This window comes from Panthera uncia, chromosome B4, assembly GCF_023721935.1.
Source record: "Panthera uncia isolate 11264 chromosome B4, Puncia_PCG_1.0, whole genome shotgun sequence".
NCBI lineage: Eukaryota > Metazoa > Chordata > Mammalia > Carnivora > Felidae > Panthera > Panthera uncia.
The window spans coordinates 69,135,430-69,265,601 of record NC_064809.1 but is presented as its reverse complement, the minus strand read 5'-3'; the positions used below and the strand labels follow the sequence as shown (position 1 = coordinate 69,265,601).

The following is a 130,172-nucleotide window of genomic DNA, read 5'->3' as shown; positions in this document are numbered from 1 at the left end:
ACCACAATTTTAATTGAAAAATATCATATGCTGAGTCCATGACTTTTATTTAGTTTCTCAAACATATTATGTGGGTCCAGTTTGTACAATGGGTCTAATACTGTCAGAATAACATTCTGTTAAATATATTCTGTTAAATAATATTCTGTTAAATAGAATTCTCTGAAGAGAAAAAATATTTTCGAATTTCAACAAATTGGCACTTACTTCAAGCAATATTTAATTCATCTTTTCAGCAAACATTTGCTGTCTACCATAGGAACAGCTAAGAGAACATCATCCCTGCTCATGCTGTGTAGAAAAAGACAGGCAGGTAAACATACCATCATTATGGTATAGAAACTAAAGAAGAAGGTATCCCATGAGAAACAGTATAGAAACTAAGGAAGAAGTAGCCCATGAGAACACAGAAAACTGAACCACTAATTTTGCCTAAAGATATAGAAGGATTCACAAAAGTAACAGGTGATATAACAAGATTACTAGGAAAATAACTTTCACCATCACAAATAGTGTTTGTTTTAATGGCATTTTACTTGTATATTACTTGACATTAATTTGTGTTCTGCTCTATGAATCTTTGTGTATGAATGTCTTGTCCCAAAATAGGTTTACTACCTTTAAGAGAAACACATCCAGAGAAGCTAAAAAGAGTTTCCTTTAATTCCAAAATACCAGGGCACCTGGGTGGCTCAGTCAGTTAAACGTCTGACTTCAGCTCTGGTCATCATCTCGTGGTTTGTGAGTTCAAGCCCTGCATCAGGCTCTGTGCTGACAGCTCAGAGCCTGAAGCCTGCTTCAGATTCTGTCTCCCTCTCTCTCTGCCCCTCCTCTGCTTGCTCTCTCTCTCTCTCTCTCTCTCTCTCTCTCAAAAATAAATAAAACATAAAACAAAATTTAATTCCAAAATATCATTATAGCATAGAATTTTTTCCTAGAATATTTGTAAAACATAATGGAAAAGTTAAAGGGCTTCTTAGACCTTTAAGAATGTCTAGATACTAAGTTATAGACACTCTAAAAATTATTGACATTAATTTTGTCACATAACTGACCTATGTTACAATACATCATTACTGAAAAAGCATTAATCATAAATTTACTTGAATCTGCAAAACCAAAGTATTTATTATTTCCCGAGAGTTTCTCTGCAAGATTTAACAACAAGAAAAGAAAAATCTTGGTACACATGGCTGGCTCAGTCAGAGCATGTAACTCTTGATCTTCCGGTTGTGAATTTGAACCCCACACTGGGTGCAGAGATTACTCAAAACTAAAATCTTTAAAAAAAGAAAAGAAAAGAACAATCTTATTTTGATATGAGTGTGGGTGGTTATCTGGGTTCACACAAGAGCTGTGTTTTCCTAAGACTGATGTTTCATAGACGTCAACCCACATATGTGCCTTTGTAAAACATACACACAAGCACGTGCACTGAATTTTGGGTGCCCATAGAGAAGTCTGAAATCTTGAACATCAGTTTCATACCCACAAACACCTGGATCTCCTGAAGTTCATAAAAAATGCAATTGAGGCCCTTTGGAGAGCCTGGGTGGCTTGGGCTCAGGTTGTGATATCACTACTCGTGAGTTCGAGCCACACGTTGGGCTCTGTGCTGACAGCTCAGAGCTTAGAGCCTACTTCTAACTCTGTGTCTCCCTCTCTCTACCCCTTTCCCACTCACGTTCTGTCTCTTTCTCTCAAAAATAAATAAATGTTAAAAGAAATTTAGAAAAAAATGTATTGAGGCCCATTATCTTTCACTTCTTTATAGTTGTTGCCATGAAAAAGATAATCAAGATCATAGACCCACATCCATATGGCCATACTCACAGCTGGCTCAACCAATGTAGTACCCTATGGCCTCAGAGCCGACACTCTAGAAATGTGCAGAATAAGATAAAGTACCATAAAAATGTAGGTTTCTAGAAGGGGTCCAAATCCCCTCACTTCCCTACTAAAGAAATACAATATTTAATAACTCAGGAGCCTTGAAAATAATATCACTTGAAGTATTAAAAAAAGAATTAAAATGGGAACCAGGAAATGTGGGTTTTAGTCAAGTCTTCCACCACTAAATCTGTTATCTCTTTTGATGAGTTCATTAACCTCTACATCTTCAGGGACCCAATGTGTTTTTGTAAACTTTAGGAGACCCAGGCATTTGCAGGTATAAAATTGATATTCCAAATTTCATGACTTCTCCATGGGCACCTACGTTTCACTGCATGTACTTATGTGTATTTTTACTACAGAACAGAATGTCTTCATGTGAAAAATAACAATATTGGACACACACAAAAATAAGTCTATTTAATCCCTAAAGTTTTATCATGCTAAATAATTTATATCAAGTGGTAATGAATGCAAATTTTATTCATTTTGTGTCTTCATACTTTTTATAGAGAGATAAATGTGGTGAAGATTTAACTCATTTATTTGTTTCTGGGTGTTCAAGACAAATGTGTTTTATATTTTTGAGTAAGCAAAAATTTCCTCCTGCTCTCTTATGATTGTGAAAACAATACAGCGGGCAAGATGTGTGAAATTGCATATCTGCAGAATAAAGAATGCTTGCTGCATATTTTTCTATAGGAATGCATTCATTCCACTTGGAAAATACACCTTTAATTACATGCTGGTAAGAGCTAGAGAGCTAGAACATCTGAAAATTACACAGTAGATAATCATAGGTTTTCTTTTTCTGCTTTTTTTCTTCTTCTAATTTTATTTTACTGTATTTACTCAACAGCCTTTATCTGGGAAATGCAAGCTTAGATCTTTCCCATATAGAAAAAGACCACATGGGGCACCTGGGTGGGTCAGTTGGTTAAGCATCCAACTTCGGCTCAGGTCATGATCTCATGGCTCCTGAGTTTGAGCCCCGTGTTGGGCTCTGTGCTGACAGTTCAGAGCCTGGAGCCTGCTTCAGATTCTGTCTCTTTCTCTCTCGGCCTCTCCGCTGCTCATGCTGTCTCTCTCTCAAAAATAAATAAATACTAAAAAAGAAAGGAAGGAAGGAAGGAAGGAAGGAAGGAAGGAAGGAAGGAAGGAAGAAAAGGACCACGAAATGGTTAGGATGGCATTACAAGTCTTTCTAGAATTCAGCATCAGCCTATGAGTTCCGTGCTATAATGATATATATTTCAATTTAACCACCTAGTCACGATTATGATAATTGACAGAATCAATGCTATTGGGTCAGACACTCCTGAAATGTCATAAGGGGAAATGAAGTACATCTTACAGTGGAGCCTGCCACCAATCAAGCTTTAGAATCAAAAATCAGAAAAACCTGCAATAAATAGACTCAGAAGTAGGCAGAGGCTCCTGGTCTTTTTTTTCCTCTAGCAAAATAAAGGAACAAGAAAGCAAGTAAAAGCTTGGCACAGACTGTGTCTACACCACTCCATAGAAAGTAAATTATTAGGTTAACTATTGAACAACGGGTTCAACAAGCCCTCCTCCCCCCATGTAGTTAGTGACTTAACCAGTACATTGTGACCTCATGTTGCCTCTCCTGTTACAATTCAGTGTCTTTGGCTTCATGTTAACCCTGTGTTCTCAATTTATGCAGCACATCACAGAGAATTATGGAAACCCCATTGGCTTTGCTAAAGTGATATGTTGAGAGTTATTTCCAGTTGAGGGAACAAATAACAAGGAAAAAGAAAGTGATGGAAATAAATAACAGGTGGAGAGGTGTTATGAAGGTATGCAGTTCCTTTAAAATATTATGGACATACATATCTCTCTAATCCCTATTTCTCACCCTATTAAAAAAGATATCAAAATCTGAACTGAGACCATAAAAGCAATATTAAAATGTTAAGATTTAGGGAACAGGTACCTAATTAAAAATAGAAGAAGGCCATGGTGTGTGTGTGTAGTGGGGGAGGGTATAAGTGAAGGTAGCTTGTAAATTAGAAAACAGGCATCTGTTTAAAAGTTTATTTTACTTTCCAGTAAATAAAATGAAAACAATATGTCAGCACTTACTTTTATGTACTTTCTATTCCCGACAGGAAATTTGACTCACTCAAACACTTAGAACCAATTATACATACGTGGATAGAAGTGTGAATCTATTTGGATAGCTTTATCTGCAAGTTTTAAACACTGTGAGGGTGCATGGAAGATCTACAAACAAACTCATCATAGAGATGTCCTTGAAAGGAGAAACCTTTGTCCCTGTATTTTCAGGCCAAATAAGCTCAAGCATATACCTGTTCTCTAAGTACACATTTTCAAGTGAGGTAAATCAAAAGTGGACATAAAGTCTCCTTACAACCCTGTTTTTCAAAATAGCACCATCACTCATGAGATAAACTAAGTGTCTCTAAGTTTACTTCATGAAATTCATCTCTCTAAAGAATAAAGTTCTTGTGCTTGCATTAATACAGCCAATGTAAGTAAGTTTTATGCTAGTGGGGAATAAAGAAATAATTCACAGTCTGAGTCTGAGTTTAGAAAAAAATGTATTTTTATTTATTCTGCATTGACAAGTGGAATCAACCAATGTGAAGAATTGTGTCCCTTCAAAGAAGAGTGTCCCTTCAGAAATACTCTATGAAATTGTGCTCATATGTTAATGTAATTTATAGTCTGAAAAATAAAAGGTGCTTAAAAAAAACTCAAAAGAATGATGTAGTTCCTTGTCAGTCAACTCTAAAATATTTAAATAGTTTTTGGGGTGCCTGGGTGGCTCAGTTGGTTAAGCATACGACTTTAGCTGGGGTCATGATCTCAACGGTTCGTGGTTTCGAGCCCCGTGTCCGGCTCTGTGCTGACAGCTCAGAGCCTGGAGCCTGTTTGGGATTCTGTGTCTCCCTCTCACTCTCTCTGCCCCTCTCCTGTTCATGCTCTCTCTCTCTCTCTCTCTCTCTCTCTCTCAAAAATAAATTAACATTAAAAAAATTAGTTTTCACTGCCTTCAGAAATGGAAGAGTTTCTTAGTTGCTGTCTAAATTTATAAAAATCCTAAGCTCATTCCAGTATTCCAGCCACTTAAAGCCATAAATTCACATTTTTCTTTTGCCAAGTCAGGACACCAAATGGAAATAAACAAATGTACATATTCTTCACAATCATACGAAGGGAGTATCTCCTAACTCATCTCATTCTTCTCCCAAAGGGAATTTTTAACTTTAGTCATTACACTTTTAAAATGTAACTCTTCCTGACGGGAATATATCCCCCTAACCAGCTTGTTATCTTTTCAGGTGAGGTCAATGCCTCTGATGGAGATCCGTGAGTTTACTTTCCCAAGAGTAGACTAAAAGGCACATTTTCCACCCAAATTGTTTTTCCTAACACTTGAGAACCATAAGAATTTTTCTTCTAACCCATCATTTATTCCTGTTAAAAAGGAGCACATTAGAACCGGTGTTTGTATTCATTTAAATGTGGACTTTTGAAAGGCCCTTTATCTACTCAAATGCTACGGAATCCATTGTGCTCCTTAATGGCTGAAAAAGCTCGGGCAGCTAGGATAGTTCTGTGTTCTTTCGTAGCTACTAGTTTCCAAATAACTTCAATTTGTTCTAAACGCTTCACGGACTTCAGGGTATGTGAAATTATAATTATACCATTTTGCATAAAACTAACATATATCAGATTTCGGAGGAAAGAGTGCTAGCATCACATTATAGTTTGGGTCTCAGGTACTTTATTTTCAATAACGGTGACAATATTAATACATCACTTTTAAAGAATATTTAGTTCATGACGGATACTTCATTTTTCAAAAAGCTAATAATTAGGTCTTCAGAGACCTAAGAAATTTGGTGGATTCTGCTTAAATCAAATAACCAACGTGAAACGCTGGCATGTGATGGCAAGGATACGACTAGTTTCCAAATCTAGGGTTGACCAAACCCCCTGCTCTCTCAGCTGCACTTTTATCTCAACCATCTCTCCAGAGTGCTAGACTGGTAAGGGTGGTGGGCAGGAGGGGAACATAGATAAGGGGGAAGAACTGGGGGGTGGAAAGGAGCGGGGTGATGTGGAGTGTAATGGAGTGGAACAGACACCGTGCCCACTATCCCTCCCAGTCCAACAGTGTTTTGTCTGCCTCTCCTTCCTCCCAAGCTGACAACCCCAGATAACTGCTCAAATGTCATGTGAAGTGGTAGGCTCAGCCTTTGGGCTCAGAATCCCGTATAACTTGCACACCAAAGGAGTACTTAAAAAAATCCTTATGACATAAAAACATCGTACAATAGTAGAATGTCTCCTCAATGCACAAGAGTATGCAAACAAGCAGATGGCTCGTTTAGGCATGCAGAAATCTGACACACTAAAATCTGAAGCCATAAACATTGGGAAAGCACAACACAGAGAGGGTTAGGTGGCAAACAGAATCAATGGATTTATTCCCACTTTCTCTCGCGCTGCCCCCCTGCCCTTGGACACAACCAGTTGTGTGTCCCTTGATTTACCATTGTCCTCTATGTTCAAAACGCTGCGGCTGATGGTGACAGTGTTGTTTTGCGTGTGCGCAAGTGTGGCCACAGGAGGGCTGCGCGCCCAGCAGTTCTCGCCGTTGGCAGACGCGGGGAGGCAGCCCTTTGGTTTATGGCTGCGGCAGCAATTTTCACAGCCTGTTACTGTTATGGCTTTGGGCTCTTCACCTTGTATGCTACCTGACACCTTGACTCCAAACAAGTGACCTACTTTTCACGTCATGATCTGCTGTTGCTGTTTCCTGGCGTTTCATAGCCAGGCTGCCTGATTTGAAAACGTACCTCTGTGTATCCTTATAACACCTCTCCTGTGTCTTCAGCAGTTTGCTCTGCTTCGGTTCCTCAGACAGCTGATACTTGGGTGTTCTATTGTCAGAAGGGAGAAAGACTTCCCTGACTCCCCAAATGTCTCTCACAACGAGTCATAAGACTTAAAGTCATTCATTGGTAAGGCACCTGACGATTTCAGAGTTAGTGTTAAAGGTCACCATAAATGATATATGGAAAGAGTAACCAATAATATGATAGTCACTATTAATTTCACATATTCTAGGAGCTAGCCACTGTATGGAATTACTGGTAAAGCCCAAAAACTCCTGCAAGGAGTTTTGACTGCCCCATTTTACAGATGAGGAAACTGAGACTTCCAGAAAGGCTAAATAAAATTTTCCAGGATGATATATAGCAAGTGACAGGGCAAGATTCAAACCTAGAAATGTTTTGACCCCAAAGCCCAAGGTTGCACGCTGTATGTTGATAATACAGCCAAGCGGCCTTGGTCAGTCATTCACACCTAGCACAAGAGCTGAGGTACTCGATAAATGTTTGATGAGCCCATGAATGAGCACCTTGCTGTGAATTCGTTTACCAGCTTGGCTTCCAGTTACCTGGCAGGTATGCTGAACAAGTGAGAGCCTGGACAAGTTACCTGTGGTAAGCAGAAGAAAAGGTACAGTCCAGAGCCGAGGCCTCAGCACCAGTGGGCTAGGGCAGGACACCACCCAGAGAAGCCAGGGAAAAGTCACAAAATGACTAGAATGTCAGAAGGATGGCAAGGAGGAGAATAGAAAGAAGCCATCTGGCAAAGGTAAGGAAGTACCAACAACAGTTCTGAGCTAATATAGTTGCTCGAAGATGACTCCACTGCTGTCATCCTTTCTTTCCTCCTTTACCGGCTCACAGTCAGCATCGCACAGTGAGGCAGTCATGGGAGTGAGATTATGACCTGGAGCGTTTCCCACTAGGAAATACAACCTCCCATGTACACACCTAGACTAGATTCTTAAAAGTACAATTTACCTCACTTGGAGCTGTATTTTTCTCATTAGCATTACCTATTATCTCAAATGTATTTCTACTCCAGACTTGAACTGTAGAACAGAAAGATCTGTATCCTTTTGAACACTTATTCCAGCTCCATTATAAACATTATCTGAGATGCGCTACAACAAAAAAGAATATGCCTGAGAATCCACGGGGGATCTCTCCCCACTGTTCCAGTTTACTGTTAATGAGCTATAGTTGCAAGAAAAATATCACGGCACTGACCATGGTGGTGGGAGGAAGGAAGCAAAGGAAGAAAGGAAGGAAGGAAGGGACAGAGAGAGACAGGGAGGAAGAGTAATCTTTAAAAACAAACAGAATCAAAGTTAAAGTGGATGGGACTTTACCATGTCCACAGCCAGGGAAAGTGAGCTGTGATTTAACAGGCCTGTGCTTTTGTTCTGTGAAAGATGGTTCAGGAAGAAACAATAGCCAGTGAGTAAGGGCCTTGAAATAAGCTTCTTTCAAAGGAAGTGAAACCAGCCCTGACAAGAGAAATGGAATAATAAGACCCACTCGGCTGGCCACACCATGGGGCTAGAGTGTGAAGACATAAGCTGTGATGTTATTTCAGAGAAAGGAAAAAGAGAGAGATCAGGATGTGAAAGTTAAGAAGGAAAACCAGTTCAGAAAACCTGAATGAATCAGGCCCCGCCATCATTGGGAGGGCTGGCAAGGGTATTACTATGAGGGCAGCTGGGATGTGCCCACTGAGTTTGTGAGCCGGGGGACTCCAAGCAGAAGAATTCTATAGTGAGGCCAAATGGAATTGGATCTGGGATCCACAGTGACAAACTCAACTTTTTCTTTCTTTTTTTTTTTAATTAATTAATTTATTTTGAGAGAGAGAGAGAGAGGGAGGGAGAGAGAGAAAGCATTCAGGGGAGGGGCAGAGAGAAAGGGAGACCGAGAGAATATCAAGTGTACCCACACTGTCAGTGCAGAGCCCAATGCGGGGCTTGAACTCACTAATTGCGAGATTATGACTTGAGCGGAAACCAAGAGTCGGATGCTTAATGGACTGAGCCGCCCAGGCACTCCAGACTCAACTTTTTCTTAATGAGAGAGCCAGGTGTAGTCATAGGATCAAAGTCAACTCGTTTAATAAGATCGATCAGAAATGCCAAGTACAAGGGCTAGTGATGACTGGGAGGGAAAAACGAAAAGTACATGGAAGAATCTGAGTAATGCTGACACCTTGCCAACCTAACCGTTGTGTCGCACAAAAGTGACACACTTTTGCCATTTCTCTCACTGGTATACCTTCACTTTCCACTTACTGTAATAGATCCAGGGTGCACATGACTGGTATTAAAATGTGCTGTGCTGCAGTGAGTAAAAAGAAAGAACACGTGGGACAAGTCCACATGCCTCTGAGGATTCCACGGTCCCATTCCACTCAATTGTCTCACAAGGGCCATTTTCCATTGACAACAGGTCAAACATAACTGACAGGAAACACTGACAAGAAATTGTTCCAAGGGTTTTCTCTTTTAGAAGCTGTCTGTGAGAACTCATATAAGAGAGACAGTTAAAACAATGTCTGGTGAAAGGCTGGAGGTAACAAAGGACGAGGTACAAACCAGGATCGTAAGATTACATCCTAGATTCACAGAGAGAATATTGAGGAGACTCCTAAATATGTTTTTTTTTAATATGGTGAAGACTTTTTGAATTCCTGTATAACATTGGGTTGAGTCAACATTTAGGAAAATGTTGACATTCAAAAACTACGCCTCTTGAGCCAAACCATGAGAGACTCTTAAAAACTGAGAATAAACTGAGGGTTGATGAGGGGTGGGAGGGAGGGGAAAGTGGGTGATGGGCATTGAGGAGAGCACCTGTTGGGATGAGCCCTGGGTGTTGTATGGAAACCAATTTGACAATAAATTTCATAAAAAAATATGCCTCTTAAAATGTTTCAATTACTGTAGAAGTGAATCTCACTAAGGCTTAAAAATGTTTTGTTTTTTTTTAAAGAACGGAAAAACATTTTGAAAGACTGACAGTATTTCTAAATCTGATAAAGAATGCATGTTTATCTGCTTTTCTACAAAGGAATATTTTTAGATCTAGGCTGATTTCCTTCTCTTATTTAGCAAAGTTATAGGAAAACTTTGCCCCTGTCTATCTTGTTATGCATAGGGAATGTACAGTATCAACTAACTGTAATTTCACCTTTTTAAAAAATGTTTTTAAGTTTATTTATTTTGAGAGAGAGAAAGAGAGAGACAATCCCAAGTAGGCTCCACCCTGTGAGTGTGAACCTGAGGTGGAGCTCAAACTCACAAACCGTGAGATCATGACCTGAGCTGAAACCAAGAGACAGATGCTTAACCGACTGAACCACCCAGGCGCCCCTGTGATTTCACCTTTAAAACTACATGTGTCCAAATTCTCAGTAACTGCTCCCCAAAATTCAAGAGCTAAATGAACATGGAGAACACAACATCTCTTATTTTACAAACCTGCTATCCAAGCATTCTCTCTACGAACTAAAGAACTGTGTAATAAGGAGTATTTACACAGAACAGTTGTGGTGAAGTAAAATGTCTCTCCTATGACATATATTTGGCTGCTAGTAACAGAGACTGGAAATAATGGTGGCTTAAATAGGACGGAAGTTATTTTTCTTGCCTGTAAAGGAAGTCTGGAGGTGGGCATGCCAAGTCTGGTATAGGAGAGCCACAACCAATGCAGACCACGGTTCCTTTCTTTCTTTTCCACTACCCTAATTTGTGTCTTTCATCATCAAGGTTGTCTGAGGTCCAAGCAGCAGCTGGAAGTCCAGCCATCATATCTTCATTCTAACAGGAAACAGGAGGGTCCTCACCGGCTCTCCAGCATGGTTTAAGGAGCCTTTCAGAAGACTTGCCCAACAGCTTTTCCATCTCATTGGCTAGAACTTAATCACATGGCCACATCTAGCTGAAAGGGAGGTAGAAATGCAAATTTTTATCTGGGTGCCTTGCCACATCAAATGAAATCTGTTTTCTTGTTAAGAAATAAGAATATTGTGTAGCGCCTGTCAGTCTCACCAAAAGCATTATTAAGGCACTAAAAATATATATTATCCAATATAATTATTTAATGACTTTTCAACAGTCCCTTTTCTGGGATTCATTGTACTGTACAATGCTCCCATCATTAACATACAAAATGTAGGAGTTAACCCCCTAATTAGCATATCCTTATATAAAATTCACCACCTTAATCTTGCCTACCCTAAAAAACAGAATAGATACATTGAAGAAAAGTTTATTTATTTACTGTGTGTGTGTGTGTGTGTGAGAGAGAGAGAGAGAGAGAGAGGAGAAAGAGAGAGAGAGAGAATGAGTGGGCAGGGGCAGAGAGAGAGGAAGAGAGAATCTCAAGTAAGCTCCATGCTTTCAGCATGGAGCCTGACTTGGGTCTCGAATCCACCAACCATGAAATCATGACCCAAGCTGAAGTCCAGAGTGGGACACTTAACCAAATGAGCAACCTGGGTGCCCCCATTGAAGCTTTAATATAAAGTCTTTGTTATGACTTTGTTAGTACTTAGTAAAAGGTTAATTTATTTTGGATCCAAACCATGAGACTATAGTTTCCAGGCATCTCCAAAGAGTAGTTTAGGGTGAGGGTGAAGGGATTTTAACTTTTCCATAATCTCGCTTAGCTCCAGCTGCCTCCCTCCAAATTACTCGATATGGTTTTCTAAAATTTATTTCCCTCTCTCTCTCTCTCTCTCTCTCTCTCTCACACACACACACACACACACACAAAGCACAAAAAAAACCCTGTTGTGTAAGCTCAACTTCACAATCCCCTTCACTCTGCTTTCTCACAAAATTTCAGATTCTAGTCCTAATTCCTCTAACACAGAAACACTAGAGTAGCCTCTGTTGTGATGACAAAAGTACCTAAAAGACATAGAAGATTGTACCCCATTGCAGACTCAGTATTAGGCTTTTCTGTGCACGCTGTATCTTTTTAGGTGTTAATTAGTATCACGAAAAGACAGAAAAAAGGAAAGAGAGAGAGTACTCTATTTTCAAAATGGTTTGATAATATTCCCATTAGCCATTTAAACCATCCTACCCACATGAAGACCTTAGAGATCATGACAATGAGGTTCAAGATTTTGTTGCTAAGGCATTTCTCCAAAGCAGGGTGAAAATCCCACTATAAATAGTACATTAAAAAGCTGGTTGCTTTGTGCTTTCCTGCACTTTTATTCCAATATGCCTCTTTATCATTATCAACAACTCTTATGAACCAAAGTGTTCCCTGTTTCTTCCATTAGAAAGTGCACATCACTTATTAAGATTACCTCCGTCTAGATTTCACTCAGGAGAGAGTAATAAAGAGATATTATTTGCTTGAACTGATCTTTAAACCCAAACTCTTTGTTCTGTTTCTTCGGTGACTCATTCAAGCATCACAGAGCCTGAGTGGAATGAAAGAATCTTCTGTGATACATTCTATTGTGTTAAAAATTTTAGCAACCTTGCCAGGTGTTTATTACAGATTGTTGGGGATTATAATTACATTCATATAAAAGCTGCTGAATGCTTGATATTTATGACCAAGAGTTATTTTTCCTATTTGATTATTTATAACTCTAAGAAGATGTTAAATAAGACATAGCAGTTAACAGTGACATTGTGGCTTTATGAATCTATATAAGAAATCAAACGTAGACCATTGCTATTGATGTTTGGAAATTCAGTCTAACTTTATTTGCTCTGTTTTTAATGACATATTATTTTGAAACATACATTGTTTCAGACTTAATTCTAATGAACAGATATGAAGCCTAATATCCAGTGAGCACCTAATACATGTTAAAAGGTTTATAAAATCATATCACAATAGCTCACTTGATTTTCATGACAATGTGAAACATTGGTATTGGTATAAGAGAAAATTGTGGCTCAGGGAGGTTAAAAAATTTTTGTTCATGGTCACAGAGCTTCTGTGAGGCTTTTTCTCCTGTAATAGATTTTTTTTTTTAATGTAGGAAAGCCCAAAGCAAATAGTATGGCTCTTTATTCTATAATTATCTAACAAAGTAAAATGAAATGATTTACTCTCATTGATTTAAACAGCGATTTTACATAAAATTGCAATTCTGAGTTCATTTGAAAATCAGAAGATATACCCTGAGCCCAAATTCCCAAAGAGCATTTATCAGCTTGGAGTTGAGTAATTCCCTTTAGATGGAGCCTGTGCTCTCTCTGGGTGCTGCAGTCTCCATCTGTCAGTTTCATTCATTTACGTTATCTAACTGCCCTCTGAACATGTTTCAGCCAGTGACTTCTAACTTAGGTTCTAAGCACTAGTTCCACCAAATTGTAAAAAGCAGGAATTCTAAATCTGCTTTCCAAACCCAAGATCCATCTCCCCTCTGATGGTCATTGTCTTTCATCCATGGGGCAGTACGTACTGGATAAACTGTCCAGTCTGGTCAAGGATGATTTACAATGTGAGCCCATATGGTAAATCATATGCTCTCCTAGGAATTTGGAAGTTGCATTTACAAACAACTATTTAATCTCTGCATGTGGCTAGAATTGTGACTGTCAATTTGGGAAGTGTAGAGTGGCCACATTCTGCCATTGGACTGCACAAGTAGCAAGATCCCATTTGGAGAGGGAGAGAGAAAGAGGGATACACACATAAAGCCAGGCCCTTAAGATTTGTGAGATTCTCCTGTAATCTTATAATAAATCCTGTTACTTGCATACGTTGTCTTAAAATGGTTTCTGCCTCTTACAAACACTTGTTCTAACCTTGAAACTTGCTGACTTCCCCTCTCTATTGACTCAATTTCCAAATATCTGAGAGTTAAAAAATAAAAGCTGATAACATTTCATTCAGCCTGTCAGATGGGATTCTGTTGTGCTGAAATAAGTCTATATATTCATTGAAAACTGTAAACCATCATACAAATTATATTTTTATGACAGCTCTGACAAATGTTTAATACAAAGAGACAGAACAGATGAGGAAAAGTGGGAAAATACTCATGATCAGAGCAGAGGACTCATACATACAAATAATAGGAAATAAGAATATATAAGTTGGTAGGATCAACAGTAAGGTGCCACTGTAAAATCAGCTAATTTTTAAAAATTTTTAAATTTATTTTTAAGAGAAACAGAGATAGAGTATAAGCAGGGGAGGGGCAGAGAGAGAGAGAAGGAGACACAGAATCTGAATCAGGCTCCAGGCTCGGAGCTGTCAGCACAGTCTGGTGCAAGGCTCGAACCCATGAACTGTATGATCATGACCTGAGCCAAAGTTGGACACTTAACCAAATGAATCACCCAGGCTCCCCTAAATCAGCTAATTTTTAAAGAAAGGAGTAAGGGTTAGAGGACACAATTTTAATAACTGTCTGAGCAGTCACTTCTAAAAACATAATTACTGTAAAAATAAAGTATTTTAAGAAAAATCTTACAATGCAGATTTTTCAAAAGAAATTCAGTTTAATTGCATAAAGAAATCAGAAGTGTTTCCAAACAGCAGTTTTACTGAGTGAATATATAATTTTAATTACAAAAGAATCATACAACTTGATAACTTAAAGAAATGTTCTTAGAAAACTGTTCAGCACCCTATTTCATAGTTTCACAGAGGACAAGTGACTTAGCAACATCAATTCTCATATGCAAAACAAAAATCATCAAGTCTTTTCAAATTCCAGAAATGTTTACAGAGCACTGGGATCATTATTATACCCCCAATTTTAAACACTTAATGCACTGAATGAATGATTAAATGAATTAATGAGTACTAAATACATGCAAGATGCAAAAAGAAGCAAGATAAAATCCCTGATATCAAGAACTACACAGTCTAATATGAAGCCTGGAATGAGCTTATGTACATCTGGGACCACAGGAAAGAATAAAGAGGTACTAGAATAGACACACAAAATGCTAAAGGCATTTGAAGAAACAAGACTTCATATATAATTGAGATTGAGGAAAAGTCTTCATGGAAGTTGCTATGGCTCCAAAGAATGGGTTCAATATTGAAAAGCAGAGACAGCAGAAAAAGATCTGGGTGTATAACTAGGAGACTGAGGAATTGTCTTCCAGATTAGGAAAATAACACGACAGAGACAATATAGTGTCATGTTTAGGGGTGATTGTGTCAGTTTTTCTGAAGCATGGGGCACAATTGGGAAAGGCATTGCAGAGTCTTGGGTGCCAAGCTGAGGAGCTTGTGATGTGAAATGTTGGGGTTTGGGAGTGAATGGTCAAGAAAATTCTTGAGACATCTTCAGTGCAAAAAGGGTGGTTTTATTAAAGCACAGAGACAGGACCTATGGGCAGAAAGAGCTGCACTGGGGTTGTGAGGAGCAGTTGATTATATACTTTCAAGTTGGGAGGGGGTCAGGACAGCATAAATCTCTAAGGAATTTTGGAAGCAAGGTTTCCAGGACCTTGAGGAGCCTACTTATTGTTAGGAAAAAGGTCATTTACTACTGTCTAGTAAAACCTTAGTCAGGAGACCCTTCACATGTATATCAGGGGGCCATATGGTTGGAGGATTGTGGGGAATAAGCTTAGGCATTCCCTGAGCCTGCACTGATGGGTTAACAAGGCAAAAAGAATTACAAAGCCATAGGATGCTCACACCCAAGTTTGGGTAAGCAAGATTAGGTAAGTAAGTATAGGGAGGGCAGGGCAAAGGCCCCAGGATAGAGAGGGTGGGGCAAAGGCTCCAATACAAAGGTATATGAGGTAAAGAAGATTAGGTATTGAGGGCAAAAACGTCCTCCAATTTAGTACCAGAGCAGAAAGCTGCTTTCACAGGAAGGAAGGACCAAATTAGGTAAATAAGCCAACAGGACTATAGCCTCTACAGGGTGAAGCTGTCCAGAGCAGAGCTAATTAGCAAAAGAAAGGTGCCTTGTTGACCCTGAGGTTGCCCTCTCTGTCTTATCCCCTAGGCTGGCTAAGATAAACAGACTGGACACCTGTCTGCCTGGCACCAGGATTTTGGTTTATATTGACCCAAATTCCTAATGCCCTATATCCTCAAAACCCCCTTTCCCTCATGCCCATGAGTTAATGTTCACAGATTCATTGTCTTTTTGTGCACGCCCATCATGTTTGTAAGCCTTCCGATCTTAATAAATATGGAGCAAGGGCCCTTATTCAGGGCTCTTGTCTTTTCCCGGACATTAGCCATCTCTTGCATTTTAATCCTGGGTCCACCTCTCTTGCTGGACAAGAGAGAACTTTAGACCCAGAGTCTATGACAGAGTATGATTGGTAACCTATATCTTGGGTGAAGTGGGTAGAGATAAAGGAAGTTTCCAAAGGGATTTTTTACAGGATCCCTGAGTTCAAGCCAATTTCAAGCTAAGGTTACCTTTTACCTCTAGCAAAGTATTAACATGGAGGTAGCTGAGCTCCTTGAGAAAGCTCACTCTGCCTGTCTCAAGTACTTGTCAATGGGTTGCAAATTGTAAGGAAGTTTAATTTTTTTCTTTTGCCTGTATTCTCCACAGCACTTGGACCATATTCTGTAGGTAGTGGGGGGAGGCTTTAATAGTCAGCATGCAGAAGATTGAACAGTCAGAAAAGGATTTCAAGAAATAAACGTCAGGGGTGCCTGGGTGGCTCAGTCAATTGAGCATCCAACTCTCAATTTTGGCTCAGGTCATGATGCCAGGGTCATGGGATCAAGCCCCACTTCAGGCTTGGCACTGGGCATGGAGCCTGCTTCAGATTCTCTCTCTCCCTCTCCCTTTGCCTGTCTGCCCTGCTCACACACTCTCTCTAAGATAAAACTTAAAAAAAAAAAATTAAAAAAGAGAGAGAAAGAAATGAACTTGACAATTGAGTATGGATTTGTCAATATGAGGCCAGAAGAGAAAATAATACAAGGTAAGGTAAAAAGAGTAGAACAAGACACAAAGAAGGAAACCTAAAGGAGGGTTTTGCTTTCAGAATTCAAACCAGTTGAATCTATAAGATTTAGAAAAACAAAAACAAAAACAAAAACAAAAAACAGAGAGAAAGAAAGAAAGAAAGAAAGAAAGAAAGAAAGAAAACAAGAGAAATTGAATGGGAGGATTTGAAATGGGCATAAGTAAGGGAAGTGGGTAAATGAAATAATTTATTTTATTGAACACTAATTGTGTACTCTGTTTAACACTTCACTGAATTCTGCTAAGTAATTGGGAAAGGTGATTTACCAAGTATAGATTGAATATAGAAGAACTGAGCCTCACAGTTCCAAGATCAAGCATTTTAATCATCATCTATGTTACTTTTACACCTGACACCAGAAATGTGGTTAATATAAGCAAGTCCTCCTAGGTCTGGAGGCAGTTATGTGGCAGATAAGAAGGGCCTGCTTTTAAGTAATGATATCATATCAAGAGACATTGAAGTCCAGAGGACAGCTAGTTTGCTAATTCATTTTTTACGTACGTTAGCAAAGTGAAGTAAAGAAGACATAGATGGAATTAAAGGTCATTTAGTCAGGATTCTCCAGAGAAACAGAACCAATGGAATGTGTGCATGGAGAGAGAAAGAGAGGTTGATTTTAAGAAATTAGCTTGGGCTTAAAAAAAAAAAAAAATGAAAAAGAAAAAAGGGGGGGGGGGCACCTGAATGGCTCAGTCAGTTAAACGTCTGACTTCAGCTCAGGTCATCATCTCACAGTTTGTGAGTTTGAGCCCCGTGTCGGGCTGCATGCTGACTGCTCAGAGCCTGGAGCCTGCTTTGGATTCTGTGTCTCCTCCTCTCTCTGTCCCTCCCATGCTCATGCTCTCTCTCTCTCTCTGTCTCTCAATAATAAATAAAATAGATAATAAATAAATAAGAAATTAGCTTGGGCAATTGTGGAGACTTGGTGAGCTTGGTGAGTCATAATCTGATGTGGTAAACTGGCAGACTGGTGACTCAGGGAAGAGTAGTAATTCAAGTCCAAAGGCAGTCTGTTGGCAGAATTTCTTCTGGCTCTGAGGAAGTCAGTCTTTGTTCTAATAAGGTCCTCAATTAATTGGATGAGGCCCACCCACATTAAGGAGGGTAATCTGCTTTACTCAAAGTCTACCTATTTAAATGTTCATCTCATCCCCAAAACACTCTCACAGTAACATCCATAATGTTTGACAATAACACTCTGGGCACTGGGGCCCAGCCAAGTTAAGAGGAAAATCAGGGGTGCCTCAGTGGTTCAGCTGGTTAAGCATCTGGCTCTTGATTTTGAGTGAGGTCATGATCTCATGGTTCATGAGTTTGAGCCCCACATTTGGCTCTGTGCTTTCAGTGCAGAGCCTGCTTGGGATTCTCTCTCTCTCTCTCTCTCTCTCTCTCTGCCCCTCCCCTACGTGTGTGTGCGCGTGTGTGCCCTCTCTCACTCTCTCTCTCTCTCAAAGTAAAGAAATAAACATTTAAGAAAAGACAGGAAATCAGTTTAATGCAGCATCAAAGAAAGAGAAGCAATGATCAGGAGTGTCAGAAGCCTCAGACATCTATAGTAGGTTGAATGGTAACTGCCCCCCCCCCCCCCCGAAGATATGCCCACATCTTAATCCTGGAACCTATGGATATTACCTTATTTGGAAATGAAGAGATTAAGCAATGTGACCAAAGTGGCAGAGATTGGAGTGATTTGGTCACAAGTCAAGGAATGCAAACAGCTACCAGAAGCTAGAAGAGACAAGGCAAGATAGTTCCCTAAAGCCTCCAGAGGAATGGCAGCTGTTTTGGATTGTGGGCTCAGAACTGAGAGGAAATAAATTTCAGTTGTTTGAAGCTATCCAGTTTGTGCTAATTTGTTACAGTAGCCACAGGAACTAATAAAACATATGAGAATAAATATAATCGATTTTGCTATTAAGAAGGATGATGCTGGTCACATTCAAGAAAATAGTTTCAATAAAGTGATGTGAATAAAGCCACATGCAAAGGTTATAAGGCAGAGGTTCCCAAACTTTCCCAGTTTATAGGGCCTTTTTTTATCTCAGTAATTTTTTTTGTAGGGTTCATAGGTCAAAAGAAATACTGAACAGTTGATTAAGTAGTCAGTTCCAAACAACTTACTCAGTATTTGTGTACTAGCAACTCAGTAGCTGTTTGAAAAATACATAAAAATTAAAAAATATTTGATTTTAGTTTTAAATAATCACAATCACTTACTAAGGGGATACATGCACCTATTACACATTACACAACTTCCTAAACTTTGGGATTAGATTTCACATCAACTACTGTCATTTTCTGTTCCTCATTGATTTCCAACCCATAGTTGCTTTATATCACGGCAATTGCTAAAAATCCAGCTTTTCAAAGATATGACATTATGGAAAGGAAGGTAGGGCTATCTAATGTTAAAGCTGAACTATCTCGAGCTAATACTTTGTGTGGTGTCAGAAAGACGTCAAACACTATTGTGTTTTCCTAAAAAAATTTACAGTACCCCCCAGGCATTCTCACTGTAGCTGGGGCACCTAGGCACACTTTAGAAACCATGGATTTAAGGAGTGAGAACTGAAAAAATGTATATAGAAAGTGGAGATGATATTTATATGACGTTTAGTAGAGGCTTAGGGAAGAAAAGCCAGAAGATATTCAGAATATTAGCAAAGCTATTCTAAAGTTATAGGAAGAAACAACAATAACAACAAAAGATGTATTAGACTACACCAAAATTTAAAACTTCTGTGCATCAAAGGACACAACAGAATGAAAAAGGAGACTACAGAATGGGAGAAAATGTTTGTAAATCATGTATCTGATAAGGGGTCAATACCTAGAATATATAAAGTACTCCTACAACTCAAAAACAAACAAAAACACAAACAACCTGATTCAAAAATGGCAAAGAACTTAGACATTTCTCAAAAAAATATACAAATGACCAAGAAATATATGAAAAGATACTCAACATCACTAATTAATAGAGAAATGTAAATCAAGTCCACAATGAGATGGCACCTCACATCCTTTAAGATGACCACGATAAAAGCAAATCAAAACAGGAAATAGCAATTATTGGCAAGGATATGGAGAAACTGGGACCCTTGTGCACCATTGCTGGGAATGTAAAATGGTGTAGGCATTAGGGAAAACAGCATGGAGTTTCCTCAAAAACGTTAAAATAGAATTCCCACATAATCTAGCAATTCCACTTCTGGGTATATGCCCCAAAGAAGTGAAAGCAGGAACTCAAACAGATATTTGTACACCCATGTTCATAACAGTATTATTCATTATAGCCAAAAAGTAGCAGCAATGCAAATGCCCGCTGACAGATGAATGTATGGCATGTATATGTATACAATGAAATATCATCCAGCCTTAAAAAGGAAGGAAATTCTACATGCTACAACATGGATGGATCTTGAGGACATTACTCTAAGAGAAATAAGCCAGTCACAAAAAGAAAAATACAGTAGGATTTCATTTATATGTGATACTAAGAGTGGTCGAAATCACAGAGACAGACAGTGGAACATTGTTTGCCAAGGCATGGGTGCCGTGTTGGCACAGGCCGTTGTTTAATGGATACAGAGTTTCAAATTTGTAAGATAAAAAGAATTCTTGAGCTTGGTTGCAACACAAGGTAGTTGTGTTTAACACTACTAAACTGCATACTTAAAAATGGCTAAGATGGTAGATTTTATGTATTTGGCCACAATTTTTTTTTTTTAACTTAAGGCAAGAAGTCATGATTTGGATCAAATTAACTACAGGAACAGGATTTCTACCAGACTCTGTTTGCCTAGGTAGGTAAAATATATGCAGCATTAGCACTCCACATATTCAATAAACTATTTCTCCAAAATTAGTGCAACGCCAAACTTTAACCGAATCTGAAATAAACATCATACATAATAAATTAGTGAGATTTCAGTGTATACTGAATATCGACCAGAGATATTTTCAAAAACATCCTATGAAAGCATCAAAAATCCATTTTCTTTGCACACACATAAATATAGTAAAATAGAGGAAATTATTTAACTATATGTAGAAACTGATGGGCACTAAAAGTGATCATTTTGGTCGTGCTTTTTTATAGCTTAGCAAATATTTTCCCTTCTCAGATTCCCTGTTTTGCTCAGAGGAACTTTGCTGTTTTGAAAACAATGCACCCAAGGCCCTTGTAGCTTTTACATCAAACTACTGTACTGCCATAAAATAAGCACTTTCTAGTGCATTCCAGGGTGGTCCTACTCAACCTAACTGGACTTTTCTGTTTTTTAGAGCTGATCATACCGTGGTCTTTTCTAAACATGAATATGGGAGAATTATTTTTTCTTATCAGTACTTTTGAGCAAAGCCAACATCCTTAGGCAATTTTCCCGAGTCACCAAGACACGAATCAGTCAAAAAATTGAAGATGAACTCTGCAATTTTCTCCGTGCTCAACAAAGCAGTCAAAAACTGGAAAATCAGAAAGAACTGTTATGTCAGGAAGAATTTGGTTAGAGTGAAACTCTCCCTACGTTTCTTAAATCCAAACAAGTTATAAAGCTCAAACTAAATTTTGCTTATTCCATAATATGAGGATCTGTTTGAGAAACAGAGCTTAGATAACAAGAACAGAACATAGCAACCTTGTTTGTTGTGATCCTGGCAAAGAAATAACTGCAAACCTGATAGTTAATGACTGATTAAAAAATACATTGTGTTTGAAGAGTGATTTTGTTAACTTGCACTTATATTATTGGCTGAAGAAAGTATTTGTTGATAAGCAGATTGTAATTTTGTATCAGATCAAGGCCCTAAAAACAAAATACCCAGTTCTCTACCTAAGGAACTATAATCTAGGAATGGTAGAAAAGCAGTACAAAAGAATTAAAATTACCTTTGAGAAGGAAATGTATGTTCATAACAGCAGAAGATGGAAAAGAATTTTTAATAATATCTGCTATCTTACACATTTATCCAAATAAATCCTAAATAATTACTTCATTCAAGAATAAACGGCCAAGATAAAGCAGAGCGGTAATCATAGTTTGCTGTGATAAATTGACCACAAAGGAGTATTCAAGTCAGCTAATTTACTCCCTAAAGGGTGGCTCTTTTTGGAATGAAGAGAAAGCAATACTTAGTCTCTAAATGTACCCAACTGAAAAAATAAAAGTTAACAGTCTGAGATTAATTCAATTTAAAAGCATGGGAGATTTTTGGGGCGCCTGGGTGGCTCAGTAGGTTGAGCGTCCCACTTCGTCTCAGGTCATGATCTTGCGGTCTGTGAGCTCGAGCCCCACGTGGGGCTCTGTGCTGACAGCTCAGAGCCTGGAGCCTGCTTCGGATTCTGTGTCTCCCTCTCTCTGCTTCTCCACTGCTCACACGCTGTCTCTCTCTCTCTCTCAAAAATAAATAAAAATTAAAAGCATGGGAGATTTTGATAAGAGACCACCTATACATTAATACTCATTTTTAAAAACGGGGCAGTGCGTGACCCTTTATACTGTAGGAAGAATAAACAAAGATACCGTTCATATCTTTTTCAAATTGAAAATATACGATCAGTAAAATGATCATTCCCATTTTTGAGCATCTTTTTGCTGAACCAGCCAATGGTGGTGTCGGCAGTGCAGACATTAGAGGGCAAGGTCATCCTGCTGGCTCTTTGATGTTTCACGGCGACGGGGCCAGAGAAGCCGGCGGCAAGAGCCAGGGCAGAGACCCCCAGCAGAGAGCTGGAGGCGAGCGCCGGGCGAAGCAGACTCGCAGCCCGGCGGGCAGATGAGCGCGCGGGGAAGGGGGGCGGGGGGACGGCAGGGGCGCGCGAGGACGCGGTCGGCCTAGCGGGGCGGGGCGGCCGCGGGTCGCGGGCCGATGACGCGCGGCAGCCGGCGGAGGAGTTGCCACTTCCTGGAGGCGCCGGCCGGGGCCGCTCTCTGCACTTAGATTCGGAGCCGGGAGCCCGCGGCCACCGCCATGTCCCATCAGACCGGCATCCAAGGTAACGGCGCCCGGAGCGGCGCGCGGGAAAGGGGCTCCCGGGAGGCCCCGGGCGAGCCGGGCGGGCTGCGGGACGAGGAGGGCTGGAGTCGGGCCCAGAGGGAACGGGTGCCGGTCTCGCCGCGCAGGCGGGGCCTCTTCGCCCCTCCGCGCTTTCTGGTCCCGGGCCACCCGGCCTGCGTTCCTCCCAGGCGGGTCCGTCTGCTGCCACGTTACAGACGGACCCGAAATTCGCAGAAGCAAAGAAATTGGTTTGCGAGGAGGCCTGAGTGAAGGGGATATGCCTTCCTCTGGCCCTGACTGTAGTCTAACTTTCCCCCTTTTGTATCAGGTACGGGAGACCTGAAACACTGGAGGTTACTGGGGCTTCACTGTGCAAAGGAGATTGTTACAAGAGTTTGATTATAAAACGAAAGATACTGGAATCTTTTTTATTTCCAGTAAAGGTGCTTCCCAAATTCTTCCGCATTTTCTTTCAAAATGGAAACATGAACTATGTTCTGAGAAATCCTGAGTGTGGGGTGTTTTGATCTTTTTCTTAGGTACTCCCCAGGGAACTGAAAAGTCCGATCTGTGTGGCTGAATTTAATCATGCCGTGAAGGCAGTTCGGTGCGCAATTATATCTGACCTCCATTATTTCCTGGTTTGAAAATGGGCAGTCTGGAAACGCTCGCCTCATCAGAAATAATATATCCCGGGGTTACTCGCGATTACTTAACGAGGGCTAATATAAACCCACGCTCTTCTGTTAAAGGACAACGAACCTTTTCCCCAGATGCACATTTAATTGTGGTTTTGTTCCTATGGGTCTTTGACCATCCTGCACCTCTCCCTGCACACACAAACACAAGCAAAATGCCCTCAAACCTGAAAGCACTGTTTTATTCGTCAGAGTTAGTTTTGACATTTAAATTTGTAATTACTCATTTTCATGTTTGAGCCTTACTGCATTCACTACTTAAGTAATGGTTCATTCTTACAACCCAAGAATGAAATCAGAACGAAATCGAAGCTTTAATAGGAACACAAGCGTTAAGTTATTAAATATATATTTGTTTAGTGAACTTAACTATAGCTTTTTGAGAAATACAAGTTAGAAAAATATTACCAGAAGTACAAGCTTGAATGCACTTTAATGACTTTTTGTTTAATTGGGATAGGATATCTTATATTTACTGTTGCTTTTAATGTGAAAATGTAAAAATGAATCGAATTGTTCTTATAAGCTTGAAATTGGACTAGAAGAGAAAGATTTTCAACAATTTTCAACCAAGCAATCAAGGTTTTTTTTTAAATTGTAATTTGTTCCTTATTGGATTCGAGTAACTTTAATATTTTCACTACCAGTGTTATTTCTGCTTTGGAATTTTCTAGCTAAAACATAGTAGAATTCATATACTTTTAAGCTATATTAATATGTATATTTTTTAGCTGTATACTATGCTATTTACACCTTCAAGTTTTATAATTTAAATTACTGACAATAAGGGGATACTACATCCTGAAGATTTTTTCTTTGTATTATAATTTATTTTTTCCTCACTTGAGTAGCATTAGAAAATATTAACATGTAAGTATAAAAAATAGGTTTACTTTTCTTTATCTTTTTACACAGCAAGTGAAGATGTTAAAGATATCTTTGCAAGAGCAAGAAATGGAAAATACAGACTTCTAAAAATATCTATTGAAAATGGTTAGTTTAACATTTCTGAATATTGTTTGTCCTTGGATTACTGTTATATTTTTAAATTTCTAAGTCATTTCAGTGATTGGAACTATTAATTACTGTGAACAAAGTTCAAAGCCTGCCTTTAGGTAACTTGGATCCTGTATATTTGGTCATGTCCCTTTAGCTGCTGCTTACCTTCTGAATTCTGTAGTTGACTATCAGGGAAACAGAAAGATGTTTTTTTTTGGTGCGACCTCCTCTGCTTTTACCTTTTGCGTCTCAGTTTCTATACCACAACCCGTTTCTAATGTGAGTGCTTCCATCTCTGGATTGGAAATCAGTAAACAAGTGATCATCTCCAACCGCCCCCCCCCCTCCCAAAGAGAAGTTACTTGAGAATTGTTATTCAGTAAAGTTAGTTTTGAAGTAGAAACAAAGGACTTCAAATTCCCAGTTTCTCCACATGATTGCAATCTGTGCTGGAGAAAGGATTTCCCTGTTTTGGGGAAAGGTTCTAAGAATGTAAAAAACTACAAATTGATCGTTTCAAAATAATTCTGTTAGGGATATTGAGTGGATGGGAGAATCTTTTAGTTTCCCTATATTTGAATTTGGACAATTATTGCAAATGAGTACGTTAAAATATTCCAATGGTCTAATTGCTTAAATACCTAAATTTCTTGAATACCTGGAAATATTTTGCTTTGGGAAAATAACTTGTTCTTTTATAAACTCGAAGTAAATTTAATTTCCTTTTTATTTTCTACTTATATGTTAAAAATACCAGAGTAGTTTGAAAAATATGCAGTTACTGTTTGTGTGTGTGTTTATTGTGTGTATATATATATATATATATTACCATAGTTGATAGTAATAAACATATACTGTAAAGCAGCATGTTTTAGAAATATTGAAATGCCATCATTTCCTAACCAACTATTTAAGTGACTAAAATGGAAAAACTTGTCTAGCATCACTACGGAAGGAAAATGACACTATTTCTTAAATCGTTATTTTTGTTTTGAAAAAATTTTTTAAATAAGGGAATTACAGAGAATAAATAATATAACAAATACTTCCATCTCCTCTTAAATTACTAACTACTAACGTTTTATCATATTTGCTTCAGCTTTTTTTTTAACTTAATACTTTTGTGATATTAGGGCATCCCCTTTAAACAATTTCACTTCCTGACCTCCTCCTCCTGAGGCAACCATATTAGGAATTTTTATGTATCTGCAGTGTGTTTTTTTTATATGTAGCCCCCTAGATAACTCCTAGTGCTATTTTGAGTTTTAAGTTCGTGTAAACTAACATCTTATTCTGCAACTTTTTTTCTGTAAACATTTTTGTAATTTGTCTTGGTAGAGAACTCACTATTTTTAAATATGAATTCATTATATAACTGTGCCACATCTATGATCGTTCTCTTATTGATGAACATTTATGCTATTTGCAGCTTCTGCTGTTCTATGTGGAGATGTGAATAATAGTATTAATAGGAGATGACTATGTTATTAATTTATTGTCTCTTCATTACCATTTGGAATTTCAAACCATTCTTGTGTCTTTTAAAAATTGTTCTTCATAGAGAAACTTGTGATTGGCTCATGTAGTCAGCCTTCAGATTCCTGGGATAAGGATTATGATACCTTTGTTTTACCCCTATTGGAGGACAAACAACCGTGCTATATATTATTCAGGTTAGATTCTCAGAATGCCCAGGGATATGAATGGATATTCATTGCTTGGTCTCCAGATCATTCTCATGTAAGTAATTTTTTTGTTACTTGTTTAACATTAAATGCTAGAAAATTTTTTTCTGAAATAGTCCTAGACTAGGAGAAAGTTAAGAAGCAACAGTTATTTCCGATAGAAGGGAGTGATCATGAAGAAAATCCTACTGTTGGTAATGTAGAATCAGGAGTAATGTACTTATATTCAGAAATCTTGCCCTTGAAATCAACAGTATTATTGATTTTAAATTTAAAAATCTTTGGCAATTATATGTAAATGACTATACTCTGAGAGTAATACTTCAAATAATTCTGAAACCTAATTGAACATTATGTTAAATATTTTTAATAGCTGCCATTTAAATGATAGGCATACACGCAAGTATTTCTTTTAGGAAAGTTAGCGGATTGATTCAGACTCCTGGATTTGACATGCAGTTTTGTGAAACTACCTCTGTTAGTTGGCAGTTACCTTTTGTAGTTTTTAGTAGTTGCTATTAGAGTCTTTAATAATATGGTATATATTGTAGTTTTCATCTTTGTGTTTCCCATAGAATGGTATATGCTGCAGGTGTGCTATGAACATTGATTCTTACACAACTTAATCAGTAATATCTGATCTAGATTTGCTTTGAGTAAAATGTCAGTATCCAGGTTACTTCATTTCAAGCGATGTTTTCTACCTTATATTCCAAAGTAGTATTTTAAGTAGGTTTTTTTTTTTAATTCTTGATCTCATTGTACACTTTGAAAAGTGATTAATTTTTAAAAATTTAGTTTCCCAATTTTTTAAAAATATGACATAAAGTGAAATCTACCTTAATAGGTGAACTGTCATGATGGCTATTTGTACACATGTACTTAAGCCTGTTACAGTCCATGGACTTCAGCTTTATCATAGTTTATTTCTAATGTGCTTGAAGATTTTAATACATTCAGAAAGTGCTATCTTTTATAATGAATAGTTTTCGTCTGTACATTTCTGAGTAAACTTTCACAACTTACTAGGTTCGTCAAAAAATGCTATATGCAGCAACAAGAGCAACTCTGAAAAAGGAGTTTGGAGGTGGCCACATTAAAGATGAAGTATTTGGAACAGTAAAGGTACAAAACTTAAACTTTTATGTGGATTCCACGTGTTGCAATTAAACCAGTTTAAGAACTTCTAGGTAATGTGTAATTGTTATGAAATTAGACTAATGAATCTGTAACAATAAGAGAAAATATTGTTATATTTCATACGATATGCAAGTTAACTAAAACATCATATTTACTCTCTAAAATATGTTGAAATGTCCTTTGCTAGTCTTCAGAAACTGCAATATGCCTTAGAGATCATCTAGTTCAACCCCTCATTTAGTTCACCCTTTTCACTTTAATGATAAGGGAAACAGGCTCACAAAAATGAGAGACTACTTGAAAGAGATGGTAATTTTTAGATATTTTGGACATTTATACCCACATTGTAGAAGCAGTAACTATGCATATTATGTTCACCAGGAACATTGAGGCAGGTCAATTGATTGATGATTAATTGGGATAGTTGATTAATACATTTAACTAGTTAAATTATGATTAAGAATTTACTTTCTTATGTAATTTATATGGTAAATACATATATTTATACATATACACACAAATTAAGAAAACAAATATTTTTTAACAGTTAAATTATCTAGTAGGTAGACCACAAGACTGTGTGGGAATACTTTTCTTATTCACCATTAATTGTGCCGTGGCCTGGTTTCTCAATTCTTTCTATTGTCAGTTTTCCAAGTCGCAAAATATTGATGAAAGGTAGACCTCTTTGGAATATTTTACTCTTTTAAATAAGAACTACGGTCATTTTCTATGAATAATTATACAGAAATTGTGGTGATTATTGAATAATTCTGGGGCAGGCTTCCCCAGAAGTTTACTTATTATTGTCCTGTAGATTTAAACATGACCCAAGTGTATCATGTGACTGGCAGCAGCACCACCACACTCGTACAAAAGATTTAGTAATTATAAAACTGTGGGAAATGAAGAGTAAATACTCCCTTCACCATTTTTTGAAACCTGTAACGAATAGTAAAATTCTTGATACTACATTTCAATCAAAATATTTTCTATTAAGTTAATAATTTTGTTTTTCCTGAAGTAACGTCACTGAGGTTTTACTTTTAGAGAATAGCTAGTAACGGTCCATTTCTTTGTTTACAGGAAGATGTGTCATTACATGGATATAAAAAATACTTGCTTTCACAGTCATCTCCTGCCCCATTGACTGCAGCTGAGGAAGAATTACGACAAATTAAAATTAATGAGGTAAATTACATTTTTGAAACGATTGCAAGATTTTAAGTGTTTGAAAAAATATTTTTAATTAATAGATTAATAGAGATTAAGTAAGGTAGCTTGCATTTATTCTGTATAATTTAGAGGTAAGACTATGTGCTCGATGTGTTTTCAGGAAAAAATAATTAAAACTAAATACTAAAATTCGTGCCAGTTTCATAAGTAGCTTTCACCTATATTTGTAATGTATGTGACAGACTAGTAAGTGTTCCTGTTGGAAGTACAACTTTTTGTAACCTTGTACTTTGATTACTAAGTAAATGGAAAAAATGTACATTACCCGTTTAGTGCAAAGAATTATATTTAATGAGGTTGCCCAAAGCAGGTTTGTTTAGTTACATTATTTCAGAGAATCATGGTAACTAAAGAGGAAAAAATATAAATGCTATAAGATATTTATTATTTCTAGAAGCTCTATAAATTCTGAGTGCTACTTGGATAGGCATGTGCCTATGTATTTATGGGAGATGGTTTTTTGAGTACTTGTTTAGCCCAGTTCTATTAGAGTCAATAAACTTCATCCATATTATAGTTTATCATATTTTTAATGTGTTCACTGCAGCTATTCTAATTACAAGTTAGAGTAACTACTATATTTCTACTGGGATTTTATAGGAAAGAACAAGTAACAGAAACCACTATTCACTAGTCCGAATAACAGACTAATAGAAATCTGTCTGGAAAGTGATTGAATATTACTTAATATTAACCTGATAGCAAGGATCTATCTTTATATTATTTTAACTCAAATTATTTGAGTAAAGATTCTTATGTGATTTTTTTTTTTACAAGTTTGATAGTTTGTTTTATTCCTTGCAATCAGAACCCAGAGGATCGTATTGGGGTATGCATTTGCATATGTTCTATGATGTTTTCATTATCCAATATCATTTATGCTGTAGAATCTCCATTCATTTTTTTTAAAAGTAAAATTTCTATTTGACTTTTCTGTTGCAACACTGCAAATGAGACCCTATACTAGCTATCATTTATGTGTAAAAGTCTGAAACATGCATCAAAAGCTTTCTTGAAGTACTCTTCTAGTATTTGTTCTTAGTAATGAAAAGCTCTAAGTCTGGAACTTCTGCAGTAGTATAATTTGTTGAGCTGTGTTGTGTCTTTGTATACTGTTCATACTCCTTTCAATTCAGTGCATGGTGTTTGTGTTGCATTTTATGTCTTCTAGAACAAAGTAAAGTTTTACGCATATTGCATATATGTCACACTTTTCATAAATTTTATCAAGTAAGTTTTGTAATTAAAGTATAATCTGAAGACACTTCAAAGAGTTTATATAGTTCTCTGCAAATGTGCCAAACCGAACATATAAACAACCTCCCCGCCAAAGCCCCACTAACAGCGCATACCCACTCAAATGTTCACTCCCAGCATTTCATAAAGATATGTCATACACTCTGCATGTTGACACGGTGCTAGCAGAACATGAACAAATGTGAAAAATTACTTGCTTTTTAAGTTCATGGTATTTTAAGGGTTAATTTTAGTTACATTAAAATGGGCAAGGGTGGAATGGCACTTGGTAGAGATTGGATTTCTTGTCTTTGCTGTATGACACTGCTAAATGCTACAGCTTCATCAGTAAATTAAATCTATCATACTTAGGTACAAACAGACGTGGGTGTGGACACTAAGCATCAAACACTACAAGGAGTAGCATTTCCTATTTCTCGAGAAGCTTTCCAGGCTTTGGAAAAATTAAGTAACAGACAGCTCAACTATGTGCAATTGGTAAGAGACAGATGATGGTTATTATGAAATGGCTGCTCTTCCTGGTGGCTCTTGGCTCATAAAATAGGTTCGTTTTTAGTGGATTTAAAATTTGTTTTAAGTTTATTTTATTTTGAGAGAGAGAGAGAAAGAAAATATGAGTGGTGGTGGGGTAGAGAGTGAGGATCCCAATCAGGCTCCCCACTGTCAGTGCAGAGTCTGACACAGGGCTCCAACTCCCTAACCATGAGATCATGACCTGAGCCGAAATCAAGAGTCGGCTCATGACCGAGCCACCTAGGTGCCACGTGTTTCCTGATTTCTTTTTTATTCATTTTTTTTTTTTAAACTACAAGGCAATGTATGTTCCTTGTGAAAAAGTCCAGCCTGTATAAATTTCCCCTTGTCTCTTAAATTTTCTGTGTATCTGTTTTAATGAATGTATTTCTCATTGACAGGAAATAGACATAAAAAATGAAATTATAATTTTGGCCAGTACAACAAATACAGAACTGAAAGATTTGCCAAAGAGGATTCCCAAGGATTCAGCACGTTACCATTTCTTTCTGTATAAACATTCCCATGAAGGAGACTATTTGGAGTCCATAGGTATATAATATATTGTTTTGAACGTATTACTTTAAGTTTGCTTATTGACAGCTTAGCACTGTATTCTTATTTCTTGCCCAGAGGACTTAGTTATACTTTAATATTTGCTTTGAGTGATATATTGTTAATTGTATTTATTATTTTAACTCACAGTTTTTATTTATTCAATGCCTGGATACACATGCAGTATAAGAGAACGGATGCTGTATTCTAGCTGCAAGAGCCCTCTGTTAGAAATTGTAGAAAGACAATTACAAATGGATGTCATTAGAAAGGTAAAATTACCTACCTCTTTCTTTAAAATTTTCAGTTTATATTAGATCTTTATTGTCTTCTCTGTGTAGTTCATGATGTATGGTGGTTTATAAATGAAAGTATTTTTTCTTGTTCTCCTCATAAATCCTTAGGATCTTCTCCAAGTGCTTGGGGATGATCTGGCATTACTGCAGGCTGTCTCTAGATCTGTACTCTCTCATATGTAGCCATAAGCTACATGTGGCTATTTAAATTTAAGTATAAGTTAAAATGGAGTAAAATGTAAAATTCAGTTCCTTCATCATACTAGCCACATTTCAAGTGTTCATTAGCTACATGAGGCTGGTGGCTACTGTACTGGACAGCGCAGAATTGAGCGGACATCTTCCATATTGCAGAAAGTTCTTTTGGACAGTGCTGCTAGGGCCGCATACTTGTGATTGTCTCAAGACTTGCTATTAGTAAAGAACTATAGTCTCTAGTTACAACTGACTGTTGGGATGGTTGAGACTCCAGTTGTTGACAAAGGAGGGAACGGACATAAATATTTGAATTCGGGGAGCTAAGCTACCAGTTTTCTTAAATTTATTTTCTTAAATGTAGATGAGGCTTAGGGAAAGATGATGGTTTACTCTTGAGCCCTTGAAGTCTTTAAAACACAAGTTCTTATAAACTACCAGTGTATTAGGTCCTGAACCCTTTAAGGTTTTTAAGTTCCTAAGATAAAGCAGGGACTGGCGCACTGTTTTCTACAAGAAGACCACATAGTAAATATTCTAGGCTTTACCAGGTCACAAATGGTCTTTGTTACATATTCTTACTTGTTTTATTATTTTGTGTTTCTAACCGTTTAAAAATGTAAAACACACTCTTAATTTGGGCTAAATTTGGTCCTGTTCTAGAGTGATTTCAAGTGACCCAAGAATGAAGGGGCCGATGAGTCATGTTCCTGAATATGCATAGTGTACCAGAGCAGAACAACTTGAGAGTACAGTGGTGGCTTCTACTTTTATTTTTTTTTTTAACGTTTATTTATTTTTGAGACAGAGAGAGACAGGGCATGAATGGGGGAGGGTCAGAGAGAGAGAGGGAGACACAGAATCTGAAACAGGCTCCAGGCTCTGAGCTGTCAGCACAGAGCCCAACACGGGGCTTGAACTCACAAACCGTTGGATCATGACCTGAGCTGAAGTCAGACACTTAACCGACTGAGCCACCCAAGCGCCCCTGGCTTCTACTTTTAAATGTTAGTTAAGGGGCACCTGGGTGGCTCAGTTAAGCATCCAACTCTCAGTTTCGGCTCAGGTCATGATCTCACAATTTCGTGAGTTTGAGCCCTGCATCAGGCTCTGCACTGATGGTGTGGAGACAGCTTGGGATTCTCTCTCTCCTCCTTCTTCTCTCTGTCCCTCCCTTGCTCACTCTGTCACTGTCTCTCTCAAAATAAATAAATAAACTTAAATAAATAAATAAACATAAGCAGGAGAAGAAAGAGGGAAGCAAACAGAAAATGATTATAGCTGATTATGTATTCAGGCAACTCACAAATCCCCCCCCCCCCCCCCCCCCCCCCCCCCCCCCCCCCCAAAAATCAACAGTGAAACTATTACATATGGTTCTTGATACTGCTGGAATGGGTGTTACATATTTGTGAGCATTCACACCTGAAAACTGGCTCCTTGCTTGTATTAGGTTTTGAATGTTGTCTTCATATCATATCACACTTTATTGATTCCATCTCTTACAGATCGAGATAGACAATGGGGATGAGTTGACAGCAGACTTCCTTTATGAAGAAGTACACCCAAAGCAGCATGCACATAAGCAAAGTTTTGCAAAACCCAAAGGTCCTGCAGGAAAAAGAGGAATTCGAAGACTTATTAGGGGTCCAGCTGAAAGTGAAGCCACTGCTGATTAAAATCATTATATTAAACATTAGAATACTAGTTTTTTAAAGTCCAGCTTTTAGTACAGGAGAACTGAAATCATTCCATGTTGACACATAGTAGGGAAAAAATGTACTTTTTGAAAAATAGCACTTTTCACTTCTGTGTGTTTTTAAAATTAAGTTTATAGAAGACTCATGATTTCTATTTTTGAGTTAAAGGTAGAAGAGGGTTTGTCATAGTGATGTTTAATTTGGTCACACTGTTTTCACAGAGTAATAACGATTCCATGCTTTCACATAATTCTTAAAATTTTATACACTTGGGCCAACTCCAGAAAGTCTAATGTCTCAAAGTAAGATACACTCCTTACTACTCTTTTGTGAGACATCAAATTTTTTCTGTAAGGAAGAAAGACCTTAAAATATTCATACTACTTATGAATATGTTAAGGACCAGGTTAGATTATTTTCTAAACTGAGAATTTAGTGTGCCTGGGTAAGGGTGGAAAGTTGCTGACTCTGAGAAGCAACGCTTAACTCAGCCTGGGGGGTCACATCTGCAACTTGTAGAAACACTGTTTCATGGCAGCAGTCTTTTCTATTTGACTTTTTTGGTTTTTAAATGGCATTAAAGTTTCAGGAGATCAGTTCACTCTGAAACCTTAAGAGTACCAGATATTTTCTATACTGCAGGATTTCTGATGACGTTGGAAGACCTATTTGAACAGCTTTAGTAAATTCTCTCTCTAATGCTTTACAAAATTTCCTTTTCAAAAGTAAGTCATTTCCTTATATAGTGTGAGGCCAAACATTTATGTTTAGATTGAATATTAATATCCTTAAAAAAACAAAAGTCAACAATGTTGAAAGAGTTTTAAACATCAAGACTGATTTTTCTCCAGAACCACATATTTACAGGCAAATTGTGTTCTTTATTACTTTTAAGCATACTCAGATTTAATAAAATTGTTGGAAAGTCCTAGTACTTAACAGCCTAACACAAATTAAACACTTAAGAATCTGGTTTCAATTTAACTGTTTTTAAAGCTTTGCATTTAAGCTACAACCTACAGAAATTTAGAAATTTTGAGCCTTTTTTTTTTTTGATACTTGAAATAAGGAAGGAGTTAGATAGAACACTTCGTCATGTTAAATCTGATAAACCTGCTGCAAGAGCCATAACTGGGAGGAGTTTTCTAAATGAACGATGGGGATCCAGGATTTCGAATTTCTTGATCTAAACTTTATGCTGCATAAAACATATTAGAAATGCACATTTCATAGTATAACATATGAAACACATTTTTATACCTTATTATCTAAGGTACTATATGCACCTTTCAAAAATTCCATGTGTGTTCAAGTAAAGCATATTAGAATAATTATGGGTTGACAGGATTTTTTTCTAGAGTTAAGAGTATTTGTGTGGGGTTTTGTTTGTTTACAGATAATCAGACTATAATATTTAAACATGCAAAATAATTGGCAGTAATGTTGCACTTGTTTTCTAAAGATACACTTTAGTTGTTTCATGGGTGCCCACGTAGACACACATATACACAAATTACTGCGTTGAGAATCCTAGAGTTGTGTTGCAGGCCATAGCTGAAGCTGTATTTTCAATCAGAAAGAACATTAAGCCTGTAATGAAGGTATAAAATAATTTGGTAGTGAATGTTTTTTTGTACCATTCATGTGCAATTATAGTCTAAATTTTACACTACATGAAAGTAAATGGACATTCCAGAATATAGATGTGATTATATAGTCTTTAATTATTATTAAACCAAGATTGCTGAAAATCAGTGATGCATTTGTTATAGAGTATAACTCAGTGTTTACAATATGTTTTAGGTGACATCATAACAATCAAAGGTGAATAAAATATTCCCAGTAAATTTATATAGCAGTAAAGAATTACATGCCTTCTGTGGACATTTTATAAGTGCATTTTATATTGCAATAAAATTTTTTTCTCTTTACATTGTATACTAAGTTGTTTTCTGTAACTTTTTTTCTTTAATGTTTGGACAATTCTGCATAATGCTATATCTAGTAACAAGTTAGAAAATTCAACCCATGTATTCATTTGTTAATTCACCTATCTAAATGGAGGGTTTTAAACATCTTGCAACCTAGGCAAGTTGTGTCAATAGAGTGCTTAATTTAGATTAGAACTTTCTCACTGCTACAGCAATAATGAAAATGCCATGAGTTAAACTGTTCCGACTGTGAAAGACCCCAGTACGATAGGGTGACCAACATGCTGGACACTAAGCTTGCCACCCATCCAGCAAATACTGAATGCACTCCTGCGTATGATTCACTATCAGACGGATCTTTCTATTAGGGCTAAATTACAAAAGTTGGAGAGTTGTCCTTAAAAGGGCTAATTTTAGAAACCTTTAAATAGAGTTCAGTTCTTTAAGGCATTCCTACTCAGAACTATAATGTGCCTCAGATACATATTGTAGTTTGGTATATATCCTTTCATATACTTTGCATACACAGCCATAAATTAGAAGGATGAAAGGTTCTCTTAAGTAATGATTCTGGGGCTTTATATCCAAAGATTTTGATAAAATCAGTGGGCCCAGGAATTACATAGTTTTATAAATGAATCCTGTGTTGCCATGACTGGATACAGTTTGCCTTATGATAAAATTTTTTCTCTATTCAGTCAACAAATTCTTTAGTATTGTATACTGGTATATAGTGGTTATCAGTAGAGGTAACATCTCATTGAATAAAATCTAGTCCTTCCTGTTGCCCATTAGCTTCTTCATGACTTGAGAGCCCATGGCTCTCCAACTGGATCAGTCAGCTCCAGTTCATCAGCTGCTTGTTATACCTCTCTAATGGACCAAGCTTGTTGCTGCCTCAGGAATGCTGAAGGTACTGTTCCCACGCTGGATCAGCAATCCAGGATCTACATGTCTTCTTCCTTCACTTCATGCAGGTCTCTGCTCAAGTGTCCTCCCCTTAGAGAAGTCTTCCCTGACAACCCAATCTGATTGTACTCCCTGTCCCTCTCACCATAATCCTGCTTTATTTTTCCTCTAGAGCACTCAGGGATTTTATATCGATGCATATTGTTTGTCTCCTCCAGTAAAATAACAAAGTAATGGGGGAAAGGAGTGCAGCATCCTCAGCACCCAGAACAGTGTCTAAGACCTAGTGGATACTTTATGTATTGAATAAATAAAAGAGATTTTACTTTCCTTGAAGAACAGTGGGGAGAGGAGCACATTCCAGCAATGGTAGATACCTCACGGAAGCTCTGGCCTTCAGCGCTGCATTTCTGGCCAAAGCAAATGTCACTAGCACAGCCAGCCTCTTGTCCTCTGGACCGTGATTTCTACCACGAAAGACTAGTATTAACTCACTCCTGAGCGGCATCTTCCAATGGGAATCTTCTTTCAGCAGACTGCTCTGGAAAGGCCAAGACCAGCCTTTACTCAACTGCCAGTGCCGTTCCACCAATCAACATTTGCTAGAATTCAGCCAGGCCATAGGGCCTTATTGAAGTCTGCATGCTTAATGAGAAGAGGCAAGCTATGAATGCGATTTAAACTGTAATTTCCTAGTTTCTGATTACCAGGCTGTATGGACGGACCAACATGGGTCATGTGTTTGTGAACGTGTGTGTCTGTGTGTGTGATGCTGCCACTTAGTGGCTAAATGACTGAACTCAGTTATTGCTACCATACCACAAACCACTCCCAATATGTAGTGGTTTAAAACAGTAGCAATCACTTTCCACAAGTCTACAGTTGGTTAACCTCTCATATTCTCATATATCTGTGGTCACCTGACAGGTTGGCTGGTCGAGGATGACATTATCTGAGGTGACTTGTCCCTGCTCTGCATGGTCTCTCAGCCCAGGATTGTTCTCATGGCAGTGGCAGTGTTCCAGGAGACTAATACCCAAGGACTCTTAAGGCCCAGGTTAGGAACTGCAATATCACTTTTGGTGCATTCTATTGTTTAAAGCTAGTTACAAGGCCATCTTAGATCTAAGGGCTTGGGAAACACTGTGCTTCCTGATGAGAAAAGTTACACAACTATATTGCAAAGGGCATGGATGTAGGGAAGAGTGGACAATGGCAATTTAATATGATGACCGCTAGGAACAAGTTACTTAAACTTTGGGGTCATCGATTTCCTCAATAAGGAAAAGATAGAACGTGTCTTATAGGATTATTAAATGAGAACATGCTCATAATAACAGTGCTCGGCACAGCACTTAGTTCTCAATGATAGAGAAGATGATGTTTATATGATGACATAGGGTGTGGTGGTAAAGGTTGCACGTTGCTGTCAGATGCCTGAGTTAAAATCCCAGCCCTGAAATTTCTTAGTTGCATAACCATGGGCAAGTCACTTCACTTCAATTTCCTCATTGGTAAAATATGGATAAAAATACCAAATTCCTAGGCTTGTTATGAGGATTAAATAAGTTAATAGAGGGGAAGCACTTTGAGCAGTGTTCGTAATTGTTTAATAAAACCAGTGCAACATACAACTTCTTAAAAATTAACAAGCTTATAAATTAACATACATAACATTATTATTATTATTTTTAACGTTTATTTATTTTTGAGACAGAGAGAGCATGAATGGGGGAGGGGCAGAGAGAGAGGGAGACACAGAATCAGAAGCAGGCTCCAGGTTCTGAGCCATCAGCCCAGAGCCCGATGCGGGGCTCGAACCTGCGGACTGCGAGATCGTGACCTGAGCTGAAGTCAGAAGAAAAGAATGGGTCATATGAATAAATACACAGATAGCCATGTCATATTTAAGAAGTTCCAAGAACTGCATTTTGTTTGGGAAAAAAGCATATTTCAGGCTGGTTGGCTAATAATGAGAACTAGAAAAATCTAGTCATCTGCATGTGGATGATATTTGAAACTCCTTAACTGGACAAGATAGATATGTCCAGAAAGAAGAGATATCTAGGGTAGAATCATCAATATGAACAGGCTAGGAAGGGACAGAGAAGCATTCAAAAGAAACTGAGGAACAGAGAGACAGGAGGAAAACCAGGAAGCCAAGAAAAAAAGTCTCAAGAAGGGATGGAATTCTATCTGAAATGAAAATGAAACCGGGTGACTTCTGCTTTTGCTAAGAGTAGAGCAGCTAATTCAGTTCAACTTTCCCCCTGAGTAAAAGTAGGGGGAAAATTCTGCTCAAAGACATCAGAGGATTCACAAGTAGTCAAGAAATAGAGACCAAGATCTGGGAGAAGATAGAAATCTAAAAACATAAACCCAGCATCTCCATTTCTCTGGAGGCATTTGCCATTTCTGGAAGAAGTTATAAAAAGGCCTGTACATGTATCAAGTACGTTTCATGTGCTTATTGACCATTTGTATACCTTGAAGAAATTTCTATCCAGATGTGAAACAACTCATTTTTCAGTTGAGTTATTATTCTTTTTTACTGAGTTGTAATAGTGCTTTCTATATTCTGGATAGCAGATTCTTATCACATATATGATCACATATATGATTTTCAAATATACCATCCTATGGATTGCTTTTTCCTTTTCTTAATAATGTTTTTTGAGGCACAAAACTTTTTAATTTTCATTAAGTCTAATTTATCTTTATTCACCCACCCATCCATCCATTCATTCATTCATCCTTTTTTTGACTGCTTGTGCGTTGGGTGTCATATCTGGGAAACTTGCCCCATTCAAGAAGAAAACACTGACGTTTTCTTCTAAGAGTTCTGTAATTTTGCTCTTACCTTTAGGTATTCCATCCATTTTGAGTTTATTTTTCTATGTGATGTAAGGTAGGGGGTCCAACTTCATTCTTTTGCGTGTAAGTATCCAGTTGTCCCAGCACCATTTGTTGAAAAGACTATTCTTTCTCCTTTTGAATAGTCTTGGCAAATCAACTGACCATATATGTGAGAGTTCATTTCTCAATTATTTATCTTTATGCCAGGACCACATTGTCTTGATTACTGTAGTTTTAGTAAGTTTTGAAGTCAGGAAGTGGGAGCCCTCCAAATTTGATCTTCTTTTTTAAAGATTATTTTGGCTTTCTGGTTCCCTTACATTTCTATGTGAATTTTGGGATCAACTTGTCCATTGCTACTTAAAGAAGCCAGTTGTGATTTTGCTAAGGATTTTATTGAACCTGTAGATCATTTAGAAAATATCTCCACCTTAACATTAAGGCTTACAATCTATAAACATAGACTGTCTTTCCACTTATTTGTCTGCTTTAATTTCTTTCAACAATGATTTGTAGTTTTTAGTGTATAATCTTGTACTTCTTTGATTAAATTTATTCCTTAGTATTTTATTCTTTTTGATGCTATTGTAAGTGAGACTTAGTTTCCTTTTCAGACCGCTCATTGCTAATGTGTAGAAACATAACCTATTTTCATGTGTTGATCTTGTATACTGCAACGGTGCTAAATTTGTTTATTAGCTCTAATAATGATTTTTCCCTTTGTGCATGTGGACTCCTTAGAGTTTTCCATTAATGAGACATGTCATCGTAAATAGAGAGTTTCACTTTCCAGCCTGGATTCCTTTCCTTCCTTCCCTTCCTCCCCCTCCTGTCTGCTACTCCCGTCATTCTTTCTTCTCTCTTCCCTTTTCTCCCCTCCTCCTCCTTCCTCTGCTTCTTCTTTTGTTTTGTGTGAATAGAAATGGCAAGAGTGGAGATCCTTGCTGTGTTCCTGATCTTAGAGGAAGAGCTTTCAGGCTTTCACCATTACATAAGATGTTCTGGGTTGTTTTTGTTTTTTTATTTTTTTCAGATATGCTTTATGAGATTATGTTGCCTTCTATTCTTTATCTGTGAGTGAATTTATCATGGAAGAGTATTGAATGTTGTGAAATGTTTTCTCTGCATCTATTGATAGGATCAATCATGTGGTTTTTGTCTTCTACTCTATTTAAATGGTGTATTATAGTCACTGATTTTTGTATATTGAACCAATCTTGCATTCCTGGGATAAATTTTACTTGGTTTTTGTGTGTAATCCTTTTTATATATTGCTGGATTCAGTTTGCTAGAATTTGGGGGTGGATTTTTGTGTCTACTTTGGGCACTGCTTTTGCGGCATCCCATTAAGTTTTGTTTGTTTTTCATTCATCTCAAAGCATTTTATAATTTGCCTGTGATTTCTTTTTGAATCATCATATATTTAAGAATGTGTTATTTAATTTATATATGTTAGTGAATTTCCCAAATTTCCTTGTTATTTTTAAAAAATTTTTAAACTTTATTTACTTATTTTGAGAAAGAGACAGAGAGAACAGGAGAGGGGCAGAGAGAGAGAGGGAGAGAGAGAATCCTGAGCAGACTTTGCTCTGACAGCGCAGAACCCGATGTGGGGCTCAAACTCACAAACCATGAGATCATGATCTGAGTTGAAACTAAGAGTAGATGCTTAACCGACTGAGCCACCCAGGCACCCCCAGTTTATTATTTTCTAATTTAATTCTCCTGTAGCTAGAGTACTAGCTTTGTATGATTTCAATCCTTTGAAATTTATTGAGATTTGTCCTATTTGTTGGAACTGGTAAATGCTACTTTCTTCAGTAAATGGGTCTTTGCAAATGTGACTAAGCTAAGAATTTGAGATCAGGAAATTATCCTGAATTATCTGGTGGGCCCTAAATATAACATCATGTATCTTTATAAGAGAGAGGCGGAAAAAAATTGACTACAAAATTAATGTTAAGGTAAAGGTAAATGTTAAAGGTAATGTTAAGATGGAGGCAGAGATTGAAGTGATGTGGCCACCAGCTAAAAATGCTGGCAACCAGCATTGATGCTAGAGCAAGAAATGGATTCTCTAGAGATTTTGGAGAGGGGTTACAGCCGTGTCCACACCTTGATTTTGGTCAATAGTACTGATTTTAGACTTCTAATCTCTAAAATTTTAGGGGAATTAATTTCTATTATTTTAAGTTATCAAGATTGTGTTAATTTGTTACATCAGCCACTGGAAACTAATACCTTTTTTATGGACTAACATATGGTCTTAGAGAATTACTCATGAGCTTAGAAGAATGTGTATTCTGCTATTGTTGGGTGGAGTGGTCTATAGATTCTGTTAAGTCTATTTGATTTATAGTGCTGTTCAATTGTTCTATTTCCTTGTCATCTTCCACCTAATCCATCAAGATTGGTGGTAAAGTCTTCAACAATTATTGTTGAATTGTCTATTTTCTTTCTCAATTATGTCTGTTTTTGCTTCATGTTTTTTAAAGCTCTGTTGTTAGATGCATATCTGTTTATAATTGTTATATTTTCTTGATAGGTTGACTCTTTTAGCATTATAAAAAGAGGTCCTTTGTTTATAGTAAGAATTTTGGCCTCAAAATCTATATTGTCTGGTATTCATATACCTACTCCAACTCTCTTTTAGTTACCATTTGCATGGTATATCTTTTTCAGTCCATTTACTTTCAACCTATTCACATCTTTAAATATAAAGTGAGTCTTTTTTAGAAAGAATGCAGTTGGATCATGTAATTTTATCCATTTTCCAATGTCTCCATTTAGTTGGAGTGTTTAATCCATTTGCATTTAATGTAATTATTGAGAAGGTAGGAATTACATCTGTTATTTTGCTATTTATTTTTCTATATGTTGTCATTTTTGCTACTCATTTCCTCTATGACTGCCAATAGATACATTCTCATGTAGTATTTAAATTTCCTTATCATTACTTTTTAAGTTTTATGTATTTTTTTGAGAGAGAGAGAGAACAAGTCGGGAAGGGGCAGAGAGGGAGGGAGAGAGAAAAATCCCAAGCAGGCTCTGTATTGTCATTTCAGGGCCCTATGCAAGGCTCAAACTCATGAACCCATGAGATCATGATCTGAGCCGAAATCAAGAGTCAGATGCTTAACCGGCTGAGCCACCCAGGTGACCCTCCTTATCATTTCTTTTACCATATTTTAAAAGTTATTTTCTTAATGGTGCCCTGGGAATTACAATTAACATCTTATCTTATAAAAATCTACTTTGGAGTAATACTAACTTAATTTCAATAGTTTCTGTATAGGTCTCTGCCCTGCCCCCTTCTTTGTGCCATTATTGTCATACAAATGATATCCGTACATATGGGATGTCCACCAACACAGATTTTTAATTATAGCTCTATGCACTTGTCTTTTAGAGAAAAAGAGCCACAAACAAAATATATTTATAATGTCTTTTATATTTACCTATGTAGTTGCCTTTACTAGAAATTTTTTATTTCTTCCTATGGATTTGAGTTACTCTTTAGTGTTCTTTCATTTCAGCTGGAAGAACTCTTATCTTTTTCTCATAGGGCAAATTTTCTAGTCACAAATTCTCTCAACTTTTGTTTTTCTGTGACTGTCATATTTTCTCCTTAACTGAAGGATAGTTTTGTTGGATTTATTGGTTGACATTTTTTTTCTTTCAGCAGTTTGAATATATATATATATATATATATATATATATATATATATTTCTTTCAGTTTGAATATATCCTCCCACTGCCTTCTAACCTCCATGGTTTCTGATTTTAAAAAATCAGCTATTAACCAGGGCACCAGCTGCATGTAAAGCACCCCTCCAGGACAGACTGGCACTCTGGAGTGGGCAGAGGGAGAGCATAAAGATAGCGCCTGTCCTCTGGGGTCTCTGGAAAGGATTAGTCAACCCCTAGATCCCTTTTTAATTAGAAGCCTGCCCCTCAGGCTGCAGCTCTGATGATTGGCTGAAAGTTCTCTTTCACAGAAAGACCTAGCTGCTGTGTTTGTCGCCTCCTGCTGTGCTTCAGTGGTGTTGAACTGCTGTTTAAGAACACTTTCTCTTTTGCTTACAGTCCTGTGGGACCCATGAGCATAAGTCCTACTGGCCACCAGAACCAGGTGATGTACAGGTGTCCCCTGGTAGCAGCCACAAAGATTGGGGCACCAGACAGACATTGAGCTCCAAATCTTGGGTGACACCAATTATTACAATAGCATGGGACTGGAAACACAAGCTCCCCTGGCCTCCAGAGCCACACAGTCAAGAGGTATATCCTGGGCAGCAGCCACAAAGATCGGGGCACCACACACATGTAAAAACTCCCTTCTGGGGATCCTGGTGCTCTGGAGCACAGAAAAGGGAGAGCATAAAGATGGTGCCCACCAATCTCTGTCCCTGAGGAATGTTCCAGCTGGCTCCCAGATGTATTAAATTAGACACTTGCCCCTCAGGCCAGAGCTTTAATACAAGCAGGTAAGCCTCCTTCACTCTAAGTCTGGGTGCAATTGGCTGCCTCTGAGCTGGGCCCTGGGGTAGGGGAGACTAAGTGCAGAGGCCTATGAAAGCTATCTCCCTGGTCACTATAATTATGAGTCTCGGGACACAAGTCCTTTTTGTTTTCAGAGTTAGATGTTTTGGGGGCTCATAAAGATGCAAGTTGAGATGCCTCATGGTGGTTCAAACCCTTTGCTCCTTGGGGAGAAGTGGTGGGCTTTAAGCTTTCTCCCCATTGTGGGTCTCTGTGCTGGAGGTGGGGATTATGGTAAATTGTATCCCCACCTCTTCCACCTGTTTTGATGTGTCTTTCTTATCTGCCTGATGTACAGTCATCATTCAGAGGGGATTTTTTAAAGAGGAAATTGTTCCATTTGTAGCTGTAGACTCATTGTGTCTGTGGGAGGGTCCTATATTGCCATCTTGAATCTGATTTTCTTGTCTAGTATCCTGGTTTTACAGTTGGCACCCAAGGGATGCCTTTGACTGCCTATCTCTTTTGGCCATGGGGGTTTGCATTCCTGGGTCCAGTGGGACTGGCAATGGGAACGATGCTTCTTAGCAGGTTGCCACTCTCAGGGCACTGCACAGAAAGCAGATTGAAGCACACCCCCTAGTCTTTCTGTGAAGGAGGCCTCGGCATTTCCTGGAGCTTTAACCTAAGGATGAAGATTTAGGTTTATCACACACCTAGTGAACTATGAAGCTGCTTTCAAGGAGCATAGGCTGTGAACACCATCTTGATGCTCTCCTTCTGCTTTGCTCCAGCTCACAAGTATCTCCCGGAAAAGAACTTATTTGCTCATATGAACCCCTATTTTTGTGACTGCTACCCAGAGGATACTGCCAGATTGCCTGACCAGTGGAACTTAACACTTGTAGTCCCACAACACTATATATATTTGCAAACTTTTAAAAGCTGCTGCATGAGGGTCTGGCTTCTAAATAGTCTGAATCTACATGCTGAGATGCTCCCCTTAGGGACACTCACAGGTCTTGGTACATCCTCAGCTACTGGGAGCTATTAAAAATGTAATAGGCTGCTTGGGTAGAACAAAGGTTTGAGAGATGACAAAGAGTTAGCTGGCTCATGACCAGTTAGCTGGTCAGAGTTAGCTGAATGACAAGGCTTCTACACAAGGCTACTCCTTCAAGAGTGGGAGAGATGGTTGTTTCATCTACTGTAAGAAATCAACAGAGTTGAGCAAAATGAAGAAACAGATGAATATGTTCCAAATAAAAGAACAAGATAAAATCTGAAAAAAAAAAAAAAAACCTTAATGAAATAGAGATAATTAATTTGCCTCACAGAGTTCAAAGTAATGGTCATGAAGATACTCACCAAACTGGGGAGGAGGATGGATGTACACGGTGAAAATTTCAAAAAAGAGATGGAAAATATAAGAAAGGACCAAACAGAAGTCACAGAGCTGAATAATACAATTACTAAACTGAAAAATACACTAGAAGGGTTCAAAAGTAGAATATATTAAGCAGAAGAAGGCAGTGGAACTCACCCAATCAGGGCAGAAAAAAAATAAATAAAAAGTGAAGATAATGTAAGGGACTTATAGGACAACATCAAACAGATTATAATTTGCATTATAGGAGTCCTAGAAGGAGAAGAGAGAGAGAAAGAGGCAGAAATGTTGTTTGAAGAACTAGTGGCCAAAACTTCTCTAACCTAGGAAAGGAAACAAACATCCAGATTCAGGAAGCCCAGAAAATTCTAAATAAGGGGAATCCAAAGAAACCTATACCAAGACACCTTGTAATTAAAATGGCAAAAATTAAAGACAAAGAGAGAACATCAAAAGCAACACGAGAAAAACAACTTGTTACATGCAAAGGAACGCCTATAAGACTATAAGCAGGTTTTTCAGTAGAAACTTTGCAGGCCAGAAGAGAGTGACACAATATATTCAAACAGCTGGATGAAAATACAATTTCAACCAAGAATACTCTACTTGGCAAAGTTTTCATTCAGAACTGAAGGGGAGATAGAGTTTTTCTTTATCTCCTTGGGGAGCATAAGCTAAAGGAGTTCATCACCACTAAACCAAACTCACAAGGAATATTAAAGGAACTTTAATCTGAAAAGAAAGGACACTAGTAACAAGAAAACATGAAAAATAAATCTTACTGGGAAGGTGAAATACATTGTAAAGGTAGTGGATTAGTCACTTATAAACCTAGTATCAAGTTTAAAAGACAAAAGTAATAAAAATAACTATGATTGCAAGGGATACACAAGATAAAAAGATGTAAAATGTGACATCAAAACCAGAAAACATTGGAGGAGAGGGAGACCACAAATGCTAAGCTTTAGAATAGGATCAAACTTAGGTTTTTATCGATTTAAAATAGACTGTCATAGATATAAATTGTAATATGTAAGCCTTGTCACCACAAAGCAAAAATCTATAGTAAATACACAAAAGATAAAGAGAAAGGAATATAAGTATACCACTAAAGACAGTCATCAAACCACAAAAGAAAAAAAAGAGCAAGGGAAGAAGAAAGGAACAGAGAAGAACTACAAAAACATAAACAATTAACAAAATGGCAATAAGTACATACTTATCAGTAATTAATTTAAATGTAAATGGACTAAATAATCATAAGACACAGAGTGGCTGAATAGATACAAAACAAAAACAAAAAAACAAACAAGAGCCATCTATATTCTGCCTACAAGAGACTCACTTTAGATATAAGGATGCAATCATGATGAAGTAGAAAATTTGAACAGATTACTAGTAAGGAGGTTGAATTAATAATCAAAAACCTTCCAACAAATAAAAGTTCAGGACCCGATGGTTTCATTAATGAGTTGAAAAAGAATTAATACAAATCCTTCTCATACTCTTCCAAAAAATAGGAGGGAACTCTTCTAAGCTTACTTTATAATGTCAGCATTACTCTGAAACCAAAACCAGACAAAGATGCCACAGGAAAAGAACATTACAGGCTGGTTCCCCTGATGAACAAGATGCAAAAATCCTTAACAAATATTAGCAAACTGAATTCAATAATGTATCAAAATGATCATACACTGATAAAGTAGGAGTTATTCCGGGCCTGCAAAGATGGTTCAACATCTGCTAATCAGTGAATGTGATATGCCACATTAACAAAAATAGGAATAAAAATCATATGGTCTTCTCAGTGGATGCAGAAAAAGCATTTGACAAAGTTCAACATCCAGTTATGATGAAAACTCTCAACAAAGTGGGTATAGGAGAAATGTACCTCAATATAATAGAGGCCATGTATGACAGGCCCACAGCTTTTACTCCACGGTGAAAAGATGAAAGCCTTTTTTCTAAGATCAGAAAAAAGAGAAAGATGACCACTCTTGCCACTTTTATTCAAGTATTGGAAGTCCTAGCCAGAGCAATTAGAAAAGGAAAAGAAATAAAAAACATCCAAAAGAAAGAAGTAAAACTGTCACTATTTGCAGATGACATAGTACATATAAAAAAACCCTAAAGACTCTCAACAAAAAACTGTGAGAACCAATTAAGTGAAAAAAGTAAGTTGCAGGATATAAATAAGCAATTAACAAAATGGCAGGTATTAATTTAAATGTAAATGCACTAAATTCTCTAATCAAATCAATCAAATCGAATCAGACACAAATCTCTTGTGTTTCTATACAGTGATATAAACTCTTAGAAAGAGAATAAAGAAAACAATTGTATAAATTCTATCAAAAAAAAAATACCCAGGAATAAATTTAACCAACGATGGGAAAACCTATATATTGAAAACTACAAGACAATAGTGAAAGAAAAGTGAAAAAAAAAACCACAAAAAATGGAAAGCTATATCATGCTCATGATTAGAAGAATCAATATTGTTACAATGTCCATACTACCGAAAGCAACCTACAGGTTTAATGCAATCACTATCAAAATTATGATGGCATTTTTCAAAGAAATAGTACAAATAATCCTAAAATTTGTATGGAACCACAAAAAAAACAACAACAAAAAAAAAACAAAAAACAAAAAACAAAAAACAAAAAACAAAAAACACACACACAAAAAAACAAATAGCCAAAGCCATTTTGAGAAAAGAACAAAGCTGGAGGCATCATGCTCCCTAATTTCAAAGTACATTACAAAGCTATGGTAATCAAAACAGTATGGCATTGGCATAAAATAAACATATAGATCACTGGAACAGAATAGAGAGCCCAGAAATAAACCCATGCATATGTGGTCAATTAATTTATGATATGGGAGCCAAGAAATGTACAATGAGAGAAAGAAAGTCTCTTCAATAAATGGTGTTGGGAAAACTGTACAGCTATATGCAAGAATAAAACTAAACTACTACCTTATGCCATGTGTAAAAATTAACTCAAAATAAAGACTTGAAAATAAGACCAGAGGGTGTGTAGGTGGCTCAGTCAGTTGAGTGTCTGACTCTTGATTTTGGCTGAGGCCATGAGCTCATGGTTCATGTGATCGAGCCCCATGTCAAGCTCTGCACTCTGTAGCACAGAGCCTGCTTGGTATTCCTTCTCTCCTACTCTTTCTGTACCTCCCATGCTTAGGCTCTCTCTCTCAAAATAAATAAACGTAAAAAAAAAAGAAAGAAAGAAAAGAAATAAGACCTGAAACTATAAGACTCCTAGAAGAAAACATAGGTGGTAAGTTCCCTAACTTAGGTCTTGGTGATGATATTTTGAATCTGACACACACACACAAAAAGCAACAGAGCAAAACCAAACTATGAAACCTACATAATGCCAAAAAGCTTTTGTACAGGAAAGAAGTCATCCACAAAAGGAAAAGGCACCCTACTAATTGGGAGAAAATACTTGCAAATCATATTTATGGTAAGGGGTTAATATCCGAAATGTATAAAGAACTCATATAACTCAATAGAAAAAAAATCCAATTAAAAAATGGGTAGAAGATATGAATAGACACTAATGGTTAAAGACAATGTGATAAACACACACAGACACACAGAAACACACACACACTGAAATATTCAGCCATAAAAAAGAATGAAATCTTGCCATTTGCAGCAACATGGTTGGATCTAGAGAGTAGAATGCTAAGCTAAATAAATCAGAGAAAGACAAATACCATATGATTTCACTCATAGGGTGGATTTTAAGAAACAAAACAGTGGGGACACCTGGGTGGCCCAGTTGGTTAAGCATCCAACTTTGGCTCAGGTCATGATCTCATGGTTTGTGGGTTTGAGCCCCACGTTGGGCTCTGTGCTGACAGCTCAGAGCCTGGACCCTGCTTCCAATTCTGTGTCTCCTTCCCTCTCTGCCTCTTCCCTGTTTGCACTCTGTCTCTCTCTCAAAAATAAATAAACATTAAAAAAAAAAAAAAGAAAGCAGTGAAAAAAGGGGCAAAAAGAGATAAACCAAAAAACAGTTTCTCTCTCTTTTTTTAAATTTATTTATTTATTTTGAGAGAGACAGACACAGCACGAGTGGAGAAAGGACAGAGCAAGAGAGAGACAGAATCCCAAGCAGGCTCCACACTATCAGCACAGAGCCCAATGCAGGGCTTGAACTCACAAAACCGTGAGATTATGACCTGAGTTAAAACCAAGAGTCTGATACCCCCCCAAAAAAATTCTTTATAGAGAACAAACATGCGGTTACCAGAAGGGAGGTGGGTGGGAGGATGGGTGCACTAGGTGAAGGGGATTAAGAGGATACTTATCTTGATGAGCAATGAGTCGTATATGGAAGTTTTGAATCACTGTGTTGTAATTCTGTAACACTGTATGTCACCTACACTGGACTTAAATGTTAAAAAAATTTTTTTTTTTAACATTTATTTACTATTCAGAGACAGAGAGACACAGAGAGTGAGCAGGGGAGGGGCAGAGAGAGGGGGAAACAAAGAATCCGAAGCAGGCTCCAGGCTCTGATCTGTCAGCACAGAGCCCGACGTGGGGCTTGAACTCACCAACTGCAAGATCATGACCTGAGCTGAAGTCGGTTGTGCAACCAACTGAGCCACCCAGGTGCCCCAATTAAATATTTTTAAAGGGCAGAAGATATGAGTAGACATTTGTCCAGAAAAGACATACAGATTGCCAACAGGTACATGAAAAAATGCTGAGCATCATTAATCATCAGAGAAATGCAAATCAAAACCATAACTAAATATCACCTCAACCAGTAAGGATGGCTACCATAAAAAAGGCAAGATATAATAAGTGTTGAAGATGTGGAGAAAAAGGAACCCTCATGCACTGTTGGTGAGAATATAAATTGGTGGAACTATAGAAAACAGGATGGAGATACATCAAAAAATTAAAATTAGAACTACCATATAATCCAGCAGTTCCATTTCTGGGTATTTATCTGACGAAAACAAAAATACTAACTAAAAAAAAAAATGCACCCCCATTTGTTCACTGCAGCATTATTTACAATAGCCAAAATATGGAAAAAACTTAAGTGATCATCAATGGATGAATAGATAAATAAGCAGTGGTATATACAGACAATGGAATATTATTCAGCCATAAAAAAGTGAAATCTTTTTATCTGCAATAACATATATGGACCTTGAGGTCATTATGCTAAGTGAAATATATAGAGAGAGTCAAATACTGTATAATCTCTCTTATATGTGGATTCTAAAAAAAGAAACAAACAGAAATACCTCAACAAGCTCATAGATACAGAGAACAGATCTGTGATTTCTAGAAGTGGGACAGATGGTGGGAGAAATGGGTAAGGGGAATCCAAAGGTAAAAAGAAAAAAGTAAAATTAAAAACAATTAAAAAAAAAAACCCAAGTAAACAAAACTGATAACATCAAATCCATGCACAAAAAGTCCTTAATTTTATTTTATATTCTTTCTAATAAGTTTTATTAGCTGGCTTCCTAACTCATAAGAAATCTATATCTATTAATCCTATTGAGGATTCTTTATACCTACTGAGTCACTTTATTTTTGCTGCTTTCAAGATTCTCTGACCTTAATTATGACCAGTCTAGGTGTGGCTCTCTTTAAGTTTATCCTCTTTATCTTTTTAAGTTTAACAACTTGCAGTTGTTAATTTCTTGGATGCATAGATTAATTTTCATCAAATTTGGAAAAATTTTGTCCATCATTTCTTCAAATATTCTTTCTAGCACTTTCTCACCTCTCCTTTTAGGACTCCCATTACATGTATGTTGGTAAACTTCAGGGTGTCCCATAGGTTTCTAAAGATCTGCTCATTTTTCCTTATTTTTTCTTTCCCTCATTTGATTTATCTTCATATTTATTGATTTCTTTTGGCCTGCTCAAATATGCTGGTAAGCCATTCTAGTGAATTTTTACTTTAGTTATTGTACTTTCCAACATCAGGATTTTTATTTGGTTCCTTTTTATAATTTTTATCTTTTTATTGATATTTGCTATATGGCAAAACATTCTTATACTTTTCTTTGGTTCTTCAGACATGATTTCCTTTAGCTCTTTGAACATATTTAAAATAGCTGATAAAGTCCTTCTCCAGTAGATCCAACATCCAGGCTTCTTCAGGTAGTTTCTATTGACTTTTTTTTTTTTATATTGGGTATAGGTCATACTTTGTTTTTTCTTTGTATGTATGGTATGTCTTTGTTGAAAACTGGGCATTTTAAATAGTGGCAACTCTGGAAATCACTCCGTTCCCTCCCCAAGACTTATTGTTGCTAATTGTTTTAGCTGTTTAATGACTTTGATAAACAAATCCTGTAAAGTGTGTATTCTTTGTAATGTGTGGCCACCAAAGTCTCTGTTCAGCTTAGTCATCACTATTGAATAGACCGAGATTTCCTTAAACATCTGCAGCCAATAAATCTCCCAATAAAAGAGTCTTGGCTAGGGCTCTGAGCGCATATAGAGACCCACCTTCCACACTAAACTAGGTAATTTAGATTCTGCCTTAATCCTCACTTCTTGCTTGTACAGAGCCACAAGGTCAGCCAGAGTTGAGAGCTTAGGGATTTCTCAGGTCTTTTTCATTTCGAGCATGTGCATGGCCTTGCACATTTGCGTGGTTTTCTTGGTTCCCAGGAATATGTTAGAGATCTTAAAAGCCATAATGAATATCTTATTTGTCAGATTTTTCTTTTAAACTTTTTAGTTAACCTATTGTTTGTCCTGTTATTCATCACTTCAGCCAGCTGTGATTAAATCATCAGCCAGCAAATGTTTTTGACAAATGACTCCACAGGGAGGTTTTTAGCACTAGGTGGGTGAGCTTTAGTCAGGTCAAATAAAGATAAGACCTAGGACGTCATTGGAACCACCTGAGTGGTAAAACAACTACAATTCTTTCAGAAGGAAGCTTTGAAAGAGCTCCAGGTCTGTTCTGCACTCTCTGGTACCAAGAATGTGGGCTGCTTTTTCTTCAAGGCTGCAAGCTGGACATAAGGGGTAGTATTAGGACAAATTAAAATGCCACAACACTTGTCATTCCTATTGGGATTCAGCCCTTTTTCTTAAGTAAATGTCCCTTGGGTTATTGTAAAGTTTCTAGTTCTAAAAAAGTCAGTTCTGACAATTTTTGCCATTGTATTCATTGTTTTTATGGAGAGGCAAATTTTTGGAGCTCCTTTGTCATTTTTGAGCCCTGAGTATTTATTTATTTATTTATTTATTTATTTAGAAAGGCTCAAATTTTTATTTTCTTTTTTTTCCCAATACTGTTTAATTTTTATTCAAGTATTTTATTTATTTATTTATTTATTTTTTAATATATGAAATTTACTGTCAAATTGGTTTCCATACAACACCCAGTGCTCATCCCAAAAGGTGCCCTCCCCAATACCCATCACCCACCCTGCCCTCCCTCCCACCCCCCATCAACCCTCAGTTTGTTCTCAGTTTTTAACAGTCTCTTATGCTTTGGCTCTCTCCCACTCTAACCTCTTTTTTTTTTTTTTTCCTTCCCCTCCCCCATGGGTTTCTGTTAAGTTTCTCAGGATCCACATAAGAGTGAAACCATATGGTATCTGTCTTTCTCTGTATGGCTTATTTCACTTAGCATCACACTCTCCAGTTCCATCCACGTTGCTACAAAAGGCCATATTTCATTTTTTCTCATTGCCACGTAGTATTCCATTGTGTATATAAACCACAATTTCTTTATCCATTCATCAGTTGATGGACATTTAGGCTCTTTCCATAATTTGGCTATTGTTGAGAGTGCTGCTATAAACATTGGGGTACAAGTGCCCCTATGCATCAGTACTCCTGTATCCCTTGGATAAATTCCTAGCAGTGCTATTGCTGGGTCATAGGGTAGGTCTATTTTTAATTTTCTGAGGAACCTCCACACTGCTTTCCAGAGCGGCTGCACCAATTTGCATTCCCACCAACAGTGCAAGAGGGTTCCCGTTTCTCCACATCCTCTCCAGCATCTATAGTCTCCTGATTTCTTCATTTTGGCCACTCTGACTGGCGTGAGGTGATATCTGAGTGTGGTTTTGATTTGTATTTCCCTGATAAGGAGCGACGTTGAACATCTTTTCATGTGCCTGTTGGCCATCCGGATGTCTTCTTTAGAGAAGTGTCTATTCATGTTTTCTGCCCATTTCTTCACTGGGTTATTTGTTTTTCGGGTGTGGAGTTTGATGAGCTCTTTATAGATTTTGGATACTACCCCTTTGTCCGATATGTCATTTGCAAATATCTTTTCCCATTCCGTTGGCTGCCTTTTAGTTTTGTTGGTTGTTTCCTTTGCTGTGCAGAAGCTTTTTATCTTCATAAGGTCCCAGTAATTCACTTTTGCTTTTGATTCCCTTGCCTTTGGGGATGTGCCGAGTAAGAGATTGCTACGGCTGAGGTCAGAGAGGTCTTTTCCTGCTTTCTCCTCTAAGGTTTTGATGGTTTCCTGTCTCACATTCAGGTCCTTTATCCATTTTGAGTTTATTTTTGTGAATGGTGTGAGAAAGTGGTCTAGTTTCAACCTTCTGCATGTTGCTGTCCAGTTCTCCCAGCACCATTTGTTAAAGAGACTGTCTTTTTTCCATTGGATGTTCTTTCCTGCTTTGTCAAAGATGAGTTGGCCATACGTTTGTGGGTCTAGTTCTGGGGTTTCTATTCTATTCCATTGGTCTATGTGTCTGTTTTTATGCCAATACCATGCTGTCTTGATGATGACAGCTTTGTAGTAGAGGCTAAAGTCTGGGATTGTGATGCCTCCTGCTTTGGTCTTCTTCTTCAAAATTACTTTGGCTATTCGGGGCCTTTTGTGGTTCCATATGAATTTTAGGATTGCTTGTTCTAGTTTCGAGAAGAATGCTGGTGCAATTTTGATTGGGATTGCATTGAATGTGTAGATAGCTTTGGGTAGTATTGACATTTTGACAATATTTATTCTTCCAATCCATGAGCAGGGAATGTCTTTCCATTTCTTTATATCTTCTTCAATTACCTGCATAAGCTTTCTATCGTTTTCAGAATACAGATCTTTTACATCTTTGGTTAGATTTATTCCTAGGTATTTTATGCTTCTTGGTACAATTGTGAATGGGATCAGTTTCTTTATTTGTCTTTCTGTTGCTTCATTGTTAGTGTATAAGAATGCAACTGATTTCTGTACATTGATTTTGTATCCTGCAACTTTGCTGAATTCATGTATCAGTTCTAGCAGACTTTTGGTGGAGTCTATCGGATTTTCCATGTATAATATGTCATCTGCAAAAAGCGAAAGCTTGACTTCATCTTTGCCAATTTTGATGCCTTTGATTTCCTTTTGTTGTCTGATTGCTGATGCTAGAACTTCCAGCACTATGTTAAATAACAGCCGTGAGAGTGGGCATCTCTGTCGTGTTCCTGATCTCAGGGAAAAAGCGCTCAGTTTTTCCCCGTTGAGGATGATGTTAGCTGTGGGCTTTTCATAAATGGCTTTTATGATCTTTAAGTATGTTCCTTCTATCCAGACTTTCTCAAGGGTTTTTATTAAGAAAGGGTGCTGGATTTTGTCAAAGGCCTTTTCTGCATCGATTGACAGGATCATATGGTTCTTCTCTTTTTTTTTGTTAATGTGATGTATCACGTTGATCGATTTGTGAATGTTGAACCAGCCCTGCATCCCAGGAATGAATCCCACTTGATCATGGTGAATAATTCTTTTTATATGCTGTTGAATTCGATTTGCTAGTATCTTATTGAGAATTTTTGCATCCATATTCATCAGGGATATTGGCCTGTAGTTCTCTTTTTTTACTGGGTCTCTTTGAGCCCTGAGTATTTAATGGCACATGTTCTTACTGATCTTTCTCTGTCAAAAAAGAAAAACAATCTTGGTATGGCAGGGTTTCCTAATATGTTTAACGGAGTAAGCTGTAACAAGTTTTTTCTAATAACATGAATTTATTTAAGAATATTTGACCAAAGAATACCATTAATGGAAGCGTTGTTGACTTTTTTTAAAGCTATTGGTTAACACTTCAACATATTTTTGAGGCCACTCACTAACCTATAATAGTCAAATTGTGTTATCACTATAAAGAAAAGTGTTAGTCTTCTTCTAAAATATGTTATGGAAATATTCCTCACTTTCTAGGAAAAGTTCTGTCATTATTTAGCCATTTTACAAAGGGGAGGAGGAACTAAGTATGCAGTCTCTTGCTTAACTTTTAAGTTCTTTCTTTCCTAGCTTTATTGAGATATAATTGACATATAACATCGTGTAAGTTTAAGGTATGCAATATGGTGATTTAATGCACTTGTATATTGCCAGATAATCATCACCATAGTGTTAACTATACATTTGAAAAGTTTTTATTTAAATTCCAGTTGGTTAACATACAATGCAATATTAGTTTCAGGTGTACAACTTAGTGATTCAACACTTACATACAACACCCAGTGCTCATCACAAGTGCACTCCTTAATCCCCATCACATATTTAACCCATCTCCCCACACACCTTCCCTCTGGTAACCATCAGTTCGTTCTCTATAGTTAAGAGTCTGTTTCTTAGTTTGCCTCTCTCTCTCCTTTCCCCCATGTTTGTTTTATTTTCCCCATTTGTTTTTTCTGAAATTCTACACATAAGTGAAATCATACGGTATTTGTCTTTCTCTGACTTACTTTGCTTAACATAATACTCTCTAGCTCTATCCATGACATTGCACGTGGCAAGATTTCATTCATTTTTATGGTTAATATTCTGTTGTATACATACCACATTTTCTTTATCTGTTCATCAGTCGATGGACATTAGGGCTGTTTCCATGATTTGGCTATTGTAAGTATTGCTGCTATAAATGTTGAGGTGCATGTATCCCTTTGAATTAGTATTTTTGGGTAAATTCTCTGGATAAATACCTAGTAGTGCAATTGCTGGAGCTAGTAGCTCCTTTTTAATTCTAAAAAGAGGTTGGACACCATCTGGCTATTAGAATGGCTGTAGTAGGAGAAAGGGTCACTCAAAGTCTAAGGTTTGAATTTTAGAATTGCTGATCAACCTGACATGATCAATTGTGAAAATTTAATTCATGCTACCTACACTTTTGAAAGACTTAGGTATAAACCAGGACGTGAATTTACTAATCATACAGAGATGCTGAGGGGCACCTGGGTGGCTCAGTCAGTTAAGCGTCCGACTTCGACTCGTGGTTCATGAGTTCAAGCACCATATTGGGCTCTGTGCTGACAGCTCAGAGTCAGGAGCCTACTTCAGATTCTCTCTCTCTCTCTCTCTCTGCCCCTCACCCACTCATGCTCTGTCTCTTTCTCAAAAATAAAATAAACATTAAAAAACACTCTGAAACAGAAAACTGATACGTAGGTTGCCATAGTCTTTTTCACTGTGCATTGTCTTCTAAAAGGCAAATCCAGGCAAGAAATCAAAATGAAAAGAGTGCCAGATAAGTATGGGGTTAATGCAAGCAACCAGAGAGTTAGATAACCTTAACAGCTATCTTCAACAAACTACCCTGATGCATAAATAAATAGCCTAGTAGAGGAAAATACCTGACATAATCTAAAAGATAATAATCCTTGCCCCGGGATAGTAGTAGAAATTTGATGACAACGTCTTATTCTTAGGTCATTGCTAACCCAGGGGCATCTGATAACAGAGCTAAACACCAAATAAAACTTGATTTAATTTTTATTTTTTTATTTTCTTTTTTCTAAGTTATAGCAATGGTTGTCATTTCTGAGACCATACATTGGTAGGTTTCATTTTGTTTGTTTTTTGAGCTTGGGTGTTGTTACATCTTTTAATCCAAGGTAATCTCTTTATCACACACATAGTTTTAATGTTTCCCTTATATTTCTCACTATCTGATCCTGTTTTATTTACTTGTATCATCCCAGTGTCTCATCTCCATCAAATAGGGATTTTCTCCTGAGAACAAGCTCCTAGAAAACAAGGACTTAGTAATGTTCATTATTAATGGTTCATTGCTATTATAAATGTCTGGACCATTGAAAACAATCAGAAGATCTGTGGAATCAAGTTGATTATTTGTTAATTATTGTTTTAGATGAGAGTATCTCATGAGATGATTTTTTCCCCTAATTTCATCAGAGGAATGAAATCAGCATTAATTTTGGAGATTCATTGCTATTGTCTCCATATTGACTATTTTTGAGATTCGGATTTGAATGATTAAAAAAAAGAATTTGAATGATTAAAAAGCCATTCCTATTTATGTCCACTCTTATAGCACAAACTATAAAAGAGTATGAGGAGAGGTGGGTCAAAGAATACAAAATTTCAATGATAAAATGACTGAGTTATTGGATCTAATGCACAGGTTGATGAGTATAGTTAATAATACTGTGTTGTATGCTGAAATTTGCTAACAGAGTGGATCTTAAATGTGCTCACCACACCAACAAATCAAAAAAGGTAGTGATGTGAGGTGATGGCTGTGCTAATTAGCTTGATTGTTGTAATCAGTTCACAATGTATATGTAAATCAAACCACACATTGAACACCTGAAGTATGTATAATTTTATGTTAGCTAGACCATGAGAAAGCTGGAAAAAATTAAAATACATACTCATAGGCATAAATCATTTTATTTCACTTTGCAGATAATGCAGCTTTTATAAATTGAAGATTTATGGCAACCCTGGGTCGAGCGAATCTATTGGCACATTTTTCCAATAGTATTTGCTCACTTAGTGCCTGTCACATTTTGGTAATTCTTGCAATATTTCAAACTTTTAATTATTATTGTATTTGTTATGGTGATCTGTGGTCAGTGACCTTTGACGTTTCTGTTTTGTTTGGGGGCCTCATGTACGGTACCCATATAAGACAGGGAATGTAGAAATAAATGTTGTGTGTGTTCTGACTGCTCTACTGACCTACTGTTCCCCCATCTCTCTCCCTCTTCTAAGGCCTCCCTGCTCCCTGAGACACAACAATATTGAAATTAGGCAAATTAATAACCCTACAATGGCTTCTAAGTGTTCAAGTGAAAGGAAGTGTCCCACATCTCTTACTTTAAATCAAAAGCTAGAAATGAAAGTTTAGTGAGGAAGGCATGCCAAAAGCCAATATAGACCAAAAGCTAGACCTATTGTACCAAACAGCCAACTTGTGATGCAAAGTATAATTTCTTGAAGGAAATTAAAAGTGCTACCCTAGGGGTGCCTGGGTGGCTCGTTGGTTAAGTGTCCAACTTGAGCTCATGATCTCATGGTTTGTGAGTTTGAGACCCACGTCGGGTTCTGTGCTGACAGAATGGAGCCTGGAGCCTGCTTTGGATTCTGTGTCTCCCTTTCTTTCTGCCCCTCCCCCACTCAAGCTGTTTCTTTCTGTCAAAAATAAACATTAAAAAAAAATTTTTTTAAAGTGCTCTTCTAGAGAATACATGAATGATAAGAGAGTGAAACAGCCTTATTGTTGAGATGAAGAAAGTTTGAGTGGTCTGGAAAGAAGATCAGACCAGTCACAACATTCCCTTAAGCCAAAGCCTAATCCAGAACAAGGTCCTAAAAACTCTCTTCAATTCCATGAAGCTTGGGAGAGGTGAGGAAGCTTCAGAAGAAAAGTTTAAAGCTAACTGATGCTGGTTTCTGAGGTTCAAGTGAAAAAAAAAACAAACCCATCTCCATGACATACAAGTGCAAGGTGAGGCAGCAGGTGCTGATGTAGAAGCTGCAGCAAGTTCTCCAGAAGATCTTGTCAAGATAATTACTGAAGGTGGCCACACTAAACAATACATTTTCAGTGTAGAGGAAACAGCCTTCTTTTGGAAGATGTCATGCAGGACTTTCATAGCTAGAGAGGAGAAGTCAATGCCTGGCTTCACAGCTTCAAACGACAGGCTGACACTTGTTGGAAGCTAATGTAGCTGGTGACTTGAAGTTGAAGCCAGTACTCATTTACTATTCCAAAAATCCTAGGGCCCTTAAGAATTATACTAAATCTACTCTGCTTATGCTCTATAAATGGACCAATGAAGCCTGGATGACTGCACATCTGTTTACAACGTGTTTACTAAATATTTTAAGCCCACTGTTAAGACATACTGCTCAGAAAAAAAAGGTTCCTTTCAAAATATTGACATTTCATTGGTCATTCACAATTCATGCAAGAGCTCTGATGGTGATGTAGAAGGAGCTTAACGTTGTAGTCATGCCCGCAGCCCATGGATCAAGGAGTAATTTTGACTTTCAAGTCTTATTATTTAAGAAATACATTTCATAAGGTTCTTCTGCCATAGATTCTTCTGATGGATCTGGGAAAAGTAAACTGAAAACTTTCTGGAGAGGGTTACCATTCTAGATGCATTTAAAAACATTTATGATTCATGAGAAGATGTCAAAATAATATTAACAGGCATTTGGAAGAAGTTGATTCCAACCCTCATGGGTGACTTGGAGAGGTTTAAAACTTTGGTGGAGGAAGTGCAGTTGTGATGGAAAGAGCAAGAGTAGAAGTGGAGTCTTAAGTTGTGACTGAAATGGTACAATCTCATGATAAAACTTAAACAAATGAGTTGCTTCTTATGGATGAGCAGAGAAAGTGGTTTCTTGAAATGGAATCTACTCCTGATGAAGGTGCTGTGAAGACTGTTGAAATGACGACAAAGGATTTAGAATATTACATCAACTTAGCTGATAAAGCAGTGGAAGGGTTTGAGAGGATTGACTTCAATTTTGGAAGACATTCTACTGTAGGTAAAATGCTATTAAGCAGTATTGCATGCTACAGGGAAATTGTTTGTGAAAGGAAAAGTCAATCAATGGGGAAACTTCATTGTTGTCTTCTTTTTAGAAATTGCCACAGCCACCCCAACCTTCAGCAACCACCACCTGATCAGTCAGCAGCCATCAACATGGAGGTGAGACCTTTCACCAGCAAAACGATTATAACTCCCTGTGAGCTCAGATGATAGTTAGCCTTTTCTAGCAATAAAGTATTTTTAAATTAAGGTAAGTACATTATTTTTTAGACATAATGCTATTGCACAGTTAATAAACTACAGGATAGAATGAACATAACTTTTATATGCATTGGCAAACCAAAAAATTTATTTGACTCACTTTATCGTGATACCTACTTTATTGTGATGGTCTGGAACCGAACTTTCATACCTCTGAGGTACGCTTGTGTTTTGAAAGTGAAAAAAAAAGGACTACAGATAGCTAAGATCTATGAGCATTTTATATAGGACCAGAAAGTGGATAGAGCAATAAATGCTTTAGAATGTCTTAAATTTCTCTTAATTGTATGTCACAAAAGTAAGGCAAAACATTTATCAATTGTTCCTATTACCTGCGTGGTTTTCATAGAACATAACGAGAGAAATTAAAAATTAAAAATTTTTAGTTGGCTAGCTAGCAAACCAGTGGGTCAGAAATATGGTTCAAAAAACAGTTGCTCTTTCTAGAAGAATTCAGTTTCTTGTGGTTATACAACCCAGGTCCCAGTTTTTTATGCTGGCTAACAGCTGGAAGGTAGCCCTTAGCCTAGAAGGCCACCCGTAGATCTTAGCCAATGTGGCCTTCTTACAACACGGTAGCTTCCTTCTTCAAGGCCCACAGGACAATGTCTCAGACTTCTTGTAAGAAACCATCTTATTAGGTCAGGCCTACCCAGCACAGTCTCTCTGTTGATACTCAAAGTCATCAGATTAGGGGCCTTACCAACATCTGCAAAATTCCTTCATTATGGAATATGTTGCCATATAACATAATCTAATAATGACCATATCATCAGGTAATATTTGGTTAGTGGTGAATGCTTAAAATAGTACATTGTGGGGCACCTGGGTGGTTCAGTTGGTTAAGCGTCCTACTCTTGATTTCAGCTCAGATCATGATGTCACCGGTTTGAGAGATCAAGCAAGCCCCATGTCAGGCTCTGTGCTGACTGTGCGAAGTCTGCTTGGGATTCTCTATCTTTCTCTCTGCCCCTCTCCCACTCATGCAAGCTCTGTCTCTCTCTCAAAAAACACACTGTGAACACGATCCTATAAACAAACGACTGTAATTGGATTGTATAAACATAAACTTTAAATTTTACATCACTTTACATGTTACAAAGTGCTTGTACATAGTCTGCATCATTGGATTTCCAGGACTACCTGTCAAAGAAGCACAGTAGATAATTAGCCTAATGTTACCAGTGAAAAAACAAAGGCTCAAAGCTGTTAAAGGATTGTCCAAAGCTCTACGGCAAATTAGTAGTGGAGTTGGGGCTTCAGCTTCGGGTCTTTTCACCCTATAGTCCAGTCCCCTTTGTTGCTAATTCTATAGTTTTCAAACCATGTTTGGTGAGGTTCTAAGGCGAGGTCTTGGGGATTACTCAAGAACTGAGGGTGACACTAAAAAGCCAGGGATTAGGGTTGATATAGTGACTCTACTTTTGTTGTTCTATGTATATGTTGGGGGTTCCATGCTCCATGCTGCCTTGTTAAAGGTAAAAAAGAATGTTTATAACAAAAATTTAGTTTAAAAACTGTTTTACATAGCGGTATATAAAAAAACCAAGAGTCTTCCAGTGAAGTTTCAAGAAACTGTCATTTCTTGCAGCAGCTGTTGAACCTTTCATAAAGACAGAAAAAACAGCAAAAAAAATGCATTAAAGAGTTGGTTTGAAATGTACACTTAGGAAAAAAAGATGAACCCTACCTTCTTCACTTTTTCAATAAATATAAAAAATCAGTACCTTCTTAATATCTGGTCTCTTATTTTTCTTTTCATGCAAGCATTGACTGGCAACAGAATACATGGTTTCAATGGAAATGGGATCAATGTCATTCATCTTCGTATCAATATAATCTTCAATTGTCTTTTCTTCATCTTCGATTTCTTCTTTAATATCTAGCTTTAAAACAAATGTTAAAACTTTAGTAGGAGTTTCAAAGAAAAGTGAGAGAAATCAGAATGTAAATGGATTTATTTCATCTACTTCATAACAACATGTACTCTTATTTTACTGTCTATTTTTATAACCTTACTAAGAATTAAAGACATACAGGAGAAACCCTATTTGTCTATTTATACATCTATTCATACCTAGGTACATACATACCTTTTAGATACTTTCGGCCATTTGCCTTCTAATTTTTGTATTTCTGTTGCTGAGCTAATTGCGCTCATGTTCCCATTGGCAGCATTTACTAGGCTGCTAGCCCAAGGTGATTTGCTTCTTGATGTGCCCTGATAATGCAGTTCCAATTTCTGGACCCAAAATCCTCCTCCCTGGACAGGCACACTTGTCTATAGGTACTCAAATTATTGAATCAAAGATAAAGAGGTAGAAGGAAAAAGGGGACAGGGCCATGATAAAAAAGTACTGTATAGGGAGAGAGACATAGAACTAGGATGATGTAGTGGGTCAAGTGATGGCCCTGAAAACAGTATGTCCAAGTCCTAATCCCCAGAATCTATGCTTATGACTTTATTTGAAGAAAAGGTCTTTGCAGATGTCATTAAGCATCTTGAGATGAGATCATCCTAGGTTATCCACGTGGGCCCTAAATCCAATGACGAGCATCTGTAGAAGAGACAGAGAAGAGAAGAAAACAGACACAGAGAAGACAGTGTGACCACAGAGGTAGAAATGAATGATGTGGCCTCAAGTCAAGGAATGCCAGCAGCCACTAGAAGCTGGAAGGGGCAAGGCAAGAATCTCCTCTGGAGCCTCCAGAGGGAATATGGCCCTGACAGCCCCTTGATTTCAGATTTCTTGCTTCCAGAACCATGAAAGAACAAATTTGTTATTTTATGTCCCAATTTCTTACAGCAGCCCTAGGAAACTATTATCATGGAAAAGACTACTTATGTGAGGTCTGTTGTAAACCCTCCAGAAACTCTTCCAGAAGAATTTTAAGGGGCGCCTGGTGGCTCAGTTAAGCTTCTGACTCTTGGTTTTGGCTTAGTTCATGATCTCATGGTTCATGGGTTTGAGCCCTGTTTCGGGGTCTGTGCTGACAGTGTGGAGCCTGATTGGGATTCTCTCCCTCTCTCTCTCTGCCCCTCTGCTGCTCTCCATCTCTCTCTCTCTCAAAATAAATAAATAAATACACATTTAAAAAAAAAAAAAGAATTTTGAAAGCATTTGGGTGATGGCAGAATCTAGTGATGTAAAGGTTCTCTCAAGGATCACTCACTCCCTTTTTGTTATATTTGTAATAAAATCTTACTACTTTATGGCCATCTTGCATTCACACCTTAAGAGTAAGTAAAAGGGTATAAACTTCCCTGAAGTTTTATGATTTTCATTATTATATGATCATGCATAAAGCTTAGGACTGAGATGGATTGTGTGTTTTTCTGTATTTCATCCTTACTCAAACCAAAGGTTTGAGTCTTTCATAATATATTAAAGGAGAAAAAGTCTGAGAGAAAAGGATTTAGGCTTTTAGACAGGTAGGCTTTGCTTAAAAAGTATAAATTACACAGTAAAAAAAAAAAAAAAAAGGAGAGTTGCTTTAGTTTTTTTTTAACTGTCTTGTATTTTTATTTATTTTTAATTTTTAAACATTTATTTATTTTTGAGAGACAGAGACAGAGCACTAGTGGGGGAGGGGCAAAGACAGAGGGAGACACAAAATCCGAAGCAGGCTCCAGGCTCTGAGCTGTCAGTACAGAGCCCGACGTGGGGCTTGAACCCATGAACCATGAGATTATGACCTGAGCTGAAGTCAGGTGCTTAACCAACTGAGCCACACAGACACCCCAACTGTACAGTTTAAAAAAAAAATTTTTTTTTAATGTTTATTTATTTTTGGGAGACAGAGAGACAAAGTACAAGCAGGGGAGGGGCAGAGAGAGAGGGAGACACAGAATCTGAAGCAGGCTCCAGGCTCTGAGCTGTCAGCACAGAGCCTGATGCAGGGCTCAAACCCACGAAGCTCAGATCATGACCTGGGCTGAAGTCGCACACTTAACCCACTGAGTAACCCAGGCACCCCTGTATTTTTAATTTACACACTTTCTCTATATAATCCCATCCACACCCAAAGCTTTATCTACACTTGGATACTAATGGTTCCAAAACATTGTATCTGCAGCTGAGGCTTCCTTCCTGATGTCCAACACACAGTAAGTAATGTACATACACTATAATAACATATATATAGCTATATATAGCTGTATATTATATATAAGATATAATTATTATGTAGATAATATAAATATATATTATACAAATAATAACTTTTCACAATAATATTATGTTCTGTAAATATACCTTAATGCGAAATGTTATATAATATATAATACTGGAATAGTACATATCCAGGAAACCATGGAAAGCTTTATAATGTACTTTTTATTAAGGGACACTAGTAACAATATTATAATATATAGATATCATACTTATGGCTTTTATTAAAAGAGTATGACACCAAACTCTTGAGCAAACATAGCTTTTGACTTTCTAATCTCCATAGGGAAATAATCTGTTATTCATGTATTATCTGAATTTTTCACACTGGTTTGTCTCATTAGAACACATAAATTGGAAGAAAGTCAGCGTAGATATTTAATTTTAAGAAAAGCTTATACATGATAGTATTTCTGTAATCTTTAGTTTACAAAAGATTTTTGTAAATATTTAATTTTATAAAAAGACCCTCTAACTTCTTAAAATTTACTATATGGGGGAAAAAAGGGGCAAGGCATAATTTTCTCATAACTTTAGCATTCAGTTAGTCTATTTATGTAATTGCCAACGAATGCCGAATATAATACACAGGTAATGTTTTCTATCATAATTTTATAATTAAAATACTTCATAGCGGTGCCTAGGTGGCTCAGTTGGTTGAGCGTCCGACTCTTGATTTTGGCTCAAGTCATGATCCCAGGGTCGTGGGATTGAGCCCCACATTGGGCTCTGTGTTGAGTGTTGTGCCTGTTTAAGATTCTCCCTCTCTCTCTCCCTCCCTCTCTCTCTCTCCCTCTGCCCCTCACTCCAATTCACACTTTCTTGCTCTCTCTCCCTCAAATAAAAAATAAACAAACAAATAAAATAAAAATAAAATACTCCATAATAGAAATAGATAGCAAATTTTACCAGTAATTCTATTCTGATACAAATGTGAAAGGAAGCAATATTGTTTTTTCTCTCTGAGCTGAAAAGTCTGTTAGTAATCATCCTGAAAGTAACAACAACAACAACAAAAATACTGGAGAAGACCTAAAAGATTATATAGTTCTATTCTGATATTACCCACAAAGAAACCAGAACATAGAATATACAAGTGACTTTACCAAGCTTCACAAATCCTTCATGGCAGAGCTGAGATTAGAAGTCTGTTATGCTTTTTCCATATGCCACTGGGTAATTGCCAATGGAAAAATTGCCAATAGAAAGTGACATATCTAGATGCCAAACTTACCCTACAAATTTAGATTATAAATGCAAAAGAAAAGGACTGGAAAAAACGAGTCTTTCAATTACCAATAACTGAGGTTCACGGTATTCATCTACAGCTGGAAGTCCAGTTATTATTTCTAATAAAACCTATGAAGACAAAAAAAAAGATCCATTGCTGTAACACTCAAGACAACATATAGAAACTAGACAGAATATGGATCTTGATTATGAAATCTGATTAATCATTTCCACACATTGCCTTATGCCTTTCAGGCATTAAAGCAGAAAGGACATGAGCTGTGGTCATTTCTCACCATCATTCCCTCACAGAAACCTTGGGTTCCAGCAATCCCCACAAGCAGTACTTTTCGATTGTCAACTTACTAAACAATCAGCTCCACTCACTATGTATTCTAGACATTCTGTCCCCTGTCTTGCAGGGGATTCTTCACAAGAATAATTGTCTCTGGCTTTTAGAATATTATTTTCTAAAGTTTAGGCCTATCCTACAACTCTGTGCCTTAACAACACAGTGCTATGAAGTTAAATTTCCATATAGGAAACATACGCGCAAAAATAAGATGACGTAGCACCTAATTTCTCCAACCATTTCCACTCACTCCATATTAAAAGTTATTAGGAACAGACCAGTAGATCAGAAAATGCCAAAGTGTACATCTGTTAAAAAATATTTCATTTAAAAACTGACAGTAAAATACATGCTGTATATGATTTGCTTTATGCACTAATTTAAGCTTCATACTAATTTGTGAGGATAGTGTGCTAAAAAAGTCATTTCTTACAGTAACTTCAGAAACCAATTTAAAAGTTTACAAATTTGGAGAAGCTTTTATGACTTTCTCATTTAACTAAAGGTTAAAGTAAACAATATACATACTTACATAAGAGGGCTAAGAAAGACAGGTGTGTTCAAAATATTCTACTTCAACTTCACAGTTATAGCCAGAATGATTATTGTTACGAATTATATATGTGAAACTTACCACACCAAAGCTGTATATGTCAGATTTGGGTGTTATTTCTCCTCGTAAAGCCTCAGGTGCCATATAAGCTGTTGTTCCCACAATTCTGCTAGTCATGACTGTTTGGGCAAACTTCTCAGAAGCCCGTGCAAGCCCAAAGTCTGATATTTTGGCTGTAAAGTCTTCATCTAGTAAGATATTTGCACTGAAATAAAGTAAAGTTTGAAGAAAATAATATTTTTCTTTTCAAGCAAGTCAAACAGTCAGGTGTATGAACATATATACATATTTACAGAGTAGACTATTTAAAAAAAATTTTTTTTTTTTTTAACGTTTATTTATTTTTGAGACAGAGAGAGACAGAGCATGAACGGGGGAGGGTCAGAGAGAGAGGGAGACACAGAATCTGAAACAGGCTCCAGGCTCTGAGCAGTCAGCACAGAGCCCGACGCGGGGCTCGAACTCACATACCGCGAGATCGTGACCTGAGCCGAAGTTGGACGCTTAACCGACTGAGCCACCCAGGCGCCCCCAGAGTAGACTATTTTATAATACACATCATAAAAGCCTGAAATTCGTGTAAACAAATCTAGACTTCAGATTGAAGCTAAAGAGAAATAATTGTCTTCTTTTTCCTTTTTGTTTCTTGAGGAACAATTTTAGAAGAATATAAATGAAATAAAACTGTCCACATTAGTAAGAGATAATTTCATTGTTTCACAAATAATTTATTTTGGGAAAATATCCCTCAGTCTCCTAAAGCTCCAGTCTTAAATTCCTTTCCTAACATTTCCCAACTCATTTAAGAACAAATTTCCAAACAAAGTATCTTAATTATTCATCTCTTTATTCTTTTTTTTTAAGTTTTTAATTTTAATTCCAGTATAGTTAACATGAAGTATTATATTAGGTTTAGGTATTATTCTCTCCCTCTCTCTTTTTTTGTACTATCTGATAACTTTCAAAGAGGAAAGAACATGGCTAAAAGGTCTTCATTCATTCATTACACACATTCACTCATACACACATACTCACATTCAATAAAACTTTATCAAGGACTTGCTATGTATAATAGTATTTGATCTCAGTGCTGCATAGAGGGGGAGTTTTCAAATCTTGTCGGTGACAAAGGTATATACCTAATTTTAAAAGTCCAAAAAATATTCCACAATGGTGATGTTATGTACAAAATGCTGAGAGAACAACTAAATGCCTGGAAGAACTGGAGAAAATTCTAAAGACAGGGTAAACAGTGTGCTTAAAGGATTGTTAGAAGGTGATGGTTAAATGAGGGGAAAAGGTATTTTGGCAAATGGAGCAACATGTACATAGTGATGAAAACAAAAGCATGTGATCAATTTCAAGAAGCTGGTGACCATGGAACATGGAGAGAATATGAACTTCATTCTGTGATAGCAGGACGCCAGTGAAAGTTTCCTAGTAATGAATTAGTGCTATTACACCTCATTTTTAGGAACACTACCTGGCCAATGTAGTAGTGAATGGAAGAGAACTGGTACAGACTGGTTAAAGGCTGACCATGAAAGCTTGTAATAAAATAAGAGATAGAGTCTAGATAAAGAACACTGTGGGTGAAAAGGAGCTGAAAAGTTTGAGGCATGTTCAAAGGAACTTTGTAATTAGTCTGATACGAGGAATGAGAAAGACTAGCTGGGAGACAGGATGAATAGTGACTTCATTTAATCAGGAAGAGAATATAGGAGGAAGACTGGTTTGGAAGAGAAAATGAACTTGATTTCTGACATGTTAACTTGGAGGCTGCTGTGGGACATCCAGGTGAGGTATTTTTGGCCTGGAGATACTGAAAATATAGGATTGGAGGCTGATGACACGGATGATGATAGAGTCACCCACAAATAGATAGTAGGTGAAGTCAATATAATGTCAGTCAGCAAGAATACGTTGTGAGAACAGAAGAGACAGGAGGTGAGAACATGAGGAAATGCACCAATATGTAAGGGATGAGAGAGAGTGCCTGTCCTGTCATCCAAGCTTGATCCCTCTATCTGGACTCCATCCTAAATTCTCAGGAACCTTACTCTATAAATTATCTTCTTCTTTCTTCTACTTTATCATCTCCCTCTTCCCATAGGCATAAAAGCATGCTTTAGTCTTCACCATCTAAAAAAAAAGGTTTCCTGAGTGACATATTATTTTCAGCGATCATTCTTCACTATCCAAATGTCTTTTTTTTTTTTTTTTAATTTTTTTAACGTTTATTTATTTTTGAGACAGAGAGAGACAGAGCATGAACGGGGGAGGGTCAGAGAGAGGGAGACACAGAATCTGAAACAGGCTCCAGGCTCTGAGCTGTCAGCACAGAGCCCGACGCGGGGCTCGAACTCACGGACCGTGAGATCATGACCTGAGCCGAGGTCGGCCACTTAACCGACTGAGCCACCCAGGCGCCCCCACTATCCAAATGTCTTAAAAGACTTGTCTACACTCACATCTCAGTTCTCCAGCTTTCTCTCTCCTCAACTACAAGCTGAATTCTGCCCAATTGCTACGTGTGGAAACAGAGCTCTGTAAAGATACTAATGACCTTCAGGGCACTAATCAAATGGTTATTTTCAATCCTCATCCTGACTTCCAGAAAGCAACTGATATTTTTGACTAATACTTCCTAGGAAATGCTCTCTTTCCTTATTTTCACGGATACCACACTTTCCTGGTTCTCATCTTACCTTTCTATGCCTATTTTCTTAGATTCCTTAGGGATCATGCTCTTCTAGTTGGCCATTAAGTCTTAAAGTTCCTTAGGACTAAATCTTGGGACCTTTTCTTAATCTCTATCTCTCCTTAAGTGAATACAATCATATGACAGGTCTTCAATTATCGCCTACATGCAAGTAATGCACAAATTTAATGTCTTCAGCTCAGACTTCTTTCAGGTCCAAATCTGTATATCACATTGTCTGTTTAACATCTCTACTTCTATATCTTAAGAGAATCTTAAACATAACATGTACAAAAGAGAATTCATATTCTCAACCCTCAACCTGGTCCTCTTCCACACATCATCCCAGAATGCAATTCAGGAAGCTATAAATCCAGGAGTCATTCCTGATATGTCCCTCTTCCTGACCCCTCTGCAGCCAAGATATCAGCAGGTTCTGCTATCTTAAATCTCTCAAATCTGCTCACTTCTTTTGATATGAACAGCTATCACCAAGACTTCTGTGAAAGCCTAACTCTCCCTTCTTACAAACTGTTCTCTACACTGAGAGTCAAAGTGACCTTCTCAAAACTTAAACATGAGGCCACATCCCTACTTATAATTCTTCAATGGCATCTGGTTATTTGATGATAAAAGTAAAGTCCTTACCTTAGTCTATTAAATCCTACAGGGTTTAGCTCCTTGCTGATTTCTATAAATTTATCTTGTATCAATCATTCCTTCCATTTCTGCACTTCAGTTATAACTGTGCTCATTTCACTTCCTGTAATTAATTCATCATGACCGCATGCTCCCTCTCAACATTGGTTTCACAAATGCAGAATGCTGTTTTCCCTACCTTCTTTAGCTACCCTCAACTTGAGCCCATTTATTTCCCACTCATTCTTTGGATCTCTGCTAAAATATCACATCCTCAGAGAACACTTCTTTATACTAATATTTATATTAAATACTGTATACTGCACACTAAAGTTTTTTATGATCTTGTGATCATTCGTCTGATGTCAAATGCAACAAGTGCTCCTTTTGCTAAATATATTATCTTCAGTGCCTACCATATGGTAGGTGCTCAATTAATATTTGTTACTTATGTAAGAAGAAAGAGACCTGAAATGCACCCATGGAGGATGAAAGTGATTCAGAAAATAATGGTGACCTCGAAAATAATTTTGACAAGGTAAAAGTGGTCAAGAAAAACAAAATGCCATGCTATTAAAAAAAAAAAAAGGCCATGTAGGATGAGCACTAAAAATAGATCATTGGGTTTGTAATAAAGGAAATTACAGAACATCTTAATGAGAAGACCTTTCATGGGGTGCCATAAGTTAAGACATGCATATGAATATGAATTGAAAGAGAGCAAGTTATTCTTTAAAAAAAATTTTTTTTAATGTTTGTTTATATTTGACAGAGAGAGAGGGACAGAGCATGATCAGGGGAGGGGCAGAGAGGCAGAGAGAGAGAGAGAGAGAGAGAGAGAGAGAGAGAGAGAGAGAATGGGAGCAGGCTCCAGGCTCCGAGCTGTCAGCACAGAGCCTGACCCGAGGCTTGAACTCAGAAACCGCAAGATCATGACCTGAGCTGAAGTCGGACACTCAACCAACTGAGCCACCCAGGCGCCCCTAGAGCAAGTTATTTTTTAAAGATAGTTCTCCAAAAGCTTTTTAAGAGTAGCATTTACCTTTTAATGTCTCTATGAATATGATGGTTTTCATGTAAAAAACTGATGCCAGTAGCTGCACCCTGAGCAATCTTGCATCTCATATGCCAAGAAAGTGGTGGAGTATCATCCTTATAAAGTAAGAAACCAACCCATTAAAAAAAAGAACAACTTTCTCAGCAACTGCTGAAAATGATATCATATCACCCAGATTTAGAATTGCAATTTTTAAAAACTGTTCAAAAATAATCTCTAAATAAGATCAAACCGGAGTTACCATTTCTTATTTGACAATAAAAATATATAAGAGCATCTTCAAAGACTAGTCTTGACTGATAATTTTATGTTTAAGATTATTACCTAATAGAATGGCAATCCCAGTTGTTTACCTATCAGCTGTATAATTTTCAAAGAACAAGAAAAATATTAAGATTAATGTGGTTCAAATAACCTTGTCACAAAGTGAATATTCATATTCCAACACATAAACAGAAAGCCAAGCAATATGATGAACAAATATCTTACCAAGCAGGACAGCCTGTCCAGCAATGAGCCATTGGGCATGTAAACATACACTAAGCAGAGGTCATCTCCGTCACTTGAGAAACCAAGTAGTTCTACTAAGTTTTCATGTTGACACCTATGACAAATAATTTTGCACTCAAAATTATTATGATACATACATACATTCAGCTGTAGGTTGAAGGTTATTCAATTTGGAACTTCAACAGAAAAAAAGGAGTAAGAAAATATTGATATGCTATGTATCATTATATTATAATATGTATGTTTATAGTATGTATATTTATTACAACTGCTTATAATTTTCTGCAAACAGTTCTTTCAGACAATACTGATCAACATTAGGAGCAACCCCTTTTTCCACTTTATAGTAAAAGCTCAATACTTTAGAACTTTGGAACTTGTGACAGTTTGGTTAAGGACTTGGGTTGATATTTACCTTTGCGTAGCACAATTTTCAATGATAGTACAGGCAAGATTTCAACAAGTCTGCTGAAACTGGTATGACAATCTTTTCAAGAACTTTTTAACACATCCAAAGCACTGATTTATAGACGTGTGATCTTTAACCACATCTAATTTACACATTTCTGATCTTTAATGATATGTTATTTATAACCTAATTTGAGTTTCTTTATATACTTGAATAAAACTAAAGAGAGCTGAAACATAACAAAACCTTAGGTTTCCAAGGCAAAGTAGAAAGAGAAGTGGGCAAAGTCCTAAGTTTAAAGCCTAGCTTCACCACCCTCTGGATATTTGACCTATAGGCCAAATTAACAGTTAACAGGTTAACAACCTCACTGAACTTCAGCAACTTTACCAGATGTGGATAGTAATACCGATTATGTAACACGGATGCTCTGAGAATCGAATGAGCAAATACATGAGAGCCTAGAAATATACTTAGAACATGGTAACATTCCATCCACGTGCTTACTCATTTTGATTCAGTATCATCTAAAATTCTGACATTGCATTATTTCAAATCAGACTTTAATTTGAAATCAGTCTGTCCTCATAAATATTTTAAGTACAAATTAAAACAATAAGTGCTCTATTTTCCACCAAACTGGCACATTTTTAAAATGAGTTGGCAACATTTGATGACTTTATACTATATACAAGGCACTGCAGTAAATGATTTACCTGCTTTGTTTTATTGAATTCTCACAATAACTTAATGAAGTAAACACTATTATCCCATTTTATAGATGAGAAAACTAATGAATAGACAGTTAAGAAACTTGGCCAGGGTTATTTTGCTAGTAAGATCCAAAAATTGGTACTTGTTAAAAAACAGTGATAATATTCAACGGTGGTGAGGTAAAGGTGAAATTTGACATTGTAATACATTGCTGGCAGGAGTATAAATCACTATTTATAAAGCCATTTGGACATGTACTTGAAAAGTTTTTAAGAAGCTCATGAATTCTGAATGAGTAATTCTTCTAGGACTCTACCTGATGAAATATGCAGAGCTGCATTTAAAGATTTATGTACAACAAGATTTAATGGAGCTTTAATTTGTAACGTTGAAAATTAGAAATTAACCTAGTAGGGTAATGGTTAAATAAAATATAATCATCATATATGCCAAATAATGAACATATAATACCTTGAAATTAATGTATGATAACAAAATGTTTTAAAATTATTTTTAATGACATGGGAAAATCGTATACACACATCATGAGGCAAGTACATCAAAATATTAGTCATGGTTATCTCTGAGTGATATATTTAAGGGATGATTTTTATTATTGTAAATATATATTCCCGTATTTCGTAGATTATCTACTTTGGACAAATTACTTTTAGGATTGGAGAGTGGGTGTTAGAGTAGGGGGAACAAAATCCTGAAAGAGGTTTTTGTTTTTTTTTTTAAATCAGTATGCATTATTTTTACTGTCACTGAATTAATTCCAGTCTGTTCTTTCTTTCTTGAGGTTAAGCAACTAGAATCGGTAATTTATAGCAATGGGTGTAACTGAGTGTAAACTGGTAAATCTCATTAGGATTGTATAGTGACTGAGGGTGACTACACTTATGGTGGTGAGCACTGAGTAATGTAGAGAACTGCCGAATCGGTATGTTGTACACCTGAAACTAATAGAACGCTGTATGTCAATTACATTTCAATATTAAAAAAATACATTTAAAAAAAAATAAAAAGAAAAAAGGTCAAGCTCTGGAATCAGATCCGAATATGAAAGGCAGATCTGATTTTTACTGGCTATGTGGCCTCGGGCAAGTTACTTAATGTTTCTAAATCTCAATGAAAAAAAAAAAAAAAAGGTAGGGAGGTTACAATAACCTTTATGAGGATTAAATGAGGCCACACACATAAAATACACTGCACTACAATTATTAGAATAATTTCCTGATTTGTTTCCCTTATTCTTCCTGAAGACTCCCAAAAATTTTCAAGCATACTGAGTCAAAGTTTTCTAAGCATTCTGGCATATAACTTTTTCCTGGTTTAGGGTTGTTAAGATATCTAAGGGCCTATTATTCTATACTTTTTTTTTTTTTTATATCTCTATAATTTATCTGTCATGAATTTTGGGAGCAGCAGAGGATAATGGAAGATATTTGAAACCCTTTGTAACTTTGCTATGATTTAAAATAATAACTGCTGTTTTATCTACAGGCATATGAGCATATGCAGCCACAGAATTATAGAGTCAAAATTCTCTCAATTCCTCTAATCTGAACCCTTTATTTTAATTTTACATATCTGAAAATATCACTAGTTCATGGCATACTCTGGGTAAGAAACCAGGCCCCCTGCTTCTTGTCCTGCTCTTTTCCATTATACCACACTGTCAAATTAACTTACTTTGCCATAACTTCTATTTCTTGATCAAACTGCTGTTTCAGTTCTTCAGTACTAATGTCAACCATCTGAAAAAATAATATGTAATATAATTCAACATGATAACCTTAAGGCTCCTAAAGCTAGAAGGAGGCACAAGTGATTGCCTGGCTGATCTTGCTTTCTTTAAAATAGTAAGGCATTATTCTCTCCCTTCTGTAGAATAACCGAGAACTGGAAATATTACTGATTTGTTCAAGGTCCTATGGCTAGTTAGCAGAAGGAGAAAAACCTTAAAAACCATATAACCATATAAGTCTCAGTTACTGTAGGAACAAAATGAAATAATGTGAGACTTCATTGTATAAACATTCTGAAGAAAAAATTTGCTGTCAGAAAACATAAGCAAATTTGAAGGCAAAAAGAAGAACAAAACCTGCAAAAGTATTTGTACTGTATATGACAATGGGTGACTATTTTTATCATATAAATATATATTATATGGATATTTCTAAAACATAATAACAGATTTATAATATAACAAATCAACTACATGCTGAACACTCTAGTAGCAATGGGAATGAGGGATCTAGACAAGAATTTTTTCAATCTTTTTTCTTATTGTGTAATTTTTAAACTTCATTTTTAAATGAGAACAGTAACATAAGAAAGTTATTTTTACAAAATTCTCTTAGTGTCTTCCCATTTTAATCCTGATTATGCATAAAAGCACTATGTAGAACAGGGCTTCTCAACTTTATGATTCTTCCAAAATTATATATACAATTATATGTGTATGCCCATAACTACATTTTTGTAGGGACAGGATCCATAGCTTTCAACAAAATTTTAAGTGTTCAGAACCACCAGCTTAGAAGATGTTTAAAGAAAATATGCTCTGAAATAATGTATTTCCTAAGAACTAATTTAAAGCTTAAGATAGAGCACCCTAGGAAGCAACTTTTTCCTTTAATTCTTTTTACTCCTAAACATGTAACTTACTGCTGCAAGCTTCTTCACTGCTACAGTTTTGTTGTTCACGCAGCCTTTATACACAACTCCAAACCCGCCCTCTCCCATCTTGTTGCCACCGACAGAAATGGGCCTTTCATCAAAGTTATTTGTGACATTCTTCAATTCATAAAATGAAAAGCTGTGAAAACCTATAATGTCAATGAAATAAGAAAAAAAAGCGCTTCAATAAAAAGGATATTGGTTTTAATAACTTCAGTGTTTTCTCAACTTGATTATTTCATGTATACACAAATATTTAAACTTTGGATTAGACAGGATAGGAGAGAGTAAAGCTCTCTTAAAGTAAAGCTTTAAATTTTTAAACTAAAAATTTAAGTTTTATCTTGAGAATTCTGTTTGGTGGTCCTCCACCCAAAACTCTAGTCACTTATTTTCTTTACAAAATGACCTTTTCAAGTTATGTAAATATTTATACATTTTTTCATATTTCTATGGTTGTTTGTATATTCTGTTGACTGTACTCACTGAGAACACACTAATACAATGAAGATGGTGCTTAATAGGTCAGGAGGGAAAAAAAGAAAACCCACCAAAGAGCTATTGCCAGTGTGCACAAACAAAAGGAGAGATTTATTTCAAAGCAGGGATGGGCTTAATGACAAACCCGCCAGGGGAAAGCACTGTACATGTTACTTACGTGTATCACTCTCTGCTAAACTTGTATTTTCTGGACTTGAGGAGTCAGGGGGCACATAGTTTTGTTCAAGATCCTGCACAGGTAACACAAATGTCCTGTCTTTGCCACAGAGAGGCAATTCTTTCTGAGGAACTGTTACAGCTTCTTTAGCAGGTAGTGTATTAACAGTTTGGGGAACAGCATCTGCCAAATGAAGTTACAAGTTGTTCTTAAATACGGAAAAGTGTTTGTCCAAAAGTTAAACTAGGAACTTGGTTCCTTTGACATCACTTCAGTTTCCACATGTCAACTCCATTTTCTCACAGCACACATGATAAGCTACCTAGTATGAATTTGTGAGTTTGGGGTTAAGGTGATTAGAGAGGGTAAGGCGATGTTTTCAAAAAGTCTATGAGCCACCTACCTCAGAGCACTGAAGTGCTTGTTTAAAAACATAGACCTTAACCCAAGTCAAGCATTCTGATACAACCAGGAAGCTACCTGTTTAACAAGAACCCCAAGGGATTCTATTGCACACTGAAAAGTGACAACTGCTAGTATAAATAGCATCAAAGGGAAATAAGGCTATTAGGAAGGCATCTAGACAGTAACTCACCAGAATACAATGTAAGGGTATCATGATCACAGAGTCCCATGAGGGTGGAGGTTAAAGGTAAAGAAAATCAAGAGCTAAAAACAAACAAACAAAACCAACCAACCAACCAACAAAAAACACCCCAAAACTAATTTTCATCCTTCTACACTTCCTACTGGCACAAAACTACCTGACTTGAATGGTGGGCTCAGGCCCAGTCACGAGGCCTCCTTCTCCTCACCAGCAAGTCCAGAGTGCCCTATGTCTGGGGTGCTTTTTGAGTTGGGGAGGGTGGAAAGAATGAAAAGGAGTCTCAAATGTAAAGTTCATCTACTAGGAGAAAAAAGTCCAAGTAAGAAGACATGTTCCCATTTCTGCCACTTGCCTTTGCACCCTAATCGTTGATGCCCTACTCACGCTCAAGTTTACCTGGTAGCAAAAGACTTGCTGGGGCAAAAAACTCATTTTGGACCAAAAGATCCACAAGATCACCAACTGTGCAATTTGTGGTACCCCAGTCAAACAGTAATTCACAAGTGGGGCTTTTTCCAGTTTGAAGTAATGCTTCAAATCTCCTTAAAAGCAAGCAACAAAGAAACAAAATTAGTATGTAAATAGGCTTAACATGAAAATAGGAATTATTCCCTCATGCCCTTGTCTGGCCCATACCATCTCCTATAATATTAAAGGAAAGGGGCAGCAGAAGAACCAGCCAGAATTACAGAGAACTGGGAAGACAGGCAGAAAGGAAAAAGATGCTGAAGGTGATTATACTATAGGTTAGCATATATTGAGTACTTACTGAGTATCTGCTCAGTGGGCCATGGGATGCACCCACATAAACTCATTTAATTCTCAAAGATACTACAAATGTAGTACTAATCATGAATGAGAAAGCAAAGCATAAAGAGGTAAAATAACCAGCCCATAGCCACACAGCCAAAAAACTGTATCTAAATTGAGATCCAAATTTAGATCTCACTTGACATAAGGGTCTGCTTTCAACCTACTAAGCTATATTTCTTCCCTACCTGATTTAATAACTCTGCTAGCCATATGAGTTTAAAAAAAAAATTTTTTTTTTTTAATGTTTATTTATTTTTGAGAGACAGAGTGCGAATTGGGGAGGCGCAGAGAGAGAGAGGGAGACACAGAATCCGAAGGAGGCTCCAGGCTCCTAGCTGTCAGCACAGAGCCTGACATGGGGCTTAAACTCACAAACCCTGAGATCATGACCCAAGCCGAAGTCAGACATTTAACCAGCTGAGCCACCCAGGCGCCCCTTAAATTTTTTTTTAATGTTTATTTTTGAGAGAGAGAGAAAAAGAGAAAGGCAGACAGAGAGGACAGAGGATTCGAAGCAGGCTCTGTGCTGACAGCAGTAAGCCCGATGCGGGGCTCTAACTCACTAACCATGAGATCATAGCCTGAGCTGAAGTTGGACGCTCAACCAGTTAAGCTCTTCAGGCACCCCCAGCCATATGATTTTCAATAAACCTTCCTGTTTAATGAAATACAATACTATACATAAACTTGGAGAATTTTTCCTTTGATCTTAATTACATTTTAGTTAAATTAAGGAAAAACAGGTCAGTGTTTTGTTCTTATTTCTTTAAAAATTAGTTTGGAAACTAACACTTAAAAATGTAACAATTTTTTCTGGTTTTCCTCCAAATTTTTTACATTGAAAAATTTCAAACCTACATAAAAGTTGAAAGAATAATACCATGAACAACCATTTGCCGTTCACCTAGAAGCACTAATTGACCAGTTGATAACACTTTGTCACACTTGTGTTCTTGCCCTCTCCCTTTACCTGTATGTGTGTGCATGTGAGCACATGTGTATGCACACAGGCTTTACAGTGTAAGCCAGACACCTTGTACAATGTCTCACAGTCTAGATTTGTCTGACTACTTCCTCATGATTAAATTCAGGTTAAAAATGTTGGGTAACAAGGAATACAGGAGTACTGATGCATAGGGGCACTTGTACCCCAATGTTTATAGCAGCACTCTCAACAATAGCCAAATTATGGAAAGAGCCTAAATGTCCATCAACTGATGAATGGATAAAGAAATTGTGGTTTATATACACAATGGAGTACTAGGTGGCAATGAGAAATAATGAAATATGGCCCTTTGTCGCAACATGGATGGAACTGGAGAGTGTGATGCTAAGTGAAATAAGCCATACAGAGAAAGACAGATACCATATGGTTTCACTCTTATGTGGATCCTGAGAAACTAACAGAAACCCATTGGGGAGGGGAAGGAAAAAAAAAAAAAAAAAAAAGAGGTTAGAGTAGAAGAGAGCCAAAGCATAAGAGACTCTTAAAAACTGAGAACAAACTGAGGGTTGATGGGGGGTGGGAGGGAGGGGAGGGTGGGTGATGGGTATCGAGGAGGGCACCTTTTGGGATGAGCACTGGGTGTTGTATGGAAACCAATTTGACAATAAACTTCATATATTGAAAAAAAATAAAAAAGGAAAAAAAAATAAAAAAATAAAAATGTTGGGTAAGAACACTACATAGGTGACAACGTGTTCTTGCCACTGTATCACATCCAGAGGGCACATAATGCAGTCTGTACCATTATTAGTGACCCAAAGTTTGATTACTTGGTTAAGGAGGTGTACTTCAGATTTTTTCTTTGTAAAAGCACCATTACCCTTCATAATTCATAAGTAACCTGTGGATAATACTTTGGAATCTTATGCATATCTTGTTCATTAACAACTTTTCATCTTGTCGTTTTAGCATCACTGATGAGTCTTGCATGAATCAATTATTCATTGGTGGTTGTAAATTGGTAACTTTTCTATCATTTTTTCAATAATTATTTGTTACCATTAATCTGTAGAGAAGAGCTTTTTCTCTGCACCCCCCCCCCCCACTGCCTCAACCATTCTCCAGAAGGTTTTAATAGTATATCAATAAACTATCTTTGAAAGTTGCCTTTCACGGTTTAACCTTAAACTTCTTTCAAGTAACTTAAAGTGTTTATCCTTCATATGAGGAAACACTTCCTAGAAGGACTAAGATAGAAGTTAAAGTTTTGGGATCTTTATTAGGTTAATGCTGAAAATCATAAATTAATGTCTTTTCCTCTTACTTCGAAAGACAGATTTTGATACAGGTTTGAGCTGAAGTAACAGCTTCAAAAATAAAATCTGTACGTGTATTTTACACTAAATCAAGCAGAGATAAGTAGACAAAGAATGAAATTATCTGAAGATAGTGTTGAAAAATCCTGCCTAAGAACTAAGAATTCTGTTTATAGATGTGTACATTTATAAGCAACTTTAAAATGTCAATTTGAAGAACTCCCAAAGTACACTGGTAAGGTGGAGTAGAGATTTATACACTTAGAATTTTACTAGAGATGCTTATAATATCCTATGTTCAATCTGGAAATGACAAGTGTGAGGCAGAGGGAACTGTTCTCAGCTTGCTAAATAGAAAACTATAGTAAAAGTAGGAATCTTGATTCTAACCCAAAAACTTATTTGCAAGATCACAATACTAGCCAAGCTAACATAATGGAGAAGGAATAAAAAAATCATACACACACACAGAGGAAAAAGAGAGAGAGAGAGAATTTTACTTTCTGAATTACAACATTAGACAGTATTTACATCTATTCATCATTCTAGATTGTGATGTAAGAATTTAAAAAGGAAGATAATTTTATAGGTTACCTTATGTGAAACTGATTGTATCTATCATCACCAGATGGTTTTTTAATAGCTACCGCTAACTTCTTCCATCCTTCTTGAGGATCAATAAAATCTGACAGCTTCCTGATTAGTCCAACATTGAGGGAGCGCACATATGTTGAAGATGTTATGGGTTTATTCATCTTCTCTTCCTAAAATATGGAAAATTCTCATTAAAATTTTACAGTAGTTTTAGTGATGACATCTGTAAGCTTATAAATCACATTTTTCTACAGCATATGAAATGTTGGCAACTGATTACACCATAATAAAGGAACACTCCAAAGTCAACTAACTGATATCCTAAGAAGAAATTAAAATTGTGGTTTATTTGTTTAATTGTCCTCTGTTCTTACTTACTTTCTCTACCTATAATTATCAATAAAAAATGGAAGAATTTTTTTCTGACACTGACATTTCCCAAGTATAATTTATCCAAAGGAGTAAAAAATTTACTTTTTCAGAAAAATTCCTGTGAATATATTCAGGCATCAAATCTATTAAATAACAGAGATTTATTTATTTATTTATTTATTTATTTTTAATTTTTTTAAATGTTTATTTATTTATTTTAATTTTTTTTAACGTTTATTTATTTTTGAGACAGAGAGAGACAGAGCATGAACGGGGGAGGGTCAGAGAGAGGGAGACACAGAATCCGAAACAGGCTCCAGGCTCTGAGCTGTCAGCATAGAGCCCGACGGGGGGCTGGAACTCACAGACCGCGAGATCATGACTGGAGCCGAAGTCGGCCGCTTAACCGACTGAGCCACCCAGGCGCCCCATAATGTTTATTTATTTTTGAGAGAGACAGAGACAGAGCATGAGAGGCAGAGAGGCAGAGAGAGGAGACACAGAGTCCAAAGCCGGCTCCAGGCTCCGAGCTGTCAGCACAGAGCCTGACGTGGGGCTCGAGCTCACAAACCGTGAGATCATGACCTGAGCCGAAGTTGGATGCTTCACCGAGTGAGCCACCTAGGCACCCCCAGAGATTTATTTTTTAATTTAACATATTTTTCTCAATCAGTATTTATTTACTATGAAACATTTACCACCACTCTTTGGTAGAAGTAAAAAAAAAAAAAAAAATGTCCTGAAATAATCTGAGTAGCATTAAAAGATACGGTAAATAGTCAACTTTTTCTATAATATCTCTTTTTCAAATGCTCCACATTATTTGAATTCAGCAGACCTATCTGATCATAATTCATTCCCTACTAAGCCAAACCCTGTGGTTCACCACTTTACACTCTAGAGCAAACCTTTATTTCCTTATTCCCCTTTTTCTTTTGCCACTGCACCCTGGAGAGCATCAGCCAGGGATAGATTTCACAATTTTACTGGTACAACAGCATTGCTGAATATACCTAAGAGAACCTGGTAACTGAGCGGACTGGTATGAATACAAACTAATGGGGACCCCTTCTCCATGGGGCCTTCAACACTGCTGTTAATCCTATTACTTGTCTTCTCTCAGCTTATTGTCCTTAGTGACTATTTCACAACTTACCCTCTTTCCATGTGGTTTTATTTGATCTCTATGCCTCTCATTTTTAGCAAGTAGCAACCTTTCCTTCTAATTCATCAAGACAGAGAGATTTAGATATTCTTCTGTCAATTATTTTCCTGCTTCCCCTCATATATATATATTTTTAAAAATTTTTAATGTTTACTTATTTTTGAGAGAGAGAGACAGAGCATGAGCAGGGGAGGAGCAGAGAGACAGGGAGACACAGAATCTGAAGCAGGTTCCAGGCTCCATGCTGTCAGCACAGAGCCCGACGTGGGGCTCGAACCCACGTACTGCGAGATCATGACCTAAGCCGAAGTTGGAGGCCCAACCGAATGAGTCACCCAGGCGCCCCATCCTCTTATATTTTTAACATTAAGATGTACTATAATTAAATTTTGGAGTAAAAAATATATTCACGTGGTACAAAATTCAGAAGCTATAAAAGAGTAAGAAGCAAATGTCTCCCTGATCCTAGGCCTCTATATTTATATTCTCTTCTCTTTGGCCTTCTTTGACCATGGCATCTAAGTAGGTCTATCTGCCTTCAACCTAATTGTCTTTGATCACTGCACAATGTAACTGTAATCATGTATTTATTTGTTTAGTACCTGCCTCCCCCATCAGATTATAAGCTCCATGAGTTCAGGGACTATGCTCTTTCATTCACTAATATAAAACTAGTGACTAGCACGTGGTATATATTGCAGATAAATGTTAGAAATGAATGAATTTGTTGTCTAGTACCATGCTAAGTAATTCATATATTTCACCTAACCCTTACAGTGATGAAGACAATTTTAACATCTTTACTTCACAAAGGTAGTAAATGAAGAGTTGTACATGAATCTGTATCTTACTCCAAAATTCATTCCATATGTCCTTGCTTCTATAACTCAATGCATTGTTTGAGTCATTCTCTTTTCTATAAAGACAAGACATATCCTTTCATATATTCATATGTTCAAATAACATGTCAGGCTTTGAGGGTGCCCGGGTGGCTCAGTTGGTTAAGGGTCCAACTTTGGCTCAGGTCATGATCTCGCGGGTTCCTGAGTTTGAGCCCCATGTCAGGCTCTGTGCTGACAGCTTGGAACCTGGAGCCTGCTTCAGATTGTGTCTCACTCTCTTTCTGCCCCTCCCCCGCTGATGCTCTGTCTCTCTGTCTCTCTATCTCTCTCTCAAAAATAAATAAACCTTAAAAAAAATTAGAAACAAACATGTCAGGCTTTGTACTAAGTGATGGGAGCTACAGAGAGGAGAAAAATCTTTGTTTTCAAGTTTCTCAGTCCAGCAGGGGATACAAAGAGTGAATGATAAATGTTACAAGAGGGATATGCAGGGTGTGGAGGCCCAGTGAAGGAGCATCAAGCCAAAGCAGTCTAAAGGAAATATATCAAGACAGATTTAGGTGGGGTGGGAGATTAGAAGGATGAGTGAAAAGGAATGAGGATAAACCTAAAAGGAAATTCCAAGCAGTAGGAATAGCAGGGAGAACATGGATTAGGCTCAGGCAAGGAGTTTGCTATGGCTGGAGCATGGGATGCATGTCATTAAGTAGTAAGAGAAGAGGCTGGAGAGGTAGGCAGGGCCAAATCATCATGCACCTCAGATATTAAGACAAGGAGTTTAAGCTTTCTACTAAAAGTTATCAGGAAGCCATTTCAGGATTTTAAAGAAAGGTGTCATGAGATCTTATTTGGTTAAGTGGATTCTCCTGGATAAAAAAATTTGAAGGGATGTATATTGAGATAAAGAGACCAGTTTGAAGACTTTGCAATAATCTAGGTCAGCAGAAATGAAAGTCTGAAAAAAGTTGAGGAATGGAGGGAAAAAAAGACTCAAAGATTTAGGAGGCCAAATCGAAATAATTTAACGACACATCAGATATTAGAGGGAGAGGAGAGTGAGGGAAATCCAGAAGTTGAGTCCTGATTTTTTGGCTTGGGCAGTAAGATGATAGAGGAAATGAAGTGTTCATGGTCATGTTAAATGTGAAATATCTACCTCTGGCACCATCTAGGGGATTTGGCACTAAGTAGCTAGATATATGGTCTGGAGCTTAGGAGAGAGGTTTAAGTAAAGAATGCTCAGTGTATGAGCATTCTCAAATGTTCACAAGTAAATTGTTGGTTGAAGAAACAAGTAAATATGAGGTCGCCTACTAGGAACACATAGAATATGAAGAAATGAAGAGAAAGAAGAACCTTTAAAAAGTATTGATTAGCCATGGAGGTAAGAAAAAAAACTAAGACAATAGCATATCAGAGATTTCTAGAATAGGGGATAGGTTGGTATAAAAGACCCAGAGAGGTCTGATAAATACTGATGGGTGTGTTAGATTTGGAAACTGGATGACTTAAGAACAGTTTTTATAGAGCAGTGAGTGAATGATAAAAGTGCATTTTCCAAGAAATCTGGGTTTGAAGGGAAGGAGACACAGAGAGAGACAGAAGGCATCAGTTCTTAAATTTGGTCTTGGTACCCTTTACACTCTTAAAAATTTCTGTGGACTCCAAAGAGTTTTTGTTTATGTTGGTTAGATCTATCAATATTTACCTTCTTAGAAACTGACATTGAGAACTTTAAAGATTACTTATTCATTAACTGATTAAAAATAATGAATATATTACATGGTAGCATACATATTTTGATAAAAATACATTTTCCAAAATAAATAAAAGTGTGATATTATTTTACAGTTTTGTAAATGTCTTTAATGTTCAACTTAATAGAAGACAGCTGGATTCTCATATCTGCTTTTCCATGTAATCTGCTGCAATATATTGATTTGGTTGACATATATGAAGAAAATCCAACTTCACACAGACACATAGCTGGAAACAGTATTTTAATAGCCTTTTCACAAAGTAGTAGATTTTTCTCTTTGACACTATAGTGAACCTTGATAAAAGATAATTTCCCAAACCATATCAATGAACTTTGTTTCATTAAAGTTCATTGCATTCTGAATCAATCTTTTACTCATAAGTGATTTTGACCCTACAAACCTCTTGAAAGAGGCTTGGGGACACCAACAACATCCTGGAAACTGCTGGTTTAAGATTTGCTTTTAGAGTTAAGCCTGGTTGAAGATACAAAAAGGGATAGTGAATAGAGTATAGGTGAAGATGTAGCCTTGAATAGAAGGAAGATTCTTCCAAATCTTGAAAAGAGGAAGCAGAGGTTTGGATACAGACATATTTGAAGGGAGAGGGAGAATTCTCACACAACGTTATTTTTTGGTGAAGCAGAAGGTGAATTCATTTAGGGCTCAGTAAAATAGCTGCCCAATCACCTTGAGGACAACCAGGTAAATGCCTAGGATTTCTTCAAGCTCAATGCAAAAGGCACTATTGGCTTCCCCTGATAATCATCTCCTTTGCTCCAAACTGTCACCAGTCACTCTTCCAGCATAACAATTATCATATTTTATTGTTTAATGTGTCTGCCTTCTCTTCTAGATGGTGTGCTTTCCTAAGCAGGGACCCAACCAAATTGAGCTTTAGCAGCTACTCAAAATAGTTGTGTTGGATGAAAGACTGATTTTAAAAATTTAATTTAGTTTTTTCAAGTTTATTTATTTATTTTGAGGCAGAGAAGAGAGGGAGAGAGAGAGAATCCCAAGCAGGCTGAAATATTGGATATTTCAGAATGCTAAAATAAATAAAGTAGACTGAAGTCTACTTTGTGCTGGACACTGATCTAAGTTCCTAGAGATAAAACATTGGGAAAATATGAAAAAAATAATTGAACTCATGGAGCTTATATTTTTAACAGAGGAAGATAGGCAATAAGCAAATAAACTCTATACTATGCTACATAGTGCGGACAAAAATAGAGAAGGGGTTTCATTTTTAAAGAGGGTAGTCAGAGTAGGCCTCAGTAAAAAAGTGCCATGTGATTAAAGGTCTGAAGAAATGGGAAAGTCAGACATTGGGATATCTGTGGGAGAAGCTTGGAGACAAAAGGAATACTAAATGTAAAGGTCTGGAGTGGGCCCACTGAGAACAGCAAGGAGATGCTAAGTCTGGAGAGGAAGGAGCAGGAAAGTAGCAGATTAGATGAGAGAGGTAGGCTAGAGCCTATAGCCTTTGTATTGATTTTGTTTATCCTCTGAGTGAGAAGACAGTGGAGGCTTTGAGAATGGAGACATATACTCTATATTCACGTAAGACATGACAGGACACTGGGGCTGCTGCTGAGAATAAAGGCTATTGGAGTAAGAGTGGAGAGGCAGGGAGTGACCAATTAGTAGTACACCAACAATCCAGGTGGGAGGTGCTGGTGGCTTGGGTGGTAGCAGAAAAGGTGCAAAGTCGTAGGATGCTGTATATTTTCTGAAGTAGAGCAAATAGAATCCTATGTGCTGATATGAAGGGCAAGGAGATTGCACCAAGATTTTTGGCCTGAACGTTTCCCGACATTTACTAGGATGGAGAAGACTGTAAGGTGCAAGTTTGGCGCGCAGGATCAGGAGCTTGGATTGGACACGCTGAAAGCAAACTTCAAATGAGTGCTCAGCTTGAGAGAATAAAAGAGATAATGAACTTTCTGACCCATCTCTTCAAGGATTACCCTTAGAAAGGGGAAAGGCTGGCTTTAATATTCTCCACTCTTAGGGCTCCTTGGGCAGTAAGTTTTTCAAGCACAAATACAGCTGTTTCCATTTTAAATGGCATTTTCTCGCTTTCTCAGGGTCTGCTTTTTATCCCTTTGTTATCTCTCTTGCTCCAGGCTGTCAGGTATACTTTTCCCATCTGATTATGTACTTACCTGATCCTGACAGCCCTCTTCACTTTCTAATTTCCTGGAAACTTGGAAGCCAGAGTGACAAGTTAATTAGAATCTTGTGGAGGCCCAGAATGCTTTCCATGCCACGAGCATCTCTGCCCGGGGCTGGCCTTACTTCCTGGTTCTCGGGAAAAGAGATTCATTTCGTAAATTGGTTCCCGCAACACAACGCCTGGGTGTTGAGAAACAGGACGCGAGGTCTGACACAGCCACACAATGAACTTGGTGACGCCTCTCCACGCCCCGGGCTCCTCCCCAGGTCCTATTCACTTTTTGATCCTCGGGAACCCACCCAAGTTTTTAGCCTGGAGCAAGCTGTGCGCACACAAACTACTTCCTCTCTGACTTTTCTCACTTTGCTATTTTCCTTCCGAAACCGTCCCTCAACAACCTTGCGGCAGAGGGATGGAGGCCGGAGCACAGATCTTGGACGACCTGTGAAGAAGGCGCGCACGGCGGGAATCCCTTACCTGCCCAGTAGCGGGGCGCCAGGGAGGCTGGGGCGCCTGGGCGGCCGGGGCACCGCCCAGCAGAGCCGGCTGCGAGGCAACCCGAGCTTGGAACAGCAGCGGAGCGGGGAGGGTCCCACCTGTTAGTTCCAGCCCGAGACCCCGCCCACGTCCAAACCCCGCCCCTCCTCTTTGCAAGTCCCGGCGTCTCCGCAGAGAAATTCCGGGTCTTGAGTAAGGCTCTGCTTTAAGTGGCAGCCTGCCCCTTTAATTACTCCGCTGTCGGAGGCTAAGTATTTTAGCGCTTCCGGACATGCGCACAGTTTTGTGCCCAGGAATTCCGTAACGTGGACGTGAGGTAGACCGGGTCAATCTTGCGAGTTTTGGCGTTTCTGTGGGGGGCAATGACGTGATTAGTAATGGGACCCTCGACTGTTTGCCCGCAGGCGGAGGGCGACATGGGCTAGTATCGTGCGTTGGGGCAGGCGGGGGAAGTGGAGGGAGAAGTGGAGCCATTGGCTGTGTCTGGGGGGTTCTTTCGGATTAGCTAGAAGGCAACCCCGCCGGAGACTAGTTCTGCAAATTGGTGACAGAAAGCAAGTAAGAGTGAGTTCGGCTGAGCGTTGGCATTGGAAGAAAGAGCGTGAGGGGAAAAAGCACTCCCTGCTGCATTTCTAATATCTCCCTAGAATCTCCCCTCAACCAACAATTACCCTGTCTTGGGTTGGCCAAACTACTCACTCCCCTCTCCACCCTGTACCCTCATCAAGAAATCTGTTTAGGAACACTGCACATTTGTGTTTAACTCCACGTGGGCTCCTTGGCCCCCTCCAGCTCAGCTACATTCTTTTATAAGATGATTGTTGTAATTCCCTGATCATTACGTTCTTTTCAGTTCTACCTATCCTAGTAGTTTAGAATGTCGTCACATCTTGCTTTTACTGGGAGAGAGTAGATCTTTATTCTTTACAAGGCCAATCCTAAAACAGTGCTCTTGATCACATTGCTTTCAAACTCTTGGAATTCTTCATCACATTCATCCTGCTCAGTGCCGTTATTCATCTTATTAAAACAGCTTTTTGGATTGTGCCATTTTTCTACTCAAACACCTGCAGTAGCCATCTATTGACCACTCAATAGATCCTAAGTCCTTGGCAGGGCATTCACTGGCAGTTTGGCTCTAATCCAAAGTGTATTTTCTAGAACTGTACTGTAAGACATTACTCCTGTATCTGGGCTGTTCAATTTTCCCTGGCACATTGCATATTTTGTTTGTATGTTACTTCTACGTTTTTACCTTATTTCTGTCTCTTGAATAATTTTGAAGACTTAGATGGCCACTTCTCACATTACACCTTTTCTGATTCTCATAGGCCGGAGTGATCTCTTTTTTCTTCCTCTTCACTCTTACAGCTCTTATTTTGTACTAGTTTCATTTATTCAACAGTCAGTATTGGTTGCATGCTTACTATATGCTTGACGCTGTTCTGAATGTGAGATAATTAGTCAATTAGGCAGACACGGTTCTTGCTCCCATAGAGCTAACATTGTAGTTGTGAGAGATCTACCGTAAATAATAGGGAAAATTATTAGATAGAAATACTGTGCAGAAAATTGAATAGAGTTTGGTGAAAGAGTGCCTTGCTCGTTCCTTTACCTTATTAGTCAGGGAAGACCTCTCTGAGGATGTCATTGGGGAAGGACTAATTTAATCAGCAGGAACAGTTAACGCAAAGGAACTGAAGAAAGCCGGTGTGGTTGGGAGTATAGTGGGTTGGGGAAAGGGTACAAGATAAGTTTGGAGAATAAACAGAGGCCAGAATCTTAGAAGTCTTTGGAAGCCAGGGTAAGTAGTTTGGATTTCATTATAAATGTGATCAGAGGTTTTAAAGAGAATTGTGATATGACTTAATTTACCTTTTATTTTTATTATTTTTTTTTAATATTTATTTATTTTTGACAGAGACAGAGCATGAGCAGGGGAGTGGCAGAGAGAGAGGGAGACAGAGAATCTGAAACAGGCTCCACAGGCTCTCAGCTCTTGGCACAGAGCACAACGAGGGGCTCGAACTCACAGACCGCGAGATCGTGACGTGAGCTGAAGTCGGCCGCTTAACAGACTGAGCCACCCAGGCGCCCCTTAATTTACCTTTTAAATCATCATTCTGGCTATGTGGAGAATGGACTATGGTAGACTAGTAGTAGAAGCAGATGAGAGGCCTTCACAATGTATAAGAATTTCTGAGGTGGAAGTACTTACTGCGTGATCAAAGGACAGCCATCATGTACTGTCATCTCTTGACAGTAATCAGAGAGCCAGATGCTTAAAGCTGATGTAATTTTTTGTGATGAGAAAGTCAAGGTTATGACCAATATGACGTGGAAGTGGATTGAGGTGGAGATCAAGGACTGTGGTGTTAAATAGATGATGCATGTAGATGGACGTGAAAGTCATGCTGGGTAGACATTGAGGGAGACACTAAAGGCATCAGTGAATGAAGAAGAGTCATCTGGGGATCAAAGAGAAGATGATAGCAGATGGTAGAGCCCGATGGCATGAGCTTCAAAAGAGCTGGGATTTGGGGAGGTAGAGGAGGGATAAATGGTTTGGAGCTGTGGCAAATAGAAAATATTTACTATCTCCAGGTCCCAAGTTAGGTGGGTGTCAAAGGAAAGAGTCCTCACTTGAGAAGACTAGAGAAGAAGCCTGAGGAAATAGCCAGGTTTCAGTTATGGCAAGAAACTGAGGAGACTGTGCAGGAAATCACGGAAAGAAGGAAAATACATATATCCTCATTTAGTCTAAGAAATTAAGATATAGAGACTTTGCTGTGATTTCTACATGGCATAATAGGGGGGTGGGGGTTTGCTAAATTGGTTCAGATTGGTAGAATACATTGTAGAAATGGGGTGAAGGTTCAGATGATGACAAATTACCTAGAGATTGTAGTTAACACAGAACTGAGTAGTATGGGGCCCATGGGCATTTTATCTTTCTTATAGCGCTATCTGATATGGTAGCCATGGGTTATGTGAAGGGTGAGTAAAGGCTTCTTCAGAGGATTCTCTTATCTACTGCTTCAAGAAAATCTGTAAGGGTTTTTTTCTCTCTGATGCCAGTTGTATGGTTGGAATTTTTCTGTGCATCAACCTTAAAAACTTGTGTCTGTAAAAGTTTGTAACTGGGCTTTCAAGAAGGTTTAAGATTCTGGATTAATTTAAGCCTATTTTGAAGCATAATCACATTGCAAGTTTCATTTATCAATTTGGACTATTTCCTCCTGTCTTCTAGTCCCTTCTCTCATCTCTAACCCCTAATATATACAAATCTAGCCACAAATTCTCTGGAATTAGTTAGAAATTTTCAGGGTTGGGGTTTGGACAAATCATTGTTTAAGTCTGTGTTCTGGTCCCTTCTTTGTGGGCCTACACATGGTATTTTTAAAGCAGACTTGAAACGGACCCATTTTAATTCTGGATAATAGGTGGAAGCTTGGAATGGGTGAAAGTAAAGTTGCAAATCATCAGTTTCATGAGAAAAAGATTGCCTATTAGCTTATCTTGGTATAGGAGAGTCAAAATGCCCATGATTTATAGAAATAATTTGTATTTTAAGGGGACCAGGATTGAAAGGGAGAAAGAAAAATAAATCCTGAAAATTTATTTTTTTCTTGTTATCTATAGCTTTTCTTTTGGGTAACTGACTACCTCTTTGTTTCTTTTGTAGGCATTGTTATTTAAGAATGGAAGAGGATACAGATTTTAGAATCCGGTTTAGTTCTTTGTGTTTTGTTACTGATCATGTTGGATTTTGTGGCACTATAAAAAGCTCACCAAGTGATTTTGTTGTTATAGAGATTGATGAACAGGGACAATTAGTTAATAAGGCACCAAGTAAACTGATTAGTAAAGTACTACCTGACCCAAATAACTTTGCCAAAAAGACAAAACTTGATCTTCAGAATTTATCCTTTGAAGAGGGAAGCAACCAAGAAGTTAGTATTTTTGCTGGGTGCTCTGGTGCTGATCATTATTATCAATCTGCTTCAGAAAGGGAAGATACTATCAGTGATGGAACTTCCAAAGGCGAAGAAGAAACAGTTGATGTTTTAGGTACCTTGTTAGATGAAAAAACTAACGAACTACTGAATCACTTTGCCTGTGATATAAAAGAGAAGTGGAATTCTAAAACTGAGCTAATTGGATCATCTCCTGAATTCTCATTAGGCAGAATCCTTGACAAAAACCAGAGGGCTATTCTGCACAGTGCTATTAGGCAGAAATTTCCTTTTTTAATAACTGTAGGTAAAAACAGTGAGATTGTTGTAAAACCAAATCTTGAGTATAAGGAACTCTGTCACTTGGTATCTGAAGAAGAAGCATTTGACTTTTTTAAATATTTGGATGCAAAAAAAGAAAATTCCAAATTTACTTTTAAACCTGATACAAACAAAGACCACAGAAAAGCTGTCCACCATTTTGTCAACAAAAAGTTTGGAAACCTTGTGGAAACCAAATCTTTCCCTGAGCTCAATCATAGTGCTGGCAATCCAAATGTAGCAATAACAGTAAGATTTCGGGAAAAAACACACAAGCACAGGAAGAGGTCTCTTTTTGAGTACCGGGATCGAAAAGTTATATATACAGGTAATTTAATAAATCATTACCATTTTCCTCAACAAACTTTGTTAAAATTGTGTGAAAGATGAATAATTTCAAATGAATTAAATAGAATTAACTCTTGGGAAAAATATTTGTGTCTGGTTTTCAGTGGAAGATAAAGCCTTACAAATTACACTAATTTTAAGAATTAACCTTATTGATGAAAATATGGTTAACATCAGCACAAACGTATAAAGTTGAAGCAGTTAGTTTGTTAACGTTTTATTGGCGATAAATCTTGATTTCATATTTTAAAAGTTATTTTAATTAAAATTAAGTATTCAGAGATAAGTAGAATGCATCTGCTCTGCTTCGCTTTCCCGAAGTGAAGAGAATACCTTGTTATCTAAAACAATTGAACTTCATGTAAATTAAACAATAAATAAGTAAATAAAACAATTGAACTTCACTACCCAAGGTAGAGAGCCTAAAAACTTATAAGGAGGTCCTTCCTTTGACTCAGTCACTCTTTTAGAGAGGAGGTTCTCAAACTTTAACATGCATTAAAATCACCAAAAGGGCTTGTTAAACAGATTTCTGAGTCCTGTTCTCAGAGTTTCTGATTTAGAGGGTTTGGGGCAGGGCTTTTTACAAATTCCCAGGTGATGCTTTTTCTACTGGTCTAGGTACCACATTTTGAAAATCACTGTTTTAGTGGGTATATTCAATTCCTAAGATTGGATGGAACTGATGAAATATATATATTTTTAAGTTTATTCATTTATTTTGAGAGAGAGAGAGCGTGTGCAGGTGCTGGGGTCATGCTCACATGAGCAGGGGGAGGGGTAAAAAAGAGAGGGAGAAAGAGAATCCCAAGCAGTCTCCTCATGTCAGTGCAGAGTTCAGCATGGTGCTTGTTCTCACGAATTGAACTGTGAGATCATGACCTGAACAGAAATCGAGGGTAGGATGCTTAACTGACTGAGCCACCCACCCAGATACCCCTGATGAAACCTTATTCTGTAAGTTTAGCTCACCAGATTTAATTGGCCAGTATCTTACATGAAGGATGGGAAGTGTTTCAGATGGTCATGTTTTATAGATTCATACAGCAAAGCTTTTTTTTTGGTTAAAAACTTTTATTTATTCATTTTATTTTAAGTGTTTATTTTAATCACCCAGTACTCATCATGATACTCCTTAATCCCTATCACCTATTTCACCCATTCCCCTCTGAAAACCATCAGTTTGTTCTCTATAGTTAAGAGTCTGTTTCTTGGTTTGTCTCTTTCTTTTTTCCACTTTGCTTATTTTTTTTTTGTTTTGTTTCTTAAATTCCATATGAATGAAATCATATGGTATTTGTCTTTCTCTAACAGACTTTTTTCACTTAGCATTACTCTAGCATCATCCATGTTGTTGTAAATGCCGAGATTTCATTCTTTTTTATGGATGAGTAATATCCCATTGTATATGGTATATACAGAAGTGTATACACCTCTTTATCCATTCATCAATCCATCAATGGACACTTAGGTTGTCTGCATGCCTTGGATATTGTAAATAATGCTGCTATAAACCTAGGGGTGCATGTATCCCTTTGAATTAGTGTATTTGTATTCTTTGGGTAAATACCCAGGAGTGAGATTTCTGGATCATAAGGTAATTCTATTTTTAACTCTTTGAGGAAACTCACTACTGTTTTCCACAGTGGCTGTACCAACATCCACATCCTTACCAACACCTGTTGTTATGTTGTTGATTTTAGCTATTCTCAGAGATGTGAGGTGATACCTCATTGTAGTTTTGATTTGCATTTCCTTGATGATAAGTGGTGATGCACATCTTTTCATGTGTCTGTTGACCATCTGTATGTGTGTTTTGGAGAAATGTCTGTTCATTTCTCCTGCCCATTTTTTAATTGGATTACGTATTTTTTGGGTGTTGAGTTGTATCAGTTCTTTATATATTTTGGATACTAACCCTTTTTTGGATATGTAATTTGCAAACATATTTTCCTATTCTTTAGGTTGCCTTTTTGTTTTATTGATTGTTTCCTTTGCTGTGCAGAAGGTTTTTATTTTGATGTAATCCCAATAGTTTACTTTTGCTTTTGTTTCCCTTGCCTCAGGGAACCTATCTAGAAAAAATGTTCCGTCAATAATAGAGAAATTACTGCCTGTCTTCTTTCCTAGGATTTTGATGGTTTCCTGTCTCACATTTAGGTCTTTAATCCATTTTGAATTTGTTTTTGTGTATGGTGTAACAAAGTAGTCCAGTTTCATTCTCTTGCAGGTAGCCGTCCAGTTTTCCCAACACCATTTGTTGAAGAGACTGTCTTTTTCCTATTGGAAGTTCTTTCCTGCTCTGTCGAAGATTAATTGACCATATTATTGTGGGTTCATTTCTGGGTTTTCTGTTCCATTCCATTTATTTTTGTGTCTATTTTTATGCCAGTACCATATTGCTTTGATCACTATAGATTTGTAATATAACTTAAAGTCCAGAATTGTGATGTCTCCAGTTCTGCTTTTCTTATTCAAGATTGCTTTGACTATTTGGGGTCTTTTGTGTTTCCATACAAATTTTAGGGTTAGTTCTGTGAAATATGCTGTTGATATTTTGATAGAATTTCGATTAAATGTATAGATTGCTTTGGGTAGTATAGACATTTTAACAATGTTTGTTCTTCCAATCTATAAGCATGGAATGTTTTTCTGTCTTTTTTTAAAAATTTCTGTCATCAGTGTTTTATAGTTTTCAAAGTATAGATCTTTCACCTCTTTGGTTAGGTTTATTCCTAGGTATATATTATTTTGGGTGCAATTATAAATGAGATTATTTTCTTAATTTCTCTTTCCCCTGCTTCATTGTTGATATATAGGAATGGCAAGTATTTCTATACATTTATTTTGTATCCTGTGACTTTAGTGAAGCCATTTATCAGTTCTAGCAGTTTTTTGGTGGAATCTTTAGGTATTCTGTATATAGTATGTTATCTGCAAATAGTGAAAATTATACTTCTTCCTTACAAATTTGGGATACCTTTTATATCTTTTTGTTGTGTGATTGCTGTGGCTAGAACGTATCACATTGATTGGTTTGTACATATTGAATAACGCTTGCAACCCAGGAATAAATCTCACTTGATTGTGGTGAATAATTTTTTTTTTTAATGTATTGTTGGATTCAGTTTGCTAGTATATTGTTGAGAATTTTTGCATCTGGGTTCATCAGAGATATTGGCCTTGTACAGCAAAGCTTTTTAAATAAAATCAGCAACCCAAATTTGTGTAGATTGCATGTGGCACAGAAACAGGATTGTATTATATAATACAGGATTCTGTGGTATAAATGAAGAGATTGGACCTTGAATGTAGGTCTTATTTTATATTATGACTTCAGTTCATAAAAAGATGTATGAACTTTTTAGTATCTTTAAGATTTAATCTCCACAAATATAAAAATGGAAAGAATAATACCATGGGCAAGTTACTTAACAATTTGTAACTTTTTGTTGTACTTTAACAATGGGGTAATAGTAAAACCTAATTCACAATGATATTCTAACAATTAAATGAAATAATGAAAATGTTTAGTATGTAATAGTTATCCAGATGTTGGTGTCTCTCCTGGAAATTTCTGTCTGGTTGTGTGACTTGCTTTATCCATGAGAAAACTGCTGGTATAGGACTTGATACATGAGGCATGCAGTAAATGGTAAGAGATAAATCTGTTTTGAAGGAAAAAACAAAACTAGTTTTACATGTGGAAGGGAGAATTGCAGTTAAGTGATTTAAGCAGTTATAGATTTATACTATTTGAAATTCTAACAGCATTACTTTGAATTAATGAACTAAAAAATTATGGAAACTTTTTATGTATTAGTGTAAATTAGTTTTACAAAATCTATGAGTAATTGGAGGGGTATGTTAAGGGGAGGAATTGATGGTACTACTCCAGAGAATAGTATGAAGATATCGGGATATCCACAAGTCCAAGAACAAAGAAAAAGACAAAGGTAAAGTATACTTATCTCAGATTTTGCAAAGGCCACTCTTTTTTTAAGAAAAAAATAGTTCATATAAAAAAATTTCTTAATAAGTAGGCCTATCTAAAAAGTAGAACACTTAAAAAACTTTTTAATTTTAGTTGTTATAAGGTATACGTAACAAAATTTACCATTTTAACTACCTTTAAGTGTACGGTTCAATGGTATTGAGCACATTCATATTGTTTTACAACCATTACCATCATTTATCTTCAGAACTTTTTTATCTTCCCAAACTGAAACTGTATACCCATTAAACAGTAACTTGCCATTCTCCTCTCCACCAGCCATTGGCAACCACCATCCCACTTTCTGTCTCTATGAATTTGACTACTCCAGGTATCTCAGATAAGTGGAATCATAAAATATTTGCCAAGTTGTGACTGGCACATATCACTTAGCTGAAGATCTTCAAGATTCATCTATGTTGTACGTGTGTTAGAACTTCCTTCCTTTAAAGACTGAATAATATTATATGTATATATACCACATTTTATTTACCCATTCATCTGCCAATGGACATGGGTTATTTCTATCGTTTGTCTATTGTGAATAATACTGCTATGAACATGGCTGTAAAAATATCTGTTCAAGTCCCCGTTCTTAGTTCTTTTGGATGTGTACCCAGAAGTGTAATTGCTGGGTCATATGGTAATTCTGTATTTAATTTTCTGAGGTAGCACCATATCCATTTTCCTAGAATACTTTTTGCAGAAGAAAATATATGAAAGATTTAAATATCCAATGAAATTTTTATTTTAAGAATTGTATTTTCCAGCTCTAGAAGTGTCATTTAGTTCTTTCTTAGGTCTTCAACTTATTATGTTTTTGTTTTCCTATAATCTTTGAGCCTATTTTTAATAGGTCTTTAAAAAATGTCTGCTAATTCTGTTGCTGTCATTTCTGGATGTGCTTCTAGTGAATGTCTTTTAGTTGTGTTGTGGGTCATATTTTCCTGCTTCTTTGCATGTTTAGTAATATTTTTTGAAGGTCAAACTTAGTGAGTGTTACCTTGTTGACTGTCTGGATTATGTTGTCTTCATTTAAAGAGTGTTGAACTTTGCTTTAACGGGTAGGAAGTAATTTGCAAATGCATTTGAGGCTTCATTTTGAGTTTGACTAAGGGAGGTCTAGAGTAGGCTTTACTCTAGAGCTGTCAGTCATATAGTTCTATTATAGCATGATCCTTCTGTGGCTTCTCCTGCATGCCCTTGCTATTTAGTTAGATCTCTCCTCTCTCTCCTCTTTGGCTGCTCTCCAGCTTTGTATAATCTCTGACAAAGAGATTACAAATTGACTAGATTACAAATGACTAATATTTCATCATTTAGCCTGGTGGAATGTGGTAGCCAGCATTCTCATAGCCCCCAGTGATCCTCAACTACTGATATTCATGACCTTTTGTAATGCCCACCCACAATTAATCAGGGCCATCCTGTCTAAGTAATAGAATATGGCAGCCACAGTGAGTGACTTCTGAGGCTAGGTCATAAAAGGCATTTCATACTACTTATTCTGACAGAACCAAGACAGCATACCTTGAAAACACTCAAGAAGCCCTATAGGGAGAAACTGAGGTTTCCCATCACTAGCCAGCATCTACTTAGCCACTGATGTGAGTGAGCCACTTTGGACATGACCTTTAGCTTCAGTTAATATTTGACTGCAACTTCATAGTATCCCTCAAGCCAAAGCGGTCCAACTTCTGAATTCCTGCCCCACAGAAACTGCTGGAATAGTATGTTGGTCTTCTCAGACTGCTGTAACAAAATACCGTATACATGAGTGGCTTAAACAGTAGGCATTTATTTTCTTACAGTTCTGGAGACTGGGGGTCCAAGATCAAGGTACCAGCAGGGTTGATGTTTAGTAAAGGTTGTCCTGTTGGGTTGTAGACAGCCATCTTTTTACTATGTGCCCACATGACCTCTTCTTTGTGCACACATGGAGAGAGAAATTAAGAGAGAGGAAGGGAGCTCTCTGATGTCTCTTCTTATAAGGACAGTAATCCTGTTGAATCAGGGCCCCACCCTTATGACATAATTTAATGTTAATTGCTTTCTTACGGGTCCCATCTCCAAATTCAGCCACATTGGGACTAGTACTTTGACATAGGAATTTGAGGATTGGGGGTGGTTGTGGTGATGCAGATATTCAGTCCATAACAGATAGGAAATGCTTATTATTGTATGTCACTAAAATTTGGGGTGATTTATTGTGCAGCATTAAATAACATATTTTGGTACCAGAAATGAGTTGCTTCTATAACAAAAGCCTAAAACTTGTGGTAGCAATGTCTTTGGACCTGTTGGCAGGCAGATGTTTGAAGTTACCTCAGGGAAGCTATCAAGGACAGTTTAAAGGAAGAGACAGTATTATTAGAACCTGGAAGAAAGGAATACTTGTTATGTAGTGACAGAAAGTTTGGCAACCTTGTTGTAGGCAGTAAAATGTAAAGTAGAAATGTTTCTAAAGAGGAGCACTGTAGCTAAAGAGATTTATAGGCAAAGTGTTGAAGGCTTCTTTTCTACTGCTTGTAGTAAAATTCTAAAGGAAAAACTGCTAGATATAAAGGAGCTAGAACTCACTGGGTTCAAAATCATTTTTTTCTTAAAAAAAAAAAAAATCCCCAGTTTCTTAAGATGGCACATTATGTTTAAATTAAGAAATGGCTTCCAGACAAAGAGAAAATCATGGCAAGGTCAGGACATGTTCTAGCAAGGAAATCTAGGGTGTGAACTGTGAAATCCTTTTTTAGAATTTTTGCACAAATGTCTACCAGTGTCTCAGAATGATTCAGACAGGCAAAGGCCCTCTGGGGACTTGAAGGGCATGACTCAGGGATCCCCTGTGTTAAACAGTAATACACCTAAGGATTTAGGGGATATTTTCCCTCGGTATCTTCAGTAGAAGCCCTAAGTTGAAAACATCTGGTCTTCACAAAATTTGAGTGTATCCTTGTCTAATAGAGTGAACCCACATAGTTTTTGAAAAGGTCAAATACAGTACAAAATAGAGGCCTTTGTACTACCAAACTTTTATTTTGTATTTATTTATTATTATTATTATTTAATGTTTGTTTATTTTTGAGAGACAGACAAAGCATGAGCTGGGGAGGGGCAGAGAGAGAGGGAGACACAGAATCCAAAGAGGCTCCAGGCTCTGAGCTGCCTGCACAGAGCCTGACACAGGGCTCGAACTCATGGACTGCAAGATCATGACCTGAGCTGAAGTGTGGCACTCAACTGACTGAGCCGCCTAGGCACCCCTGTACTGCCAGACTTTCAAAGGCAGGAATTGGGCTAAGAAAACTACTGCATTATAAATAGGTAACTTTTACAGAAGAGGAAGTTTCACTTGGAGGGCAAAATTGACACCCAAAAGTGGACTCTAGAGCTATAGTAATTATTTCCAGATACTGGGAGGACTGAATGCTAATAAAGGAACAACAACGTATACCTGGCTGGATTCAGAACTGCTGTGTAAGAGTAACTTGTAGTTATATCTATTCCCCCCCCCCCCCCAGTTTGAATAAAGAGTATATAGCACTTGTCCTATGTGTGTTTCAACATTTCAAGGTGTGTGAAAAGCAGATTTGTCCCTTTGTGTCACGGTCCTTCAGAGCCTTCATATTAAGAGAAATTGTATTTGAGGATTCTGATTTGATATGTACTCAAGGAACCTTATCTATAGCTGGGCCTGATTTAGATTAAAAAAATGCTAGAATTTGAACTGTTTTAATCGTATGAGTGTTGGAGGCCTTGGGAAGGAATGAGTATGTTTTGAATTGGGGGTTTGTGTGGTCGTACTAAAAGTATTCGAGCCAAAAGGTGGATCGTAGTTCTCAACCCCAAGATTCTTAATGCTCTTCTCCTGGTACTCACACAGAGTGGCTTTTGCGGCCAGTAGAATATGACATAAGTGATGGTGTATGTGTCTTCTAAGGCTAGATCATAGGTAGCATTATACTTTTTGCCCACGTTTCTTGGATTGCTCATTGTAGGGTAAGCTGGCTACTATACTGAAGTGAAGATATACATATGGCTCACTGGAGGGCTGAGGGCTGTAGCCAACTGCCAATACAACTTGCCAGCCATGTAGGTGAGTCCCCTTGGAAATGGATCCTTCAGCTCCTGTCAGGCTTTTGAATAACTATATTCCCAGCCACATCTAACTGCAGCCTCTTGAGAGAGCATGAACTCAAACCACCAAACCAAGCTGCTCTTGAATCTCTGACCCACAGGCGCTATGAGAAATAAATGAACACTGTAAGCCACTGAGGTTTGCAGTGACCTGTTATGCAACATTAGATAAATAGTATATAGCAATTAATCCTAGGTATGTGCAGATTACTAAAAAGCAAACACCTCAAGGGATCACCTATGCAGATTTCTGGAACTCTTTGTGCACACATAGCTTCCTCTTATCTAGAACTCTGCCCTGTGAATTCCAGCCCACTCAGCCTTCCTGAACTCTAACCTCCACCCTTTTAATTCAGTACAACCACTGTGTTCTCCCTGGATTCCTCCTCCCTGTGCTGTGGTCAAGTAAATATCTCTATGCCAAAAACAAACAAACAAACACACAAACAAACAGTATTTTAGGACTCGCTTACTTTGTTTTCCTTTTCTTTTTGGATCATAGTTCTATGCTGCCTGTTCTCCAGTGTCTAAAAACAGGTGTTTCTTGTATTTTGTCCAGCTTTCTATTTGTTTACAGTGGGAGGTCGAATCTAGTACCAATTATTCTAACAAGTGGAATTCCCTAAAAGTGAATTTTATTTTATTTTAATTTTTTTAATCTTTTTTTTTTTTTTTTTTTGAGAGAGAGAAAGAGAGACAGAGTGCAAGCCAGGGAGGAACAGAGAGAGAGGGAGACACAGAATCCAAAGCAGGCTCCAGTCTCTGAGCTGTCAGTACAGAGCCGGACACAGGGCTAAAACCCACGAACCGCGAGATCATGACCTGGGCCAAAGTTGGACACTTAACTGACTGAGCCACCCAGGTGCCCCTCTAAAAGCGAATTTTAAAATTTAGCATAGTTGGTTTTCTTTTTAAACACTTCACTTTTTCCAAGTATTTAAGAAAATGTTATAAATTAAACTTATAAATTTGGTGATCTTTAAGTTTTCCTGTGTTGTTTCCTTATTAGTTACTAACTGAATGAGATTTCAATGTAAAAAGACAAATTTAAATCAATTAGACATTTGTAATTGGAATATATGGGAGTCTCATTCTCTTAAACATTCCAAGTATGTAAGACACAGATTCATTTATACAAACACTAAAATTATGGGTTTGATTCTCCTTAATATTCCTATTCTAAGTTCTGAATCCTCACAAATGAAAAAAAAGTGCTTATGCTCTACGGCTAATCCGCAACAAATGATATAGTTTCAGACGATTTGGAGGTTCCTTCCTACATGGCTGAGCTTGCTTAACAGCTAGTGAGTGACATACCCACATTGTCAGGGGTAGATTTGACACCTTAAACCCTAGTTACCAAACACATAAACTTCAAAACTTTTAAGGATTTGTTTGTTGGCCTTCTTTTTTGGAATACAGTTTCCTGGTCTACTTTGAAAAGTTTGTGACACCTAGCCCGGCTGCTGCAACACTTGACCGAATTTTGCATTTCTTTTACTCTTCAGGTATTTTAGTGACTTGGGTGCCTGGGTGGCTCAGTTGGTTAAGTGTCCAACGTCAGCTCAGGTCATGATCTCAGGGTTCATGAGTTTGAGCCCCGCGTCGGGCTCTGTGCTGACAGCTCGAAGCCTGGAGCCTGCTTTGGATTCTGTGTCTCCCTCTCTTTCTGCCTTTCCCCCGCTCAAATTCTGTTTCTCTCTCTTTCTTAAAAATAAATAAACGTTAAAAAATATTTAAAAAATATTTTAGTGACTTCTGTCTATTTCCACAAATTTGATATACTTGAGGGGTATATTTTTTCAAATTGTTCCTAATTGACTCTCAGACATTTTGGTTCTAGGACACCTGAAGGGGATAGCTCTTATAAGTCATCGGAGACCACAAACAACTTTCGTTTGTGTGTTTATTACCTATTGATATCTAACCTATTAAAACAGAAAAATTGTTGGACCACCATGTTGTATACCTGAAACTAAAGTAATATTGTTTGTCAACTATACTTCAATTAAAACAAATTTTAATATATAAAGTTGTTTAAAATAATCTATTACTATTAAAATGATAAGAATTTTAATAAAAAAATTTCAACTATAAATTAGTGACAAGAAGCATTGTTTTACAGTTCTGCAAATCTTTCTAATGCCTGATTTCATAGAAGTCAGCTGGATTCTCATATCTGTTCTTGCATTCAGTCTGTTGGAATTTATTGTTTTGAATGAATCAAAAGAACAAAACTTAGCTTCACACAGGTATGTACTTGGGAAAGGGAGAACATTATAGACCCTATGAAATAATAAGGTCCCATAAATCTTACAAATACAGAAATATTTGATATTTCTATCTTTCTTATTGCTTTGGCTGCTTGCCATGCTTCTGTTCATTCTTTAAACCTCCAGAGGCACTTCTTCCTCAAATTCTTTTAGGCCTCCTAAGACTAAATGCTTCCGAGACAGGGATCATTTTTTTTTTTTTTTTATTGACCATTGTATCCTTAGCCTAGCACATCTTCCTAAATCATTTTATTTAAACTGTATAATTAAATCCTATCATGACAAAAGCTGAGATATTTTGAGGTTATGATTTCTCTACATTTTAAATATGGGCTTTTCATTTCATTTTATTTGAAACAAGTGATATAAATAGCAGTCTTGGATGAAGACGTTTATATTCGAATCCATTTGGTTAAGATAACCTGAAAGTGTAAAGAACAGATTGTAACTTAGACACAGAATTGACATGTATTATTCTTTCCTTTCTTTTACTTCTTTTATCAGTTCTTTAAGAATAACGGAAGTCATAGTAAATTTAACTTATCACTGCTATAATAGAAAATTTGGAGAAATCTAGGAAGCTGTATGATCGTACAAAAAATAATGGCCCTAGTGGTAAAAAATATCTAGAAAGTAATGGATAGTGCCTGAATATTCTTTAGAAATTATATCTGTTTATACTTTAACAGTTCTTAAATGTGCAAGCAAAAATATTTTTCTTATAAAAATTAAAACATTGAAAATATACAATATTGCATTGTAGATTTTTAAAACTTTTACATAAATTATATGCACTATGCATATTTTTGAAACCTGCTATTTTCATGTTTTTAGAGATTATTCATTAGGAGATATAAATAACAGGTCTTCCCCATTCTTTTAAACAACTGCATGATATTCTAAAGTGTGGATATTATAAGTTCTTGTTTAGCTATTTTATATATTCATAGATAGACAGATAGATAGAGTTCACATCCTTCTACTTCCTGAATCATGTTTATGTTTAATGTTCATTTTTCCTAGAGTACTCATTATTCACAGAGACCCTTGTAGCTGCCAATGACAATTATGACAACTGAACAAAATATAAATTATTTTGCAAAAAACCCTGCGTTTCCTTTTCATGACTTGAGGGAAGAGGGCAATAGTTTGATGTATCTTATATGTAAATATGGTGACTTGTGGGTTGTGGTATTTTGTTACTATCAATGCTGGTGGGTTATATAGGCCAGCATATGGGGGAACTTCTTTGGTGTTAGTTGGTACTGGGCTTGTTCCTTCTCCCTACCTCCATAATCTCACTCCCACCGTGTCATCTGGTAGACATTTTAAGCACCTACCACAAGGCACGCACCCTTCTATCTACTGGTTTGCTGTGCTGGAACTCCCAGTTTGTGGGGCGGACAAACATAAAGAGATAAATTGTAATGACAAGTGTCATGATATCCATAATGACAACTTGTGGAGACATGCCAGATTATATAATCAGCATGTTGTGGTTTATTTATTCATTCACTTGACAATTATCTGCATACTTACTGTGTGTTAGGCTGTGGGTGTTAGTGATTGAGAAAACCAACACGATCCCTGCTTAGGAGCATTCAGTGTGGGGAACTTGGAAAGAATTTGAGAGAGAACTGCTGCCGTTGTTGGATCATGAGGAGTGCATACAAGCACTGCAAGTAAAATGGGAGGAACACATTTAAACAGAGGGATTCAAATGTGCGCAAGTACAAAGCTGTGGAAGGATCTAGTCCATCCAGGAATTATGAGATAGTCTCCGGGTTGTATAAGATACATGAATGGAAGTGGCACATGTGGAGACTGAAAAGGGAGATTGTGGCCAGATATGAATGCCCAATTAAGGAATTTAGATGTTTTTTTCTGTAAGCCTTTGCTGAGCCAATTAGTATTTTTTAAATGATAGTTGTAATCTAAGACACTGATTTTGTATCTTGACTAAAAAATACTTATACCTACTTAAATGAATAATTTGATTCATTATATTAACCTGTTTGTCTACTAAGAATGTAATTGATGTATCACAGCTGGTGTGTGTGTGTGTGTGTGTATAATCTTGGGTTTTTCTTTGTTTCAGCCTTTACGCTACGGAAAGAAAATCTGGAAATGTTTGAAGCAGTTGGTTTTTTAGCTATGAAACTTGGTGTGATTCCTTCAGATTTTAGTTATGCAGGCCTTAAAGACAAGAAAGCTGTCACCTATCAAGCAATGGTTGTTAGAAAAGTGACTCCAGAGAGGTAATATGACATTACTTTATAAGATAGAACTTTTCTATCATATTGCATCAGATAGATAAATGTAAGATTTAAAAAATCAGAACACTAGGAACATATTAACCTCACTATCAATAGTAATTAAAAAAATTTTTTTTTAATGTTTATTCATCTTTGAGAGACAGAGAGAGACAGAGTATGAGTGGGGAAGGGGCAGAGAGAGGGAGACACAGAATCGGAAGCAGGCTCCAGGCTCTGAGCTGTCAGCACAGAGCCCGACGTGGGGCTTGAACTCACGAACTGCGAGATCATGACCTGAGCTGAAGTTGGACGCTCAACCGACTGAACCACCCAGGCGCTCCAATAGTAATTAATTGATTGAAAGCTTACTGAACAGCACATTCTTTAATAATATAATTATCATCTAAATAGCATTATGTCTTAAATTTACACTGAAGGGGCGCCTGAGTGGCTCAGTTGGTTAAGCGTCTGACTTCGGCTCAGATTATGATCTCCCAGTTTGTGGGTTCGAGCCCCGTGTTGGGCTCTGTTCTGACAGCTCAGAGCCTGGAGCCTGCTTCCAATTCTGTGTCTCCCTCTCTCTCTGTTCCTCCCCTACTCGGACTCTCTCTCTCTTTCTGTCTCTCTCTCAAAAATAAATAAACATTAAATTTATACTACAAATATAGGTTGTTTTAAGACAGACACTGAGAAGTGGAAGATTTTAAATGATCTGAATTGTTTCTGAAAATCCTGTACCAGCGCCTGGCTGGCACAGTCGGTATAGCCTGTGACTCTTGATCTCAGGGTTGTAAGTTCAAGCCCTGTGTTGGGTATAGAGATGACATAAAATTAAAGGTTTAAAAAATACCCTGTACCATATTTGAATATGCATTTATATTCAGGACAGTGTGTTACAAATGTATGTATTTTTAATTACTATAATACTTTTTATGCTTTTATCGTCATGGTTCCTTACATTTAAAATAAATCCTCAGGGCGCCTGGGTAGCTTAGTCGGTTGAGCGTCCGACTTGGGCTCAGGTCACAATCTCACGGTCTGTGAGTTTGAGCCCCGAGTCGGGCTCTGTGCTGACAGCTCAGAGCCTGGAGCCTGTTTCAGATTCTGTGTCTCCCTCTCTCTGACCCACCCCCATTCATGCTCTGTCTCTGTCTGTCTCAAAAATAAATAAACGTTAAAAAATAAATAAATAAATAAATAAAATAAAATAAATCCTCATTAAATGAAGAGTAAAGTATTCAAATTAACCTCCTTTCAGCTTTCTCAAATTTTAAAAATATTTTTTGTAATTGTAAAATAAATACATATTTATTACAGTAGATTCAGAAAATAGAAGAATGTAAGAATGAAGTTAAAAGTCACTAATAATTCCACTACTCAGAATAGCCACAGTAACCTCTTTTTTTTCTTTTCTTTTCTTTTTTTTTTTTTTTTTTAGTATACTTGACACAAAATATTACATTAGTGTCAGATACACAGCATAGTGATTCAGCAGCCTGGAGCTTGCTTCAAGTTCTGTTTCCCTCTTTCTGTCCCTCCCTGACCCATGCTCTGTCTCTGTCTCTCTCTCAAAAATAAATAAACATAAAAAAAAATTTTTTTTAAAGTACAGTATAGTAAGAGAGAAAGACTTTAGCTTTCAAAGATATTTAGATGTTAGAAACTGGTTTTCAACTACTAAAGACAAAATATTATTAATTCCTAGGAGGAGAGAGCCCTTTGATTTGGCTAATGGGTATAGGATTTTAATTACCCTTCAAGTAATAGTAAGATTTTAGCAGATGAAAAAAACTTGAAGATGTATTTGGACGAGCAGTAAGTTAACTACCTACCTGATAAAACAGATAGTTCCTATAAGTATGACAGAAAATATGAATGTAAAGAAAATGCTTTCTTACAGAGTCTTTAAAGGTATGCTAATAGTTGGAATCTATTCTTTAGATTTGGGGAAGAATTGAAAGTTTGAGTAAGAAAATGTTCAGAGCAGGGGCGCCTGGGTGGCTCATTTGTTTGAAGATCCGATTTCTGCTCAGTTCGTGGTCTCATGGTTCATGAGTTTGAGCCCCACATCGGGCTCTGTGCGGACAGCTCAGAACCTGGAGCCTGCTTTGGATTCTGTGTCTCCCTCCCTCTCTGCCCCTCCCCCACTCTCAAAAATAAATAAATATTAAAGAAAAAGTGTTCAGAGCAGAATTTTAGTAAAATCCTCTGGTGCTACTGGTTTTTCTTAGTAATGTTGGAGGAAGAGAGACTGAGGAGGAAAGGAACAAAGTCTGAGGACAGGAAGACTAGAACAGTTAAGAGGTTTTTACCAGTTAAATTAAGGAGAAGTCAGAAGGCACAGATAAAGTGATAGCATTAGGAGTATGTGTTTCAGGTCATAAAACAACTCTGTTAATATGATCCTATAATAATGGGTTTTTTAGTGCACATTCGTTGAAATAACATTAACTTTTGAATTTTTAGGTGTTCTGGTGTAAGTGGTTGTCTGGCAACTGTCATTTAAACTTACGTTAATTTTTAAATGTAAGATTTAACTGAGTCTATATGATTTATCGTTTATAGGTTGAAAAATATTGAAAAAGAAATTGAAAAGAAAAGAATGAATGTGTTTAATATTCGATCTATAGATGATTCCCTTAGACTTGGTCAGCTCAAAGGAAATCACTTTGATATTGTCATCAGAAATTTAAAAAACCAGATAAATGACTCTGCAAACCTGAAAGACAGAATTTTAGAGGCAATAGAAAATGTTAAGGTAAGAAAACTCAATTTTAAAATAATGTTATAGGAAAATGTTTATAGTCCTCTTTACACTGAGGCAGGAAGAAAAACTTTTTCTTTTGTACCTTTTTTTAAATGTGTATATGTAATTATTTAAAAAATGACAGGGACATTTGGCTTATTTTTAATTTTCTTGGTAGTATATTTTTGTATTAAAAAACAGCTTTAATGTGATTTTTAAAAATGTAACATATAGTATTATCCAGAGTGTGTGGGGAGGGGGAAGCTATCTATATAAGAACAGAGGTAGGTTTTTTTGTTGTTATTTGTATGTTTAGCACATGCCATATAGAGTAGTATTTCAGGCAAAAGGATTATTTTTTTTTGGAAATTTGTTCAGTAATTTTTTTCAGAAATCTTTGGTAAATAGTTACATTACTTATCAGAATTATATACAATCTTTTTCTTTTTAGTCTAATTATGATTTTTTTCAATGTAGTAAATCACATACATTTTATTATGTCTTGCAATAAAAAGCTATTTAACATAAACATATAAGTGACATTTGCCAGGCATCTAAACATACCATAGCCTTCAGTCTGATCATCTAGAGTATGGTAAGCAAACTTTCTCTGTTGAGGGCTAGGCATATGGTCTCTTTTGCAGCCACTATACTGCCATTGTGTGGAAGCAGCCATAGACAATACATAAATGAATGAGCATGGTTGTGTTCCAATAAAACTTTATTTACAAAAATAGGTGTAGGGCCACATTTGACTTATAGGCCATTAGTAGTTTGACAAGTTCTGATCTAGACCAGTAATCCTCAATCTGGGATGCTTGTACGCAATCTCAGTAGTCAATCTCTACCCCCAAACCAATTCAATAAGAACATTTGGGAATGCAGCTTAGTTTATTAATATTTTTTAAAAACTCCCTAGCTGATTTTACTCTACAGCTAACATTGAGAAACATTGATATAAGATTCTGACCACAAAGACCTTTTTACACAGTTTTATTCCTCTCCAAAGAAAAGCAAACAAACAAAAAGCCAGGTTTTTAATCAGTTATTATGCCTTATAGTCAGGAAAATGACTTCTAATAAAGATTTTTAAAATTCAGCACATTTACCTGTGCATAGACACTCTTTGATTGTATACCCCTTATATGGTTGTTTTTCCCTTACTTCTGTATCTAAAATTCTTTTCTCTGTCCTGAAAAACTGCTACTAAAATAATATCCCTTAAAAAGGGGAGAAAATTTCTCTGAAGTCTGATAGCATTTATTGCCTGTCTTTCATTTGGAACTTTTGGATACACAACTGCTAGTTATAAAATCCCCATTAGAAATGGTTTTAGCTTTAGCCAACTTTCCTTTAGTTCTGAAAATAAGAAGTCTTTGAAGTTTTGTTTTAGACGGTTATAACTTTGACCACTAGAAACCTTTTGTTATATCCAGCCCTAAGTAATTTGAAGGGGTATTTAAAACTCTTCTGGTCATTCTAGGATATTATTTGATATTATTTTTCCAAATTTGAAGTCATAATTGCTGAATGAATAAATATGATCTCCTCTCATAAAGTGAGTGTGGAAGACTCTTATCTTTCAAGAAACCATCTGGGCCCTGATGTTTTCCTTGTGAGAGCATGTTTAACCACTGACTATTATTGTCTTTAAGGTTGCAGAGTAATTTACAATTTTCTGTTCTTGGGGAAGTGATGCCATGTCATTCTCTTGACTCAGGTCTTTAGAAACTGAGATAATTAAAAAATGAATTGTTCTGTATAAAGGAACTAAGACTTGCTGGGTTTGAAGTAAATGTATTGCTTATTCCCAGCATCTCCAGACAACAGGAGCATCTCAGAATCAGAAAGAGCTTTAGAGCAAAGATCACACCTAGTAACCAGTTCATCCCAGTTTTCCCAGAACTTCCCCAATTTTAGCATTGAAAGTCCTGCATCTTAGAATACCCTTCAGTAATATGAATGGAGAGCTGACCTATTTTTTAAGGCTTTTTTTGCTGGCCTTATTTTCTAACTTTTAATTGTTTGTTTTTCTTCTTTCTTTTCTTTAATTGTATAGCATATCTCAGACCATTTGGTTCCCATGTGTATATTGCTGATTACAGTATTCTTTTATTAAAATAAATATGAAGAGGAAACTTGATTAGATATCTGACACAATAATTCTATTAATTTGTTGTAGTCACTTTGGGCCTATGACAAAGACCCATAGACTGGGTGACTTTTAAATCACAGAAATATATTTTGTATCATGCTGGAGGCTGGAAGCCTGAGATCAGGGTGCCAGCCTTGTCTTCGTGTTGTATTCTCACATGGTGGAAATAGAGTGAGCTAGCTCCAAGGTCTTTTCTTAGAAGGGCACTAATCCCATTCATGAGAGCTCTGATTACCTCCCAGCGTCCCCACCTCCAAATACCATCACATTGGAGGTTAGGATTTCAACGTATGAATTTTGGGGGATATACAGGCATGCAGTCCATAACAATATGCTTTTTTTTTTTTTTAATTTTAGTTTTTAATTTTTTTTTAATATAATTTATTGTCAAATTGGCTAACATTGTATACAGTGCGCTCTTGGTTTTGAGGGTAGATTCCCGTGGTTTATCGCTTACATACAACACCCAGTGTTCACATAATAATATGCTTTTAATGATTGATTTTCTTGTATTCGTAGAATAAAGGGTTTGTAAATTACTATGGACCGCAGAGATTTGGGATGGGAAGGAACGTTCACACTGACCAGATTGGACTGGCTTTGCTGAAGAGTGAAATGGTATGGATTAAAAAAAAACACTCTGCTCTGATTTGTTTTGTCAGTTATACTTACTACGTAACCCAATCCTTTGCTTTGTTAACCCAGCATGTGAATGCATATGTACACACATACATACACCATAATGCTACATTATTGAACATTTATGAGCAGCTATTGTAGTCTTAGTATCACACTGTAATAAAGTGAAATTGTATGTGATGTCCCTGTGTTTAATACTGGAGACTTAACAGAGAATTGATGAGCACTCACCAAATTCTTAATGAAGTGAATGGAGGATTTGGAGGAAACGTTAACACCCTATAATTCCAGAAATATGGCATCCGATGATGCAAAATTCACATTTCTTATAGCATTTAAACAAAAGCTGTCCCCTCTTTTAAACTTCATATTCTGTGCTTCTCATTTTTTTTTAACTTTGCTAGAGCTTTAGCTGTCAATTGTTGCTGTGTAACAAACAAACTACTCGCAAACTGCATGGTCTATAATGACGAGCATTTATTATCTCACTGTCTCTGAGGGTCAGGCATCTGGGAGCAGCCGAGCTGGGTGTTGCAGCATCAGGGTGTCTTATGATGTGCAGTCACACTGTCAGCCAGGGTTATAGTCTTTGATGACTTGATGAGGCACAGAGGAGCTCCTTCCAAGCACACTCTGCTTTTGACAGTTTCCCATCATGGGACTACTCATGGCATGACTTCCCTATGAGAGAGGAGTTCAGGAGCACAAATGAATGAGAGATAGAGAGACCACAACATAAATCGAAGTGTCTTTTATAATATAATCTTAGAAGTGACATCGTCACTTTTGCTCTGTTTTACTCACTGGGCACGCAGATCCACCCTGGTAAGTACAGAAGAGGACTGCACGAGGCATGAGTACCAGGGAATGGAGATCAGCGGGGGCCAACTTTGAGGCTGGCCCCATGCTAGAAAGCCATATTTTCTTTCCTTGGAAACGTTTTCTCCCCAACCTTTATATTCTTTGCATCTCAATTTAAATTCTCATCCCATTCCCAAGAAAAATTGAATTATTCTTATCTTGTGACTTGAAAGCCTCTTGGATTTCCCATCTTAGGTTTTATTATATTTTACTGTTAATGTTTATTTAATCTTTTCCAGTAAACAAACACTATGTCTCTCTTGCTCAACATTCCATCCCTGGTACTCTGCATAGTGCCTAGCACATCACAGATGCTTAGTAATATTTATTTGAATGAATTAGCTTCTTAACATATATTTGTTTGAATGGATGAATGAATACTGTAAAATAAGACTGGGATTTTAGGTTGAATGATCTATTTTAAGATCCTTTCGTACTCTAAAACATATACTTATGAATCACCATGCTGGAGACAGTATAATAATAATAATAATAATAATATACAGGACCTCATAGATAGCATTAAAAAAAAAGGAACATCTTTTAATCTATTTAGTTTTCAAAAGAAAATATTAATATTGGCAATAAAAAAGGATTTTGGCAATTATTTTAAAGACCAAAGCATTCCAAAACTTGAGAACTGGAATGAAATTAGTGGTTCACCATTTTCCTATGCTTATTACCTCCCCTGTTTTTGTTGTCTATGTTGGTCAGGTCTGAGTTTTATGTCATTAGTTCATACATGCAGTCGTAACTCAATGATAGAGATAAGGAATGACAGAAGTAGAATATGGAAGTGATGGGAGGCACTTTTTCCAGTTGAGAATATTTTGTTTTAATTTTTTTTAACTTTTATTTATTTTTGAGAGACAGAGCATGAATGGGAGAGGAGTAGAGAGAGAGGGAGACACAGAATCCAAAGCAGGCTCCAGGCTCTGAGATGTCAGCATAGAGCCTGACATGGGGCTCAAACACACGAACTGCGTGATCATGACCTGAGCCGAAGTCAGATGTTCAACCAACTGCGCCACCCAGGTGCCCCAGTTCAGAATATTTTAAACCTGTGTGTAAAGTTGCTTGGTACAGATTTATTTACCAATTTAACACTGTTTAATTTTTGAAAGCTTGAAGATAAAATTGCAGCACCAAATATCATTGGTTAAGTGCCTATTTTTTTTTTTTTTTTTTTTTTTTTTTATGATGCTAGAGAATTTGTATCTTTTTTAAAAAAGTGATTTGCGGCCACCTGGGTGGCTCAGTCAATTAAGCATCTGACTCTTGATTTTGGCTCAGGTCATGATCTCGCAATTTGTGAGTTTGAGCCCAGCATCTGGTTCTGTGCTGACAGCATGGAGCCTGTTTGTGATTCTCTCTCTCCCTCTCTCTGCCCCTCCCTGCTCATGCTTTCTCTCTCAAAAATAAATAAACATTTTTTAAAAAAGTAATTTGTCATTTTCATTTACTATGTTTGCTTGCTTGATTTTTAAAGGTGGAGGCTGTAAAATTATTTCTTACACCAGAAGATTTGGATGATCCTGTAAACAGAGCAAAGAAATATTTTCTTCAAACTGGTATTTAAAAGTTTCTTTACCCCATACATAGTCGTGCAAATCTATAATATAAATGTATGTCATTAGGCAGGCATTTATTGCAACATAAATGTGATAGGAAATAGATTATAGTATGTTATATATTTAATAATTTTATTACATGCCCAAGACACTTTAGTTTGGGCCAAATATCCAGAACTCTTGTCTGTTTTAACTCTTGCCTGGGGGTAGGAGTAAGGGGAGAAATAGCTTCTTAGATTTTCTTGGTCTGTACCCTCAGAGGAGATAAGAATTCCAAATTCTAAACTGGTACTGATGGAAGTATATGCTACAACTCGGGGAGACTGAAAAACCAACTACATAAAAGTATTATTTGTTGTATCCAATACTTTGTGCATTGATTTGGGCTTAGTCGCCATTCAGCCCTGTCAATTTTGACACTTTAGCCCAATGTGATGGTTTATAATGCAGAATGTTTAATGAGAAGCACTAAAGAAAAGTGGTTATGAGTATGGGTTCTAGAGTCAATCTACATGGAGTTTCACTCTCGAAATGACATATGTGTTTGTATTATTTAGAGTCCAGAGAACATAATGTCCTTACGGCAATGATTCATACAGTTCAGTGTGCATGAGCAACATGTGGCACATTTACTAAAATGAGGATTCCTACCTGAATAAGCCTCTTTGCTGTAGAGTCCATCAATTTAATTTTAAAAAGCACCCCATTAGGAAGGCCTGTTAGCGTACATGAAGGATCCAACCTTTCTTATTCCAAATATTCTATATAAGTGTTCATAATAGCTCTTTAAAAATCTATAGGCTCACAGGTTTATTTCATGCCTTTTTTAAAAGAGGTCCTCTGAATAATTTCCAGTTAGTTTATCTCCATTCTGAAGTAGGTATTACTAATGTGCTTTTTGCTGTTTTTTTTAAAGCAGGGAAAATGAATGGAGAATGGACTATATGACTAATGATCTTTATTAAACAAACAAACTCTTCAGGTATAGCTAGGTTTATAGTTGGTAATAAGCATCATCTTCATATTCAGGTTTATAAGATGACACAGTTCATTGCCTCTCATTTAGAGGGCATAATAAAGGTACTTATAACTGGCCTTTAAAGGAAAGTAGTTGACTCACTGATTTTCTCTTTATTTCAGAGGATGCTAAAGGCACACTTTCATTGATGCCTGAATTCAAAGTTCGAGAGAGAGCATTGTTGGAGTCACTGCATCGCTTTGGCATGACGGAGGAGGGTTGTATCCAGGCGTGGTTCTCTTTTCCCCATTCTATGCGCATATTCTACGTTCATGCATATAGCAGTAAAATTTGGAATGAGGCAGTATCCTACAGACTTGGAACCTATGGGTCAAGAGTAGTAGAGGGTGATTTGGTCTGTTTGGGTGAAGATGTTGACGATGAACATTTCCCAAATAATAAAGTAAGTATCCTTTCATCAAAGTTTTCAAAGAGTTGTTACTACACTTGGAATATTAGAGAAGCTCGTTTTTAGAAATCATTTAGCACTAAACACACATTTTATTTTTTTCGCTTGTATTTATTTGCTTATCTTCTGCTTCTATGCTGTTAACTGAGGCTTAACACCTATCTGTAAACAGAAAGATAAAAATAGTCACTGGTATTAAGTAAAAGGTACAAACGTAGTAAACCTTCCTTTAAAGAACACGTTAAAAAAATTACAGAAGTAATGCACAAAATAGTGCCATTAAAAGTGAAAAATTGAAACTTTATATACAAAGCTGTCATCTTGCCACCACTCTTATTGTGTGTCCAGGAAATCAACCTCTGTTTTTTTCATATATGTTCTTCTAGACCTTTTTCTATGCTTTCACATAAATATCTATAGAAAAGTGTATTTTTATTCTATTAGCTAACATGAATAAAAGCAAAGGCAGGGCTTAGGAGCTCGGAACTTAAAATATGAAAAGGAAAAAATACAGTTTTTATAATGATGGTATATAGGGTGTATAATGTTATATAAATGTGATTTTATATAATTGCCATTTACAACTTGCTTTTTTTATAAATTATAAAAATTTTAATATAAATTTTATAAAATTTTTATAATGGAAAGTTTCTCTTTCAATTTCTTCTCTGTCCAACTAGTATTTTTATCTTGGGCTTGAACAGTTAAAATAATGAAACTGAATTATATAAATCAAGTAAAGAAATTTATTTTATATATAATGCAAAGAATAAATTAAAATGCAAAAATAACATTATCTCAAGTTAGTCTCAGAAATACGTTATAAAAGTTAGTGAAGGTATTTTGAGTAGTAATTTCATATATAACATCATAAAATCATTGAGTTCTAGATGAGAAAAGGGTTTTAGAGACTCTCTTTCTTAACTCCCATTTTGTAGAAATGAAAATCGAGACCCAGATTGGAGAGGAGACAGATTAAGTGACATAGGTAGCAGAATTAAAAAGACCCTAGCCTGAATTGGTCCCTAGCAGAGAAATCATGGAATATAGAAAAGGTGTCTGCATCTAGAGAGAACATGGGCCAGTTGTTCAAAAAGGAAGAAAAATAGAAAGATAGACTCTGAACTCTATGTAAAGGAAACTTTATCTAAATTAATGGCACAGTCTGGATGTATGAATTAAGGTTTTTGTTTGTTTTGTTTTTGTTTTTGTTTTAAGTAATGGAGATCCACCTCAAACTAACTTAAGGCAAAGCAGACAGGAATTCATTGGCCTTCATAACCAAGGCGCTGATTCAGGCGCAGCTCTATCCAGATGAAGCGGTCTCTTAAATAATCTCTATCTTCTTTTCTTCATCTTTCAGCTCTGCTTTCCTATGTTAGAGCCATTCTGAGTCTGGCTCATTCTTTTAGTGGCAAGATGGTCATGAGCATCTCTAAGCTTATCTCTTGTGTGTAAGTGATGAATCATGGGAATCTACTCCCAAAGCCAAGAGTACACTGTATACTCTGTATGTTAGCTAACTTGACAATAAATTATATTAAAAAAACAAACAAAAACCCAGATTAATGTGACTGCAAAAACAAACAAAAACAAACAAACAAAAAACCACCTTGTAGAGAAGAGGACTTTTTTTCCCCATGGAATAAAAGCCATGGGATTAGGTCTCTCTGGCTAGGAGTGACCAGTCTTGGGTCCCATATCCAGGCCCAAACCAATTATTGTGGCCTGGAGTATGTCATTGGCTAAGCCTGTGTTCCAAAGGATCCTTCCTGGAACCACCCCATAAAAATCACATTTGCGACCTGGTAATGAGGGTGCTACTACTGGAAAAGAGAGAGTAAAGGCTGAATAAGCCAGAGCAACAGATGTCTGCTTCACTGTTTCATTGAATGGGTGGGTGGCTTATAAGTATTTAGTCAAGAAAGGGATTACTGGGAGCATAAATCACTAAGAATGGCCATTTAACTGAGACAACATCTGAAACTGTGTAAAAAGAAATACAGCATTATAGGCTTTACCTCATGTGAGTGGAAGAAGAGCTTATCAGTGATCTCCTTTTTATAAATACTGGAAAATCATGTTTTTTTCTCATATTCCAGGAAACATGTTCTTTTAAATATTACCTGTGCTACGCATTATTTAGTAAGTTAGCCGTTACTAATTCAGATTTTCAGATATTAAAGGTTACTTTGACAAGATATGGTAATAATCTCTGAAATACATGTCTTATAAGACTTTGTTCAACGTAACATTTTGCAAGGAGAGTTGCAGGATCAGAAGTGTATCTGCTTTTCTTTTGGAGCTGTAAGAGAAAGGAGAACATTTTCTTCCTCATGTCTTGCTAAGTTTCCTTCTATTAGCAAAAAACTAAAAGTCTTTATATATCGTAAGACCAATCATTTATACTCTATTAGTACGTACTAAGAAAAGAAAAAGCGAGACTTACAGATCCAAAATGGTAACATATGAAAAGAAAAAGACAATCAAGTTTCTAATAAATGGTATATGGGGCATATCATGTTGTGCATCTACAGTTAAAAATTGTAGGAAACTATAGGACACTATTGTGATTCCCTTCTTGATAGGATTACTAGACAGGTACAGATATACCTTTATTTCAAGTCACAAGGTAGATTTTCTTATAATTTTTTGTGAACAAGATAGAGAAATGTGTTAGGTGAATTAATTAAAAAATTAGGTGAATTCATAGTTGGGGAGTAACCATACACCAAAAGTATGTTTGCTAATCAAAAAATTGATTGATATCAATCTGGAGGGAGTTCTCCAAACACAAAACATGGTCTTCTGTACTTGACCATATTTTCTGGTATTTTCATAGGCTTATGAGTTTGTGAAAGACAAAAAGCTGGAAATGATGATGCAGGAGAGACCCTCATGCCATGGATTTGGTCAGATCACATCTAGAGTTTTATATCCATTTTTGAGTGCAGCAATTAAAAAACTTACCAATAAGCAAACATACAAACCCAAAATGAAAAACAGAAAAGGGAAGCATCTAATCTATTGATTAGAGTAGGCAGACTTGAAGGGAAAGCCAGCAGAGTTAGAGGGGATCTGGACACTACATTATGTGATGAATGCTTTGGAAGGTGGGGGTCCTGTTCATCCTTGTTTAGTGATGACAGCTGCCTTTATACCTGAGTTTCATATGTTAGAGAAATCAGAATGACCTATTCTGTAGTGTCCTATAGCAGCATGTCTCAGACTTACCACATACCTCTTTTTTTTCCCCTGCCTCCTATTACTGTTCTGTGAAACACGTTTTGAGAAACACCACTTCTCGGAGAGTATTATGATATTTGTTGGGGACAGAGGTGGCGGAGGGTGTGGTGGTTTCAGAGAGTGGAGTTTTGATTCAGTGTAACAACTTTGTAAGTCAGGAAAAGTTGGTGATAAGGTGAAATCATCACCTCAGAGTGTTAAGCTACCTCCATTCTCTACGTGTTCCAATTTGACTTGGTTAAAGCAGGAAGTGTTCTAATTTTTATGCAGTCTAGAAACAAATTGTGAACATACTCTTGTTTGGGTACATGTATATTCAGCATGGGAGTCGAATTATACATAACAGGGAAAATTGAGGGAATGAATCATCCATATTTTTGTCATGTTTTTAAAAAATAGGTTCATCTAGTAACTGAAGAAGAGGAATCAGCTAACACATATGCAATACATCAGGTAAATTTGCTTAAGAATTGGCATCACTTTGGTCTAAATGTAGATATTGAGATATTGTGTCCAAAAGACAAAATGTTGATTAGTTTTCTTCTCTACCTTCCTTTTTTTTTAACCACTTTTTAATTCAGGTGCAATTATATACAATAAAATTCACTCTTCTCAGTTTCCAATTCTAAGAGTTTTGATAAACACATACAGGCTTAATGACCACCACAGAAATCAAGATAAAGTAACATTTTCATCTCTCCCTAAAATTTCCCTGTGCCCCTTTTTAGTCAACCTGTACCCCTAGTCCCTGGCAGGAGCTTGTCCATTTTCTGTCCCTATAGTTTTGCCTTTGAAAGAATGTCAAATGGAATCTTATAGTATATGGCCTTTTGGGTCTAGCTTCTTTCAATTAGCGTAATTAATTTGAAATCCATTCATGTTGTGTGCATTTGAATTTTTTACCTTGTTCCTTTTTCTGACTAACCGTTTGGTACCAGTAGTTCAAGAAAAATGTCTAGAAATCACCTGCAAAGGAGGAGAGCCTTACAAAAGGCATAAGCAGCTGTATATGCTGCTAGTGGTTCGCTTTCATGTTTTTGAATAAGTAAGAAGAATATAACATCATCAGCCAAAATACCAGTTATATTATTGAACAGTAGGGATTCATCTTTGTGTTATAGAAGCAATACGCTTTTAGGATTGAATGACTACGTTGAGGTTAAGTCTTTGTCGGCTAATTAAATGTACCATAACTTCTTGTTTCCTCTCTTCTGCATTAACAATAGTTTGTCTAGTAGTATCTGACTTGAGTTGGTTACCTTGGTTATTGTGAACCCTTCTTGATTTTAGTTAGCTCTCTGCCTGGCAGCATTTAAAATAATCAAAGTAGTGTGGTGGTCAGTAGCATGTTTTAGGCCGATTGTGATGTTTATATCCTGAGACATAATGATCATATCTCAAGGATTATTTCATATACCAAATCTCAGTGTTACAATGATCATGTATTTTTCTGAAGGCTGTTTCATCTGTATTTTTTCCCTTCTACACAGGTGGTTCTTCCAGTGCTTGGATACAATATTCAATACCCGAAGAACAAAGTAGGGCAGTGGTACCAGGAAATACTTAGCAGAGATGGACTACAGACATGTAGGTTTAAAGTACCTACTCTGAAACTGAATGTTCCAGGATGCTATAGACAGATATTGAAATGTCCCCACAATGTCTCATACCAACTAAAGGAAGAACATGATACTGATGTCAAAATGGAAGGTTCCCACATTGATGAAGCAACTTTATCTCTTTTGATCTCTTTTGATCTTGATGCTTCGTGTTATGCTACGGTCTGTCTGAGGGAGATAATGAAGCATGACTTTTAGAACCATTAGCCTTGATCTAATCATATCTGTCATTCTTTAGAAGAGAGGGAGCTAAAATTTCTGGAGCATCTACCATTTACCAGGAGCTTTATAATTGTTATCTCCTGTAATTACAAAACATCCTGAGGAATTAGGAATTTGCTGCTGATGTTCCAGAGGACATAGAGCTAGTAAGTGGCAGCGTTTGAATTTAAGACTGCAAAGCTTATGTTCTTTCTATGATCTAATGTTTCAGTGACCTTTATTCTGTGCTATAAAGTTTACAATCTTTCTGGACTATTCAGAGCATATAATACTGCAAGTTAACATGTAAAAAAAACATGTTTGGAGTAATGTTGATATCCTCTACTTGCTTAGAATGTAGATGAAACTAGATTTTAATGAAAGCGTATGGTTAGAGAGAAAGGTAAATGAAGCATTTTGTTAATTATTATTGTCATTCTCCTTTTTTGAAATCATTTATCAGAATAATACATTAGGGAAATATAATTTCTATTATGGTAGCTACCCCGGGGTAATTTACCTCTTTATGAGATAAATAATCTTCGGTGAAGATTGAAATAAATTTTTTCATACAATTTCCTTATCTCGATATACATTGACCCTCTTGGCTTTCTGTGATTCTTTTCTCTGTCATCAAAAACAAATTTTAGAGTCAGACAGATCTGGGCTCAGACTCCAGCTCTGACACTTACAAGTCACTTTGAGTATCTTGTTGACTCTTTTTGAGACTTACTAAAGAATCAGGACAGCACAACCTCGTAAGCAACAAGTAATAGAATTGTCTCCACCTTTTATGTTGCTAGAGGAAGAAAACATTTTGCCTATTTGAAAATTGAAATATTTAACTATCCCACGTCGTAAACCATCCTTAACCACTTATATATATCAGTTAAATTTGGGGTGGTGGTGGTATATATTGGTTTCGAAGGTCTAGCATCCTTTCATTGCTGGTAGTATAATATGGTGACATTTAAAAAGCAGTATAGAGCATTGTATGTCAGTATTTGGCACTTTTATATACTTAAGTCAGTGAAACTATTTTGGGTATAGTAGCATAAGGAAATTAAATTCAAAAGAAGGAAAAAAGTTACATGCAACACAAAACTTGCTCATTATAACATTTTTATACAGAGTGAAAGAAATTATAGTTTGAAAGTCCAGCATTAGATAACAAAATAAAATGAGATGTATCAACTTGATGGTAAAACATGTAGTTATTAAAAATTATTTTAAATGATGATAAAGGTTTTACGTATGTGAAAAAAATGTTGCCCCTCAAAACCAGAAGATAGACATTACAAATGCAGTATAAACACTGAATGCAGCTCTTTCAAAGAGAGGCACTTTAGCATAGCAACTAAAAGCACAGTTAGTGGGGACAAACTCCCCCAGTTTGAACCTTGGCTCTGCCAGGTAGCATGTGGCCTTGGACAAGTTGTTTAAGCTTTGTGTGCTTTGGTTTCAACATCTATAAAACGAGAATGGCAGTGTACCTCCCTCATAGGATTATTGTGAATTCATATATGTTCATATATGTAAAGTGAGTCCATACCAAGTTCACATATGTAAAGCACCTTGGAAAAATACCTGGCACTTAGTTATTGTTAAATAAGTATCCACAGATTCAAGTTTGGAAAGGAAGAGAAAAACACGAAAATAAGTGTCTTTTTTGTCATTACATATATTATCTTTTTAAACGGTGTGTTTTCAGTATTTTTTTTTTTAAAGTTTATTTATTTTGAGAGAGTGGGTGAGGGGCAGAGAGAGAGAATCCCAAGCAGACTCCGTGCTGTCAGCGCAAAGCCGGATGTGGGGTTTGAACTCATGAACCATGAGGTCACAACCTGAGCTGAAGTTGGATGCCTAACCGACAGAGCCACCCAGGTGCTGTTGTCATTATATATTTTAATAATAAACAGATCTCAGAACACAAAAATTGGAGGTTGTAGTACCATTTTCTTTTTAATTCATTAATTTTTTAAAATTTTATTTTAGAAAGAGTGGGAACAAGGGAGAGGGGCAGAGGGAGAGAGAGAGAGCATTCTAAGCGGGCTCCACACAAACAGAGCTTGATCCCACGACGTTGGGATCATGACCTGAGCTGAAATCAAGAGCCAGATGCTCAACCGACTGAGCCACCCAGGCGCTCCTATCATTGGTTTTTTTAAAAATTACCTTTATCATTTTAATATTTATTGAAAATAAAATGCTATATTAAGTGTAAAAAATTTAGAAAAAATGTTTCATCTCATGATAAATTATATCCCACAAATGTAATCAGAAAATGAATTATGCAAATTGTGACACTCTAGGTGTCTTATATGTTGAATTGCAATTAGAAGATACGAAAGCATTAAGATGTGCCATCATTGATATTATTTTCTTTGCCTGTAGATGGCACTATAATTTTAGATATCTTCTTTATTTATTTTATTTATTTTATTTATTTATTTAATACTTTGGCCATATGTAAAGAAAGAATCACTGAACTTATTTCAAGTCACGATAAAATGTATTCAGATACTGTTCATGTAGAAAATTATTTTATATGCCTGTAATATTTGACATGTGAATTTTTTTTTCCATTTAAGGCCTCGAATGTACTTTGGACCATATGCTGACCAGTCACCTAGGTTTTTGCAGTTCTCCTGAGCATTTCAGGCCTTCAGAAGAATAATCTTTGAATTAGTTTTAATTTTCTAGGTTGCTCTTGAAACTGAGCAATAGTGCATCAGGATTACTGAGGTGAAACAAATTGAGGTTTTTGTGGCTTACCCTGAACTGCAAGTCGTATGCAGCTTTTGATTCAAGTAACCTTTATTGAGGGTTTGTTGTGCCAGCACATTCGCTTTTCTCATTTTAATCCATAGACCCAACCTACAGGTAGGTGGTATTTTCCCTGATTTTAAAGATGGGAATAGGGGCGCCTGAGTGGTTCAGTCGGTTAAGCATCCAACTTTGGCTCAGGTCATGATCTCATGGTTCATGAGTTCGAGCCCCACATCAGGCCCTGCACTGACAGTGTCGAGCCTGCTTGGGATTCTCGCTCTCCTTCTCTCTCTGCCCCTCCCCTGCTCTCTGTCTCAAAAAATAGAATAAACTAAAACAAACAATTAAAAAAAGAAGATGGGAATATATCTGAGTGGTTTACTGACCTAGTTAAGGTCAAACAAGATAGTGTGTGGTTAAACTTGATTATGCTTCATGGATCAGTACTGTTTTTATCTACCTAATATTTGCCTTCTGAAAACACGTTTTTTTGGTAATGACTTTCATTTCCACCGATTCAGTATTACTTGCTCCTGATTAATAGACATACTGGAGCATGTCTTGAGAGAAACAAGATTTCTTTTGAGATTCTGAGACTAAAATAAAAGTAAAGCAGATCCTTCAGGAAGTTCCCAAATCACTTTGGGTTATTTTCCAGAATACTTTGGGACTCGTATCACAATGATAGACAAAATTATCATAGGTCATATAGGAGGTTATTTTAGATGGTACCTGGCACAATAGTAGTATTGTTGAAAAAGCATGGTGAGAGAGTTGCTGCTTTTTTTAGAAAATCTTCTGAAACACTAACGACAGTGTCTAGCATCTAGTAAATTCTCAGTGCCAGCTAGTGTTATGATAGTTAATGTTACATTACCGTGCCGATGAAAGTTTTACGGTAGATTGGTTAATGACTTCCCCCTTGAGATCTGATCTGACTCTGTCTTTGCATAAAGTAAGTATAATTCAGCACACTTTTAGATTTACTTATTTTTTTGTAAGCGAAAAACACTTTCTAAATCTGGGAATTCAGCAATTCATTCAAATTAAGATATTTAAGAATTATCTAGGTCAGTGTTTTCAATATTTCCCACCTGGGAACTACCTTAGGAGACCAAAAAGAAAGTGAAGCCCCAGGTTAACAGTACAGAGTTTTAACATAACATAGGGATAGGAGAAGAGGCTGCAGGAAGATGCTGGAGTAAGGAAAATAGGGCTTTTCATTTTTTTCTCTATTTACCTCTGAAGTGTTTGGGTTTTTAAATAAGAATGTATTTGTATATTAATTTTACAGTTAAAAACCTTGACGAATACGTACAGTTTAGAGAAGGTAAGGTAAGAGAATTGATGGACTACAGTTGCATTATTTTCAGAATGGTTCTTCTGATGGCTTATGCCAAAATACTGCCAGAGAGAAATATGCATTATATGTTTTAATGGCACTAATGACAGTTAATATAAATAGTTTAAAGTTTAGTGCCTGTGATATGGATTTTGCTTTCAGATTCAGAAAGGTTCTTAGAGATAGCTTGATGTCTTATGGTGTTTAGTCTATTTTTCCTAAGCCCTTCTGCTTTACCTATTTTTGATAGGCTACCAAGCAATGCCAAATGCCTGACATAATAACCAACAGATATTTGAGTGTCCCTAAGTTAAAGGCACTCTGTAAAATACTATGGGGAAAGACAAAATAAGTCAGATAATATCTGTGCCTTTGAGGGATTAACAGTGTTATATCCTTTAAGATATTTGATTTGAAATGTCATCTGCAAAAAGAATATGTGGACTAAATGGCAAGGAAAAAAACAAGCAGTGTCTTTCCATTTCACGTATGGCTCACTATACGGCCAATAATATGTTACTTGACCTCTCAGCACCGCATTCTGAATCCTTACATGATACTTATATTAGCATTTCTAAGCATTTTGAGATCTCTTCTTAAAATATGCTTTGAACTATTCAGTCTAAATGCTGCTTTCTGGAAAGCTACTACTTTAAAGAATGGGAAATGGTGTTAATGGAGTTAATCTTGTGTAATTTCAGTGTGGGTTGTCAGGAATATCTTTAAGTAAAGAAAATGACTCTAATCTTCTTAAGCAATTCATTTTCTCAGGCGCTGTGAGGCGGGAGCTAATTTACTCGGCCTGTGTACATAGACCCTGTCTGATTAAAGAAAATTTTACTCATGGAAAGAAGTCAGGACATCCATGAAATTATTTAAATTTAGATATACTGGAAAATATTATAAAATAGAAGATATATTAAAATGTCTTTTTCATTATCAGTTTCCTTAAAACCCAACTCAGTCACCAATATAGAAATGAAATCCCTGTTACAAGGAAGAAATTTAATTACGGAGTCAAAACAAGAGCTATTTAGTTGTTTTTAAAGAGAAGAGATCAAAGAACTGGTCACTCCTTTACTGAGCACGTTCAAGCAGCAGGATGGGAGTGGGGAGTGGAGAGGGTTAGGGATTCAATTCTTTATGCTTTTATTCCAAGTCACCCTTTTCTGATGAGTCTTAGTGACATTCTCTTAGACTAGTTAGGTCAAGATTCTGAACTTTTCATTACAATAGTGTTTTAATCTTAGCTGATTATTGTTTCCACCCCCACCCCTAGTCGTAAAGGACTAGTGTTCTTTTTAAAAAAAAAGAAGATGAAGGCTATTTCTATAAAAAACAAACAAACAACCTTTATACGTTTTTTAGGGTTTAGTAAATGGATTTCTTTTGCACCTGATTTTCAAAAGAAAATTCATTTACGTTGCATTTTTTCAATAAATATCTTAAGGTAAATCTAATAATTTTTTTTATGGTATGTGAATAATAACAATGCACTTTACCTATTTAGAAGTGATTTTAGAAAAATTGAGAAGCAGTTATTCTGAATTCAAAGAGCATTCTTCCAAGGCATTGAAAGAGACATTTTAATATCATAGTGAAGCATTTGATGATTGTGTTTTTCTTATACGTCTTGTCTCTAGTTTTGATTATTGTGATATTTTTCTAGCTGGCTGCCTCTCTTCTTCATTCTAACCAGTCCATTCTGTACCCTTGTAAATGTAGAAATCTGATCCTGTCATTGTGTTGTGGCCATTTAGCATTTCAGTGGCTTCCCAGTATCTATGTTATAAAAGTCCAAATCCCTAAACATAGCATATATATACCTGCACAGTATGGCTTTAAATTGTCTTTCAAGTCTCGTCTTCCACCTGTTCCATAAAACATCTTTTTTGTTTGTTTGTTTTTGAGTTTATTTATTTATTTTTGAGAGAGAGAGAGAGAGAGAGAGAGAGAGAGAGGGAGAGAGAGAGAGAGGCAGTACAAGCAGGGAAGGGCAGAGAGAGAGAGGGAGACACAGAATCCGAAGCAGGCTCCATGTTGTCATTGCAGAGCCAGATGCTGGGCTCAAACCCACAAAGTGTGAGATCATGACCTGAGCCAAAATCAAGAGTCGGATGCTTAACCAACTGAGCCACCCAGACGCTCCAACATACTTTTTGTTTTCGCTGTTTGCTCTTTACCAAATAGTAATATTTTCTATGTTATGCATCTCAGCCTCCCATTTCTGTTGACAGTGTCTCTTCTTGCTTAGTTTAAATATCTTGTCTATTAAATCTGTGTTGTCATAACACTTGTATATGTCTGTACTATCTCATTACTCATACTAATTTGATTAAATATCTGACTCCTCTATCTATTAATTATTCAAAGGCATTCATCTCTGTACCTCAGGGACCCATCGGTGTTATAACATAATAGGTTAAAAATCCTGAATGAATATCACAAATATACTTTAGTAAATTTATTTGGCAAATATATATATTGTGATATATATAATTTCAGGAAAGTTCTAAAATAGTTTTTTTACCCTCACAGAAAATTTAGTAGAATTAGGTCTCATTAGATTGCTTTTCCACTTTTATAGAATTGCCAAAATCATTTTAATAATTTCATCTTTTTAATTACTACGTAGAAAATGTCTACCTTTTATTTAAATATTAAATGCATTGTAGAATTTCATTTACTGCTCAGAAAAAGCTCTCAAGGGTATAACTATTCTTCATTTCACAAATGAAGTGTCTAGAGCTTGAAGAGGTTGGGTAGTTTACTCTAAGTGGCAAAGAGAGTTTAACTTAGCTCTTTAGTTTCAAGGCCCATGGTGATGCAACATGTCTCCGTTCTCCACTGTGCTTAACTAGTGGATAGTTAATTCGTGCCTATCTCTTATTGACTTGTATATTTCTAAAACTTTATGATATTGAGGCAAATTGGGAGAAGACTCACTTTAAGTGACATAATGATAATAACTGTTAATCACTGAGCACTATGTGCTAAGCATTTTACCACTTACTAGAACATACCTGTAGAATAAGTACTGTTGTTATCTTTGTTTTGTGGATGAGGACTTGGAGATTGAGTGCAATTAAGAAACTTGAGAAAGATAAAACATGGAGCCAGAGCTGAAAACTGGAACCTTTTTCTAATAGAATCCAGAGACCCTTAAACCATCAACTTGGTTTGAAATTAAATGACAGTGACTCCAGTCAGGTCATAGAAGCCAACACAGGTGTTCTTTTGAAGTCACCTTATCCTAGGTTTTGAGTAAATGTTCAAATACATGAACATCACAGAAAAAAGCAAGTCATCATAATTGAGAGCCTGCAGAAACAAAAGATAATATAAATAGACCTGCAAGACTTCATAATTCTAGATACAGATGTCATGTTTACTCTTTTTAAAAGAGTAAGAGACAAGCTTAAAAATGTACAGAAAACAAGAAGCTAAAACAATTTAGCATAGGGGCGCCTGACTGTTTCAGTCTGTAGAGCATGTGGCTCTTGATCTCAGGGTTGTGAGCTCGAGCCCCACATTGGGTGTGGAAATTAATTAAAAAAATACTTTAAATAAAAACAAACAAAACAAGCATATTTGAAAAAGGACCAATAGACTTTCTAGAAGTGAAAACTTTAATAATCAAAACTTAAAACTCATTATATGAGTTTAATAACATCACACAAAATTGAAAAGCAAACTAGTAAACTAAAAAATAGTTCAGAAGAAATCCAGAATGGAGCAAATGTGAGATTAAAAAAATACAGAGGTGAGACATGGAGGACAGAGGAGATTTCAGATCATTTAATTGGAATCTGAAGGAAAGGAGAAGGAATAAGGTAGAGGCAACATTTTAATAGATAACAGCTGGGAATTTTCTGAAACTAGTAAGACACTAAAATAAGGATTTAAGAAGTCCAGTGAATCCCAAGCAGTGTAAGTAAAAAGAAGCCCACATTGAGATACATCATAGTGAATATGCAGAGCATCAATAATAAAAAGAAGAATCTTACAAGCGTCCAGGGAAAGATTATTCTCAAGAAATAACTGGAGTGATAGCTAAGTCTCCAGAGAATTGATGGAATATATTAAAATAACTGAGAAAGTTTGCAAGTAAGTACTGACTCACTCAAGGAAATTCTAAAACAAAGAAACCCACAAAGAAACAATAACAAAAAAATGCTTCAGGCAGAGGGTAAATGATCCCAAATAAAAAAACCTAAAGTGGGGAAAATGAATGATGAACAGGAAAAGTGGCAAATATGTAAATATATATGTAAATATATATGTAAATCTATAAACATTGACTTTGTAAATTGATAATGTCTGTAATATCTGCTGGGTTACAAAAGAATGATAAATTAAAACATAGAGCCTGGGAGGGAACTTAAAGGAGTTAATGATCTAAGGTTGTGTTATCTGTAAAAAAGGGTAAATATATTGATTAACTTCGGTCTTCTGTAAGTTAGAATTGTGTGGTATAATATCTATAACAATCACTAAAATAATAAAACCAAGTGTAACATCCAAACTAAGTAAGCAAGATGATTGCTCTAGAGTGTGCCCCACAAATTAGAGCTTTGTGGTTAGTTTGATATACTTGATAAGAGAAATTTGATGAAAATACAAGAATCATTTACATTATCATGAAAAATTTTCAACATTGATTTTTTTAAAGAATAGGAAGAGTTGTTAGCTTCTTCAAACATAATTTCAAGTGCTGTAAACTTTGTATGATTGTAAAAAAGAGATTCAAAATTTACTATTTTCTAGACATTGTCACAAACACTTTACTTATTAATTTTTAATCATAAACTTTGAAGTGTGTGTAGCCATTTCACACACAGAATCCACTACTGAAAAGCTCTGGTCAAAGAAGCAACTCAAATCTCTTATTAACGTTTTGAAAATACTTTGTTTTGAAACTTTATGTTAACTCAATATTTAGTATCTTCTCCTACTGTAGTTATAGTTAGTATAGTTATAGTATCTTCTCCTACTGTAGCTGTAGTTATTTCATTTTCAGATCATATTTATATAAAAAAGGTAATAACATGTTTTTCACTAATTCCTACTCCTAAATTCTCCTCAGTCTACTGAGGAGATGGTACAGATGTCATTTTCTACATATGAGGGAAAAAGTTTGGAGAAAACTACAGTATGTAGAGCCAGATGGAGTTCGGGAAGAGGGAGAAGGGAAAATTCCTCATTATCTTTAATTATCCTGCATTTTAAGGCTACATTAAAAAAAGAAAAAAATATTAGAAAATATTTATGTGTATAAATATGAATACCCTTATTTTTTTCCTTTTCCTTTTCCTTCACTTTTCTCTCTTTTTGGATCATGCCCCTGTGCTCTCACTCTGCATTTGACAACTGACTTGATCAGTTCCATAGCCACAAAAAGTCATAAGTCGTTGGTTTCATAAGATACTTCTGTGACCTTTGTACTGATGGTTGCTTAGTGTTCCCAGAAGGAAACTCACTAGGAGCCAGCCTTCAACTTCAATGCCTACTCTAATTTCACAGTGAAATATATCTTTGTACTTCTAACCCTGTCCCAGGTCATCCAACTCTACTAGGTATTCTTCTTCATGTCTTAATGCTCTTAAGAAAAGCTGGAGGCTCTCCTACGTTTTTCTCTGCCTATTTCTGAAGTGTTAGAATGCTTATTTTATCATGCATTCACTTTCTAGGTGAGAAATCAAATAAAATATTTTGATAATCAGGTGAATTGCTCTAGTAATTGCAGCTGAATAAAATCTCCCTTAGTAGGAGTTGTTGACAAATACTCTACATGTATTTAATAAGACGAATTCGAGAACTTAATATTTTCAGTCCTTGGTTATTGATTTTACAATTGTGTTTAATGTCATCCAAGAGAGTAGACAAAACAATAAGTCTTATGAGATATGAGTTAAACTTAGGTCTCTGGTCACTTATAATATGAATGTGGTTGTACAAGTGAGCTTTTCCTCCTGAAGATCATATAAAAGCAATAGGGAAATCAACATTTTTAAAGCTTGCAAACAATATAATAAACAAACTTAAAGTACATGTAAGAGCTACCAAGGGCCCCTGAGACCTGAAAAAAAGTTGCATGGTAAGAAGTGAAAAAAAGTGGCAAATGGGTTCAATAACAGTAGACCTCAAAAGCACACACATTTAAACAATAAAAATTTTTTCTGAAGATGAGGGGCCTGCCCTAAAGACAAAAAGTTCTATCTCTTGTTAGGAAGGGTATGAGAAATTGAGTAAGCAAGGCTGGTGACAAAACCCTGCTGAACTTGGTTTGGGGCTAAACAAAGCATTGCAAACAATGATGTGTTGCATTTGTGAAAAGCAGAAGAGAGAATCTGAGTTATAAATCATGAAAGATTACTTGGTTTCTGTGTTCTAACCTAGTATCTCTATCAAATAACTGGGCCAGGAAAATTCAACTCATTCAATAATGAGTAATGAAGGACACTGGGCACAACCTCAACAAAAGGTACTCTAAGATAAACATGTGGAAGAGAGGTACAAAATTTATCAGCAGATCACACAAAGGTGGCCATAAGGAGGATAAAAGTTGTGGCACACACTTTTCTGTGGTAAAGCAATTGTTTCTACGAAGGAAGCTACCAAAAAAGAAATGGAAGAAGAAAGAAAAAAACATAGGAAGTACTAAACAAAAGGAGGAGGAGAGGAAATCTGAGATAGCAGATTTCAAGAAAGATGCAGAAGACAAAAACAAACCATCAAAGAAATGAAGATGAAATTGAAACAAGTACCAAAAAAAGTAGATGATGAGAAAAATACAGTAAGGGACAGAAGATATAAGGAGAATAAAATTGAACTCTTCCAAATATTTGAAAATTTAAGCACACATGCCTGCATGCAAGGAAAATCATAAAACACAATGGTTAAGATGTAAAAGGATAACAAAGACCTTCAAATTTGTGGTCACAAGAACATCTAAGACAGAATTTAAGAATATACTTTTCTATGGAATTGCAAAAGAATCTTAGATTCCTGGAAGGCTTGATGGACTGAGTACTAGGATGAATGAATTCTTCCTAGCTAAGCAGAAAGCCATGAGTTTCCATATCTGAGTGTGGATAAACTCAACCTAACTGAAGCTGTGGGCCAGCCTCAGATCAACTCAAAACCTAGGAAGAATCCAAATAAACAGCCTTTCTTTCCAACAGTCAAATGAAGAAAGAACTTGTACTGTTTGAGAAATAGAACAACACTGGTCCTTCATATGTAATGTTGGGAATGGAGTTTTTAAAAGTAAGACTTTCAGTGAAGCAAGAATGTGTGATCCATACTGAAGAGAAAACTTACTGGTGAAATATTAAACAGTTTCTCCTAAGATCAGAAGAAAGGAAATGATATCTGTACTCACCACTTTTGTTACATACTAGAGGTCCTAGCCAGGTCCAGCAGTAAAGTAAAGAAAAGAAATTGAATGCATTAAGTTTGCATTATTTCTTTTGGAAGACAATATAATAGTGTACATAGAAAATACCAAGTTATCTACCAAGAGAACAATACAAACAGCTACAACTAATAAATAGTTTTATCCAGTTCACAGACTATAAGGTCAATGTACAAAAGTCAAATTTGTTTCTATGTAATAGTAATGAATAATTGGACGATGAAAAATTTTAAACAATACTATTTACAACTATAAAAACATGAAATATTTACAAATATACTTAATAGAGCTTACATACCTTCTATGCCATTAATGAAACATTTTTGGGATTAAAAAAAAAAAAAAAAAAAAAAAAGAAAGAGAGGGGCGCCTGGGTGGCGCAGTCGGTTGAGCGTCCGACTTCAGCCAGGTCACGATCTCGTGGTCCGCGAGTTCGAGCCCCGCGTCAGGCTCTGGGCTGATGGCTCGGAGC

General features: G+C 36.7%; 3 protein-coding genes and 1 long non-coding RNA gene across 8 annotated transcripts; 2 read left to right on the top strand and 2 right to left on the bottom strand.

Moving 5' to 3' along the window:
* Nucleotides 1-10,321: 10,321 nt before the first annotated feature.
* Nucleotides 10,322-12,185, bottom strand: LOC125918990 (uncharacterized). Its single transcript, XR_007456656.1, has 2 exons — nucleotides 12,100-12,185; nucleotides 10,322-10,715 (listed from the first exon to the last, which is right to left on the bottom strand). It is a non-coding gene; the product is annotated as an uncharacterized LOC125918990 (long non-coding RNA).
* A 10,416-nt stretch (nucleotides 12,186-22,601) lies between these two features.
* Nucleotides 22,602-32,991, top strand: TWF1 (twinfilin actin binding protein 1). The gene is made up of 9 exons (XM_049625333.1): nucleotides 22,602-22,721; nucleotides 24,337-24,414; nucleotides 25,982-26,160; nucleotides 27,135-27,230; nucleotides 28,332-28,436; nucleotides 30,090-30,215; nucleotides 30,653-30,803; nucleotides 30,957-31,078; nucleotides 32,806-32,991. The coding sequence occupies exons 1-9, from the start codon at nucleotides 22,697-22,699 to the stop codon at nucleotides 32,974-32,976; spliced, it is 1,053 nt and encodes a 350-aa protein (XP_049481290.1). The 5' UTR covers nucleotides 22,602-22,696; the 3' UTR covers nucleotides 32,977-32,991.
* A 25,027-nt stretch (nucleotides 32,992-58,018) lies between these two features.
* IRAK4 (interleukin 1 receptor associated kinase 4) lies at nucleotides 58,019-86,565 on the bottom strand. Of its 2 annotated transcripts, none has more exons than XM_049625331.1 (12): nucleotides 86,406-86,565; nucleotides 79,614-79,783; nucleotides 76,341-76,486; nucleotides 75,338-75,520; nucleotides 74,668-74,828; nucleotides 73,690-73,754; nucleotides 70,851-70,965; nucleotides 70,347-70,456; nucleotides 65,986-66,169; nucleotides 65,066-65,128; nucleotides 61,325-61,483; nucleotides 58,019-61,200 (listed from the first exon to the last, which is right to left on the bottom strand). In XM_049625331.1, the coding sequence occupies exons 2-12, from the start codon at nucleotides 79,772-79,774 to the stop codon at nucleotides 61,165-61,167; spliced, it is 1,383 nt and encodes a 460-aa protein (XP_049481288.1). In that variant the 5' UTR covers nucleotides 79,775-79,783; nucleotides 86,406-86,565; the 3' UTR covers nucleotides 58,019-61,164. The 2 variants fall into 2 exon arrangements, 1 of the variants encoding a protein (XP_049481288.1); XR_007456654.1 differs by lacking the exon at nucleotides 58,019-61,200 and adding an exon at nucleotides 61,691-62,155 and having other exon boundaries at nucleotides 61,401-61,483.
* Nucleotides 86,566-86,697: 132 nt separating this feature from the next.
* PUS7L (pseudouridine synthase 7 like) lies at nucleotides 86,698-124,242 on the top strand. 4 transcript variants are annotated; one of them, XM_049625328.1, is made up of 10 exons: nucleotides 90,986-91,031; nucleotides 99,041-99,138; nucleotides 101,305-101,431; nucleotides 103,551-103,710; nucleotides 106,273-106,465; nucleotides 109,128-109,226; nucleotides 111,598-111,679; nucleotides 112,820-113,100; nucleotides 116,752-116,805; nucleotides 117,843-124,242. In XM_049625328.1, exons 4-10 carry the CDS (start codon nucleotides 103,580-103,582, stop codon nucleotides 118,167-118,169), a joined length of 1,167 nt encoding a protein of 388 aa, XP_049481285.1. In that variant the 5' UTR covers nucleotides 90,986-91,031; nucleotides 99,041-99,138; nucleotides 101,305-101,431; nucleotides 103,551-103,579; the 3' UTR covers nucleotides 118,170-124,242. The 4 variants fall into 4 exon arrangements, with proteins under 4 accessions (XP_049481283.1, XP_049481287.1, XP_049481286.1 ...); XM_049625326.1 differs by lacking the exons at nucleotides 99,041-99,138; nucleotides 101,305-101,431 and adding an exon at nucleotides 86,698-86,742 and having other exon boundaries at nucleotides 90,112-91,031; nucleotides 117,843-120,604; XM_049625329.1 differs by lacking the exon at nucleotides 99,041-99,138 and having other exon boundaries at nucleotides 90,952-91,031.
* The last annotated feature ends 5,930 nt before the right edge of the window (nucleotides 124,243-130,172 follow it).

What these genes read in the sequence shown, in the direction of transcription:
- TWF1 (XM_049625333.1), top strand. Translation starts at nt 22,697, where the DNA reads ATGTCCCATCAGACCGGCATCCAAG. An exon ending in AAAAATATCTATTGAAAATG is followed by an intron (nt 24,415 to 25,981) that starts GTTAGTTTAACA and finishes TGTTCTTCATAG; the next exon opens with AGAAACTTGTGATTGGCTCA. An exon ending in AGCTCAACTATGTGCAATTG is followed by an intron (nt 30,216 to 30,652) that starts GTAAGAGACAGA and finishes TCTCATTGACAG; the next exon opens with GAAATAGACATAAAAAATGA.
- IRAK4 (XM_049625331.1), bottom strand. Translation starts at nt 79,774, where the DNA reads ATGAATAAACCCATAACATCTTCAACATATGTGCGCTCCCTCAATGTT. An exon ending in TACAATCAGTTTCACATAAG is followed by an intron (nt 76,487 to 79,613) that starts GTAACCTATAAA and finishes CTTGCTTTTAAG; the next exon opens with GAGATTTGAAGCATTACTTC. An exon ending in ACCGTGAACCTCAGTTATTG is followed by an intron (nt 61,484 to 65,065) that starts GTAATTGAAAGA and finishes TTTGTTTTAAAG; the next exon opens with CTAGATATTAAAGAAGAAAT.
- PUS7L (XM_049625326.1), top strand. Translation starts at nt 90,128, where the DNA reads ATGGAAGAGGATACAGATTTTAGAATCCGGTTTAGTTCTTTGTGTTTT. An exon ending in TCGAAAAGTTATATATACAG is followed by an intron (nt 91,032 to 103,550) that starts GTAATTTAATAA and finishes TCTTTGTTTCAG; the next exon opens with CCTTTACGCTACGGAAAGAA. An exon ending in CTTTGCTGAAGAGTGAAATG is followed by an intron (nt 109,227 to 111,597) that starts GTATGGATTAAA and finishes TGATTTTTAAAG; the next exon opens with GTGGAGGCTGTAAAATTATT.